Source organism: Neofelis nebulosa, chromosome 10 (assembly GCF_028018385.1).
Source record: "Neofelis nebulosa isolate mNeoNeb1 chromosome 10, mNeoNeb1.pri, whole genome shotgun sequence".
Taxonomy (NCBI): Eukaryota; Metazoa; Chordata; class Mammalia; order Carnivora; family Felidae; genus Neofelis; species Neofelis nebulosa.
The window spans coordinates 87,189,985-87,334,163 of NC_080791.1; the positions used below are offsets into that span (position 1 = coordinate 87,189,985).

The following is a 144,179-nucleotide window of genomic DNA, read 5'->3' on the forward strand; positions in this document are numbered from 1 at the left end:
ATATAAATTTTTTTTTTTTTTTAAATTTTTAGAGAGAGAGAGTGATCAGGGAAGGGGGTAGAGAGAAAGAGAGAGAATCTTAAGCAGTCTCCACCTCAGTGTGGAGTCTGATGCAGGACTGAATCCCAACCCCTGAGATTGTGACTTGAGCCAAAATCAAGAGTGGGATGCTCAACCAACTGAACCACCCAGGTGCCCCTCACCTTAGGTCTTGTCTCAGGTTCATGAGTTCAAGCCCCCTCATTGGGCTCCACACTGGATATGGAGCCTACTTAATTAATTAATTAATTAAAAAATAAAAATTGGGGATACATAATACAACAGGAAGAAGAAAGATTTCTTAAGCATATACTATGTGTTAAACAATTAGCTTAATAAACATAGCACTTTAATAATGTCTGGGAATATCTCAATTTCTCCTTTATTTTTTAAAGAACAGTTTTGCTAGATAGAGAAGTCTTGGTTGAGTCTTTTTCTTTCAGCACTTTAGAATATGTCTTCTTTCTGCACTTCATGATTTTTGATGAGAAGTTAATCAAATTGAGCATCCCATGTATGCAATGAGACGTTTTTCTCTTGCTATTTTTAAGAGTCTCCTTGTCTTTTGACAGCTTATGTTTGGATTACTTTGACTTTATCCTACTTAGAAGTTGTTAAACTTTTCAATGTGTTGATTCAGATTTTTTCAAATTTAGGAAGTTTTTTTGGTCATTAGTTCTTGAAATATTCTTTCTAGCCCTTTCTATCTCTACTCTTTTCATGGCAGTCTCATTATGGGTATGTTCACACACTTGATGGTGTAGCACATGTCTCTGAGGTGCTCATTTTCTTTCAGTCTTTTCTTTCTCTTTGTGAGACCCAATAATTTCAATTAATCTATCCTGAACTGTGCTGATTCTCTCTTCTGCCAGCTCAAATATGCTATTGAACTCCTCTACTGAATTTTTCACTTCAGTTATTATACTTTTCAACTTTATTTTATTTTATAACTTCTTTTTATTCATATTCTGTATTTGATGAGATATTGCTCTCATAATTCCTTTAAGTCTCTAAACATGTTTTATTTCAGTTTTGTAAATATATTTATAATAGCTGATTTTTGAGTTTTTGTCTCATAAATTGAAAACACTTTGTGTCCTTAGGGTCAGTTTCTCTCTCTGTCTCTCTGTCTCTCTCTCTCTGTCTCTCTCTCTTTTGTGTTTTAAGTAAGCTCTACACCAACATGGGGCTTGAATTCATGACCCTGAGATCAAGAGTCACATGATCTTCCAACTGAGCCAGCCAGGCGCCCTTGGCCCATAACTTCTAAGAGCCTTAATCAAATATTTCAGTCAATGTCCCAGAGAAATGTAAGCTAAAAGTACACGTATCTAAATGCCACAGAAAGGGTAAATATAAATAAAAGATAAACAAAGATCATTTTAAATTTTTTTAAATGTTAATTTAAAATTTTTTAATGTTTATTTATTTATTTTTGAGAGAGACAGAGCGCAAGTGGGGGAGGGACAGACAGAGAGGGAAACACAGAATCCAAAGCAGGCTCCAAGGCTCTGAGCTGTCAGCACAGAGCCTGACGTGCGGCCTGAACCCACGAACGTGGGATCATGACCTGAGCCAAAGTCAGACACTTAACCAACTCAGCCACCCAGGTGCCCTAATAGGAAATTTTTTTTAATGTTTAATGTTTATTTATTTCTGAGAGAGAGAGAAAGAGAGAGAGAGTGTGTGTGTGAGCAGGGGAGGGGCAGAGAGAGAGGGAGACACAGAATCTGAAGCAGGCTCCAGGCTCTGAGCTGTCAGCACAGCCTGACTCGGGGCTCGAACCCATGAACTGTGGGATCATGATCTGAGCTGAAGTCAGGGGCTTAAGCGACTGAGCCACCCAGGTGCTCCCTAACAAAGATTTTTAAAAACAGTTTCCGTTAGGGGTGTCTGGGTGGCTCAGCTATTGGCTGTAAATGGAGAGCTGGAGAGAGTGTTTTCTAAAACACATTTGTTAATGGCAGAGCCCTGACTAGAAACAAGTCGTCCTACCTTCAAGTCTTCATACCTGGCTAGAGGGAGCAGACTTTTGCAGGGGCTTTTTTGTCCATGCTCATTGGTATCCAGGTTCCTGGCTTCTTCAGCTCTAAGCCTGGAATATACAAGGTAAAAAAAAAAAAAAAAAAAAACACAAAAAAACCCAACTCATCATCATGTCATTCTTGGTCCCTAGCCAGTATGTCTTCTTTTTCTACACCATTCAGAGTCTTCTTATGTTTGTTTTATAATAGTATCTAGAGTTTTTAGTTGTACTTACTAGGAAGAACAGGGAAATGTACTTCTATTCCATCCTTCCAGAAACAGAAGTCTGTAACCAATTTTGAATTTATAATTTTGTATTATTCTCCTCTTTCCCTTCCTCCTTTTTTTCTCTTCCTTCTCCTTCTTTTTTTTTTTTTTTTTTTTTAAAGAGGGCTCACATGGGGCACCTGGGTGGCTCAGTTGGTTGAGCGTCTGACTCTTGATTTCAGCTCAGGTCGTGGTCTCCTGGTTCGTGCGATTGAGCCCCACTTCGAGCTCCACACTACTTGGGATTCTCTTTCTCTCTGCCCCTCCCCAGATCACCTCTCTCACTCTGTCTCTCAAAATAAATGGGTAGATATTTAAATAAATAGATAATAAATAAATAAATAAGACTCACAGATTTGTGATAAGTTTCAGGCCTCACAGAGCCTGGATCCACCTGTGGGACTAGCACATGAAAAGAAATCAATACATATTTTTTAAATGGATAAATGATTAAATCCCATAATTAAGATCTAATAAAATTATGGTACTCAACACTGAATCATATAAAGAATTGTTCCCTTAAAATATTGGGAAATAACAAGGAAAAAAACCCCTAATTTGAAATACCCCTCAAGCAGTGATGCTGGCTGGATACCTTCAGTATCTTGGTATTCTGGGTAATGTGTTTTGGTTTTGAAAAAAAAAAAAAAAAAATGAACTGCAGCAAAAAAAGGAGCTAAGTGGTGACCAGTTGAGGGTCCTGGTTAATTGCTCTCAGGTACATTTATAATCAGCACAAGATTTTGCCTTTCCTCTAAATCCTAAATACAAGCCTCACTGATCGATTCCAGCAGTCCCCAAATCTGGCTGCATCCTGAAAGCATTTAGAAAGCTCCTTTCCAAGTGCAAAAGAGATGGAAAATTTTTGTACACACCCTACTGGCAATTATTAAATTATATACTCTTTGACTTCCGAGCACCAATTTATAATTGGTTCCTGCCAAACTGCCACTGAAAAGACCAGAGGAACTTAAGGAAAAATCTGCAAAAACAAATAGATATAATCCAAATGCTCCAAACTTAAAAAAAAAAAATCTGCTAAACAGAGTGTTGAATGAGACAAGATTGAAGAGAAATACCAGAGATAATCTTCAACTCTTCCGAACAGGGCAGGATGTTGCTAGGGTGAGTAAATGGAGATCTTGGCAGACTCCAGCTATTAACCCCTAATTCAGAGAAATAAAGGGTGGCAGAAAGGATAGGTCATAAGACTTTAGTGGAGCAGTTCAATTAAAACACCCTCCCCACATTCAAAAGGCCTTCCTTCCAAAGCCACAGGTGTTGGAAAGCCTCAGGGCACGTACCTCCACACTAAACGTAAGCCAGTAGGTGGCGAGGTAATTCCCCACCAGGAGGAAGTTGCAACAGGAAAGACACTGAATACAGTCACGCCATGTACATGGAGTGGGAACTGGATCAAATATAAAGTTAGAAAGCTGGCCCTTGTACAAATATTTCATCAAACACAGAAAAGAAGCTCTCGGGATGTTGGATTACGGATCTAGTCACGTAAATGTACACCAATGAGCTCTTGGTCGAAAGATTGGAATGAAGGCATTTAACAACACAACAGTGTATAACGTGGAGATCCAAGAAGGATCTCTTTCCCCTGTTTTAAAGCAGATGTTAGACTTAAAAAGACCTCTCCTCTTTCAAGAATGGAAAAAAAAAAACCCTGAAAAAACTCAAAATGGAGTTTATGGGACAATTCTGCAGTGTAAATAAAAGAACCTAATAGCATGGCAAGGACAGTCTCGTTTTCAATCCTTAATTCATCAACTATTCATTGAACACCTACTGTGTGCCTGGCACTCTTCCAGGTACTCAGTCTACATCAATGTATCTTACCCACATAGAGATTACATTGGGGAGGGGAAGGAAATAGACAATACACAATAGATTTTTTTAAAAGTATATGTGGCTCCTGAGTGGCTCAGTCAGTTAAGCCTCCAACTCTTGATTTCAACTCAAGTCATGGTGTAAAAGTGTTTGAGTTCAAGCCCAGAGTCGGACTCTGTGCAGAGAGCACGGAATTGCTTGGGATTCTCTGTCTCCCTCTCTCTCCATCTCTCTCTCTCTCTCTCTGAAAAATAAATAAATAAATAAACAATTTTTTAAAAAGTCAATATATCTATTAGAAAGAGACAAGAAATCGGTAAAAGAGAGAAAGCCCTAATTAAGAGAGACCCAGAGTGCTGAGGAATGCTACGGAAGATGAGGTGGTGGCTGCAGTATTTAAATAAGATGGTTAAGGAAACCCTTGTTGAGAAGGTGACATTTAAACCAAAATGTGGAGAATTTGAGAGAAGTAACCATGTCTGTATTTGGGCAAGGAGCCCTGTAGGCACACTGAACAGCTGTACAGAGGCCAGGAGGTAGGAGTGTACCGGGTGTGTTCATGGAACAGGTTTGAAAGCTAGTGTAGCTGGAATGGAATGAGGGAAAGGTATAGTGTAGGTAGCCTTTGCAGAAAGGAAATTTGTGGCATAACGTCACTTATGTTTTAAGGACTACTCAAGCAGCCTTGTTAAAAGATTGAAAAAGGTGGGGACAAAGAGAAAAGCAAGGTCAACAAGGAAGCTACTGCAGCAGTCCAGATAAAAGACAGTAGTGACTCAGGCCAGGGTAGTAGGAAGGGAGGTAGTGGGATGTGGTCAGATTCTGGATATATTTGGAAAATGGAGCCAACAGATTTTCTCATGAATTGGGTGTAGGGAGTGGAAGAAGGAAGTCAAGGATGACCCCAAGATTTTTGGCCTAAGCTACTAGATAAATGGCACTGCCATGAACTGAGCTGGAGAAAGTTGGTATGGAAGAGATTTAGAGGGGGGATGATCAGGAGTTTGGTTTGGGGCATGTTAAGTTTGGGGTGTGTACTGGACATCCAAGTGGAGATGGAGAGCTGGCAGTAGATAAATGAGGCTGGAGTTTTAATGAAGTGTTTAGAGATACAATTTTGGAAGTCTTCAAGAGGTTTTTAAAAACACAAGACTGGACAGGGAAGTGAATAATAGAGAAGAGGACAAAGGACTGAGCTCTGGGACAATTAAACATTAGTAGGCAGAGAGAAGAGGAAAGTAGATATCAAAGGAAAGGAGACAGAGGAATAGCAACCAGTGAGACAAGAGGAATAGTCGGAGTACTAAGCTTTGTGGTTTTTTGTTTTTTTTTTTATGTTTATGTATTTTTGAGAGAGACAATGACAGAATGCGAGTGGGTTAGGGGCAGAGAGAGAGGGAGATACAGAATGCGAAGCAGGCTCCAGGCTCCGAGCTGTCAGCACAGAGCCCGATGTGGGGCTGGAACCCATGAGCTGTGAGATGAAGTTGGATGCTCAACCGACTGAGCCACCCAGGCATCCCCTAAGCTTTGTGTTTCATGGCTATTGGCAAAGGCTGTTCTTATCCATTTTAATTTCAGGATTTTAAAGATCATTTGAAAAGAAGTTTGAGGTAGTTAACTTTGGAAAAAAATTTTTTTTTAATTTTATTTATTTATTTTGAGAGAGAGAGAGAAAACAAGTGGAGGAGGAGTAGAGAGAGTGAGAGAGAACCCTAAGCAAGCTCCGAGATGTCAGTACAGAGTCCAACTCAGGGCTGGATCTTGCCAACCAGGAAATCAACACCTGAGCCAAAATCAAGAGTTGGGTGCTTAACCTACTGAGCCACCCAAGCACTCCAGCTTTGGAAAATGTTTACCCATTTTAGTTTTAGGATTTTAAAGATCATTTGAAGAGAAGTTTGAGGGACATAAGCTATTCTTAACTGATGTTGACTCTTGGGTAATAAACAGTATCTTGACTTTTTTTTTTTAAGTGTATTTATTTTGAGAGAGAGAGAGACAGTGTGTGTGGGAGGGGCAGAGAGAGAGGGAGAGAATCTCAAGCAGGCTCTGCACTGTCAGTGCAGAGCCCAACATGGGGCTCAAACTCATGAACCATGAGATCATGACCTGAGCCCAAATCAAGAGTCAGACGCTTAACCAACTGAACCACCTAGGTGCCCCTTGAATTCTTTTTTAATTAGAGGAATTAAGTGCTTATGAATCTAAAAAGTTTTGTATCTTTAAACACCCAGTGGTAATGTGTTAGACTTTGCACGTATTGCTTCAGAAGAAAAATAAAGCTATGTCCATTTTATGGGGAAAAAAAGAAACACCATTTGTAAAAGAGAAAATGGTTGATCTAAGCCAAATTTGGGGGCCTGAATAAAATTATGAGGTCATAGTTTATCTCTGTTTATTAGTTTATCTGCCCAAAATAGTCACAGCACTTTGCTACATGCATTATTACATTCTAAATATTAGTCATGATACATATTAGTTTTTAATTTATTGAAACTTGTATAGAACAAAAAGTAAAACAACCATTTAGTGTATTTCACTGTTCCATGAGAAAGGCCATTGTTGATTTATGGTCAACATAAAGAACAAAGGGGGTGGACTGTGGATAACAAATATTTCTACAAAATACTTATGATAAACATAGTTTATTCTAATTCTTCCATAGCACCCACAGCTTTCAACTAATAAGAAAAGTTTAAAAGTCCTGTATTTGAAATCACATGAATGGCAAGTCATTACTAATACTAATTTTAGGGGCTCCTGGGTGGCTCAGCTGGTTAGGCATCCGGCATCAGCTCAGGTCATGATCTCGGGGTCCATGGATTTGAGCCCCACGTTGGGCTCTGTGCTGACAGCTCAGAGCCTGGAGCCTGCTTGGGATTCTGTGTCTCCCTCTCTCTCTGCCCCTCCCCCACTCATGCTCTGTCTCTCTCTCTCTCTCTCAAAACTAAATAAACATTAAAAAATTTTTAAAAATACCAGTTTGGTACTCAATCTTCTATGATTTAACTTTCCAAGTAAAATTGTACAGAAATTTACATTAAAACTTTTATGCTTCTTAAAACAGAAAGCTTATGATATACCATTATATCAAGTAAACTATGTATACAGAAAATTATACATATTTTTCTTGATACTTACTGCATCTGAAATATTTTATTTTTTTCAGGCATTTACAAAAATTGTTAAGAGCTAATTATGAACTAGGTTCTGAACTATGTACTGAGGATATAGCAGTGAAAAGACAAAAATTCCTGCAGTCTTGGAACTTATAACCTATGAAAAATGTCCTATCAGGGAAAAGGAAACTTTGAGATTTTAGAGAAGTATTTCTCAAAATGTGGTTCACTGACATTCTGCATTCTGCATATCAGTGATACATGTTAAATATGATGATTTGTCTATTTTTGCCATAGTTAAAAAATGATGAAGACTGTCAGGGACACCACTCCAGAAGGAAGAAATCAAAAAGTGGGGTGGAAGACATGAATCTGCATTTTTTTTTTTAATTTTTATTTTTTATTAAAAAATTTTTTTAGTGTTTGTTTCTGAGAGAGAGACACACACAGAGTAAGAGCAGGGGAAGGGCAGAGAGGGAGGGGGACACAGAATCCAAGGCAGGCTCTAGACGCTGAGCTGTGAGCACAGAGCCCGACGCAGGGCTCGAGCTCACGGACCCAGAGATCATGACCTGAGCCAAAGCTGGATGCTTAACCAACTGAGCCACCCAGGCACCCCACTTACGTGCATTTTTTAAAAGTATGTAATGGTAGAAACCATTGTCAGAATATTTTATTGAAACTTTTATTTTAGACTATGATGTTTATTTTTCTTCTCTTTCTTTCTTTTTTCTTTTTTTTTTTAAGTAAGCTCTATGCTCACCATGGGGCTTGAACTTACAATCCCAATATCAAGAGTTGCATGTTCTGCAGACTCAGCCAGCGACATGCCCCTAGGCTGCGATTTTTAGAGTATCTTTATTTTATTTAATTAATTTGTTTGTCTATGCAATCTCTACACACAATGTGGGGCTCAAACTCACAATCTTGAGATCAAAGAGTTGCATGTTTTTTCAACTGAGCCAGCCAGGCACCCCTAGAGTATCTTTAAAGTCCTGATAGACCCAGGGTCAAAAAGGCCATTGTAAGGACATGCAAATCTAAATTTTTTTTCTAAATCATGAGCGATGGATTCAAACTTGTTGAATGCACTCATTTGAACTGACATTAATCTAAACCAAATAATGCAAACTACCTCTGAAAAAAATGTTCCTCCTAGGTAACAGAAGAGGATATTTTCAGCATCATGTATATTTACTCTTTAAGCTTTTAAGACTTTGTAATAGCCTAAATGAATAAACATTTTATTTATTTGTATGTCTGTTCATTTATTTTGTTTTTAATTTATTTCAATTTGTTTTTTTATTTTGTTTTTTCTATCTATATGTGAAATCATATGGCATTTGCCTTTCTCTGACTTATTGAACTTAGCATAATACCCTCTAGTTCCATCCATGTTGCCATGAATGACAGGATCTCATTCTTTCTTATGGCTGAGTAATATCCCATTGCATGTGCATATATATTAAATACATAATACATTAAAATATATATTATTTATAAATATATTATATATATATATATATATATATATATTACATCCTCTCTATCCACTCATCTATTGATGGACACTTACGTTGCAAAGCTGATTTTTTTTAAGACTGTATTTTGATAAGGATAATTAAGAGATCTATTATATGTGTAACACTAGATACTAAAAGAAATCGGTAAGGTTAAAATATGCTCTCTGCCTGCTAAGTGGAATTAGTCATTCAGAGAAAGACAAATATCATATGACTTCACTCATATGTGGAATTTAAGATACAAAACAGATGAACATAAGGGAAGGGAAGCAAAAATAATATAAAAACAGGAAGGAGAACAAAACATAAGGGACTCAAATACAGAGAACAAAACTGAGGGTTGCTGGTGGGGTTGTGGATGGGGGGATGGGCTAAATGGGTAAGGGGCATTAAGGAGGGCACTTGTTGGGATGAGCAATGGGTGTTATACATAGGGGATGGATCACTGGAATCTACTCCTGAAATCATTATTGCACTATATGCAAACTAACTTGGATGTAAATTTAAAAATAAATAAATAAATAAATAGAGAAAAAAAAATGCTCTCTGCCCTTGACAATTTTCCAATTTTGTTAGGCAATCAATGTGTGTATGCTTAAATAATTAGGTAAGATCTGTTCAAGCTGGGGGAGGGAGCACTAAATAATAACGTACTTGGTAAGTGCCATTGGTGGTCAGAAAAGAAATACATCAGAGTACAATCTGTCCAGTGAAGATGGTGGGATTTGAGTTAGGCCTCCAGGGTGCATAGAATGTGGTTAGGTCAGGAAAAAGAAATACAGCATTTCAGGTGAGATAAACAAATAAAGCACAAACTGGTAAAAATTATTTGAAATGTTATATAAATTATCAAAATCATCATTAAGGTCACCTGACTTTTTCAAAAGACCCAATACTAGTGTTTGTCAAGATTTGTTTTCAAAAATAGTATGAGCTTTTTCTCTCCCAAGCAATGAGGATGAACTTTTTTTTTTTAATGTTTATCCATTTTGGGGAGAGAGAGCATGAGTCCGGGAGGTGCAGGCAGGAGGAGAGGGGGGAACAGAGGATCCGAAGCAGGCTCATGCTGACAGGACAGAGCTCGATGCTGGGCCTGAACTCATGAACGGTGAAGGTGAGATCATGACTTGAGCTGAAGTTGGACCCTCAGCACACTGAGCCACGCAGGTGACCCTGAACGTGTATTTTTTTAATGTTTATTTTTTTTGAGAGAGAGAGAAAGCAGGGGAGGGGAAGGGAGAGAGGGAGACACAGAATCTGAAGCAGTCTTCAGGTTCTGAGCTGTCAGCACAGAGCTGGGCTTGAACTCATGGACCCAGACATCATGACCTGAGCCAAAGTTGGACACTTAACTGACTGAGCTACCCAGGCCACACAACCCCCACCTCCCCTTTTATTTTATTTTATTTTTTTTAACTGAACGTGTATTTTTATTCATTTATGCAGCCTGGGACAAGCTAAAGCTAACTGGTCTGTTGAATGCCTGAAACAGGTCCTAAATTGTATCTTATCTCTGCCAGCAGGAACCAACTGAGAAATTACAGAGGAAATTGCTTGAACAGACCTGAGGCCAGGTTTTACTACCACCAGGGGGAGAGAGCACATTAAAAAAAGGAGAAACCAGTTGGCAACCTTTTCTAAATCTTCAGATTGCCCCTGCCCCACGCACTAAATTGGGATTCTGGGTCACAGCTTCTTAAGTATGTATTCTTTGAAACAACCACATGTCCATATTCTTAGAATTGTATTCTCTAAACCACATGCAGGGGCTTCTTCCAATAAGCAAAGTAATGAATTCACACCTAAAAGCATTCTAACTTATAACCTGATCACACAGGTATCCTCCTTAACGAGATATTTATTATATGTACCAAAGTTTTTTTTTTTTTTTATATATGTACCAAAGTTTTAAAATGATTACAAAATACCCAAATTTCGGGCAAAAACAAAACAAAACAAAACAAAACAAAACAAAAAAAACCCAGGCATGTATCTGGCAATGAATTATTGGTCCCTTACTTAGATCCTTCACCCTTTCAGAAGTACCTCAGCAGGGCACCCATGGATTCCCCAGTTGCAACTTCCCATTGACAACCCTCCCTTCCCTTCTTTTTTGGCCTTCACTCCATTTTCATAGCAAACTCTGTCCCTATCCTCCTGACCCAGAGTTACTTTGGAGGAGGCACCGATTTTCTTTCCATGGCCAGCCAGATGCCCTCCTAACCATGACCTCTAAACATTGCTCTCCTGGGCCAGATAAAGATTTGTTTTTGTTGTTGTTGTTTGTTATTTTTCAGAGAAGGATGCGTGAAAAATTCGACGCAAATACCATCGTGACATAATTTTAAGCATTAAAGTTTCAGGACCAAGTACTAAAATTCTTAACATGAATTAGTTTGTGTAATCTTCACAAAACTCTACGCCACAGGTGAGGGCACTCAGGCACAGAGCAATTAAGCAACTTGCTAAGCCTCAGAGCTCATCAACTGCGTGTCGTGGTTTGCACCCAGGTGGGCTAACTCCTGCTGGGGCGACGCTGAGTGGCGGTGGGATGGGAGTGCCGGCGCCGATCCGCGGCTCCCACACACAAATGCTCTCTACTTGGCTACCGCCCGCAACCCAGCACAACGGTGCAGTCCGGGGCGGGGGTGGGTGCGGTGGGGCGCCCGGGGCCGGGGCCGAACCTTTTCCGCCCCCGCGGGGCTGCAGGTTACGCGCAGCTCCTGCAGGCACGTGACCAGTGTCGAGCGGCGCGCAGCGGCCAAGGCGGGCCGGGCCTGGCAGGGGGCGGGGCCTGACGGGAGCTCCGCCCCGTCCCGGGCCAGTTAACTGGCGGCCGGGGCGCGGGCGCGCACTTCGCCGTGCAGCGATCGGAAGAGCTGGTGGCCTGGCTGCTACGGCCATGGCCACGGTGCGGGAGAAGGCGGCGGCTCTGAACTGTTCAGCTCTCCACAGCCCAGCGCAGAAGCCTCCAGGTAGGTGATGAAGACCCCTGTCCGGGACGTGTGGGGGTCACAGGGTGGGCTGGGGGGGCTCAGGATGCGGTTTTTGCGCGAGGCTGGCACGCCGCCGGGTCCAGCGGGCTCCACGCAGCTGTGCCCCCTCGGGCTAGTGCCCAGGCTTGTCGGCGAATTGGCTCCCTCTCTCGCGGGTGGGCTGTAGCCGGCCGACCCTGCCGTCCTCACAGCCCAGCTTTCTACTTAGTCCCCAACTTGAACTTTGTTGCGCGCTTTTCAGTGGCCAGCTGCGTGCCAGGCGCTCTCACTAGGTCTCCAGATAGGCTCCACGTCGTTACTCGTAGAAAGTTTATCTGGACTTGTATGGCTCTTTGCCTTCTGTCTCAGCCACAAGCCTCGGCTCCACAGTATGGCCAGGAACCGAGCGCCTCTCTTGCCCGCTCTGTTCTCCAGACTTCCTGGGCTCTGTTCAACGGGCAGGACCTTGGCAAAAAAATATTTGTTCGTTAAATTTTCTGGATAGGCAGTATTTCAGTGAATAGAAGTTTTGAACTTTTTTTGATGGCTACATGACATTAGGAGAGACGTTGATGAATTTCTGCCACCAGCTTAATCGTGGCTTGGCTTTGAGAGTAGTTTGCTTAGCCTCTTACTTTCTTTGAATGTCCAAACAAATGAATGGAATGGATGATAAGTTCTAAAAATCTGATCTTAGCATATTACAACTCAGTAAACAAACAAACCACAACAAACTATCCAGAGAACACTTGGCTCTTTTTTTTTTTTTTTTACTTTCTAGAGAAGTTACACCCCTACCCTCTTCTGCATCTGCTCTGTAGGGTGTTCTACAAATTGGTTCCCTATCTGACAAAAACTTTTCCTTTGGAAAATACCAACCAGTGAAACTGGCTCCTTCCTCAAGGTGACAGTAGTCAGTGAATTGACTTAGGTCAGATAGGTGCATCTCAGTGGCTCCAGTCTTGTGTTTGACTTATAATGACTAATGCCCCTTTTAATCTTCAAAATTCTAATGATAAATTGTGATGAGAACTACTTTAGGAATAATACTGACCTTATTCCCCAATTTAAAGGATTCAGATAAGCATATGATGGCTACATTCAGAATTTCTCTGTGTTTTACATTGTGAAAAGAGTTGTTTTATATTCATCACTTGAGAATTCAAAATCAAATCGTATTGGAAACAGACTTGGGAAATCTTTAGGCTTACTTTCTGAGAGAAAGAAATTGCCAAATTTTACATGATTAAAAACATGGCACCCTGTCTTCTCTAACAGCTGAAATACCAGTTCTGAGCTTTGGGCATTTGTGAACAGGTTCTTAGATGGCATAAGTGAACAAGTATTCAAAATTAAGTAGATGACTTTCAGAGGGAAGAGCTAAAGGGCTGGTTAGCAGATTTGAACACATGGAAAAGACCAGTGTCCTGCACAGCAGCACAGTGGGCAGAGAAAAGCCCACTGCCTTTTCTCATCTGTTTTGCTTGCTAGGGTTGGAACCCTACCTGTTAGCATTTGTTAATCCCTCTTCCACCCTTTAGTTGCCTTGTCACAGTCCCAGGGAACACAGTAATAGGAGCCTGTGCTTCTTGGTTCCTTGCTATTTCCTTTCTGTATGCTCAGGCAAGCAGCTTTCTACTCTTAGTTCTCTACCTATTAGTAACTCTTCCACACCTTAAAGGGGCTGTAACAACCAGGGACCTGGTTTAGGTAGAAGAAATAAATGCCATATGCTAACCTTCAGGACATACCTTAAAGATACTTGCCTTTTAATACAGACAAATAAGAAAGTGGTATGTTATCCTGTTTTCCTTTTATACTGTAACCCAATTCTCTGAATTCACCAGGTATCACTTTTCCAGGGAGCTCAAAGTACTTCCCATATGCTATCTCATTAATCTGTGTGAATTAAAGTAGGGGCCAGTGCCTACTTGTATTGATAGTTCTTTTAACGTATTTTAAAATTGTTCTTATTAGAAGAGATTTCTTTTACATTCTTTACCTGCTTGCAACCTTCTTAGAGGCAGTCTCTGTCTTCAGCATGACATCTCTAATACTAAATAAGAGGAAAACAAACTTTGAACTATCAAAACCAATATGCAGTAAAAATGTTGTATATTGGTATCAGTGTATAGCAGCAGGCTTTTCCCACTTAGTTACAGCTGCCTATTTTAATACCCCAAACTCGGTTGTCTACATTTATCTATTTTCATAAGGCTTTGGTTAATGTCCAATAGATGTAGTTCTTTTCCTTTGTCTTGAAAACTCTGTAATGTTTTTTTTTTTATTTTTTTTATTTATTTTTTTTTTTAAATTTTTTTTTTAACGTTTATTTATTTTTGAGACAGAGAGAGACAGAGCATGAATGGGGGAGGGTCAGAGAGAGGGAGACACAGAATCCGAAACAGGCTCCGGGCTCTGAGCTGTCAGCACAGGGGCCCGATGCGGGGCTCGAACTCACGGACCGCGAGATCGTGACCTGAGCCGAAGTCGGCGCTCAACCGACTGAGCCACCCAGGCGCCCCCTCTGTAATGTTTTAAAACCTCCTGAAAAAATTCTTAACATTATCTTAAATCCTAAATGACTTAGGATTTACATATTATTTTCTGATGAAGAGTTAAATCTTCTGGTATGTGACACATCTTGCCTTATCTGCTAACAGTCTTTATTTATTGAATACTGTTTGGAGCTTGACATCATCAGGTGAGGTGAATAGGTAAGGGATAAACTCTTTGAAGGTAGGAACTCTGTCCCCTTAGTTCAGAGGAAGGAAGAAGAAAGATACCTTCCTTTTTTACTTTTTAAATTTTTTAAATTTTAGAATAGACTTAATTTACAAAAAAGTCACGAAGTTAGTATATAGAGTTCCCATATGCTCTTTACTCATTTTCCCTTACTATTAACATCTTATATTAGAATTGTATATTTGTTGCAATTAATGAACGAGTGTTAATGCATTCTTATTATTAACTGAAGCCCATACTTTATTTAGAGTTCCTTAATTTTTGCTTATGGTTCTTTCTCTGTTCAGGGATCCCAATCAGGTTTTTCCATTACATTGAGTCCTTAGGCTCTTCTAGATTGTAAGTAACCGTTTCCCACTTTGTTTTGAAATATACATCTGTTACATGCTGGGTATTGACATATTGTCTCCTATGATCCTGATGGTAACAGAGATCAGTGCAACTAGGTCTCTTTTGCAACAGAAAAATAACCTTGTTTGCCCAAGATTGCATTATAGTAAATGATGGAGCCAAGAATAGAACCCAGGTATCTGGGACTCCAAAACTCATGCTTTTGTCTTACTCTTTGTATCCAGAGAAAGGAGGACTGTACGTCCTGCATTAACACAGGTTTTCATGTGTAACTAGTGTTCACTTAACCCACAGTTTCTGAACTTTGGGCACTATTGACATTTTCTTTGTTGTGGGGGTTGGCCTGTGTTTAGCAGTGTCCCTAGGCCCTCTACTCACTAAATGCCAGTAGCACCAACCCCTCCTTTGCTTGTGACAACCAAGAATGGCTCCAGACATTGCCAAGTATCCAGTTGGGGTAAAATCATCCACTAAGAACCACAGCATTAACTCTCTTTTCAAAGTTTTTAGTAGTTGGCAATCATCTACAAGTATTGAATAACCAAATGTATTTTGTGAGGCAGTTTATAAGGCAATTAAATAATTTAAACTTTTGCAAACTATAAGGACATTTGAAAAAAAAATAAGGCACTTACTTTTCACTGTTCAAGTTTGTGGAAAATTGCCTAACATGAGCTATCTGAATTGTTTTGTTTTGTTTTGTTTTGTTTTGTTTTGTTTCCCTGTGGGGTGGGGACAGTCTAATGCCTAGGAATAAAACGAGATCGTTACATGTTAATTTAGAAGTAGCATGTTTTGGGGGGTACCTGGGTGGCTCAGTTGGTTAAGTGTCAGATTTCTGCTCAGGTGATAACCTCGTGGTTTATGGGTTTGAGCCCCCAGTTGGCTCTGCACTGACTGTGGAGCCTAAAGCCTGGGTATTCTGCCCCTGCTCTCTTGTGCTCCCTCTGTGTCATTGTCTCTCAAAAATAAATAAACATAAAAAAAATTTTTAAAGCATGTTTTCATAATTGTGTTTACCTTGCATCAGGATCCAGTTTTGTAATGTATATATTGATCTTCTACGGAGTTCAGTAATCCTTCGAATTTGAAGTGATGATAGAATTTGTTTTTGCCTTTAAACAACACAAGCAGGGCCATGGTAGAGGTGCTGCACAGATCGTGGTTGAAGCTGATTATCCCTTTGTGACTTTTGAGTAAATGTAATTTCTTGACGTATCTGCCTTATGGCTTGATTTTTAGGGAATTATTGTAACAACTTGTTTATTTAGTGTATATTTATAGAAATGAAGATGATTATCAGTAGTATTACAAACATATCAGAGTTCAATATTAGAAATTTAACTTTTTTAGTCTTGGTAAATTCTTTTGGGTAGATTTCAAATACATGCAAAGAACAGGTCTTTGCCTTTGAAAAATAACTATTTTCAAACAAAAATGAATCTGCTTGAAAAGTGAATGTTAACTAGTCTAGATTTATATAGTGCTTAAGAGTATGTATAGTATATTATATATCTAGTTTAAAACAATTTCTGAGCCTCTTATTAGGCTCAGACATCTTCCAAAAAGCTTTGTATCTGATAAGGTCACATTTGTTCCTATGCTTCATTTCTTACCATATTTTATGTTGTGTTCAATGTCCATATCTAAGTGGAGATGGGGTAGAATTTCAATCTCTCAAATCCTATATTCAGCAGTTGAGACTGGAAACTAACCTTAAACACAGTGTTCCACTCTTGTATCAGTAAATGAAGAAACCGACCTATAGAGGTTAACTCTCTTATCCAAGGTTATCACAGCTGATCTCTAGACTCTTTGATCCTTTGGTCATGATGCTTTTAGAACATGCTTGACCAAATTTAAATTAAATAAGGAAGTTTCAAGGATGCAGATAGTGATGAATTTTAAAGAAATGTCTAGCTCATATGCTAGTGAGGGCTGGAGACAGGCTGTAATTCTGATTGCTAGATTTACAAAGCATTCATTGTATACTTCTGGTCTCTTGAATTCTGGTTGGAAGTTGCAGTAATTTGTCTTACTGGGCCATGGTCTGCTATACCAATATTCATTTCAGCTCTTAGATGATGATAAATAAGTTTCAAACCAGCATGTGGGGGACCTGTGTTCAACTGGTGAAGTCAGCATTAACAAAACAGGTTATCCTGGTGTGGGTTTTGGCACATTTACTTGTCAAGTCCAGGGTATATTATGTATTAAAGTATCTGTATGAACATGAGCTACTTTGGGTCTGTGGGTGGTGATGCTTGAGGGGAAATATCCCAGGATGCAATGGTAGGGAATTAATGGTCAGTGAGAACAGAGGGGACCTGAAAGGGCTGAATTGTATCATGCCTGGAGGACTCTGGAAACATTGTGTGGTTCATAGGTGCCTAGTATCCTGCTCTAACCTGTTCTTTAATCTTTTATACTGTGTTATCCAACCTGCAAAACTTCCTGATTTCCCATATTTAAGCAGCAAGTTAATATGGGGAAATTTATTCTTAACTCCCCGGTTGAAGATTAGCCTTTTCCATGTCGCTGAAACTGAGTGTCCCCTCCCTCCCACTCCATTCTGTGGTCTTGTTGATCTCAAATTAGTGACTCAGCCTTATTTTTTAGGATTTGTATACTTACCTACTTGTAGTTCAACTGTTAAGACTGATGTGTTTCAGATTTAACATTATTACCCAGAAGTCTATTTCAATCTACTTGAAAAGCACTCTGATCTCTACAAGTTCAAATCTTATTTTCCTTTCCTGTCCTACTCCTGCATACTGTGACTAGTATATATTATGGAATTTATGATATCCTCTATTTTAGGACTAATGAATACTGTATTTATTTAATGACTACTGTTTTTAAATATTTTTTAAATCTTTGTTTATTTTTGAGAGCAAGCACAAACGGGGGAGGGGCAGAAGGGGGAAGGGGAGACACAGAATCTGAAGCAGGCTCCAGGCTCTGAAATGTCAGCACGGAGCCCAGTGTGGGGCTCGAACCCATAAACTGTGAGGTCATGACCTGAGCTGAAGTCAGACGCTTAACCAACTGAGCTACTCAGGTACCCCTTGAATTTTGTTTTTATTTTTATTATTTTTTAAATGTTTGTTTTTGAGAGAGAGAGTGCACGCGCAAGCATGGAAGGGGCAGAGAGAGAGGAAAGGGAATCCCAAACAGGCTCCACACTGAATGTGGAGCCCGACCAACTTGGGGCTTGATCTCATGACTGTGAGATCATGACCTAAGCGGAAATCAAGAGTGGGATACTTAACCGACTGAGCCACCCAGGCGCTCCTCTGAAGTATCTTGAATTTTAAAATATAAAAACAGTATTGCTGATTATTTTAAATGAACATTAAAGTAATTGGTAGATAGTTGAATTACCCATCTACTTTTGGTATTGGAAATATACAAATAAACAGTAAAGGGCTTTGTGTGTATGTTAGTAACTTAAATAGTGAAGATGTTCAAATTTCTAGTAGCTACAAAATGGCACTGCAAGTGGATACAGTGTGATGGTTCACTGTGGTTCTTTTATGTATTATAATACAAAAGACAAATTCCAGATGACCCACTTAAAATTTATGACCCTAGTGCATTAAGTGGAGTTTTAATGTCTTTCAGGAACTTATCTTTGCTTTCATCTTATACCTTCTATTTTATCTAAACATGCAGGAAGATAATTTCAGGTAGCAGTTTCTGTAATTATAATTCTCTTATTCCTTAGAGTTGTAGTGATACAGAGTTTTCCTTTTTACATGACCTTAAGGGAAGTAGTAAGTTTTCAACTTCTCTGTCAGAGAATCCTAAAAATAAAGGAAGTGATCCACTTAACAAAAATAGAGGCTTAAAAATTAGAACCACTGAATATTCAGAGCATCATTGAAAATTGTAACACATAAAAAGGCACAGTCTGTGTTTATATAAAAAGAGAGCAAGCCACCCAGCCACCAAGTTTATGATTAGCTAGACTCTGTTCCATCAGCTTATTAAACGAAGGTCTGTGTTTTCCTTTTTATTGTTTCTCCTTTTCTTTGTAGTTTTGCCAAATATCAGTTTATTAAAATCAGGAAAAACATGATAAATCTTTGAAAGCATGTTTTCTGTTTCCTGTCTTGCTGAAACCTTGCTTTATCTCTGTGCTTTTCCTATCTTTGTGGTAGGTTGTAAGCTCCTATCAGGCAGGAACCAGTTTTCCCTGTTACAAAGTGCTTAACTCCTAAGCCTGCATAGTAGGAAGCTTTAAAAATATTAGTTTAGGGGCGCCTGGGTGGCTTAGTCGGTTAAGCGTCCGACTTCGGCTCAGGTCATGAACTCACAGTCCGTGAGTTCGAGCCCCGAGTCGGGCTCTGGGCTGATGGCTCAGAGCCTGGAGCCTGCTTCTGATTCTGTGTCTCCCTCTCTCTCTGCCCCTCCCCCGTTCATGCTCTGTCTCTCTCTGTCTCAAAAATAAATAAACGTTCAAAAAAATTTATAAAAAAAAATATTAGTTTATTCCAACTGCTGTGTGTATGTATGTCTATAATTATACATCTATTTACTGATAAGTGCTTTAAAATCATATAGACCATGAACCAAATTCCAATACCATCTCTTACAGTATAATGTTTGGAAGTTACATTTAACCTCTGCGAATCTATTTTGCTTCTCTAAGATTATATCTACCTCATACGGTTGCTAATGTTGTAATGTAATTCATAAGGCACTTAATAGAGTTCCTTACACATAATTGGTAACTGCCACAAGGTCCTACTTGATACCCCACCCCAAAGACCATTTCCACTCTCCTCTGATCTCATTTCCTACTGTTCTTTCCCTGGCTACCCACCTTGGGCATGCTGGCCTTGTTCCTCCTCTCCTGGCCAAACACGCTCGGTTTCTAGAGCCTTTGCTCTTTCTGTTCTCTTTCCCCAAATATCTCCACAGCTTGCTTCCTGGTTTTACTCCAGCTTCTGCTCAGAAATCACCTTGTCAGATCTTTCCTGACATCCATCTGAAATAGTGTTCTTTCCTCACCAGGCTTTTTTTCTTGTTAGCATTCATATAACATGTACATATTGTCTGTATCTTCCCACAAAGTATAAGTCCATGTAAACAGGGATTTGATTTTCCTCACCTTTGTATCCTAGCATGTAGGACAGCGTTCAGCATATAGTAGGCACTACATTTTAAATGAGTTGCTACTAATTAAAATTTCAGTAATAAGCTGACCTCATAATTGTTCCTTAGTAATAACTTTGGAAATTGCTACTTTTTTAAAGTTTATTTTACTTATTTTTGAGAGAGGGAAGAGAGGGAGGGGCAGAGAGAGAGAGAGAGAGAGAGAGAGAGAGAGAATATCCCAGGCAGGCTCCATGCCACCAGCGCAGAGCCTGACGTGGAGCTTGAACTCACGAACCCGTGAGATCATTACTTGAGCTGAAACCAAGAGTTGGATGTTTAACCGACTGAGCCACCCAGGCTCCCCTGAAATGGCTCCTTTTTTTTTTTAATGTTTATTTTTTTTTATTAAAAAAAATTTTTTTTTTAATGTTTATTTTTGACAGAGAGAGACAGAGCATGAGCGTGGGAGGGGCAGAGAGAGAGAGGGAGACACAGAATCTGAAGCAGGCTCCAGGCTCTGAGCTGTCAGCAAAGAGCCTGACACAGGGCTCGAACCCACGGACAGCATGATCATGACCTGAGCTGAAGTCGGACGTTTAACCGACTGAGCCACCCAGGTGACCCTGAAATGGCTATTTTTTGTTTAAGGATTGCTTAGACCTTATTATAAATGAACAAGGTTACTCTGCGTTTTTCCCACTCCAGGTTTCAGCGTGGCCCAGAAACCATTCGGAGCCACCTATGTGTGGAGCAGCATTATAAACACTCTTCAAACACAGGTGGAGGTGAAAAAACGAAGACACCATTTAAAAAGACACAATGACTGCTTTGTTGGTTCAGAAGCTGTGGATGTCATTTTTTCTCACCTAATTCAGAATAAATATTTTGGTGATGTAGATATTCCTCGGGCCAAAGTGGTAAGAGTGTGTCAAGCACTTATGGACTACAAAGTATTTGAAGCAGTTCCAACCAAAGTCTTTGGAAAAGATAAAAAACCTACATTTGAAGATAGTAGTTGCAGCCTTTATAGATTCACAACCATACCTAACCAAGACAGTCAATTAGGCAAAGAGAATAAACTATGTTCACCTTCCAGGTTAGTATATAATGTTAGATTATCCTGGGGGTATTGGCAGGATATCATCTACTTTTTAGCAACAGGCTGAATGATTTTATATTATTTTGGAAACCGTAAATGAGGCTAAAATCTGGGTCTGTGGGTAAATTTGATAAAATACAGTGAACTTTTGTTTATTCAGTATCTCCTGGAATTCTTGCTTGTTCATATTTTATATTTAGCAGAAACAATCAACAAACTTTGATTTTTTCTGCTTCAAGTTACAATTATAGCGTAAAAGTATGTTAGTTTATGCACAAAGTGGTATGAGAACAGAAAATGTGAAGGTGGGCAGGGAAGTTATCACTAGAATCTAGGAAATGGCAGATGTGAAGTATGAAAGGCATGTGGGACCCATAGTGCGGAGAGTTTCATATGACTTGAGTTTGCAATCGATCATACAGATGTTGGGGAGGCCACAAAAAAATGACATTATATTTTAGAAAGGTCATCCTGGTGGCCATCTGGACATCCTAATGGGGAGAGCTAGTTAGGAATCTATTGCAGTCTATAGACGGTGGTGAAGTGGGGATTGTGGTGAAGAGGGAATCAATTAAAGGGAGACTGGGGGACAGAATTGTAGAACCCAGTGACTGAAATGGATGAATGTGATAAGTACATAATTAACTTATTTGTCATGAAGTAAAATGTTTCCCTTTTATTTCCTTGAGCTAAACTGTGTAGAGGGGACCATGCAACTGAAGCCTTATAATTCAGATCTGACCCAAAGAGTTTTAGTCTTCCCGACTTTCAATTATTTTTAGTGTATTGTGTATCAGATATTGTGTATTTTTAATGTCTTTAGTGTATCAAATATTTTAATGTATTAACTTTCAAAACTTTATATTTAAAAGATGATAAAATTACCTCTAAATATAGGAAGGAGATATGAGGGTGAGATAGGGCAAAATCCCTGCTTTCCAGATACAGGTCCACATACTTTATCTGAAACCTTTGGGGCTATATGCATTTAGCAATTTGGAGCTTTGGAGATCTTAAAAAGATACTTTTGTATATAGACCATATGTTTGATAACAGTCCTGGAGGGATCCTGGGCAGCATCTGGTAACCGAACGTATTAGTATTTCTTCAGTAAACAAAATACTCCTCTAACTGGGAGAAGGAAAGGCTATGATAGTCTCAGGTTAGCTTTTGCCATCATATGAGTTCTGAATAAACTTTAGATTTTTCACAGCTTTTTGGGTTTGAGAATTGTGGGTAAAGGATTATCAGCTCTGTATTTGGAAAATGATGAGCACTATCCACCCCAGAAATAGACATAACTGATAAAAAACAGCATAATAAAGTTTGATTACGTTCTAAAATAGGAGACCAAAATTTTAATCATCAAATTACTTAAATCTAAATGTTCAGGGGTGCCTGGGTGGCTCAGTTGGTTAAGCGTCCGACTTCGGCTCAGGTCATGATCTCGCGGTTTGTGAGTTCCAGCCCCATGTCGGGCTCTGTGCTGACAGCTCAGAGCCTGGAGCCTGCTTTGGATTCTGTGTCTCCGTCTCTCTCTGCCCCTCCCCCACTTGTGCTCTGTCTCTCTCTATCAAAAATAAAATGTAAAAAAAAATTTTTTTTAAAAATCTAAATGTTCAAAGGAGAATTTAGAGTGTGTATATTTAGACTTGAGAAAGAAGGTGCATGTTTTTGTATTCTGTTGTTAGAATTTGCATTTGTTTTGTTTTTGTTCTGAACTAAATAAACTTTGTAGAAACTCTTAGCTTTCTAACAGTAAGATATTTCTCTGGGCTTACTACTAAACATTAATTTAAAAAAATTCATTTTAGGTATTCAGATGCATTATTTAAGTCGTCTGATTCCAAATCGGCAAGTTTAGAGGATCTCTGGGAAAATCTGAGTTTAAAGCCTGCTAACTACCCTCACATAAACATGTCTACAACCTTGTCTCCACAAGGTAAGTAAAGATGATACAAGCAAGAAATACAGAAGACCAACTTCAGATAAAGTTAGTTATTTAAAACTTTTCAGTCTTAACCTTTATTAGAATTTAAATATTCAAACCACAGAGAAAGAGCACACTGTGTATTAAAGCTGTTTATATTAAGTTTTAACAGAGGTCTATTATCTTTAACAAATAGATCAGTGTTGCAATTCTTGAACACTGACTTTTGTCCTATCAGCTGGCAGAGGTTCAAATCTGCAGTGTTTTGCGTGCAGATTTTTATTTATTTAAAATATGCTCTCAGATATTTCTTTCTCTAACATTTTATTAGGCTAAATAAAATTTTGAAAATTACATTATTAATGTTTAACATTAACAGAACTCTTATGTTCTTCCTGGTCTTTGGCAAAGGATTGTAGACTCATGACCGATTTCCACCTTCCCTCCCCCATCCTAGTTGTGGAAACCCTGAGTGGAATAATCTGCAGCCAATAGTTTCAAACCAGTTTTCAGATTGAATAATGAATCATTCTTTCTTCCAAAGTCCTTATTAACATGTTATATGACTTGATCTCTTATCTCTGCCATATTGCTTTTTACAGTACAAGAATGAAAAGAATTCCTGTTGTCCAAGTCTGTTCTCCTACACTTTAAACAAATCTTGAATTGTTTTTATTTTTTCATAAGAAACCACTTCATAAGATTGACTTTTTTCCCTTTCCTTTTTTTTTTTTTTTTTTTTTTTTTTTTGCCACAAACTTCTACCTTAGACTTGCCTAGACAAATACTGTGGTGAGCATTTAATAAATATTGTTACTTTTTACCTTGTCATTTTTCCTGTGTAGTTATTAATGAAGTATGGCAAGAAGAAACAATTGGACGTCTGCTGCAGCTTGTAGACCTTCCACTTCTTGACTCTTTACTCAAACAGCAAGAGGTTGTATCTAAAGTTCCTCAGCCTAAGAGGCAACCTGACTTGATCAACAACAGTAACTATCTGGATCGAGGGATTCTCAAGGCTTATAGTGACTCTCAGTATGTGGAAATACATCCATCTAATAATTTGAGTGTGTTTTTAGGAAGATTATAGATAATGGTTTGAAGATAATCCTTTGAGTTCTGTCCACAGGATCAGAGAGATGCATTAGTCAATTGATAATTATCAGTACTTGGGAAAGTGAAGAACAAAATTACCTTGGTCAAAATTAGAAACAGATTTAATTTTCAATATTTTTTATATTCATTTTTGTTTCACACATACCTTCACTTGCACATCAAGTGAAGAAGATGATTATGTTCCATCTTCTCTCTGTTAAAATGTAGGGCAGCACTGGGGGTTGTATGGAAACCAATTTGACAATAAGTTTCATATTAGGAAAAAATAAAAGGAAAAAAAATAAATGGAATAACACAGTATAAAAAAAATTTTTTAAATGTAGGGCTCTCTGGTCTTCAAAGGGCTTGGAACAAAATTAACAGATTTGGCAAATTCTCAGAATCCTTTGCCTACCTATATTTTTATACTTCTCCAGAATATCTTGAATATGTATTTTTAATTGTTTTGTTAAAGAAATATAATGAAAGTAACTCTTGTTCTCATATCTGACCATCATTCTTCCAAATATAAATCTTAAGGTATGAAGGCTTCACTTCAGGTGCTAAGGGAAATATGATTTTTTTTTCCTTAAGGAAGAGTTCTGTATTCCTTATAACTTTGAAACTCTTCTCCTAAGTAAAACTATCACGTTAAAATCTTGTATTTTTTTGTTTCTTATAGCTTATTTAATTTTTAATTATTTTTGCCTTAGCAGATAGCATTCAGTAGTTAGGGAGATAGAAATGTTTCAAAGGAATGCAACTTACATTTTCAGTACTTCATAAGTTCTACAGTCCAATGAACTATTAACAATTGAATGTCAAAAGGTAGTTTAAAACCTTATGCAAAAAGCAGTTAATCCCAACATACTAGTTATTGACTCTGTGTATACAATAGGAGGCTTATTAATCAATAAGAATTTTAGAGTTAAAAAAGATTAAATCCTACATAATTCTTTAAAAAAAAAAAGAATTTAAATCCTATTTCTACAATCTAAAGTAACATGAAAACATTTTTTATTTTATTTTATTTTGGGAGAGAGCGAGCACGTGGGACAGAGGGGGAGAGAGAGAATCCCAAGCAGGCTCCACACTGTCAGTGTGAGATCATGACCTGAGCCAAAATCAAGAGTCAGCTGCTTAACCAACTGAGCTACCCAAGTGCCCCTGAAAACATTTTATAATTACCTTAAATTTTAAATACAGAGTTAGAAACTGTGTTAAAAATTACCTTAAAGGGGCGCCTGGGTGGCTCAGTTGGTTAAGCGTCCAACTCTTGGTTTCGGCTCAGGTCATGATCTCATGGTTCATGGGTTCAAGCCCCACGTCAGGATCTGTGCTGACAGCATGGAGCCTGCCTGGGATTGTCTCCCTCTCTCTCTGCCCCTCCCCTGCGCGCGCTCTCTCTCTCTCTCTCTCTCTCTCTCTCAAAAATAAACATTAAAAAAAAAAAAAAATGACCTTAAAGATCATCTAGCTGCATCTTACCATTAACTTGATGAAGCTGATGCCCAGAAGGGTGACATGACCTGTCCGATATAGTGCACCTGAGTGGTGACAGAATTAGTTGTCCTGAGTTCATGGCAGTGGAGTGCATGATTTTTTAAAAACTGTATATAAAATACATATGTACATTAACAAGTTGAATATTAAAAGCTATTCATTCTATTTTTTGAACTGTAGCATTTTTCTGAAGTTACCCAGCTGGCATTTTATTAGAAGTAGAAATTAATATTTAATTATTTTGAAACCCTACCTTATCTTCCTCTATTCTCTCCTAGCCAAGGTGTGAGATGATTGATCACACACAGAGCCGTGGGACCCTGAGCATGTAACTCAGAGTTTCTGGGCCTCTGTCATAAATTTCAAGAGTAGACTTTGAATTTTGATGTCCTTCTTAGTTTGTATTGTAGTGGATAGCTTCTGTTTTCCCTTCAAAAAAAAAAAAAAGAAAAAGAGAGAAGACCTATTAAGCCAAGCTTTTGGTCTGTGATACATGATCTACCAATATTTTAAAAAGAATTACATGTATCTTTAAGGGTATAGAAATCTATCTTCATGGCAGACTTGAGATAGGTAGTCAGTACTGTGTGTACATTTGTTGCTTTTTTGCTTTTTAAAATAAAATAATTCTTTTTTCCCCATAGGGAAGATGAATGGCTGTCTGCAGCAACTGACTGCTTAGAATACCTTCCTGATCAGATGGTGGTGGACATAAGCAGAAACTTTCCTGAGCAACCAGATAGGATAGACCTAGTGAAAGAACTTCTGTTTGATGCCATTGGCAAATATTACAGTAGTAGGGAACCTCTGTTAAATCATTTATCTGATGTTCATAATGGCATTGCAGAACTCTTAGGTAAGTAAGAGCTTACTGGATCCTGGAATGTGTCTTTTGGAAAAAACAGGAAGAAGTTAATTATCCTCAGAATTAACCAAAATGGCACTACTTCAAGCTGGGAGTGGATCTGGATTAATCCATGGAAAGTATGTTTATTCCAAAACTTCTAGGGCTGATTTGGAAAGAGGCTTTAATAAGCTGTAAAGTTACGCAGGAACTTCTGTTGGCACAGGAGAATGCTACCCTCATTCACTGGAAGTTTAATAAGTACAGCGTGGTAGTTCTCTTCTGTAGAAAGCACACCAACATCACCACTCTTCCCACTCCATTCTCTTCAAAATGGCAGACACTCTGTCCCTCTACCAATGAGCCAGACTGTTCCTCATGGTTTGTTGAAAACAAATCGGGGGTTTCAGAGAATCCTGTCTATTTTTCTCAGGTAGAGTTGGATACATCAGTACTTTACACATAGTGTACACTTGAAATGTATTGAATTAATGAAAAGCAGGCTGGGAATTTATTTTCAAAGCCAAGAATTTGATACAACATCCTAAGATTGTTAATTTTTTTTTTTTTTTTAAATTTTTTTTTTTCAACGTTTTTTATTTATTTTTGGGACAGAGAGAGACAAAGCATGAACGGGGGAGGGGCAGAGAGAGAGGGAGACACAGAATCGGAAACAGGCTCCAGGCTCCGAGCCATCAGCCCAGAGCCTGACGCGGGGCTCGAACTCACGGACCGTGAGATCGTGACCTGGCTGAAGTCGGAGGCTTAACCGACTGCGCCACCCAGGCGCCCCCTAAGATTGTTAATTTTGACAAGGATTTAGTGAATGAGTTGTCAATTTGAGAACAGGCTGTCTTGAAGGTTGGTATTGGTCATTTATTGTAATTCCTCGTCTTTTTGTTTTGTTTTGCTTTTGAAAATAGTTTTGAATAAGTTTACTGTTTAACTTAAGCTTTAACTTGAATTTTGTTCCTTTAATAGTCCCTTTTGGTCAAAATTAAAAGCCGTTTTTTCTTTTGGCTGAAGTGAATGGGAAGACTGAAATAGCATTAGAAGCTACTCAGCTCTTTCTAAAGCTTTTGGATTCCCAAAATAGAGAAGAATTTAGAAGACTACTGTATTTCATGGCTGTTGCAGCACATCCTTCTGAATTTAAATTACAGAAAGAAGTAAGTCTTGCGTCTAAATGTTAATTGCATTCAGTAGCCTTAATACTTACAGGATGCACATGTCAGATTATTTTACATTGGCACCAAGTATGCTGAAATGAATAGCTATTAATACTTAATATTGCCTTTTATATTAAATTTAGTTCAAATATACACTATTGGGTGTGTTTTGTTTTATTTTTATAGAGCGACAACCGAATGGTTGTGAAAAGGATATTCTCAAAAGCTATTGTTGACAATAAAAATTTATCCAAAGGCAAAACTGATCTTCTGGTACTCTTTTTAATGGATCATCAAAAAGATGTTTTTAAGGTAAAATTCTGAAAGTAGTTAAATTGAGCTTATGTAATAGATCACTAGATTGCAATGCATTTGAATAATGTCCCATGTCCCTCCTCTTTTTTTTTTTTTTTTTTTTTTTAAGATTCCAGGAACTCTACATAAAATTGTTAGTGTTAAGCTCATGGCCATTCAGAAAGGAAGAGATCCAAATAGAGATACAGGTAATCTGAGAAATAGTATTTTCATGATCTTTCAAAGCTAAATTCCTAGTATTTATTTGAAAGTCTTGCTGTAAGTAGTTGCACTTTAATTTCAATTAAACTTTAAACTCCTTGGAGTTACCCAGACTTGGCAGAGACCCTCCTTATGTCAAAAAGTAACTTGACCTGGGGAGCCTGGGTGGCTCAGTCAGTCAGTCAAGCGTCTTACTCTTGACTTAGGCTGGGGTCATGATCTCGTGGTTTGTGAGTTCGAGCCCTGTATCAGGCTCTGTGCTGACAGCACGGAGCTTGCTTGGGATTCTCTGCCTCTGTCTCCTTGCCCCTTCATGACTTGTGCTCGCTCGCTCTCTCTCTCTCTCTCTCTCAAAAATAAACTTAAAAAAAAAAAAAAAAAAGTAACCAGGGTTAGAAAGTCAGCAGTGCTTAGCATCTTCATTGCATTTTAAAAACTGGGGAATAAAAATAGAAATGTGAAAATATTATTTTTTTAGTTAAATCTGAGGAATAGATTCATTAATTGAACTTTTTACTTTTAAACTTGAAGGATATATATATTGCCAGAGAATTGATCAAAGTGATTATTCTGACTATACACAGAAGACAACTAAGGATGAACTAATGAATTTACTAAAAACTATTGATGAGGATTCAAAACTATCTGCCAAAGAGAAGAAAAAATTGCTAGGTCAGTTCTACAAGTGTCATCCAGACATCTTTATTGAGTATTTTGGAGACTGAGTTTTTTAATGTCTGTGTATAAATTATGTATTTTAAGAATAAATTATGTATCCCAAATACCTAATCACATTTGTAATCTTGGGTGTTCTAAATATGAAATTGTACTTAATAAAATGTTTTTTGTATAAACTGAGTCTTAGATGGTGTATTGCTGTTAAGTATTGACCTGTTTAGGGTGAGTTGATTTATAATTACTCTGCCCAATACTTTATAGAACATCATAGGAATATAATGATATGACATTGCAGTGTTTACATAACAGTATTAAATAGTAAGGAAGTCTAATTAACAGTTAATAGGACTGTGGTTTTTACCTTGAAAGGTACTCCTTAAAGATATAAAATAGAAATTCAGGCTATGATAAAATGAATTTGGTAATTACCACAAACAGTAGACAAGTCAGAAATTGAACTGTCCTAATAATGATTTTGAAAACTTCATCTTTTTAAGTTTATTGTGGAAAACTTCAAACATATATAAAAATGGGGGAGAATGGAATAATAGAATAACTTCCACATACTCATTATCCAGTTTCAACAATTGCCAACTGATGGCCAATCTCATTTAATCTATACCCCCATGCATTCTTTGCTCCCACCCCAGCAAACTTCAGACATACCATTTCATGTATAAAAGTTCAGAATGTGTAGCTAAAACAGGACATTAAAAAAACTAACCACAGTATCATTATTATATACACACAAACCCACAATTCCTTAATACCATCAAATATGCATTCAGTAGTCACATTTTCTGATCTCACATGATTTTGACAGTTTATTCAAATAGGGATCCATTAAAGTCCATAAATTGCAATTGATTAATGAGCTTTGTAAGTCTCTTAATTTATATGTTCTTTTGAATCTTTCCGTTTCTCCTCGCGCTGGGTTCTATGCTGACAGCTCAGAGGCCTGGAGCCTGCTTCGGATTCTGTGTCTCCCTCTGCCCTCCCCTGCTTGTACTCTGTCTTGTCTGTAAAAAATAAACATTAAATAAAATGAAACTAAATTTTATCTACTTAGAAATACTGCTGCCTACATTTAAAGAGAGGTAGGGAGGAGTGCCTGGCTGGCTCAGTCTGAGCGTGTAACTCTTGATCTCAGGGTTGTGGTTCGAACCCCACATTAGGTATAGAGATTACTTAAATTTTTTTTTGGAAAATAGAGGTAGGAAAGGCTCAAATGACGAGCCAATATGCTGGCATGTCAATCTTTTATTTTCTAACCTATAACTGATACTAGTCTTTAAATGGGAGAAAGTTGAGGACTCTATAATGTACCTGTGATCCCTAACCTTGTGAGGTTTTTTGTTTTTTGGCTTTGTTTTCATAGGCAAGAAGGGAAGGTAACTCTTTACAGTGTAGTGAAAAAGAGAAGATAAGCTTGTTTGTGATTTAAGTGTGAAGTTTTCAGAAACTGAAAGTGCAGTGAGACCATATGGGGAGTGTGGGGGTGGTTCTTACCTGGCTGCACACTGGAATCACCTGGAAAGCTTGGCAGTTCTTCTCTGGCATCACCCCTGGAGTTTCAGATGATAGTTTTAGAACTCCTGCCTGCCCCCCCAGGAGATTCTAAGGTGTAGTCAGGGTTGAGAACCACTAATCTAGAGACTCTGTACATTAGTACAGAGCAAAACTGTGTGTACTGACTTGCAACCTTTGCACGTAATGATTATTTGGCAAACAAAACTACCATCTCTCTTTCAGGGGAAGGCAGAACTTCCTAGTTATAGTCGTGGTCCTAGAAGCAGCAGCATTCTAATGGGATGATAATTCCATGGAAAATCTAGCAAGACCACAATTTACCTCAACCTTCATAAGCAAGAATAGAATAAGGTTTTAAGAAAAATTGGTCATGTTTACTGCATGGTCAAAGTTTTATTAAACTGTGGGTTCTGTGCTACCCTGAATACTGTGGGCAGCCCTCCTGTACCACTAGAACTGTATGTTGTTTGCTATGTGCCCTCATTTATTCATCCAGGATAACCTCTTGGGAACCCATCCTCACTTACACAACCTGATGCCTAGGAAACTGAGCTTTACCACTACCCTAGCTGGGTAGAAGAGGGCTAAGCACTGATCGACAGCTTACCTATAGGCAAATGACTTGAGTTTGCATAAAAATCAGCTTGGGCAGTGAAATTCTGTATAGAGAAATCCAAATTAGGGAGCAACAATTAAAGTAAGCTAGTCTGTTTTATGAAGGGAGTACAGGAGACTGCAGTGAGGAGCAGAGGTATGATGAGAGTGATCCTTTGTGTCTAGGGGAGTTGATAGGATAGTACTGATTTCTAGAACAGCTGCCAGCTTCTTCTTCAAAACCATAAGTGGCCTTTCAGTGAACTCCCTTTATTTTGAGGTAATTTGAGTTTCCAGTCCTTGCAACCCAAAAAATCACAGAAGGTGTCAGTATGTTTTTAATATATTTTTTTAATTTTTTTAATGTTTATTTATTTTTGAGACAGAGAGAGACAGAGCATGAACGGGGGAGGGTCACAGAGAGGAGACACAGAATCTGAAACAGGCTCCAGGCTCTGAGCTGTCAGCACAGAGCCCGACACGGGGCTCGAACCCACGGACCGTGAGATCATGACCTGAGCCGAGGTCGGACGCTTAACCGACTGAGCCACCCAGGCGCCCCTGTTTTTAATATTTAAAGGAAACCAAATATATCAGAAGATTACAAGTAAGCCACTGCAAGTCAAATCAATAGTTTTGATAGTGTAACAACATCCCCTCCACAAGTGAAAACTGTATATTAATCCTTAAAAGAAGGTAGTGGATTCTCACTAGGTGTGTGGACATAGAGGGTGGGTCTCCCTAGGGAGGTAGTTCTTGCCTGGCTGTATGTTCAAATCACCTGGAAAGCTTAACAGTTCTGCCTTGGCATCACCCCCAGAATTTCAGATGATAGTTTTAGAACCCTCCACACCCCCAGATTTTAGGATGTAGTTAGGGTTGAGAACCACTAGAGACTAATGGTATATTAGTCTGGACTTGGAAGTGAGAACTGAATGTTTTCTTGGTGAATCTTTGTTCCAGTTAGTTGAGTATTTTAAGGATTTTTTTTTTCTCTAAAGTGAATCCTCATCCGAGGACTTTTATGCGTGTGTGTATTTAAGAAAAAATACCCAACGTGCTAGTTTGTGAATGGTTTGAGGGTGTTGTATTGCACTCAGCCTTCAACACTTTAGGAATAATTGCCCGGGTGTGATCTATTTAGAAATATTGTTTGACATGGGGCGCCTGGGTGGCGCAGTCGGTTAAGCGTCCGACTTCAGCCAGGTCACGATCTCACGGTCCGTGAGTTCGAGCCCCGCGTCAGGCTCTGGGCTGATGGCTCGGAGCCTGGAGCCTGTTTCCGATTCTGTGTCTCCCTCTCTCTCTGCCCCTCCCCCGTTCATGCTCTGTCTCTCTCTGTCCCAAAAATAAATTAAAAACGTTGAAAAAAAAAAAATTAAAAAAAAAAAAAAAAAAAAAAAAAAGAAATATTGTTTGACAGCACTAACTTCACTTCATCTTGCTTTGTTCTAGTTATTTAAATTTAATGAGTTTTATGGGTTACAGGTGAGAGACTTAATTATTACCTTCATTTGGTTTAGGACATTCATGACTTATGCTCAGTCTTAAAGCATTTTTACAAATGAACAATCACATAGCTTTTATTTTTTAAGACTAGGCCCCAAAACTATTTTTTAATTAACTAATTTATTATTTTTTGAGAGCGCACATGAGAGCAAGCGGGGGAGGGGCAGAGAGAGAAGGAGAGAGAATCCTAAGCTGATGGCACAGAGCTTCATGCTGGGCTTGAACTCACCAACCATGAGATCATGACCTGAGCTGAATCAAGAGTCGGATGCTTGGGGCACCTGGGTAGCTCAGTCGGTTAAGCATTAAGCGTCCGACTTCAGCTCAGGTCATGATCTCACAGCCCATGAGCTTGCCAAGCCCCGCGTTGGGCTCTGTGCTGACAGCTCAGAGCCTGGAGCCTGCTTCGGATTCTGTGCCTCCCTCTCTGCCCCTCCCCTGCTCATGCTCTGTCTCTTTCTGTCTCAAAAATAAATAAAAACACACACACACACACACAAAAGAGTCGGATGCTTAACCAACTGAGCCACCCAACGACCCTGGCCCCAAAACTTTCTATTCACATAGTTTGCTACAAGGTGAGAAAAGCATGGTTTTCTTGGAGCAGCCACTAGTCCAGCACCAAGATAAGCATGGTCCCTGCTACCTGTGATGGAGGGAGATGAAGCTCTAAAACAAGCTTGTTTTAGCATGAATTTTTTTTTGAAAAATTTATGGTCAAGTTGGCTCACATACATTGTAGTCTTGAATTCAGGATTAGATAGATTTCTGTGATTCATCACTTACATACAACACCCAGCTCTCATCCCAAAAAGTGCCTTCAATGTCCAGCACCCATCAACCTTCCCCCCCCCCCCCCCCGCCCGCCCCCCATCAACCCTCAGTTATCTCTGTAGTTAAGAGTCTCTTATGGTTTGCCTCCCTCTCTGTAACTTATTTTTCCTTCCCTTCCCCTATGGTCTTCTGTTAAGTTTCTCAAGTTACACATTTGAGTGAAAACGTGATAATTGTCTTTCTCTGACTTCACTTAGCAGAATACCCTCTAGTTCCATCCACATTGTTGCAAATGGCAAGATTTCATTCTTTTTCATTGCCAAGTAGTATTCCATTGTATAATATATACCTTTATCCATATAAATATATGGATATTTATATGGATATAAATGGATATATATATGGATATATATATAAATATAAATATATGGATATAAATATATGGATATATTTCCATATATACATATATGGAAATATATAAATATATTTCCTTTATCCATTCAAGCATGATATTTTTTCCCTTCTAAAACACAGTTCATAAAACGCCCAAAGTGCTTACTGTTTCTGTACCTACACCAAGTGGAACCCTCATGGAAACTGCCCCCTGCCTGGCGTCTTTTCAGGACTCAAGTCTCGCTTTTCCTATGGACAAGTGTGGCATCCGCTTGGATAAAAGAGATGACCTCAAAACCAAAATGAGTCTGTGCCATTAAAGTGAGGCTTGGCTACCTAGGTGGTGGGCGTGACTTTTTTTTGTTTGTTTGTTTCTTAACAGCCCAAATTAGAGAAGGATGATAAATTATGTGCACCTAGAAGACATGATGGTAATGTTTAAATTTGAAAACCCGGGCGGGGAAGGCTTTGAATGCGGTTGTGAATGAGCGGCCTATCGCTTTCTTTCACTTGACAGACTCCGTGCCAGCTCTACCACGCGTTCCTCTCCCGCCTTACACTCTCTCAGAGGCGCCCGCCGTTCTGTACGGAAACATGGCGCCGCCCTGCGTGGGGCGGGCACCTCCAGGTCCCGAGCCACCGCCCACTGTGCCCCCTCCGCAGACCCGGAGCCCACCTCTCGCATCTACATACGGAAACAGGGCGCCTCCTAGATTGAACCACCTCTCACTAAGCACCCTGGGTCCGGACAGGGCCGCGCCTCCCGCCTTTCCGTACAGAAACATGGCGCCGCCCTGCGTGGGGCGGGCGCCTCCCGGCTAAAAGGCTGCCTCCCCCTTCCCGACGCTTGAGGAACGGCCGCTTTGGCCGCTACCCACCGGAGTCGGGTAGGGAGGACGGCCCTCAGCGCGGCGAGGGATGCGGCCTCGGAAGGACAGAGGCTGAAGCGTCCCGTGCTCGCCGCTCATCGCTCCGCGCCTCCTCCCGTCTCATTCCCGGCCCGAGCGGCAGGAGGGAGCACGCCGACTCCGCGGCAGGTGAGGGAAGCGGGCGCGGAGGCTGGCAGCCCTGCCGGGCCCGCACGGGAGGCGTGAGGTGGAAACCACAGGCATTTCTTCGCCTCCTCCGGGGAGGTCGGGTCCCGGTGCTGTTGGGTGGAGGCGACGGAGTGGCAGGGACGGCGGCGTGTTGCGGCGTAGGACGGCCTTTGTCCCACCCCTCGAGGCCGTGCTCAAAGCGCACCCCGCTTCCATCGCTTGCTGCTGGCCCGCCACTCCCTCGCCGGCCTGAACAGTTGTTTACAACGGAATCTGGACGCTGAGAGTGAGTGACACTGGGTGCCAGAGGAAGCGGTTCCCGGCATCGGTGGACAGACCCCCTTTACTTTGCTGAAAGACCCTTTCTGGTGGGGAGTCTCTTGTGGCAGCTGGGGCCCGGCATGTAGCTCGGATAGAAGGTCTCTAGGGCAAGTGCGAGAATCCTCCTGCCCTCGGTTCCCTTCTGAGGCGGAGCAGGAGTTAGTGATTGTTGAATGAATGAGCACGCTGTAAGCAATAAATGGTTCCTTGCTGCATCCTGTAGCCCTATAAATATAGCTTCCATTTGTGGAAAGCTTGTAGTGTGCCAGCTGCTATTATGCACGTTCTGTCGTCTGATCTTCCCCCAAATCGAAGAAGTGGGTAGCTGCATTTTACAGATGAGGAAACTGAAGTTTCACAGTTAGCAAAGAGCCAGAATCGGAACCCAGGTATGTCTGAGGCCAACGCCCATCCTTCCCACACACGCTGACATCACAGAGATGACACAGCTGTCAACAAACACTTACTGGGTATCTGTTTGGAAGATATACGGATGGAGCATATGTGGGAAATATGGTTGGTCTTGGGCATTAAGAAGTTAAAAATCTAGGTGAAGAGTTTTGTTGTTGTTGTCGTTGTTTTTAATAAAACTAGCAATTTTCCAATCTTGCCCCAACTCATCTTTCCCTCTTCATCACCTGCCACTTGTTCTTCTGTTTATTTTCGTGTGCCTTCACGTGTGCCCTTTGAGTGAAATGCTTCCCTTTTCACCTTCTCTCCCACTCCGGACATATTTTAATTGGACGAAATCCTGCTCTTTTCAAAAAAAAAAAAAAAAAAAAAAAAAGCTCAAATGTCACCTTTTCCAGGAAGGTTATCCCAACTCCTTACAGGCAGAATTAGTTTCTCCCTCTACTATGTTCCCGTAGTGGTTTCATAATGCCATCAAGGCTTCAGTTTCGCTCTGTTTCCTTGTAAGCATGTCTCCCCCTCCAGACCTATTTAAATAAGTATATTTTGAATTGGATCTAAGGCTATGGTGCATGCTAGACACGCAGCAACTAGCCCTACAAGAGTTCAGAGAAAGGTGCAAACACTCTGGGGAAGTGTCCTAAGAGGAGTAGGACTTGAGCAGAATCTTAAAAGGATGGGGTTAGTTTACTGAGCTGAGTATTAGAGACCCAGAAAGCGTGCCTTCCTTGCAGAATGAGTTACTTCATCCTTTCTGAGCTCATTCTCAGCATGTGAAGAGGATAAAATTAGAAGTGTATTTGTTTGTCCTTTCTCAGAGAATATGCTGGCAATGTTGTCTTTTGGATCTTGGAGCATTTCCAGAGCCTGATAGGATTTAGGACAGAGGAGATGGGTGTCTGGAGTGGGATGTTGGAAGGTAAGAGGGAACTGTATTAAAGAAACCTTCATATTAATAATACAGGCCTAAAAAAAATAATACAGGCCTGGAAATGTCAATTCCAGTAACTTCGTTCTATTTAATGGAGGGATCTGAAATTTTAGATAATTATATCAAATGATTCTTCTCTGTCTAATGGGCAAAAGAGAGTCTGCCAGACCTTTTCGGAGCTGCCAACATTTCTTTTGATCCCTGGATTACCCTACAGGTGTATAATAAAGTCTAATTAGCGTTTATGAAAATGTTTTGTGATCTCCAAGTGTTGATGATACAAATGCTAATTATTTGCAGTATTCTTGTGAATGCAGAAACATTGTGTCTGTCTTCTCCCTTAATTAGGAACACCTTAGGAAGAGAAAACTCTAGGAAAAAAACTCGGGGAGAAAAGAACTCGACAAAAACTTGTATGGTAAAAAGAGGCTAGTATTCCAGGCCTTTTTTAACTGGCCCAAACCAACACGTTAAGTATGATTCCTGTTCTAACCAGCAACTAAAAAAATTAAAACCCCACCCAACCCCATACATCGTGGTTGTTTGCAACTTCCTACTTATCATCTTTTCCTGCCGACTGACAAGTTAATAAAAATATTGGCCCCATACGTTATTCCTAAATGCTTCATATGCTTCTACCTTCTATGTGTCAGCCCCAGGTATCTTATCCACATAACAGGATCAGAGAACCAGCTCCATGGTCCAGTGTATTCAACTGGAAGCCCAAGTTAAAAGCATGATTTCCAAAGGCTTTTCCTCTCCGCTCTCAGGAAAGAGAGGAAAGAATTGAAGAATTGAATCACTCTTTGATCAAAATAGAAACAGGCAGTTTATAGTGTTATCTTCCAACAGTGTAAGATCCTGGTTTTGACTTAGGAGTGGGACAAAAATACTCAAACCTGTCACTCTGTCTGAGGTACAGGTCCATGAATTTGATAAATTCTAAGTGTCATTTTACAGGTATCTGTTTAATCATTGAGGTAGAATATGATAGCTGGATAAGATCTTTGCAAGCCCACTCATTATTACACATGAGAAATGGAAACCCAAAGAGAATAAATGATTTGCCCAGAGTCAACTGCCAGTTAGTAACAGAGCTAGAACAGTTTGGTTCACTTTTTTTTTTCTTTCCTAGGAAAGTGAATAAACTTAATTGAGAATGTCTGAAAACCCTGACAAGCCCAATATAAATGAAGCAGGAGAATCAAAATCAAGTGATTCTGAACAAGGCCTTGAAGATGCTGTGGAAGGTTCTGATGAAGCTTTACAGAAAAATATAAAGTCGGGCCCTCCCAGCACCCAAAGAATGCAAAGACCTCACTGTAAGCAAATTTAACTTTGGTTAGAAGGAATATTATCATTGTTTTTCAGGTGATATTTTGATTAGGCTTCCTTATACTTGTGACCCTGAGCTGGGTTCTTATCATATGAGAACATTGCCAATAACCAGCATTTAAGAATAGCAAGTTTCTCAACTGGCAGCCTAGTCACTTGTGGGTTTTCAGTTGCTTGAGAAATTAAAGTTTTAGAATAATGTCCAGAATATTTCTGTCTTCCTCTAGTGTCAGTGACTTTCCACTTTCTCTGAATTGCTTTGAGAACTAGGAGGGTGGAGTGCAAATTGTAGCTTTAATTAAAAAAGCATTTGAAAAGTCTCAGGCAGGTTCCAGCCAGGACTGTGCTCGTGCAGGCTAAAAAAGGTTTTGAATGTGAGTGAGGTCACCACACCCTAACTTCACTGCCTGGGGGCTTAGTTCCCACGAGGTTGAGGGGATTCAGTTTGCGGAATGTATGGTGAAGTCATTTCAGATCCCTGACTGGGAGCGGGCCTCACTGATGAAAGGGTGGCAATTTCCACAAGTATTCCCAGCAGTTGCCCCAACTCCTGTCTTTTATTAAGAATACTTAAGCTTTTTGAAGTGGGTCCAAAAAATGAAAGTTTTAAGAGGGAGTGTCATAGTCTAAGAATGTCAGTGCTGATGTTATCTCTTTAAAGTGTAGATGATGGGTAGTTCTGCATATTTGAAAGAAGTATGAACATTTTTTGGGTTTGAGGTGTGTTTCTTTTAAAATGTTCAAAGCACTTCTCAGGTAATTTATTAGTTCCCATAATATTCTTTTCACTTTTATTATTTTTTTAAATTAAGTACACTTAATTACTTAACGTGGGGCTTGAACTCCGACTCGGAGAACAAGAATTACATGCTCTGCTGACTGAGCCAGCCGGGTGCCCCTCAACATAGTATTCTTATAGCAAACATTAGTAGGCCCCATTTTATTGTGGCTTAGTATCACATAGATTTTGATGGATATACTGCTAGGTTCATCCCAGCACACAAAGTGTACAAAGACCTCACTACAAGCAAATACGACCTTTGGTCCTCTTGGTCTCCAATATGTATACTTAGAAAGCTTCTGTTTTCCCGTTTTTACTTATTTTTTATTTTTTTACTTTTTATTTATTTGTTTTTAAGATTTTATCTTTAAGTAACCTCTGTACCCGATGTGGGACTCGAACTCACAACTCCGAGATCAAGAGTTGTATGTTCTACTGACTGAGCCAGCCAGGCATCTCTGTTTGTTTGTTTGTTTGTTTATTGCTTATTATTTATTATTTTTTAAGTAGGCTCCAGGCCTGATGTGGGGCTTGAACTCGCAACTCTGAGATCAAGAGTCACATGCTCTACTGACTGAGCCAGTCAGCCTCCCCTGTTTTCTCATTTTTAAAATGAGGAAAATACACTTATCTCTTAGATGCTTGTAAAGATTAAATGAATTCATGTAAAGCACTTAGAACAATGCTTGGCATCTAATAAATGTTCAATAAATATTGTTAATACTACATGTCATCTGTTGCATTTAAAGATACCAGGACTGATTGCTGTAATGTGGATGCAGATGGCCAACATGATGGTTTTATCACTACAGTTCCTGATAAAGGAGGACCTTTGGTTTAGATCTTTAGTCATTCTTTAATTGATGGCTTTGCCTTTGGCATCCTGTCAGTCTAATGGCATGACTCCAAATTAATATCAAGCCAACACTAGACTACATTCATTATCTTCGACTGTATGTAGGTATGTCCTTAAGGCAAGAGTCCTTATGCTGGGACCCATGATTAAGTGTTAGGGGATCCAGGAACAGCCAGAAAAGTTTATCAACATTTGTGTGCATATGCATTTTTCTAGGAAGAAGGTTATGGAAGATTTAATTAAATTCTCATAGAAGTCCATACCAAAACAGAATATAAAATCAGTGCCCTAAAATATTCCTCTGGCTTCCTTGCTCTTTCTCCTTATAATAATACGTAGGCACAGGGCTGTGGTAAAGCTCAGGCCCCACAGCCTGGGGTCCACATCAAGAAGCATCACTGTACATGTACAGCATAAATAAGAATTTATAAAGTATGAAATCATCTCTGCAGACTTTTTTTCCAAACTGTGTAAATGAGTAGCTACTGAGTTTCTAGTAACTCTAAAATCCCTTCTGGAATTCTACAAATTAAAATGTAAATAGCAAAGAGACAACCTTTAGTCTTGCAAGTTATAATAGAGTAATATTTTAAGGGTAGAATTGCTATTGGTAACTATGATGTTGTGATTAATAATAAGAAATATATTTGGTCTTTGTCCAGTTTCTGGCAAAGAGCGCCTTTGGAATTTCCTAAGTGCTATAAGTGTGTCTTTTGTTATGTTAATGAGGCGACTTTTGGAAAGCACCTAGGTAACCTAATGATGGGGGCTGGTTGCCAGGGGACCCAGCCCTGTGATTAGAGGGTTGGAACTTTCAGTCCCATCCCCCAGCCTTCAGCATGGGGAGAGGAGGGGGTTGGAGGTCGAATCAATTGCCCCTGGCCAGTGATTTAATCAATCATGCCTATATAATGAAGCCTCCATAAAAACCCAAAAGGACTGTGTTTGGAGAGCTTCCAGGTTGGTGAATACACAGTGGGTGGTGCTGGGAGAGTGGTGCGCACCCTCAGGGCAGGGAAGCCCTGCACCCTTTCCCCATACTTTGCCCTTATGCATCTCTTCATCTGGCTGCTTCTGAGTTATATCTTTTTATACTAAACCAGTAAACCTGGTAAGTAGAATGTTTCTCTGAGTTCTGGGAGCCACTCTAGCAAATCAAACCCAAGGAGGGAGTCATCAGAACCTCTGGTCTATAGCACCCATGACCGCCTGGACTTGCAACTAGGGCAGTTTTGTAGAACTGAACCCTTAACCTGTGGGGTCTGACAGTATCTCCAGGTAGATAGTGACAAAACTCAATTGAATTGTAGGACACCCAGCTGGTTTCTGACAACTGTTTGGTAGTGTTGGGGGGAAGCACCTCACCCCGCCCCTGTACACATTGGGATTTGGGTGCAGAACCTTCAGTAAGTGATATAGAATATTGAAAAAGGACGAGTGGCTTCCTTGTAGGAATTGGCTGGCACTAGTCTGAGATGGTGCTTTGATTCTAAAAGATAATCTGTTCTGTAAACATAGAGATGTTTACATCTCTAAAAGTAAAGATCAGTCAGCTGCAAATTAATGTCTCCCCTGAGATTCTCTACTTCCATATACTCTGCTCACAAAGCCTGTTCTGTTCTGGTGTTTAATCACCTTTTGACCAGTAGAAGATGCTGTATTCAGATGAAAAACTTCACATTGTTATCCCAGTTAATATTTGCCATTTAGCATTTTGGTTTATTAAATCAGGTCTTTGTGAGTTTAATTAGTATATCCCAGTCATCCTTAGATAAATGGATGGCACAAGTTCTTAATTTTTTTTTAAGCCTATTTATTTAGGTACTCTCCACACTCAGTATGGGGCTTGATCTCGCAACCCCGAGCCGGCCAGCTGCCCGTAGTTATTACATTTTTTAAAAATGTTTATTTTTGAGAGAGAGAGGTAGATAGTGGGAGCAGGGGAAGGGCAGAGAGAGAGAGACACACACACAGAATCCGAAGCAGGCTCCTGGCTCTGAGCTGTTAGTACAGAGCTTTACACAGGGCTCGAACTCATGAGTGGTGAGATCATGACCTGAGCCGAAGTCGTACGTTTAACCGACTGAGCCACCCAGGTGCCCCTAAGTTCCCATATTTTAAAGCTCATGACTAGACTTTGAGTTGTAGTGTCTCTGTGTTTAGTCAGTGAGTCAGTATTTATTGAATGCGGGGTGCCCGGATGGCTCACTCGGCTCTTGATTTCAGCTCAGGTAATGATCCCAGGGTGGTGAGATCGAGCCCCGCATCAGGCTCCTTGCTAGACAGTGCTGGGCATGGAGCCTGCTTAAGATTCTCTCTCTCTGCCTCCCCCTCTGCCCTTTCTCCACTTGCGCTCTCTCTCTTTCTCTCAAAAACAATATTTTTTTCTATTGAATGAATATTATGTATCAGGGATACAGCAGTGAGTCAGGCTTACAAGGTCTCTTACCTCATGGAGCTTGCAGTGTAGTGAAGAAGACAAAATAACAAGCAATTTCTACAGTGCAGTAAGTTCTGTGGATAAACTTTACCCTTGCTTCACTATGCTCCCTCTATAGTAGTTTTGGGTGACATTTGCCATCTGCCATCCATAAATGTCCAACCACTTGTCTGACTAGAAGCGTATCTTTAGAGTGTATGGACTTCTCAGATTACAGAACAACTCAGTAAGGAAAGGTAGAGAGTAGGAACATTCTGAATTAGGTTTTCATTTTATTTTGAATCTATTCACCAGCTTCCCAAAGGGCATGTTTACTTGGTTTTCAGTTTCTTTAACAGGGTATCAGTGCACAAATGCTATAAGGGAATCAGCAGCAGCTTTAGCTTTATATTGCATAGTAAAATAAATTCCAGGGTAAAATACATGTGACCTTACCATTTTTTATGGCTCTTATTACAACTCTTCACAGGTTCTCTTCACAAGTTGAAGTGAAACCATGTTGTCCACTAAATTGTATCTTTGTGTTCTCATGAAATTGGTAAATTTGAGAATTCTCAAAACAAAACAAAAAATCCCACCCACAACCCTGAAATTAGTATGCAGTAACCAGTTTCTGTGTATGTAGACCTGTAACCTATCCTGATCCTATCTTAGAATTGTAGCTTTTAGCTTTTTTGATCAGGTATCCTTCATTAATAAGTTTGATTAGTCTCTAACTTGGACAGCTCTGTAAATTTTCTTCTTCCTGGTGTCTCATGTTCTTAGCACTTGGTACAAGCTGTTTTATCCCAAGTGTGCCCCAAATCATGAGAACCACTTGTGTATAATTTGGAAGAGTCTCATCTTCTATGGAACATTCCTTTGGTTTTACTATCTTCTTTTTGCATATTAGGAAATAATGGCTGTGGAAGATTTAAAATGACTTGTTCAAGGTCACATTCAAGAGTCTGGAGGGAGCTGAAATTCTTCCTTCCTCTGTCCCTTGTGTTTCATGACTAGGTAGCATAAAAACACTGTGTATTTATCATTACCCAAATGCCCTAAATTGTTGAAAAATGGTAAATTAATTGTGAAAACTTGGCGTGTTTCTATTATTTTCATAAATTTAAGATGATTAGACATTTGAAGATTTTTGCAAAACCAGGGTCAAAACCAAACTTGGAAGCCCTGATGATGGGGCTTTTTTTTTTTTTTTTTTAATGTTTATTTATTTTTGAGAGAAAGAGAGAGAGAGATCCCTAGAGGGGGAGGGGCTCTGGGCTGACAGCAGTGAGCCCGATACAGGGCTTGAACTTATGAACTGTGAAATCATGACCTGAGCTGAAGTTGGACGCTCAACCGACTGAGCTACCCAGGTGGTCCTTCTGAATCTTTTTTTTTTTTAATTTTTTTTTTTTAATGTTTATTCATTTTTGACACCGAGACAGAGCATGAACAGGGTAAGGTCAGAGAGAGAGGGAGACACAGAATCTGAAACAGGCTCCAGGCTCTGAGCTGTCAGCACAGAGCCTGACGTGGGGCTCGAACTCATGGACCGCGAGATCATGACCTGAGCCGAAGTCGGACACCCAACTGACTGAGCCACCCAGGTGCCCCTGAATCTCTTTTTAAGAGATAAGAACTTGGCATGCCTGGCTTGCTCAGTTGGTGGAGTGCATTACTCATGATTTCAGGGTTGTGAGTTTGAGCCCCACATTGGGTGTAGCGATTACTTAAAAAAAAAAAAATCTTAAAAGGGATAAGAACTTTATGCAGTTTAATAATTCCTGACGTTTGATGTTGATATATCACAGTGAAAGTTCCATTTTCTGATACATGGTAACAGAAAATATTAGCTTGAATAAATTTAATAGTATTTAATAGTATATATAGTATATAGTATATATATATATAGCAAATTCCTGCTAAATGTCTTTGAATTTTTTTTAGTTTATCTATTAAATTTTTTTTTTAATGTTTATTTATTTTTGAGATAGAGAACATGATCAGGGGAGGGGCAGAGAGGGAGAGAGAGAGAATCCCAAGCAGGCTCTGTGCTGTCTGTGCAGAGCCTGATGTGGAACTGAAATCCGAAGCTTAACTGGCTGAGCCACTCAGGCTCCCCTGAATTTTTTTTTTAAGTTTATTTTTTGAGAGAGGGCACAAGCAGAGCAAGAGCTGAGAGGGAGAGAGAGAGAATGCCAAGAAGGCTCCGCACCACCAGCGTAGAGCTCAATGCGGGGCTTGAACTCACAAACCGTGTGATCATGACCTGAGCCAAAACCAGGAATCCGATGGTCAACCAAGTAAGCCCCCAAGTGCCCCCCACCTTTGAATTTTTAATTAACTTTATTGAGGTAGAATTTATATATAATAAAATTCCATTTTAAGCGTGTAATTTGAGTTTTGACAAATGCATTTACAGTTGTGTCGCTACTACCACAGTCCTGCCCCTTGACAGTGAATCTTTCCCACTGTCTTCTGGCCTTTGGCAGCCACTTACTTTCTATCTCTATAATTTTGCCCTTTTTATGATTTCAAATAAATGGAATCATACTGTATATAGTCTCTTATCTGACTCTTTAACTTGGGATAATGCTTTTAAGATTCATCTGTGTTTTTGCATGTATCAGTTTCTTCCTTTGTTATTGCTGGGTAGTGTTCCATTGTATGGTTATACTATTTATTCATTTTGCAGTTGATTGACATTTGGATTAGTTCTAGATTTTGCCTGTTATGAAGAATGCTGCTATTAACATTTGAGTACAGGTCTTCATAGGGCCATAGTTTTCTTGTGTAAAGACCTAAGAGTGGGATTGCTGGGTCATGTGATAAGTGTATGTTTTACTCTATAAGAAACCAAGAGATTGTTTTCCAAAGTGACTGTACCATTTTTTATTTCTACTGTTTGAGAGTTCCAACTGCTCTGCCGCTATGTCAAGACTTGGTATGATCAGTCTCTTTAATTTTGGCCATTCTAGTATGTATGTAGTGGTATCTCAGTGTGGGTATTTTTTTTTTTTAATGTTTATTTATTTTTGAGAGAGACAGAGTGTGAGCCAGGGGAGGGGCAGAGAGAGAGGGAGACAGAATCTGAAGCAGGCTCCAGGCTCTGAGCTGTCAGTACAGAGCCTGACGCAGGGCTCAAACTCAAGAACCATGAGATCATGACCCGAGCTGTCAGATGCTTAACTGAGCCACCCAGGTGCCCCTCAATGTGGTTTTAATTTGCATTTCCCTGATTATAAAATAAAAGAAAAAACCTACGATTTTCCACCTGTGTGGGGCAAAACCCAGTCCTTCCTCCTGTGTTTTTCTCCCGCGTGCCTGTGTCTCTTTAGTGTTCACATAGAGTAGATCACTTCTGGCCACCAAATGTGTGGGGTCATTTTCCCCCACCAAGTAATTTCCTGTGATACTACCTGAATTCCTATAATTCATCTCAATTCTGACACTATTTATGCAGAGATAACATCAGATCTCACAGGTGAAGGGCTTAGTCCCACACCCATCCCTCCACTTTGGACAATAGTCACAAATCTAGGTTATTACCTGTGCTTTTGACCAACCAGCTATAGATTGGAGATTCTAGTGTCCCTTTCATAAATTCTATTAATTTACTAGAGTGGCTCACAGAACTCAGGGAAACACTTATGTATACCAGTTTATTAAAAGATAAATAAAAGTGAACAGCTAGATGAAGAAATATATAGGGTGAGGTCTGGGAGGGTCCTGAGTGCAGGAGCTTCTAACCCTATGGAGTTGGGGTGCATCCATACCTCCTGGTATGGATGTGTTGGACAACCTGGAAGCTCTCTGAACCCTCTACTATTGGGACTTTATGGAGGCTTCCTCATGTAGGCATGATCAATTATTAACTCCATTTTCAGCCCTAAGTATGGAATCCTCTCTGGAGGATACGGCTGAAAATTCCAACCTTCTAATCATGGCTTGGTCTTTCTAGTGACCCACCCCCATCCAGAAGCCATCCAGGAGCTCAGAGTCATCTCAGTAGAACAAAATATGCTGCTAGTGCTTATCACTTAGGGATTAAGAAAGGTTTTAGGAGCCCAGTGTTAGGGAGGGGGTCAAAAGCCAAATATTAAAACAAGAGATACACCTAGTGTTCTTATCACTTAGGAAATTATAAGGGCTCTAGGAGTTTTGTGCCAGGAACCAGGGTCAGAGAACAATATGTATATTTTCTGTTATCTCTCACTGATGACTAATGATGTTGAGCATCTGTTCTTGGCCTGTTGTGTATCTATCTGCTTGAGAGAAATGTCCAGACTTTTTGTCTACTTTTTACTGGTTGTCTATTATTATAAGAGTTCTTAATATGTTCTGGATACAAGTCCTTTATCAGATTTGTGTTTTGCATATATTTTCTCCTATCTGGCATGCCTTTTATATTCTTTTTAGGAGTCTTACACAGAACAAAAGTTTTAAATTTTGGTAAAGCACAATTTATCAATTTTTCCTCTTTAATGTTGAGTTTTTTGTATCTTACTCTAAGAAATTTTGCCTAACTCAAGGTAGATTTCACCTGTGCTTTCTCCTAGAAGTTTTACAGTTTTAGCTCTTGTATTTAGGTCTGTGGTCCATTTTGAATTTGTTTTTTACTTATCTTGTTCAGTAAGGGTTGAGGATCATTCTTTTCCATACAGATAGCTAATTGTGTCAACACCATTTCTTGCTTATTGACCACATGTACACGTATGTGTGTATGTATGTATGTACCAGTCTATTTCTAGGTCCTCTGTTCACTTGCTCTGTATATCTGTCTTCATGCCAGAAACACACTGTCTCAATTGTTGCAGTTTTATCGTAAGTCTCGAAATTAGTTTAAGTCCTGCAACTTTATTCTTTTTTCAAAATAGTTTCCACTTGTCTAGGTCCTGTGCATTTCCATGTAAATTTGAGAATCAGTTTGGCATTTTTTTATTAAGGTTACTTTATTTTGAGAGAGACAGTGAGAGGAGGAGAGAGAGAATCCCAAGCAGGCTCCACACTGTTAGCACAGAGCCCGATGTGGGGCTTGAACTCATGAACTGTGAGATGACCTGAACTGAAACCAAGAGTCTGATGCTTAAGCAACTGAGCTACCCAGACGCCCCTCAGTTTGGCATTTTCAACAAAAAACCTGCTGGGATTTTAACTGGGATTGCGTTTTATCAGTGGATCAATTTGGCAGAAATAGAAATTCTCAGTATTATGAGGTTGTCAATCTGGGCTCTGATTTTTATATATTCATTATATTTTGCCAATATCCATGGAGCAAATTTTATTGATTGATTGATTGATTTAGTATTTTTATTAATATTCTGTGGAAATACAGAGAAGGATTTTTGTTGAGTGTTCCCAACTTCCCCTTATGTGACTGGATAAAGATTTTTACCAAACAGGATATGACCAGCTCTTAGATTTGGTTCCTTTTTTTTGTTGTTGTTGTTGTTTTTTGTGAGCAAAAGAAAAAAGTAAAGACGAAGGAAAATAATTTTTTACTAACCTAAGATCTTCATAATTGTTAAACCCTGTGCAAACTAGGAAATTATTTATCTCATTTTAAGCCCAGATCTTATCACCATCGCAGAAAATTAATATAGTCCTCTTCCAGGTCAGTGCTTTTCAAATTACTGTTATAAAACATTCTTAGTATCCTATACAGTGTAGTGGTTTTAGCATTCTCTGAATAGCACTGGTACCCTAGACTACTTGATGAAATTTTAATTTGACAAGGTTCATTCCTGGCACAGTATTAGTGGTGGAGCAAAATATAAACTGCTGATGGGAGCAAATGAGGAAATCCTAAATCTGGTGTCTCCTTTTTAAAATTTAGAGTAGATAGGGGCTCCTGGGTGGCTCAGTCGGTTAAGCGTCCGGCTTCGGCTCAGGTCATGATCTCACAGTCCGTGAGTTCGAGCCCCGCGCTGGGCTCTGTGCTGACAGCGCAGAGCCTGGAGCCTGCTTCGGATTCTGTGTCTCCCTCTCTCTCTCTGCCCCTCCCCTGCTCATGCTCTGCCTCTCTCTGTCTCAAAAATAAATAAAAACATTAAAAGAAATTTTTTTTTAAATAAAATTTAGGGTAGACAGAAAGCAAAGGGATCAGAAAACAACCCTCAGCGTATTGGGAAATTTGATAGTCTGTGACTTTAAAAGTTTGTCTCCATTTAATTTAATTATTTCCACTGACCAGTCTGAAGTAAAAAGTCCAGATATTTTGAGAATTGGAAATGGTCTCTGCTTTTGGGACTCCAGGTTAAAAGAAAAATGAAATAGGTAAAATTCTGTTGTTTGAAATTGCCAGAATATTTTCATAAATAGAGGCATAGCTGAAGTTATTAGCTGGTACCAGAACCACTGCCTTCTCCTTACTTTAATAGAAATTTTAATCTAGAGAAGCGAATCTCTTACACTGGGTTTTGTTACAGCTAGTCCTCCTCGATTTGTGACAGTAGAAGAACTTCTAGATACAGCGAAAGGAGTTGCTAACATGGCTCTAGCCCATGAAATTGTAGTAAATGGAGACTTTCGGATTAAACCAGTTGAATTACCAGAAGACAGGTAAGGCGGTTACTGAGTTACCTTGTTTAGTGGAACTCTGCCATTTCCCAGTTCTGGAAAGGTCTTCTCCACTTGATGTCCGTATATTCAAATGTATTTTTCCTTTTGTATGTAGTTGCTAAAAAAATAAAATGTCGATACTCAGAATTACTAGTGTTTGAAAGTTGATCTCAGGACTACTGCTCCTAAATGAAAGGTCTAGGAAATCTCCTGTGGAAATCTTTCATATTAGCTTCTCCCTACTGCATAGGGCCTAGTGTCCTATCTTGTGTTTTCATTGTATTGTTTCATTCATTTCTTGTAACTATCACATCATACTATAGTTGTTGCTTTCCTAGTGTTGGTTTACTAGTGTTCTTCACCAGATTATAAACTCTACAAAGACAAAGGATTATGCATTATTCTCTATATCCCTAGCACCTGGTACATATCCTATCAAATCTTAAACTCTATTGATTGTAAAATGTGTCTTTTAAAATGTATTGTCATAATAAAAATCATTGCTCATTATAATTGTAAAAGTGCCATCATATGGGGCACCTAGGTAGCTAAGTTGGTTGAGCATCCAACTCTTGATTTTTTTGGCTCAGGTCATGATCTATTGGTCTTGATTTTGCTCAGGTCATGATCTGTTGGTCATGAGATCAAGCCCTGTGTTGGGCTCTGCACTGACAGTGGGGAGTCCTCTTGGGATTGTCTCTCTCTCCCTCTCTCTTTGCCCCTCCCCTGCTCATGTGTGTGTGTGCACACGTGTTCTCTCTCTCTCTAAATAAATAAATAAATTTTAAAAAAGGTGTCATGATAAAGATTGGGATTCTGTTAACCAAGGAGGGAGGAGGAATGACTGCTGGGTTGCCAAGCTATACTGTCGCCCACGTGAGTCTTCTAAATATAACTTTACAAGCATTTCTTATATGTTCTGCAAAGAGAGTACTTTTTCACATTAAGAATGAAGAATTACCTGTGTTGCTCTTACAATATAAAGATTTTTTTTTTAATATTTTATTTTTAAGTAATCTCTATATCCAACATGGGGCTCGAACTTCCAACCCTGAGATCATGCTCTACCAACTGAGCCAGCCAGGTGCTCTTAGAGACCGGTTTTAATGAGATGTTATATGTTAGTTGTTAGTTTGGTACCTAATTCAATAATTGTCTCATATATCATATAGGAATAGGGTATTTTCTAGAAATAAAGTCCTTCAGCCTATATACATGCTGAGTTGTTATCTTAAACTACTTAATCATAAATATCTTAAGAAACTTTCTGGTAACAGGGAAAATTAAGAAAACAGCTCTGAACTTTCCAGTATGCTTTTATCATGTGACCCCTTATATGCTATTAATTAGTCTAAAGTCATCTGTGAAATTAGTTGAAAGTTATTCTGTCCAGTGAGGTACTTACTGAAATAAATCACTAAACTAAAAATAGCATATGTGACTGGTATAAGTATATCTGGGAAATCTTTCCTTCATCTAAATTATTTTTAAAATTTCTCACCCTAAACCCATAGAATTTGTACTTTCGAAAGTGATTTGAGCCTCAAATAATTAGATTTTTTTTTCTTCCTTTTTTCATTTGCTTCCAGCTTGGAGAAGAGAGTAAAGGATATTGTACATAAAGCTTTTTGGGACTGCTTGAGTGTCCAGCTAAGTGAAGATCCCCCAACATATGACCATGCCATCAAACTTGTCGGAGAAATCAAAGAGGTGAGATGGAGGGCAAATTGTAGTGCTTTTCTGGTGTGTTAGGAGTATTCAACCTGTCTTTGTTACTGTGCCAGAATACTTTAAAGAAATTGAAGGATTGCGGGGCGCCTGGGTGGCTCAGTCGGTTGAGCGTCCGACTTCGGCTCAGGTCATGATCTCACAGTCTGTGGGTTCGAGCCCCGCGTCAGGCTCTGTGCTGACAGCTCAGAGCCTGGAGCCTGTTTCCAATCCTGTGTCTCCCTCTCTCTCTGCCCCTCCCCCAGTCTCACTTTGTCTCACTCTATCTCTCAAAAATAAATAAATATTTAAAAAAAAAAAAAAAAAGAAATTGAAGGATTGAGAGGTTAACATACCTGCTGAATTGTGGATTAAGACTTTTTTTGGCTTAATGCCTTTTTAAAAATTTCAAACAAGCTGTGATAACCCAAAGGCTTTACTTTTGTAAATGAAGGTTTATATTTTTTAAAACAATTATTTAAAGAAAACAAAAGTTATTTGACCAAGTACAGGTGATTAATAAAAATTTTAATCGGCTTAGATATGTTTAATTTATAATGGCCAAAGAGTGACTCAGTCTGTGGGATAGAGAAGGTATTAAATGGAAGTTAAGACTCTTTCTGCAAATACCTTTAGCAGTAGTTGAAAGAGAAAAATGTATCCATGGAAACTGGCATCTGTATTTGGTTCAGAGGCTCAGGTTAATTACTGTGTTTTTTCTCACTTTTAACAGCTTGTTCATCTTTTATCCTGTTGATTGCTACCTAGACCTTAAACAGAAGCTTAAATAGGTCGTCTAAATGATTTGCAAATGGGTGCCTGGCTGGCTCAGTCAGTAGAACATGTAACTCTTGTTCTCAGAGTTGTGAGTTTGAGCCCCGTGTTGGGCTTAGAGCTTACTTAATTAACTTAGTTAAATAAATGAGGGGCACCTGGGTGGCTCAGTTGATTAAGTGTTATGGCTCAGGTCATCTCATGGTTTATGGGTTCAAGCCCCACGTCCGCCTCTGCACTGACAGCTCAGAGCCTGGAGCCTGCTTCAGATTCTGTGTCTCCCTCTCTCTCTGCTGCTCTCCTCCTTGTGCTCTCTCTCAAAAATGAATAAACATTAAAGTAAATAAATAAATGATTTGAAAACATGTTTTTCTATAGATTTGTTAAAAGGTTAAAATGTTTTATAGTTGCAATTGTATTATGGTATTACAGTAACTATTGATAAAGCCTTATTTGGGTAATTGTAAATTCCTTTGTGTATAACGAAAAATGATGTCTGACTAAGAAACTTTGATTAAACTTGGCTGTGCTCTCTCGTAGACTCTCTTATCTTTCTTGCTGCCTGGTCACAGTAGACTGAGAAACCAGATAATGGAAGTCTTAGATCTGGATCTGATCAAGCAAGAAGCAGAGAATGGGGCCTTAGACATTTCCAAGCTGGCAGAATTCATTATTGGCATGATGGGGACTGTGTGTGCACCTGCTAGAGATGAAGAAGTTAAGAAACTAAAGGACATTAAGGAAATTGTGCCCCTTTTCAGGTATGGGGATTGTGTTAATCACCTTCAGTGCACTTAAGATACAGAGCCCGTTTTCAGATTTAGACTTCGAGTGTAGATACTCATGAATTTTTAAAAAGCAAACATTTTTTTTTAATACAGAAAAGTAGAAAGAAGGAAAAAAAAATCACCCACGGTTTCACCACCCAAAGGCAAAATCACTGCTAATCATATTGATAATTTAAAAAAAAAATTTTATTTTATTTTGAGAGAGAGCTTGAGCAGGGGAGAGGCAGGGAGAGAGAGAATTTCAAGCAGACTCCACGCTGTCAATATGGAGCCCAATACGGGGCTCCATTCCGTGAACTGTGAGATCATGACCTGAGCCAAAACCAAGAGTTGGACGCTTAACTGACTGAGCCACCCAGGCACCACCAACTTATATTATTTTTTAAAACTCTCAAAAAAATAAATAAATAAAATAAAACTCTCTATAAGCATTTTCAATGGCTGCAAAATCTTCATTTGCATAGGTATAGTTAACTAGTACTATGTTAAGATGGACAATTAGATTACCTCTAATTATTTACTGTTTAATCCTGCCATGAACATCCTTGTGTACAAAACTTTTTTCTGTATTTTAGGTTATTTCCTAACTATAAGTTCTTAAAGTGGGATTACTGTATCAGAGGATAAGAACAGTTTTAAGACTCTCATTGCATGTTAGCAAGTTGCTTTCCAAAAGTTCCTTTCATTTTCAGCTTCTTTTATATCATATCAATATTTGGTACATATAAAAATGCTATGCATCATGAAGTTACCTCAGGGTTCAGAAAGCATTGAAAAGACCTCCTAAGAAGGGGTGCCTGGCTTGCTCAGTGGGTAGAGCATGTGACTCTTAATCTCGGGGTCCTGAGTTTGAGCCCCACATTGGGTGTGGAGTTTACTTAAAAATAAAATCTTAAAAAAAAAAAAAAGACCTAAAAATTGATTTGTTCACTCATTCAACAAGCTCATATTGAGCATCTCTTATATGCTGGGTATGGTGCTAGACTTTAGAAATAGTAAGAGCTTCTAATTTGGCCAAGTTAAGGGAGGAGTTTCCTAGGAGGTGAGACCTCTGGGGAAGATAGCTTGCAGCAAACTCAACCTAAACATAAATTCCTACTGGGAAGAGAATGGAGCAGGGAGCCTGGCAAAGTGGGAGTACATACACTGTTAAAAGGAGGCAGTTGATTGTGGCCATGAAGAAATGTGGGTCCATGTTGTCAGATCCTTAGATTTTTTTCAGGAGAGGCTGGAAATGGAGGTTTTTAAAAACACTTTGTGAGCACAAACATGTTCATGGGTTACTCCAGTCGGTGGCCGCCAGGTGGCAGTTTCCAGCAGTCTCTCATCTGCAGCGGGTGGTTTTGGGGAACCTCTAGGAGTACTCAGAGGAGAGGCAGAGTGTCCCCCAAGAAGTGGGCTGTCCCATGTGTTTGGGAGGTAGACAGGATGGCAGGGAAGGGACCCTGAATTGTTCCTCAGACTGTGTGTCCTTTCCACACATAATAAACTCCCACACAGAAGGTAATTGTGTCATACAGTTCGGTCAGTCCCAGAGGGCGTCAGGGGGCTCAGGACATTTGACCCTGTTCCCCCTTGTGTGTAGGGCCTCAGCCAAACCTGTACCTTGGGTTCTCAACCACCTTCTGCAAGTAGGTCACTCAGCAGTTTCCCGCCTCTGGAGAAATAGCTATGGTGTGTGACCTGCAGGATTGAAGGCATCCTTAGCATCGAGTCAGGTCTGCCCACTGGGTACATTCAGAGTGTGAACGTGCAGTTCTGCCACCAAAACTAGAATAGAAAACATGCCCTGAAACTAAGAGCCTGGGGCGAAAGGAGAGGAGAAAGGAGAGAGTTCTTGTTCTTTCTTCCTGGGAAAGTGAATTAACGTGTGTGAGAGAGTGGAGACCCAAGTGGTCAGCTCTCTGCCCTTGACCTTGGGTCCTGGCTGTCCTTCATCTGTGGTTGCTGGGAGGGCCGACCCAATGCCAAAGAACAGGTCCCCAGGCAGTGGGGGAGTTGTGTTTGCTTGGGGGCAGGGTGTGTGTGGGGGGGAGGGAGAGGGGACAGAGGCGGCTTAAAAATCTGCAGTCTTTTCAATCCATTATTTAGATTTTTATGTTTTCTAATCTACACTCTCAAGATTTTTCGAACTTGCTGCCCTTTCTGAAATGAGAAGCCTTTCTCAGATCAGCTCCCCTCTTTCCTCTAAAACAGTGCTTGCTTTACAAGTGCCTTGTTCTAAATCCTTTTCTTCCTTTTCTCTCAGGGCAATTTTTTCCGTGTTGGACCTAATGAAAGTGGACATGGCGAACTTTGCTGTCACTAGCATTAGGCCACATCTCATGCAGCAGTCAGTTGAATACGAAAGGAAGAAGTTTCAGCAGCTTTTGGAGAAGCAGCCAAGTACGTCTAATGCTTTGTGTGCCCTTTCATTGTGTGTTTTTCCCATTCCAGTTCTGTAGCTTTTTGTACAATGATACTGTTTTCAAGACAAAACTAAAATTTAGTATGCGACCATTCTAATTTTTTTTTTTTTTAATTTTTTTTTTCAACGTTTTTTATTTTTTTATTTTTGGGACAGAGAGAGACAGAGCATGAACGGGGAAGGGGCAGAGAGAGAGAGGGAGACACAGAATCGGAAACAGGCTCCAGGCTCCGAGCCGTCAGCCCAGAGCCTGACGCAGGGCTCGAACTCGCAGACCGGACCGCGAGATCGTGACCTGGCTGAAGTCGGACGCTTAACCGACTGCGCCACCCAGGCGCCCCAACGACCATTCTAATTTGAAGGCTTAAAAGCACAGGACTTTGGACCTGAAAAGAAAACTTTATTAACAAGCAAGAGAAGTAAAAGTAGGATATAAGAATAGAAATTTAAAAGCATGAAGTCCTAAATTAAATGTTTCTTTTTAAATCTTTCTTTTTAAAATGTTTATTCATTTTTGAGAGACAGAGCGTGAACAGGGGGAGGGGCAGAGAGAGAGAGAGGGAGACACAGAATCCAAAGCAGGCTCCAGGCTCTGATATGTCAGCATAGAACCCAGCGCGGGGCTTGAACTCAGGAACTATGAGATCATGACCTGAGCCGAAGTCGGATGCTTAACCGACTGAGCCACCCAGGCTCCCCAAAATGGGTTTTTAATGAAAACACCAGTTTGAGGTAAATTGTATGCTTGGCCGTGATTTTTAAAACATGACACACTTCTTGTGATTATTTAATTCACTTTCTCCTCTAAGGTACATGAAGAAATTTTACTTTGCCACTGTTCTATATGCAGAAAATCTTTCTGGTTTTATACCCATAAAAAGTCTCATTTTTATAAGCCTCTCAGATGACTACAGGAATACAGAGCACTAGAGAACCCAAAACTGTGTTGCCTTTCAAGGGTACTCTTTTTGGTCTCTGCACTGGCATCTGATGTTACGATTAAATTGCAATCTTTGGATCCTGTTTATTCATGTATTAAGTTTATTTTGAGAGAGAGCAGGGGGAGGGGCAGAGAGAGAGGAGGAGAGAGAATCCCAAACAGGCTCTCCACTGTTAGCACAGAACTTGAAGTGGGGCTCAATCTCAACAAGCTGTGAGATCATGACCTGAGCCAAAGTCGAGTCAGATGCTTAACCAACTGAGCCACCCAGGCGCCCCAGAATCCAATTTATTTTGAGTTCTAGTTAGCCTATAACTTTGGTGGTCCCGAGATGAAAATGGTGGTCTCTGGATAAATTGTGTTTCCTGACCAAAAGAGGTAATGCAGTGTCCAGAGCAGGTGTTCATCCAGCTGCCGGCAGAGAAGGCCGAGATGGTTCAGGAGGGATCAGGGAAGAGCAGAGTAGAAGAAGCAGTACCAGAAGAAGATTGGCTGATGGTTACTACCTACTAGGCATGTGCCGAGGGTGCGTGCGCATTATCATATATAACCCTCACCAGTAAGACTAGGAGGGAAGCACTTTTTTAACACCATTTTGCAGATGTGGAAATCAATTTTGAGAACTTTTTGACCAGAACTGATTGGCCACATGGTTCACTTTCTCAGCCAGTGCAGTACTGCCCCTCAGGAGGCATCAGGGGTGCAGGCTGAAGAGCCTCAGTGTGAGAGCCCGGTGCCAGCAGCCAGGGCCCAGTGAAGGACCCACTGCTGCGATCCCTGAGCCGGTCAGTCTACTGCTTCCTCCTCACATGTACAAGCTTGTGGACTAAGAGCCTGCCATCTGCAGAAGGCTATCAGGATGGTACGGCTGGCCACAGAGATCCGTGCCACCGCTGTTATGACAGAGCCAGAGGTGCATCCTGCAGCAGCGAAGAGTGGACCCCCGTCATACCCTGGGCCACCCCCTTAGTTCGAAGGTGGCCTCCACTGGCAGAGCTGTAGCACGTTCTAGGACCTGTCAGAGAGACTTTCTCCCATATGGTGGAGAAAAACCTCATCTTTCTCTTGTGTCCCTCAGAATCCTCGCTGCGTTACTCAGCTTAGAAAAGGAGGAAGCCTATGAGAGCAGATGAAAGACACTCCAGGTTCCCCGACAGAACTCCAGATGCTGCGTAGTACACGTCCCCTCCCACGAGGCTGGAAGCAAACCAGATTGACAGGAGACTAAGATCTAGACAAGGAAAAGACCTCCTCTTCAGCGTGGAGGAGACTTTACACTGGGAAGCTATCCCCAGTGCCTCCTCCCATCTGTCTCTGGGCGAGAAGTTTTGCATCTCCCTGAGCTGGAGTCATCAGAGCTTCCAGCCTCCGCTCCTGCAGCGGTCGGGGTGGGAGAGAAGGGAGTGGTTTGTTGAATATTTGCAGGTGGCAAGGTCTGGCTACATGCTCTGTGTTTACTGTCTTGTTTAATCCTCACAACTGCCTATGGGGTGGTATCGTACATTTCTTTGTAGTAGGAATCTGATAAACCTCAGCTAGTAACCGGCAGCGCTGTGATTTGAACCAAGTTTTATTTGATTCCAAAGTCCGTACTCTATATACACCACACCTTCGGGATGATCTTCCTTAAAGTCATTCCGAGAAGAATTCCTCCTGAGTGTCATAGTAATGTTCGTAGCCTTGTTTTTCAGATTCCCTGGACTTTGTCACCCAGTGGCTGGAAGAGGCCGCAGATGACCTTATGAATCAGAAGTTTAAAAATGCCCTGCCAGCTGAGGGAGGGGCCGCTGACTCTGGAGACAGTCCCATGCCAAATCCTGTGGCTGTCCAGAATTATGCATACCTGAAGCTTCTGAAATGGGACCACCTCCAGAGACCTTTCCCTGAAGTAGGTGCTCCAGAGCAGTCTAACTGCTTATTTCTTTCTGTGCTGCTGAACTTTTAAACAATTATAGTTTGGTTATAATTCTCTTCCCAGAAAATTGCCCCTTTTACATCGAACAATTCAGCAGTTTTTAGCATATTTACAGCTATACGACCATTACCAATGATTTAATTTCAAAACTTTTCATCACCCCAAAAAGGAACCCTGTGCCCATCAATAGTCACTACCCTTTCCCCACTCCCCTACCCCCTGGCAACCACTAATCTACTCTCTGACTCTATGAAATTGCCTGTTCTGGACATTTTGTATATATAAATGGAATCCTACAATATTGGCCTTTTGTGTCTGGCTTCTTTAAGCAAAATGTTCGTGTATGTTGTAATGTGTATCAGTACTTTATTTCTTTAAAGTTATGTTTTTTTACTGTAAAATATACACAACACAAAATTTACCATCTTTTTTTTTTTTTTAAGTTAGCTCTACAGCCCACGTGGGGCTCGAACTCACAACCCCAAGATCAAGAGTCGCAGGCTCCACCGACTGGGGCAGCCAGGCGCCCCAAAATTTACCACCTTTAAGTGCACGGTTCAGTGTCATTCATACGTTCACATGGTTGTGCCGCCATCACCACCATCCTTCTCCAGAACTTTTCCATCTTCCCAAACTGAAACTCTTTAAATACTTAACGCCTTTAAACATACCTCATCCCTCCCTCCCTCGGGCCCCTGACAATCACCATTCTACTTTGCGTCTCTGGATATGAATGGAATCCTACAGTACCTTGTGCCTTTGTGTCTGGCTTATTTCACTCAGCATAGTGTCTTCAAGGTTCATCCATGTTGTGCTGCTGTGTGTCAGCATTTTCTTTTTGAGGCTGGATGATCTTCTGGTATATGGCTGTACCACATTTTGTTGATTCATTCATCAGTTGATAGACATTTGGGTTGTTTCTACTTTTTGGCTATTGTGAATTGTGCTGCTCTGAACATTTGTGTACAGGTTTTGTAGGGGCATGTGTTTCAGTTCTCTTGGGTAAATACTGAAATACGGAGGATGAGAATTGCTGGATCACATGGTGACTCTGAGTTTAACACCTGGAGGAACTGCCAGACTGTTTCCCGCCACCCCCCCTCCCGCCCTGTGTAGCAGTGTAAGGGGCTTCCAGTTTGATTGAAACGGTAACAGCGATGCTGCTTTTCAGTTTTATCTAAGAAATACTTCTCATTCCACGTGGAGCAAGATTTTTTTCCTTTTCTGTTTTTCACAGTAAGTACGTGTAACTGCAGTAGTCCTTTAGGAAGATGACGAGCAAGGGATCTCCCCCACTTTGTCTGTAGACTGCTGGTTTGGTGTGTAGACTGCCTTCTGGTTTTTGAGGGCACTCAGGCCTTTTATCTCCAGCCTCAGAACATGCTACTTCTCTAAATCTTTCTCATCTAAGTTCCTTATTCTTCCTTTCAAGACGATGTAAGCTCAGGGTATCACCTCTTGCCTCTGAGTTCCCTGTTTTGTGCCAAAGGAGGCTATACAGAGGGTGTTGAATTGAAGGGATAGAGGGAGGCTCCTTTCCGAATAGTGGCACATTCTCTCCTGGCGGACAGTGAACAGCCCGACATTTCGTTTAAAAAACAGCTGTGAGGAAGATGGTGTTTTCATTGGACCTAGATGTCTGCCCTCAGAATTGATCCTTGGAAATCTTTTGTATCCTACACCCAAATCCTGGCGCAAAGCAGGGATGCTGCTGTGTAACAGTGAAATCAAGACAGAGGCTCAGTCTGTTGAAGCATCTCTGTTTAACAGTAGGGGATCTTGAATCTTCAAAGATTGTTTTTACTTCTTGAGAAGAATTCTAGGTTAAGACCCTAAATTGTTAATGTCTTGATTTGGTGTGTCAGTCTCTTATAGCAAGATGGTTCTTAACATTTATTTGGTTAACCTGTAAAAATCCAGATCACATGCCCTATCTCAGGGTCCCTGGCTGGCCCAGTCAGTAGAGCCTCTGACCCTCAATCTCAGGGTCATGAGTTCAAGCCCCATGTTGGGCATGGAGCCTACTCAAAAAAAAAAAAAAAAAAAAAAAAAAAAAAAATCAGCCTTTCCAATGCTCTTTCCCTCATCCCACACAGGGGACATTGGCCTGGCAGGACCCAGAGGTATCTAACATGGGGGATGCAGTCATGGAAATTCACTCACTGACTGCTTTCTGGGTGGCTTTAGGTTGTTATCAGTCATTCCGCCTTTTTCTACTTACTTTTATTTTCATTTCCTTTATTCACTTACTGATTCTTGAGGGCCTCCTTTGTGCTGGATACTGAGGGGGAACCAAGGTGAATAATGCAGGCTCTCTCTTCAAGCAACTTCTACCCTCCTCCTCTCCAGTGCTCTGCCTAGGGTGACTGGCTGCCTGGTTTGTCCAGGACTTGGGGGCAGAAAGTGTTCACACGACTTGGGAGTTCCAGCTTTAAAGCCAGGACATCCCCAGACGAACTGGGATGAGTTGGTCATTCTAGCTCATTGCCTCATTACTCTTTCCTGTTGAAGGATATAAGTCCTAGTTATCCGGGGTTGGCTCTGCCGATCCCCTTTATATCCAGGGTCATCTTCCGTCTTTGAAACAGTCCTGTGAAGCAGGAATCCCCCTTTTGTTGTTGTTGTTCTTTTTAATGTTTATTTACTGTGTGTGTGTGTGTGTGTGTGTGTGTGTGTGTGTGTGTGTGTGAGAGAGAGAGAGGGAGAGGGAGAGGGAGAGGGAGAGGGAGAGGGAGAATGCAAGTGAGGTAGGGGCAGAGAGAGGGGGACAGAGGATCCCAGGCAGGTTCCATGCTGTCAGCACAGAGCCCAACCCAGGGCTCAACCCCAGGAGCCGTGAGATCATGACCTGAGCTGAAATTAAGAGTTTCTCAGGGCGCCTGGGTGGCTCAGTTGGTTAAGTGTCTGACCTCAGCTCAGGTCATGATCTCGTGGTTTGTGACTTTGAGCCCCAGGTCAGGCTCTGCACTGACGGCTCAGAGCCTGGAGCCTGCTTCGGATTCTGTCTCCCTCTCTCTCTGCCCCTCCCTCACTCATGCTCTGTCTCTGTCTCTGTCTCTCTCAAAAATAAACATTAAAAAAAAAAAAAAGTTGCTCAACCCACTTGAGAGCCACCCAGGTGCCCCAGGAATTCCCGTTTTGCATAGGGCTCAGAGAGTAGAAGAAGAAATTTGCTTGAGATTATGCTATTTAAATGTCATTCAGCCTCATGTTCTTAATGAGCATGCTTTACTCCAGCCTTTCTAAGGGCAAAGGGGCTCTGAGGTGGAAGGATTGTTCATACAGCCCTCCATTTAAGGCTCTGTAAGGATTAGAAAATCCTGAGGGAATCTGTGGAGGCCTGTGTGGGGGCTGTGGCCCCACTGCCCTCTGCTGGCCAGCCTGAGCCTCCAGCTCAGGGACGATTTTTTTTGTATTCACTACAGACAGTTTTGATGGACCAGGCTCGCTTCCAAGAACTCCAGCTCCAGCTAGAGCAACTGACCATCCTGGGAGCCGTGTTGCTGGTGACGTTCAGCATGGCAGCCCCAGGAATTTCCAGCCAGGCTGACTTTGCTGAGAAACTCAAGACGATTGTGAAGATTCTGCTGACAGATGCTCACCTGCCGTAAGTGGCTGCAAGCTGTGGGGCAGACCCTGCGAGCCAGGTCGGAGGCAGTGGGTGACAGAGAGCAGATGGGAGCAGGATCTCCTGGCTGGTGTGGGGCAGAATCCGGGGCCACTGCCTCAGAAGTGACAGGAAACTTTACACTCTGTTTTTTCACCGCAGCAGAATTCATTCAGGTTCCTACAAAGAACGTTAGAGTTCACTGTAGGGTTCGCAGGTCTCCATGAGAGTGGCTTTCAGATGTTTAGGACCAGGACACATGGTAAGAAATTCATTTTCCGTTGTGACCTAGTGCACTGTTTAGGCACATGTAACTGAAATAAAAACTTCACAAAGTGAAACTTATCCTAACTGTGCTTAGTACAAAGTCTTAAGACATTAAAAAAAAAAAAATACTGGTTGCTACCCACTGAATTTCTTTCACAACCTGCTAACAGTTTGGGCAACACAGCCCTAGGGAAAGGTCCTATAAGAAGCAGGAGGTTTTTCCCCACAGTCATCGGGCTGTGAGTACAGATTTTTGCCCTTGGCACGTTCTTCGTGGCCATTTTGTGCTGCGTGTAAATGGATTGTTTCCTCACCCAGCACAAACCCACACCTGTGCGAGGGCAGCTGCTGTAACTGCTCCTGCGGTGAAGTCCGATCAGGTGATTTATGTGGTTCACAGCATATAGAATGATGGTTGTAAGTAAACACTATCTGACAAGGTCCAGTTCAGAAGATTCTTCAAGGGGAATGTCCCCCAGGCATTCTCATCCTTACATAACGGAGGAATTTTCCTGCTGAGTTTGCGCCAAGCATGCATGTGTTTGGTATGGTGAGGGGTGTGTGCACATGTTGTGAGGAGGGATTCAGTAGCATTGACTTAGGCCAGGAGGGGTTTGCTGAGCAGATGCCCTTGCACAGGGGTAGCCCTTGGCTGTCAGTGAGTTCTCCCACAGCAGATCTGCTTTGTCTACTGCTTAAAGCTACCGATGAAGGGGCCCTGTCTGGCGCCTTCTTAGCAGTCCAGCCTCGCGCTGCTGTATCTACCCTGGTACTCGGGGGCTGACACACACCTGGTTCCAGCAGTGAGTCCCAGGGCATGCACATTTGCTCCCACTATTTAATTGGCCCAGAACACAGGCAATTGCCTTCTTGTAGAAAACCTACCAGCAGGAGGGCTCCCCACAGATACTCTAGGAGAGCCCAAGGGCCCCAGGAAATGAAGGTGCTAGTTTTCTTAACTTTGGGAATTCAGTTTTATTTATTGCTTTAAAGTAGTTAATACACTCTCATGTTTCAAAAATCAAAAGGGGGGCGCCTGGGTGGCGCAGTCGGTTAAGCGTCCGACTTCAGCCAGGTCACGATCTCGCGGTCCGTGAGTTCGAGCCCCGCGTCAGGCTCTGGGCTGATGGCTCGGAGCCTGGAGCCTGTTTCCGATTCTGTGTCTCCCTCTCTCTCTGCCCCTCCCCGTTCATGCTCTGTCTCTCTCTGTCCCAAAAATAAATAAATAAAAAAATGTTGAAAAAAAAAAATCAAAAGGGATAAAAGGGTATCCATTGAAAAGTTTCTCTCCCACTCCTGTCTCACAACTACCTAATTTCTGGGTTCTTGTGTTTTGTTCCAGTGGTGTTCAAGATCTTCTTAAGCCAAATCCAGGCTTATTTCACCATAGATGCTAGTAAGAACTTGGGTTTTGAGTGGTTAGCCCTGGTATAGCCTGGTATAGAGCCCTCCCCTTCCCAGTGTTCTTTCTAGCCAAGAGAGGGAGAGGGGGAGAGAGAAAGTCACCTGAGTCATGTGTACACAGCCTGAAAGGTTAGTGGCAGGGGAGAGAGTCACAGATTTTCTCTTTGAACATGTCAGTCCATGCATTGGTGATTGTGACTCTTATCAGGGCTGGGGCTCTTCCTGGGCTTGAGTTGGGTAGATGTGCACTTTGTTTATGGGCCCTTCTCTGCCTTCTCCTTTCCCTTCTCTGCTCAAGCTCCTTCCATCTGAAGGATGCCCTGACTACCATTGGGGAGAAAGTCTGTCTGGAGGTGAGCGGCTGCCTTGCCCTGTGTGGGCTCACTCCGTTTACCACGGAAAAGGAGACTGTGCTCAAGGGCCAGATCCAGGCTGTGGCCAGTCCCGACGACCCCATCCGCAGGATCATCGGTATGTTTGGGCGAAGACGGGTAGCAGGGATGTCCTTTTGGAGGGCTGGCAGACAGACCCCTCTGAAGAAATCTAGAAGGGTCTGATAGGTTATGAGTGCTGATGAGTGAGGGGGTGAGTGATTAATCACCACCGTGCAATTAGGGCAAGCCAGAGGTCTGGACAAGTGACCTGGCAGCTGTCATTGTTCTGAGGGCTCTGACTTTGGAATCACAGACTTTGTTCAAAACCCGGCTCCAGAACTATGAGGTAATAGAAAATACATGGATTGGTCTCTGCCCCCGTTCCTGGCACAGAGCCCCTGAAACTCTTGTAGTTTCCTAAGTGATAAGAGCACTAGAGTATCTTTTATTCTAATATTGGTCTTTGACCTGGATCCTGACACAGAGCTCTTAAATCCTTTGGAATTTCCTGGGTGATAGGAGTGTCTTTTATTCTAGCGAGGCAAGTCTGGGTGGGCTCCTGGATGGGGGCTGGTCACCAGAAAGACCAGGCCATGATCAAAAGCTTAGAATTTTCAGCCCCACTCCCTCATTTTCCAAGAGAGGGGAGAGGGGCTGGAAATGCCCATGTGATGAAGCCTCCATAAACACCCCAAAAGTTCAGGTTTTGGGGAGTTTCTGGGTTAGGGAACTTAGCCAAGTAATGGGAGGGTGATGTACCCCAACTCCACAGAAACTCCTGCTCCCCGAACTCTCCCAGACCTTACCCTCTGTGTCTCTTATTCTGGTTTTCATCTGTATCCATATCCTTTATTCTATAGTAAGCTAGTAAACATAAGTGTTTCTCTGAGTTCTGTGAGCCTTTCTAGCAAATAATCAAAATCCAAGGCAGAGGAGGTTATGGGAACCTCCAGTTTGTAGCCAAATCAGACAGAATTTGTGGGTGTTCTGGGGACCTACTGCTTGTGGTTGGCATCTGAAGTGGGGGGGGGGGGTGGGCAGCCTCATGGGACTGAACCCTTGACCTGTGGGATGTGACACTCCCTCCAGGTGGTGTCGCAATTGAGTACAATTGTAGGACACCCAGCTGGAGTCGCAGAGAACTGCTTGGTGTGGGAACCCCTCACCCTCACCCACATCTGGTGCCAGAGTGTTGAGGATGCTGGGTGAGCGTGAAGGAGGGGGCACGGGTTTTCTTCACAAGCACCTGCTGTGGTTCTTGAGCGGGTGACTGGATGCTTGAAACTCCTCATCTCTCAAAGGGGTAATACTGACAACCCTATGCAGCTGCTGGGAGGACTGCAGGGCATGAGATCCATAAAATGCTTGTCATTGTATTGGGCAGCACATCAGAAGTACTCACTAGAGAGGAGCTGTGATTCAAAATATTACTCCATGTGGTAGCTGTTACTTTTCATCATCACAGCAGTAGCACTGTGGAAAATTCTGGTTGATCGAGGAATACAGTGTTCATCTAATTTTGGGGCACCTGACTGGCTTAGTTGGTAGAGCATGTGACTCTTGATCTTGGGGTTGTTAAGTTTGAGCCCCATGTTGCCTGTAGAGATTACTTAAAAATGAAATCTTAAAAAAATGTTCATCGAATTTTTAAAATTCCCATTTATCTTTAATTTTGAAATAATTCTTTAGCTTCTTTATGAAACTAGATAGATGTTCAACATGTAAATGACAATTAGGCTTCAGGCAAAGGCTGAATGATCCATGATTACCAGATTTCAGGTTGGAGTAGAGGCTAAACCAATGACATGAGCCTGCTTCTAATACCATGACTTCTTTTTTATTCTTAAGTAATATTTTATGGAAAAAGTTACAGGGATTGGTTTTTTAAGAATTAAATGATTTCATCCCAGTCCTGCATCGGGCATGATGTCATGTGTGGGTCACTTGGGAGAAGCCTCTTGCAGAGGTATAAGGATCATCAGGATTAATGTTACTGACCTTGGTAGAGATGCAGGAAAGTGCAGTAAATAGACTGCTGGCTAATAAGCTACTCTGTGCCCTGCCATCTTGGCTGTTTACTAACAGGCAGTTACAGACCTGGGGGTAAAAGCCAGCCCTGGAGTAGGAATGATATGAGGATCTCCAGGTCTGGGTGAGGCTTCCAGCTCTGAGAACCTTAGGAAACCAAACTAACTTTGGAAGAGGGGTGATGGGACCCATCTGGTCAGCAGTTGCTCTGTCAGTGTGTATTGGGATCCAGAGGTCATTTGCACTTGAGAGGGTGCTGCAGGGCAGGGGGTAGGCATGCAGTTTGAAAGAACCCATTTAACATAAATGCCCCTATTGCTTTTGTAATAAAATCTGCAGGAAGTGTGGCTTGCATATTCTTTTGGTTGATGAGGACAGGGCAAAAGCATCATAGAGAGGAATGGGCTAAAAAAAATCAACCTAAATTATTTCTCAGAGTAGTCCAAGTTTGCAAATGCCCACAACTCCATGGCCTTCCACTGTAGGTATTATTATTATTTTTTTTTTTTTAGAGTTTTTATTTATTGAGAAAGAGAGGGAGAGAGGGTGTGGGGAGAGGAAGAGAAAGAGGGATAGAGAATCCCAAGCAGGCTCTGTGCTGTCAGCACAGAGCCCGACTTGGGGCTTGAGCCCCCAAACCTGGAGATCATGATTTGAGCTGACATCGGATGCTTAACTGACTGAGCTGCCCAGGAGCTCTTCTTGTTTTGTTTTTGAACTTGTAATTCCTGCGTTAGTCCTCTCCCACCCCATTTTTTATGGGATCTTCAGTAATGGCTCACGGTGGTCTCAGTATATCTTGCTCCTTGGAGAGGAGAACCTGTCAACACTCTAGTCTCCCTTTGTTCATTGACGCATTTATTCTTCCTTTCCAAATATATTTTGAGCTTTGAGCTTTTACTGGAGGCCAGGTCTCATGCCAGGCCCTGTGCTGGGTGCTGGCAAGGGTGGGGGAGGGGATCGCGAACAAGATGAACGTTCTTCTACCCTCTTGGAACTAACTAACTAGACAGGGAGAGGAAATGTTATAAATGGGGTAAATGTTCAGAATGGCAAAGTACTGTGGGTACTTGCACTAGGGGTGGGCAGGGAAGACTTGCCTGAAAAAGGGATGTTTGTGATAAACACTGAAGCCTACTCAGAAGTTGGTAAAGTCATCCTGAACAACAACTGACTGCTTTCTTTTCTATCACAGATTCCCGAATCCTGATATTCTTAGAAAGCTACCTTGCCTCAGGTCATCAGAAGCCATTGCCTACGGTACCTGGGGGATTGGGTCCGGTTCAGAAAGAGCTGGAGGAAGTTGCTGTTAAATTTGTCCGCCTGGTCAACTATAACAAGATGGTCTTCAGTCCCTACTATGATGCCATCCTCAGTAAGATCCTTGTCAGACCCTAACACGTACGTGCGCTACAGTAGCAGTATTAGCCTCTTGATACAGAATACCTGTTCTCAACTATAACGTTGCTTTGGAAAATGGCTATTTAGTACATGTCTGTGTAACATCACTGATTCCAAAAGGAAGAGTATTGTGTATCACTGTTGAAAAGAGCTGTTGAAAAACGCACTGAATTCAATTCTATTTTGCAGGTTTGTATTTATGAGTGCAAGTTTACAAATCAAGAAGCTTCTTGTTATCTTGAGTCTCCTAGGTAGCACTTGACTTTTACACGGTGAACTGCTGTGTGTCCACCCGCACTGTGTCCTGATTGTAGCTGCCTTGTCTCTCCCAGGAGGCTGGGGCCTCTCTCCTGCTATCCGGGTAGTTTTTCTTTCAGACCCCTAAGAGGATCTGCCAGCCACCCAAGAATGAGACACCAAGCCGTGACCGTGTTGAGACTCTCCCCCTTCTCTGGCACAGACCCCCAGTCCTCCCCCAGCTATTTTGTGTTAGAAGGGCTATATATAGTTTTCCCGCCTCCCCACTCCCCCACCCCTCCCATTTATTGCTTTCTCCCTCCTGGTCTAGCCAGTGCCCCAGAGCCCTTTTGTTCTAGAGGAGAATTAATTGATTTTAAAAATCTTATTCTTTTATACAGAATTATTCCTGAGCCTGGATGATAGCAGTTATGACTTACAGAATCCAGAGAAAGGAAATTCTTTGACTTTTAAGGTTTGAAAGTTAAGGAGGAACTATTTTTTTAAACAATATATATGTTGGTGTCATGTAAAAGAAGACAAATGTCTGGAGTTTTTACTGAAACGTTCACTCATACAATACGCAGATGTATTGATTGGATTTGAATTTCAGAAATGGATTTAAGTGTTTTCAGATGAAATAGCGTAGTATAAGCTCACTTATTTCTATGATAAGGAAGTCATGGAAAATCCCTGGTTTTTGAGCAGTATTTTTTGAGGAACTTCAGGGACCAGAATTCCTGACCTATCCTGTGACTGAAAGGGTAGCTGGGGTCTCACAGATGACCCGCTCTGTTCAAAAAATAAAAATGAAAGGTGTGTGTGTGTGTGTGTGTGTGTGTGTGTGTGTGTGTGTTTTAGACAGGGACGTTATGTTAGAAGCAGAGCCATGAAGCTGGAGTGAACTCCCAAGAGCTGGAACAGCAAAAGGCAAAATGATGCCAGGAATCCCTTCAAGCTGCTGAGGGGTAGGGTGGGACGGGAGGCAGGTGGGGCAGCCACCAGAGGAACCTTCACTCTGTGAGAGCTGTCACATGTACAAGCTTCGGGAGAGGGAATGGTTATGCCAGGGGGAATGTGATTTCTCCAGATACGTGCTACAAACTGTGTTCTAATGGTGTGTTTTACTTGCAGTCAGAAATGTATGCTGTGTTATGTGGTCAGAAGTCATATTATTAAAGTTAATACTCAAGGACAAATCTCCCGTGGTTTCGTTGGAAGGGAATAAAAGTTCAGTAAGTAGAACTTTTAAAGAACAAAACCACAGTCTTTTATAGTGTCTTCAATGAGGTCCTTCCTGGAATTGTTTCCAGAGGTAAGGTTGCTTATTGGTCATATGGTATATACCCAGGCTGAGAAGCCCAAGCACTCTTTTAAAGTTGGCTGCACGCCCAACATGAGGCTTGAACTCACAACCTCGAGGTTGGGCTTGAACTCACAACCTTGAGATCAGTAGTCCCATGCTCTATGGACTGAGCCACCAGGCACCCTCCCCTACCTCAGCACTCTTTTGCCTGCCTCAGCTTCAGAGTGTTTGGGGTTTTGTCCCTCCTGATCCAAGGATGAAGGAGAGGAGCTTTACCCTGAAATATATGGGGTGGATCAGTACTCCTATAGTTATTCTTCCCAAATCTTAAAAATTCTTTTTGCCTTCTTTTATAGGGGTTAATTGTTTACAAGATTTTTTTCTTTCCCCTAATGTGTTCCTAAATTGACAAAGTTAAGTTTGGACCATTTGAAATCTTGATGCATATATTACAGGGACCTGCACAGACTCTCATGCCCCCTGCTACCTTAGTGTCCACTGGTGGAGTTCTCTAAATGGCAAAGCCAAGAATGAAGGAGGCAAAGTTCTGAATCACAATATTCATATTGAGTTGTGTTGTCGCTCTTTGAAGATAAGTGAGCTACTTTCTTCCTGGAATCTCACAGGATTATCACTAAGGGCCAGGAAAATCCATTTAGTTCATTTAGTCACTCAGGAAATGTTTTATTGAGCATCTCCTTGTAATTCCCCCCTACAGCTCTCCCTCCAAGATACGTACCCTTTGGAGGGGAAATTATCCTTCAGAATTGAACCGGTTCTATATAATGCAGTCTGATTGGATTTGACTTGATTTTCTAACAGGTTTGTGGACACAAGCATCTTTTATGAAAGTGCTAAGTTTATTTGGCTGTAGTACTTTACCATGGATAGACTGAGCGCCTTGAGAGTTAGGTCCGTTACAGACAGCAAGGCTGTTAGATTTATTTGATGGTCTCATGAATGAATGAATGTCTAGAACAGTAATTGCTACTTTGTCAGCCCTTGGCTGGGTGGGTGGGTGGATGGATTCCCAGTTTAGATGTTTTTTGAAAATCTCATTACTTTTAAAGCAAGCTGTATAATGTGATTGTTCATGTAACCATATAACCCAACTATAAATATACTTCGGTAAGGATGTCTCACTGATTAAATACAGTAGGCAGGTGCATAAGAGCCTTTTTGTCTGAAGAAAAATTATTAAGTCTGACGTACTAGGTGTGTGCACATACGTGTGCCAGTTCTAAATGGATTTTTTAGCAGTTCTGTTTTTGTGGAGGTGCTTGTGTTCATTTCTCCAAAACCTTAAGATTTCTAGGCATAGAGAGGGGCGGCTGCCACCACCTTTCCTGCTGCTGAGTTTCAGGGGGAGTAGGTGTTTGCTGTTGGACATCCAGTGACCTTTGGCATGCACCAGTTTGTATGTGCAGAACATTTGTATTTCTTTTAATTTTGAGGCAGGGTGGCAGAGTGGAAAGACTGGGAGCTGTCAGGAAACCAGAGTTGTGACTCCATTTCTGTTAGGTCCTGATTTGCCCCACTTAGTACCTATTTCTGGCACATGTAAAATGAAAGGACTAGACTTGATCTTTAAACTGCTTTCCAATCCTGACCTTCTGTGATCTGTCTTACTTGAGTAACTTAAGATTACTGCAGTAGGATTGTGCACAAAGCTCCTGACTGAGGGGAAGATCTGGGTTGGAGTCCTTCCTCTCTTGCCTTCTTACTGGTTGTGTGATACTGGGCCAGTCATTGTCCCTTGGGCCTCAGCATTTTCATCTGTAGAATGGGAAAATGACTAACCCTTCCTGTGAGGATTAAATGTGATAATGGATATTAGAATGCTTTGGACATGGAAAAGGACTATAAATTGCTTTGTTAACAAAGGAGAGCATATAACCCTCTGCCTGTATTCGACTTTTGGCACCCAGCCTCCCTGCAGTCAGCACATTCTACAGGCCTGAGGGAAGGTTCTCCTCCCGGCCCAAGACTGATACTTCCGTCATCTCTTCTGTGGTAAAGCTACAGTCTTCCTTTTTCTCCTCTTGCAGCCTCCACCCCGGTAACTTCTCCCCATCCTCTCCTCTGTATTTTTTGAACTAAATGAATGCATGAATGAACAAATGAAGGACGGTAGATGATGGGCTGTGAAACTCTTATTTAAAGGCATGATCTCATTGAAAACATAATCTAAATAAAGAACCACCATGATGTTTGCAATTGTGTATTTATGTTGGATTTTGTATTCTATAACTATTTTAATGGATAGCTTTTTTATTCATAATATTCAAAACAACTTAATGGGATGGAGGAGGAGATACTCTAAACCCATTAAGCTCTTTTACTCTGTCAAATGCTCACTGATCCTTTCAGAAATAGCTAGAGCCCTGGGAATCAAGTGTCAGAAACCTCAAGGGGCAGAATGTAGTTACATCTGCCTGTGGTGTGGGTTTCTGTTTACATTGACTTCTGAACCTAAGGACCAGAACTAATCTGTAGGCCTGGTTTGAGTTTGAAATCACATGTGTCTGATTTTATCTCAACTATAAACACTGAGAACCTTTAAGAGCAACTTTTTTTTAATGTTTGAGAGAGTGCAAGTGGGGGAAGGGCAGAGAGAGGGAGAGGCAGAGTCCCAAGCAGGCTCTGTGCTATCAGCGCAGAGCCTGACTCGGGGCTCGATCCTGTGAACTGTGAGATCATGACCTGAGCTGGGCCTCTGCTCAACCCACTGAGCCTCTCAGACACCCCAAGCAACTTGTGACCTAAACGCAACCCTGGAATTAAAGAAGCTCCCCCATTTCTGTCTTTTTCATTCATGCCGCCTCTGCTTTCTAAAGTGTGGTCTTCCTTGTGCTCAAAGCAGAACTTTGGTCAGGGCTCAGGGAGGAAAATTTACAAAATGGATGAATTGTTTTTCTTGATTTTTATTCCCAAAGCTTGGTAAGATGGCCCTTTTGTTGAATGTATAAGATTTTACTTAGAACAGGAACATGGTACCTGAGTTTTGTTCCTTGGTATGAATTGTCAGGACTTCTGGGATTTTCATTACATAGAGCTTCGCTTGCTGAGTGTCAGGTAAGAGGACCATCAACATTAATGTAGTTTGCTTTGGGAATTATAAAAAATTTATGAACATGGTAGCTATGTTTTTACTATCCTGTAAATGAACTCTTGGTTTTACATGCTAAGTATAGGGAAATAGAGGGTTCTAAAACTACCAAATAAATTAATAGTTATTGACTAAGATTGATATGCTGACAAAAGTGTATTTTTTCATTCTTTCCTAATGGTATGATTTGGTTGTTCAGTTTTACATTTACTAGGTAGTTACAGCCTTTTACTTTACTCGGTGTGGCAACAGATAAAACCTCTTGAAATTCAGTGCTAAATGCTGGGGTTTCACTGATTTTTGTTTAGGAAGGACATAGAAATCCTTACATCTTACCCAGTTCTAGAATTGTCATTGTTATTTTCCCAGTTCTAGAATTGTCTAGAAAATGTCATTGCCTTGATAAAAAGGAAAAATATGGATCTCTTTTGGAAATTTCTTCTGGGTCTAGCAGTATGGATGTATGACAGTTTCTGCACGTGTGGGACTGGCTGTGGCATGAGTGTCTGCACATTAGATTTCCCAGAGTAAGTTCAGCTACTTGTTCAACTGTGTCTACAAAAGGAAATGTCAATACTCAGAATACTGTTAAAAACTAAAAATCCATATGTATTTACAGCAGAACATTAGAAAATGATTTATTTTCACAAATCCTTTTTATTTTTAAAGATCAGATAACTCTCAGGAGAAAAAAAATCTTAGAAATACAGTAGGAATAAATGTAATACACATAATGGCTGCTAGTGGCACTTTTCATCAAGGTAGGGAGGTTGTGTGTGTGTGTGTTTGTCTTTGTTATGGTGTTAAAACAGTCATTTTTCATGCATTTGTGTAGCTTTGCTTTGCCGTTCATGCAAACATCATTGCAGATCATCACTGGCATTTGGAGCCATTCTTGTCTTTACAACACTACCCAAAGATAGCACCTCAGGAAAGACCCCGTACCTCTGTACTTTAAAGCCTGCAGTGTATTTGGCATTACTTGTACCTTTCAGATTTGTTGTTGAAAACCATTTTTAAAAAACGGCTTAGGGGCGCCTGGGTGGCGCAGTCGGTTAAGCGTCCGACTTCAGCCAGGTCACGATCTCGCGGTCCGTGAGTTCGAGCCCCGCGTCAGGCTCTGGGCCGATGGCTCGGAGCCTGGAGCCTGTTTCCGATTCTGTGTCTCCCTCTCTCTCTGCCCCTCCCCCGTTCATGCTCTGTCTCTCTCTGTCCCAAAAATAAATAAAAAATGTTGAAAAAAAAAAACAAAAAACGGCTTAAACATGGCTCTTGAGGACAACAGAATCAGAATTAGAGCCAGCAGGCTTCGAAGATATTTTAGCTTTCATGGGAAAATACAAAAGACACATGCTTGTGATTAATGTGTAAATATTACCTGGCTATGTATACATTTATGTAAGAAAATGATTCCAGGTAACCGTTTTTCTATTATAAGTCAAAATTCTATAGAAATATTTAAGGCTGATTTTAAAATGTTGGCTATTTAATCAGTTTTGAATTTAAATTCTAAACTGGGTGCCCAGTATGTAAGGATTTCTTTATAACTGTAATACTTTTCCTTTTTTTTTTCCTTACTGACTTTTAGCTTTTATTCTGAATCACAGCCCTTAGGCTCAACTAGTTTTCTGTCTAGCAGTTTTTCTTTGTCTTTTTAAGTTTCTATATTTATTTTGAGAGCGTGTGTGAGCGGGGGAAGAGGGGGAAAGAATCTTAAGCAAACTCCACGTTCAGTGCAGAGCCCAACACAGGGCTTGATCTCACGATTACAGTATCACAACCTGAGCTGATATCAAGAGTCAGATGCTTAACTGAAAGAGCCACCCAGGCACCCCTGTCTAGTGGTTTTTCTAGAAATGAGTCAGAGGAGGTACTGTTGCTAACAAGGAGTGGAACCTAATTCTTTGGACTTACAATTTAATGCTGTGTGTAGGTCATAAAGAACTTGTTCTTGAGCACTAAGCATTGCTTTTAAGAGAGATGAAAGGTAAAATATCTGCCTCAGATTGGGATAAGTATGTTCATATTTGAGGATTTCTGAAATGTTTAATTTGCCTCCTAACGTTAGATCCCTCATGTTTTCAGTTAGTACTAAGACCAGGAAAGGACATGTAGTTATGTATACATACAGTAAATACAAGGTGACTTTTCTTTGTATTGTCATCTATTTTTAAATGGTATTGGTTGAATAAGTTGCTGCTTTATTATTTATGTTTGTTTGTTTGTTTATGAGAGACAGGGCACAAGCAGGGGAGGGGCAGAGAGAGAAGGAGACACAGAATCTAAGCAGGCTCCAGGCTCCGAGCTGTCAGCACAGAGCCCGACACGGGGCTTGAACTCACGAACCGTGAGTCATGACCTGAGCTGAAGTCAGACGCTTAACTGACTGAGCCACCCAGGCGCCCCGTAAGTCTCTATTTTAAATACATTCTTCTTAAAAAAAATATTTGTGAGAAAGAGTGAGCAGGGGAGGGGCAGAGAGAGAGGGAGAGAAGGAATCCATGCTGTCGGCTCAGAGCCTGATGTGTGGCTTGAAGTCACGAACTGTGAGATCGTGACCTGAACTGAAACCAAGAGTCGGATACTTAATTGACTGAACCACCCAGGTGCCCCTTAAATACGTTCTGAATGGAGGAAGCAGCAGGAGGCATGACATTTTTGAGATCCTTTTATTTTTTAAGGATTGTTTTAAAATTTTAAACTACAAAACAGATTCCATACATTCTGCCATAAATAAAAACAAACAATAAGGCAGGACTCTACATAAGCAAACCGAGAACAACTGTTTTCAGAAAATGTGATAAAATGCTTTACAATCATAAGCCATCCAGTTTTTAAAATAAAACTGTTGAAAACTCACAAGTCTTCAAGCGGCACATACAAGACACCCTTGAAGAGGGAACAAAATGTGGTTCTGCCATTTTGTGCTGTTCTCACATTTTTGAAAACCTAATTCTGCTTACAGCATAGGTCTGTTCTGTATTCTAAATTTCACACAGGTTGGTTTGTTTTTTCTCAAGAACCATATGATAGAGGCACCAATGACAATACAACTTTGTTTCCAAGGACCTTGTAACAAAGCATTGTCTCTTTTAAACATATGACTTAAGAGGCAAAAAGGGAATCCTGGATAAGTTTCCTTTCAGAGGCAGGACTGGAGCCGGCTTCACCGAATTCGCTTCTGCTGCCGCGCTCTGTAAATGTCATGAACAGGAGGGACGACAGCTCCCTTTTCTTCATCTTCGTCTGAATCCTCATTGGGCCTTTTGACGGCCTTGGCGAGTACTGCGTTGCTTTCCACTGGGCCGTTGCCCTCTACAGCCAGCTCTGGGGCGCCGCCGGTGATGATCCTCACAGCTTCCTCCACAGCTACGCAAACAAAACGGAAAGGACTGTTGGAGGAGCTTTCAGAGTCCGCTCCTGTGAAAGACTGCCCTGCTATTGGACACTTTACAGTTGATTTCATAGCCTACTATTAGCAGAGCAAGGGAGAGCAGTAGTGATACTACATAATTAAAGACCAAAGCTGCTCTTAAAATTACTTTCAAAAGCCAACTCGCAGTGCATGTTCACATGAATAGAAAAGACCCACTTTTTACTCAGTGACATTAGGATATGAACAAGCCTCTCTGTATCAAAGAGGATTTGGATCGCTCTGAGGGTTCATTGTACTCCTGCAAGATGGCTAGCTGGATTGGGAAACCTCAGTGGCAAAGAATAACCATCTCCTGCCTGGGAGATCACGTGAGTTCGGCTCTAGGGTGGAGCTGTCGTCACTTACTATTTGGTATCTTGCATCTTCGGAAAATCTCCATCAGTTCATCCACTTGTACAAAAGGACCCTGTTGTGACACAAATTTTAATCCCCAATAATCTGACAAGTTAGAAGTGCTACTTTACATTTCCCATGAGACAAGAAAAGAAGCACACAGTTTTTATAACCCATAGAGCAAGCATCTGTCAGGAAGACAATAAACAAACCTGGAAGCAGATGGGAGGAGGGAGAAGTTTCATTAAAACGACGGCTGCAGGTGGTACTGGGAATACGCCACCGGGGACCGGGTGTAAGCCTGGTGCTGTGAGAGAAGAAAGGGTGGGAATCAAATAGGACGTAAGAATTTCTATAAACAGCTGAAATAAATCCGTAAGAAGTAATTTATACATAAAGTTCTAGGTCTATGTTGTTTTGTTCTGGACATCTTAAATTGTTTTTAGTGCTTTACGTGTTTGACCAAACTAAAGTGGATGAGACAGAGCAGTCTCAACCCCATGGCCACTGGGAGGCAGAAAAGTTAACAAGTGACTTTGAGTAAGACAACCCGGGGGCTGAGCTTGAGTCAGTTTTTGTCAAAGACCATTTCTAAGCCTCATAAATCAGGTGTTCAGCAATCCTGTTTAAAGTCCATTACTCAACAACATAATCATAAGGGCCTTGTTCACACAGGATCTAGAGGGGCTACTACCCATCAGTAAGTATAAATGCTACCAAATAGCATCACGCAGTAAGTTTCCAGTTGTACAGGTAACTTGTATGTAGCAGCATTTCTGAAGACTGTCTAATGTCACTGCCAAAATGGGTTACTAGAATCTGGATCACTGAGGGTTTTTTTTTTGTTGTTGTTTTTAAAGACATTCTTAACTCTTCTTCAAAGATTGCAGCCAAGTCACTTGTCATGGTCACCCTGAGTCTAATAATTAACCTACAATGGAAAGGTCACATCACTCCCCCACCCCCACCTCTGGATTTAAATCAACAAACAGAGGTCTCAGTACTGGATCTAAAGTCATGGCTTACGTGCTAAATGTCGTGGCTGAAATGGAATCATCTGCTGAGTGTCTGGTTTAGGGTATTCTGGTTTTCTATCCACTTCATCTTTCAGAACAGGCACTATAGAAGGAGCTACAACTGGGTCTGGAATTATAGCTGCTAGCTTAGCCCGGGAGACATCCTGAAAATGCAGAACAGAAGAATCCTAAACCTGAAAAAGGGACTTAGAGTATAATTGTGCAGTTCTACAGTCTTGAGGATACACTGTGAATCACTGGGTTAAAACCACAGAAAGAGAACCAAGAGGGATAAGTAAGAATCTGATGGTAAAGACGGTTAAATACTCAATAAGGAATGCTACGCAGGTGTTTCATAACCTTCCCCTAACCCTGGGTAAGAAATCATTAGACTCCATGTTACCAGGTAGGACATTTGTGGGCTAGATACAAGATTTTCTGGGTAGATACTTAAGACTGGGCCAGGTAGAGAGTGGGGTAATTTACAATTTTAGGTATTTTTCTGACTCTTCCCTTCTACTAGAATTGAACAGTATGAATTTAAGTGAGGCTGGGTTAAGTGAAGTCCTGCTTTATGAAAGCTAAAACAGTCACTTAGTTATAAGGTTTTGTTAGCAAAATAAAAGATTATCCCCAACCTATTGTTACAGGGGAGAAGAAATATATATGGAGCAGCCACTATTTGTCCAGATGGTTTTAGCCATTTATTCCCTCTTTGATGAGCCCAATAGTAGCCTCTCCATTTTCTAGAAGGGACTGAAGCTCAAAGAGGGTCTGATATTTTCAAGGTCCTATAGCTAAAAAGTAGAGTGAGGATTGGGGGCACAGGCCTCTGACCTCAAACCCATCCACCATCCTCTTTTATAGTTTATCAGCAATGCCCCACCAGGGCTGAGAACAATTCTCTAAGATGGATGAAAAGGAGCAGTGTGGCCACCTAGCAGTGGAGGCCCCGTCCCCGAGGAGTTCCTCTGCTACAGGCACTGGCATCAGCCTGCCTGACCACAACCAGAAGAGCCCCTTTTGCCACCCTCAACAGGTAGAAGAGCATTTTGCTTTCTCAGCCTTTGTTCAAATGCAGTTGGTGGCAGATCTAAATGAGTAGGCCCACTGGGAATTGCTTTTTTTCTCTTCCCTTCTCCCATTATATATACACTCTAGTACATTTAATCTTTCTCCCCAAAAATGAAAGAGTAGAAATAGAAATATGAGATGGAGAATTCATATTTAAGAAGTAGTTCTACTTGGAAAGAGTAAGGTCTATTTTCCTTCATTTCCATTTTCATCTTGGTAAAGTTGAAATGATCTTTGCTAATAACTTCACATAGCGGGGTCTTAAAAGGTCTTTTGCTTTTCATTGAGAAGTACTTAAACTAGAAGTAGAACTCAATCATTCCTGAGCAGTAACCCCTAGTTACAGAATAGGGATCTGGGACTGGCACAGAACTGGGGTTTCCATTAATAAAAAGGTCTGAAGTTCATGTATGGGTAATTTTTCTCAAACATTTAAATCTGGTTCACACACCAGACCAGCAAGACCTGGTGAGGAAATGGAGAATGATAGGAACATCTTAATGCTGGTTGGCATAAAGGGATCAACCTAAGATTCTGTGGATATAGCTTCCCTTTGGATTTCCATCTTGGTCTTTGTTTTCATGACACAGGGGGGGGGGGGAAAATCAAGAAATGATAGAATAATATTTTTCTCAGCCAGGGCTATTATTGATGGAGCTGTATAAACCTTAATATCTTTCCCCCTGACCTGAACAGGTTCAGGGCCAGATTTCTTATGACTCAGATGTCTATGAAGAGTTCCATTCCTAGATAAGCTAATTTCCTGAAGAGCCCCCCTGAAGTACTGTTTTGAGATACAAATCTCTGAAGGAACTGTACTGATTTATAAACAAGTAGTGAGGGTTCTTCATTATACCCACAGGAACTACATTTGGTTTAAGAGCTATCAAAACACATTCATCGTTTTAAGAACTATTAGAAATTTTCTTCCTTCCACAATACCTCCATCTGCCCACCGGACAGAAGATACAGGGTGTTGACAATGTCATGGGAAGGACGTAAGCATTTGTTAAATCTCATTCTTTTGTTCAGTACTTTTGATACTCAGTGCTTCAAAATCAAGAAAAATCCCTGAACTTTTTTCCTGTTTTCTGGAAAACTATTCTGAAACTAATTTCTATCTCAGAATTTGCTTTAGAGGTATGTGTATCCATGTTCTAAAACATGGGAAAAGTAGGGACCCGACACACATCTTGATCCTAAGTACATACCTTATAACCAAGCGCTTTTAGTTCACTTGCAGAGCAAGGATATAAATCCATGAACTTGTATCTGTCCACCAGCAAAGCTGTTTCTTTGCCTTCATACTCTTCTTTGAATGCTGTAAACCGTCTCTTCTCCACTTTCAGTATACTAGCTAGATCACCGATATTGCTTTCGAAAGCTAGAAATCGGGCCCAGATTTCTCTGTAATAAGTATAATCAGTACTTCATTATTCTGGGTTTGGAACAGGGAGCCCATTTACAAAAAAAGCCTTAAGGTCCCGCCTTCCCTTTTAATTACAAAAAGCTCTTATTAAACTATAGGGGCAGTATAACAAATACCTATATATCATCATTAAGATTTAATCGTTAATATTTTGCAGTACTTAATCTTACTTTTGATGAAGTATTTGAAAGTGAATTATAGACATCATAACACTTCGCCCTGCACAGTAGTATATATATAAGCCCTTTTTTGAGTTTTTGCTTATTTAGCACATTTTCCTATCCCCTGTGGTAAGAGCACATTTGCCTTAAAGAAGGTAAACTTTAGCAGGGAGAGCTGAAAAAGGAACATACACAGATTTCCAATTTCTCCTGAATAATGTGGCTTTTTGTTTAGTGGCATGAATTATTCTGTAGAATACATTCTTCACTCAATGTATGAATAAAAATATATTCTAAAGTCTAATATTGCTGTTTTTTCTTAACAGATTATTTGGGACGTATTTTTACCTCAGCACTGTTATAACAGCCAAAATTAATTCTGAGACTCTACTTAACTGTCACTAAGCACCTTTGTGCTAAAGTAACATACTGAATGCCTACTACATACCAGGAATAGGGCTATCACGAAAAGTCCACAGTGGTAGACATTATTGTTACTCAATGACATAAGGTTTGGAAAGGTCATGAAATCTGCCCAAGGTGTAATCAAAGGGCTGAGCTGGAATTTGAACCCAAGACTCCAAAGCCTTATTTATACTGTAGCTCTACACCATGTTCCTCTGGTAAAACTGATGATGGAGTCAAAAGCATAAACCAGGGATGTAATATGTCTGGTGTAACTTTTAATATGTAAGAGTCACTGCTCTCGAGTAACATAAAACTTTCAGAACTTTATTTGTTCATGTTAATTTCTAGAGGCATAGTCAAGTAGGAAGATATATTAAAATAATAAATTGCTAACACATCTCTTAAATATGTAATCAGTAGGCAAACACTTTTTAAAAATCTTAAAAAAGAGGGTGTCTGGGTAGCTCAGTTAAGTGTCTGACTCTTGATTTCAGCTCAGGTCATGATCTCATGTTTTGTGAGATCAAGCCCCGAGTCGGGCTCTGTACTGATAGTGTGGAGTATGCTTGGGATTCTCTCTCTTCCCCTCCCACTCTCGCACTCGATCAAAAATAACCTTAAACAGGTATGAAAATATTACAGGTAGGCATTTGTAAAGTAAGCTTCAAGGGAAAAGGGAAACATCTCCTGAAATTATACTCAAGAAATGTTCATCCACAGATCACAAATTCAAGTATTAAAGCTGCCATTAGAACCCAACCAAGTTTTGGGGCGCCTGGGTGGCGCAGTCGGTTAAGCGTCCGACTTCAGCCAGGTCACGATCTCGCGGTCCGTGAGTTTGAGCCCCGCGTCGGGCTCTGGGCTGATGGCTCGGAGCCTGGAGCCTGTTTCCGATTCTGTGTCTCCCTCTCTCTCTGCCCCTCCCCCGTTCATGCTCTGTCTCTCTCTGTCCCAAAAATAAATAAAAAATGTTGAAAAAAAAAAAATTTAAAAAAAAAAAAAAGAACCCAACCAAGTTTTCCCAACAGCTTACCCAGACTTCTCTGGAGGAAGGCTTCCAGATGTTAAAACGCGTTCAAACAAAACTCGTGTATTATTGTCCTCTAGGATATTAAAAAAGATATTAAATATTAAAATTGTTTTATAATCAACAGTGTATTTGCACATGCATGATCTCCTATAATTCTCATAAAAGTCCTATGCAGAAAGGTAACCATTACCCCAATGTTTATAGATGGGTTAACCTGGGGTTCAAAAGGATTGAGTTGATCTGGCTCACTATTACTGAATAACAGCTGTAACTGGAAGCCAGGTCTTTTTACCTGTAGTTCACCCCTCCTTCTGTATATACTGCAGTTATAATGTCCAATGATTTATAACAGTATGATATCTAAATGAGGTATCCCACTGGCCTTTTAAAAATAACAAAAATTAGGGGTGCCTGGGTGGCTCAGTCAGTTAAGCATCAGGCTCTTGGTTTTGGCTCAGGTCATCATACCACAGTTGTAGGGTTGAGACCCATGTCAGGCTCTGAGCTGACAGCATGGAGACTGCTTGGGATTCTCTCTCTCTCTGCCCCTCCTCCACTCATGCTCACGTGCTCTCGCTCACTCTAAGTAAATAAACTTAAAAAAATTTTTTTTAAATAAAAATAACTTACGTATGTGCTGACATTGTGTCAGACTACTGATATTTTTTAAGTACGTGGACTGTGATGGGTGGCACGCTCAAATTTATATACTGGTGATTTTCTTATTTTGCAGTACCAGGACTGCTCTCTACATAACTACTTTAAATTCTTATATAGGTACAATTAAAACTGAAGTCTTGGGAGGTCCTCTGTAGCTGGAAGCAGGAAAATAACACTTCTTGTTAAGGGATATATTAAAATTTAAGAATTCAGGGGCACCTGGGTGGCTCAGTTGGTCAGGTCATGATCTCACAGTTTGTGGGTTCAAGCCCTGCGTCAGGCTCTGTGCTGACAGCTCAGAGCCTGGAGCCTGCTTCGGATTCTGTGTCTCCCTCCCTCTTTGCCTGCCCCTGCTCACGTGTTCTCTCTCTCAAAATAAACATTAAAAAAAAAATTTTTTTAAGGAATTTTTTAAAAGAATTTAGCAGTAAATTTACTAACAATGAATTTTATATTTAAAACAGGTGCACTTATGGTATATAAACTATACCTCAATAAAGTTGTTTGAAAAAAATCCAGCAGTGTTAGTTTTTATTGACTCTAGGTAGTTATTCAGTTTTTTACTACATGACCGTATGCAAACTAAAACCAAGAGATTAAAATATTTTATTCTTTTCACTTTAATCCAAGCTTTGCTCCAGACACTTTCTACCATTCCACATAAGTTTCCCACTGCTTTTCATGCTGTGTTCTCTACCGGCAAGAATGCATTTTCCTACATCTTTTCCTGGCTAACTATGTTCATCCTTTAAGACCCATCTCATGTTGCCTCTAGAATGCCACTGTCCAACAGAAATACAATGCAAGTGGAGCGCCTGGGTGGCGCAGTCGGTTAAGCGTCCGACTTCAGCCAGGTCACGATCTCGCGGTCCGCGAGTTCGAGCCCCGCGTCAGGCTCTGGGCTGATGGCTCGGAGCCTGGAGCCTGTTTCCGATTCTGTGTCTCCCTCTCTCTCTGCCCCTCCCCCGTTCATGCTCTGTCTCTCTCTGTCCCAAAAATAAATAAAAACCTTGAAAAAAAATTAAAAAAAAAAAAAAAAAGAAATACAATGCAAGCTAACATAAGTATTTTAAATTTTCTGCTAGCCCCATTTAAAAAACAGGTGAAATTAATTTTAATATATTTTACTTAACCCAATATATCTAAATTATTTTAGCATGTAATTAATATGAAAAGTTAAGATATTTTACTTTTTTTTTTCTTTTTTTGGTACTGAGTCTTTGAAATCTGGTATGTATTTTATTTTTTATTTATTTATTTATTTATTTATTTTAACATTTTATTTATTTTTGAGACAGGGAGAGACAGAGGATGAACAGGGGAGGGTCAGAGAGAGGGAGACACAGAATCTGAAACAGGCTCCAGGCTCTGAGCAGTCAGCACAGAGCCCGACACAGGGCTCGAACTCACGGACCAAGAGATCATGACCTGAGCTGAAGTCGGCCGCTTAACCGACTGAGCCACGCAGTCACCCCTGGTATGTATTTTACACTCACACCACATCTCATTTTGGCCTAGCCACATTCCTTTTTTTTTTTTTTAATGAAATGTTTTATTTATTTATTTATTTATTAATTATGTTTGAGACAGAGACAGAGTGTGAGCAGAGGAAGAACAGAGAGGGAGGGAGACACAGAATCTGAAACAGGCTCCAGGCTCTGAACTGTCAGCCCAGAGCCCCATGAGGGGCTTGAGCTCACAAACTGCGAGATCGTGACCTGAGCTGAAGTCCGGCACTGACCCGACTGAGCCACCCACATGCCCCTGGCCTTAGCCATATTTCGAGTGCTCAATAATCAGTAGTCTAGTGGCTGCTATAACTGCACAGCACAGCTTCAGAACTTAAATTGTACTTTCTTCTCTGTGCTTCCAAAGTGCTGTACTTCATTCAGGGCTCTATTATAGCAGAACATTTTTTTTATGATTTTGCCACTATCATCATAACTAGTTCACATTTACAGTATACACACCACATTCCATGTAGAGGTCAACCACATGCAAAAACCCATTTAATCCCCATTTAATCCTCTCAACAATCCTACAAGAGGCATTCTTATTATGACTGGTCTGCAGATGAGAAACTGGAAACCAGATTTACACCTAACCCAAGAACTAATGCTACAATTAAACACCAGACATTGATATAGTTATGTTTACACATTGGATTCCCTCATGAGAATGCTCTGATAGGAATAGAGTCCTAGTCACCTTTGTATTCCTGGACTCTAGTAACCAGAAGGTCCTGAAGGTACTGAATAGATGATGAATAGATAGATGGATGGATGGACGGATGGATGAACAAATGAATGAACTATGTAAAACACTGATGTTGGAAGACAATGCTTATATCAGATATCGGCATTTAAAATTTTTTTAATGTTTGTTTATTTTTGAGAGGGAGACAGAGTGCAAGTACGGGAAGGATAAAGAGAGGGGGAGACACAGGATCTGAGGCAGGCTCCAGACTCTGAGCTGTCAGCACAGCTCGAACTCACGAGAGCGGTCAGATAATGACCTGAGCCAAAGTTGGATGCTTAACGAACTGAGCCACCTAGGCGCCCGGCATCCACATTTTTAGAATAACATATATATACTAGTAGTTATTCTATTTTTTTAAGTTATATTTATTTTGAGATAGAGGGTGTGCCCAAATTGGGAAGGGGCAGAGACAGAGGGAGAGAGAATCCCAAGTAGGCTGTGTTCTGTCAGCATAGAGCCAGGGCAGGGCTTGAACTCACTAATGGTTGAGATCATGACCTGAGCTGAAATCAAGAATTGGATGCTTAACTGAGCTACCCAGGTGCCCCTACTAGTAGGTATTCTAAAAAAATCAAAATAGTTTGCAATTGGTGAGGAACATTAATTCTATATGAGAAAATTAATTTTTAATTAAATGCTCCATGTCTCATTTTCTGGAGTTCAGTCCTTTTCCAGAGTGTAGAATCACTAAGCTAAAATATAAAATCATTCTTAAGTTTTAGTCCTCTCTACTTATATAAAGAATGTTATCTCATTCAAAGCATTGATATATACCTGTGATATCTAACTCATTTACATGACACATAATTGTATATTTCTTTATTAAACCAATTTCTATACCAGATCACTGCTGGCCAAGAAATTACATATCCTGGACTGTGGGTAACTAGACCAAATGAGACATCTACATGTACCTGAATCCCCTAGCTCAGTGCCTGGTAAAAGGTCGATCTCAGTAAAGGATGGCTATTATTATTAATACAACAGGACAGGGAAATAAAGATGGGAATAAACCTAATGTTTCTTTTTGAAATCTCTTCCCCAGTAAGCTGTAAGCAGTTCACTTTACTACTTTGTCATTTTTGAGTTTTGGTGGCTAGAGATTTGTTTTGTATTCCTCCACCCGCACCCAGGAAACAAGAGATGATTTGCCCAGAGTCGTTGGAGATGACCGTAAATAACTGTGTCTCCCAAGTCTGAATTTGAGGCTTTATCCTATTACTGATGTGACTTCACTGATGACATATTAAAGATCATTCTGTAGAGTCAAAAGGCACTTACCATTACTCAAATACAAATTCACGGTTGATAGGCAACAGATATTTCTTGAGTGCTTATTAAGTGCCTGGTTCTGGTGTGATGACAGAATTGTAATACATTTGAGAAAGAAAGAAACCCATTTTCAGAGAATGATATTGATGGTTTAATATTACATAGCCAGGGGTGCCCCTGCATGGCTCAGTTGGTTAAGCATCAGACTCTTGATTTTGGCTCAGGTCATGATGTCGCAGGTTTGTGCAATCAAGCCCCGTGTCGGACTCTGCACTGGCAGTGTGGAGCCTGCTTGAGATCCTCATTCTCCCTCTCTCTCTCCCTTTCTCTCTCTCTCTCTCTCTCCCCCTCTCTGCCCCTCCCCCACTCACACTCATGCTCTCTCAAAATAAATAAATAAATTTTAAAAATTACATAACCATTATAGATCTAGAATTGACTTACCATTGAGGTGAGAAAGATAGTCAATATAGGCCAACACATATTCTGGAATGTCTCCATATTTCTTTAGACCCAGTTCAAAAATTTTAAAGGCAACAGATTTGTCCTAGAAGTAGACAGGAATGTACTGATTTCCATAAAATGTCAGAAAAGATACTCAAAAGAATATTAAAACTACAACACCTAAACAAGTTACATTAAATATTAAAGTGGAAACTAAAATCATATTAAGTAAAAATTGCTGAGCTAAAAAAAAACCAAGGGGCTTAAATAAGGTATAAATAAGCAGGCAGTGGGGATTTGGATGATGTTTCATATAATTTTACACAGATACAATTGGACTTCCTTTATGATATGGAGCAATTAAAACTTAATGACAGGGGGTGCCTGGGTGGTTCAGCTGGTTAAATGTCTGATGTTTGGTCTTGGCTCAGGTCTTGATCTCATGGTTGTGAGTTCAAGCCCCATGGTGGGCTCCACACTGGGCGTGAAGCCTACTTTAAAAACAAGAAACAGGGGCGCCTGGGTGGCGCAGTCGGTTAAGCGGCCGACTTCAGCCAGGTCACGATCTCGCGGTCCGTGAGTTCGAGCCCCGCGTCGGGCTCTGTGCTGACAGCTCGGAGCCTGGAGCCTGTTTCCGATTCTGTGTCTCCCTCTCTCTCTGCCCCTCCCCCGTTCATGCTCTGTCTCTCTCTGTCCCAAAAATAAAAAACGTTGAAAAAAAAAAAAAAATTTAAAAACAAGAAACAAAAACAAAATAACAGAAGGGGCTGGCTCAGTCAAAAGAGCATGTGACTTTTGATCTTGGTTGTGAGTTCAAGCCCCATGTTGGGTGTAGAGATTACTTAAAAATATCTTAAAACAAAAAACAAAAAACAAAAAACCTTAATGACAGAAACCAGGACTATCTTTCTTTTAATTAATGTATCTCAGATGAAGGAAATATTTTACCTTTATATTTCAGCACTTACCTTACTACAGTAATACTCCATGAGTGCTGCAGTAACATAGACATGGTGGCGGGTTCTGGTATCTTCTCTTGCTTTTTTAAATATCATTCTTCCAGATTTGATACCTTCTGCTCTTCTCGCAAATTTCATATATTGGATATATACCTATGGAAAAACATAAAATGTTTATTTATTTTTGAGAGAGAGAGGGGAGAGAGTGTGAGTTGGGGCAGGGAGGCAGAGAGAGAGGGAAACACAGAATCTGAAGCAGGCCCCAGGCTCCGAGCTGTTGGCACAGAACCCGACACGGGGCTTAAACTCATAAGCTGCAAGATCATGACCTGAGCTGAAGTCAGACACTTAACCGACTGAGCCACCCAGACGCCCCAAAAGCATTTCTTTTCTACAGATTAGCCTAATGTGATCCCTGTAGCATCCAATACAGTCTCACTTTATTCCTATACTAGTATGTTTCCTATCTAAGAAAGCAATCTTGAATACCCAAGACAACAGAAAGTAAGCTTATAGATAGTGCTCTATTTAAATCCACAAGCAAAGTTTTTCTGGTATTAAAGATGTGTACAAATAAATTTTTAAAAATTGATACATAATTCACATACCACAAAATTCACCCTTTAAAGTGTACAATTCAAGGTCTCTACTATATGCATGAGGTTGTACAATGAAAACTACTGCCTAAATCCAGAATATGCAAATTAAATTTTAAGGAGGAAATAAAAGTGAAACTACTAGAACACACTTCATTAATAAATTCCAACACCTAAAAAGGTTTGATCTAATACAAGCATGTTTAATAATATATGTTTAACTTTATACTTTCCTGGTTTATTGCTTTAAAAGCCCACTACTCTATTTTTCCAAAGACCATATAATGTAACTTTACTGATAAACTGTTAATGAGTCATTTTATACTCAGCACCACAGAGTGCTCAACACATGATAAGTATGTCATATTTGTTCAGTGAACAAATGTTTCTGGAATATGAGTAGGGTCCTGATTTGCCCAGTTTTGATGATGTTAAACTGTGTTACCCAGTTTTGACAGGTGGATACATGAATGGATGAACGAACTAGGAGTTCCTTGAGGAAAGAGATTTCCTCCAGTTTGTTGTTATAGTTCTGGAATCTAGCACGGTACACAGCACAGAGCAGTTTGCTAAATGAATTTTAAAATGATGAATAAATGCAAGCAAGTACAACAGTGGAATCCCAATACAAACAAAAAAGCAGTGTAGATTTCACTTGAGGCAGAGGGTCTCTAGGGCCGCATACATTGGCCTGTCCTCTTCTCCTCCCGATGAAAAAGCCTTCATTGCACATCTATAGAAACTCAGGACTTTGAAAATCACTATTATACAGCAGAATTCAGGATAAAGTGAGTTGCAGTCCAATTCTTTTCCAGAATATTGGTTTCTCTTGCTTCCATTTATTTAAAAAGATTTATTTATTAGGCAACAATTATGTGCCATAAATGGCTTTAAACTGTGATCATGAGGAATCCCCACTGTTTCATTCTGCTTCATTCAAAACAAAGCAAAACAAAACAAAACAAAAAAACAACTAAGAGAACAGATCAGACTACGAAGGGGGTCACATCATGGAATTTTTGCAAGGTGACTGAAGTGTTTTGTATAATTGTGACAGTGGTCCCATGACTCAACGTTATTGGTCAAGATTCACAGAACTATATCCAAAAAAACCAGTGAATTGTAATATGTGTAAATTAAAAATTTGTTAAAGCTGACAGCAAAGGTGTTAAAGACACTTATGATGTTACTCACCAAGGTGGGGTCAATATCCTCAATTGCCAAAAGTCTGTTATATATACTGTGAACTTTCTCATACTTCATGCGACTCTAAGGTGGTAGAGAAGAAGTGGATATAAATATATATTCATAAACAAGCAGGATTTGAGCTCTGAGGAATCCAGAGGCTGTACCCCACAATGGCACCTGCTTTGAGCATAAATATATAATGAGCTGAGGACTAATACCTGTTCATTTTGCATCATCTCTACTAAAAGCAAGATGCCTGGCAAAGAAGCAGCCAGAAAAGTAATTCAGTCCTACAGTAAAAACTCCAATTATAAGAAAGTTCTAAATATTGTTACTGACCTCTTCATAATCTGCATATGCAAAATAAAGAAGCATATTCTTCTTTAATAAAGTGCTTATGGCTCTTTCATATATATTAGCAGCTTCATCACTAAATAATTTGGCATTATTCATATCCTAGGAGAGGAAAAAAAAGAAAGCTCACTCTTCAATAATTTTAATACAGTTGAAAGAGAATGAATATACACACTCATATATATACACATACGGACACATATGCATGTCTGGATTCTAAAAAAAATTCCAAAGACTTCTTCTGTATATTACTTAACATACAGAAGAAACCATCGTTTTAATGCCTTAAGAAACAGCCCTTATAATTTTGACTAAGTACTCTGAGTGTCACTAAGCTTCATACTAACAGAAGATTAAAATTTTCAACACCTATACTTCATTACCAAAAATCATTGTTATATTTTTAGCAAATTATTGCTCTATTAAAACCATGAAAAGGCCAAAACGGGGATGAGGAATACTTACCCCCTTTTCTGCAAGCAGTTTACTTGACTGTTCAAGATACTGGGCAGCTTCATACCAAATATCAGGGTGATGGCCCAGTACAAGCAGGCACTGTTCATAAGCAAACATAACTAGGGAAGACATTCATAACATTCAATGGAAATAAATATTATTTATGAAACTATCAATACAAGCATCACAACTAACTTAGTAGGCTAAAACAGGTCCCTCGATAATGAATGATAATTAGAAATACAAGCTTTAGTGATTTCAAGCACCATTATCCACCCAAGCCTCATCTATCCATCCATTATTTTTTAAAGTTTATTTATTTGTGTGTGAGAGAGTGTGCACAGGTGTGCAAGCAGAAGAGGGGCAGAGAGAGAGAGAAGGAGAGAGAATCCTAGGGCAGGCTCTGCGTAGTCAATGCACAGCCTCATGTGGGGCTCGATCTCAAGAACCATGAGATCAGGACCTGAGCTGAAATCAAGAGTTGGATGCTTAACTGAGCCACCCAGGTGCCCCCATCCATAATTTTTAAATTAGTATTTACCCAGCACAAACTATATGCTAGGGAATGTGAGAGACACTGTGAACATATCAGTGACTAACACTTCCTATACTCAAGAAGTCTACAGTGTGTTCGGAAGACTGATAGTACGAAAGCAATTATAAAAATTAGTAGCTATTATGATGAGGAAAATACAGTGTACTCTTGAACTCACAGCAGTCAGACTTAACATCGTTTAGGGACTCAAGAAAAGCTTCACTAAGGAACTGACATCTAAAGCAAAATCTGAAGAAGGGACTGATCAGATCAGATCAGAAGAAGAATCTGGTCAGATGAGAGAGTAAGTGAAGTGCAGGAAGAACCAGGAAAATGGTATAGGCAAAGGAAACTACCTACAAAGGCTTATAGGTAAGAGCAAGGCCAGACTGAGAAAAATTCTAGTTCTGGCAGCAGCAGATTTGTTTCTATCAGACTTTCCTGAAAATAAAAATCATAAACCAAAAAATACAAAAAACAACTATCTAAAGGTGCAGGAGAATGACCAAAAGAAACCAGTGGCCAAAACAGAAACCAGAGAAGATTGAGCCCTTAAAAAATCAGAACCACACTGGCCAAGATCCACATTTAATATGGCTTTTCCCCTCAGCGGCAATCCCTGTGTGTACAGTTCTGGGATAGCTAGATCTCAAGTCAAATACTGAAGTCTTACTAGCTAGAAGTAGTTAACATGGCATTCTGGACTACGAGAGCTGCTAGAAAATTAAGGGGGGAAATTCCCCAAAGGAGAGAGCCACAGAGGGTGGAGCCTGAAAATCAGCAGAAATGCCCTTAAATCTTTAGCAGGCCTCTGAAATATACATACACAGAGAAGAATACAAACAGCTCCAGTGAAAAGCAAAGCTGGAAGACTGAAAGAGCGGAATAGGTTTCTCAGCAGCTACCCACTGTCACGGAGACCAAGTTTAGAATTTGAGTCCCATCAAATTAGAGGGTCTGGGTAAACACCTTGAACTTTCCATTCTTTTTTAGGAGTAAAAACTTGGTCCCAGGACTAAGAGATTTACCCTGAGATTAAGGGCAAAACTAAAACAGATCCATTCTAACAAGGTCCAGGTAATCTGACAGTAACTTAACTCCCTGCTAAAATAAAACTCAACATTTTTCAGAGGCAGATGGCAGGATCCAGTCTTTATAATGTATCATTTGTATATCTGTACAATGTCCAAAAGAAAAAAATTAACTGTCTAGACTATGACAAAACAGGAAAATGTGACCCGCAGTCAAGAGAAAAAGAAACCAACTCCCTGATAGTGCAGACATCTACAATTAGTAGATGAGGACTTTGGAACTGTTATAAATATGTTTAAGGACATAAAGAAGAAGATGGTAATGGACATGGAGGAATCTCAACAGAGAAATGGAAACTATAAAAAAGGAACTATAAAAATACAGGGGCACCTGGGTGGCTCAGGTGGTTAAGCGCTGGACTCAATTTCAGCTCAGGTCATGATCTCACCATTCATGATCGAGCCCCACAACAGGCTCCGCACTGACAGCACTCCCTCTCTCTCTACCCCACCCCCACTTGCACTCACTCTCTCTCAAAATAAATAAATATACATTTTTTAAAAATACAAATATTTCTAAAACAGAAATTTATGGAACTAAAAAGTATAATATCTGAAACAAATAATTGACTGGATGGGTTTAGCAGTAGATTGGATATGATAAAGGTAGATAAAGGTAGAACATGAAGATAGATCTATAGAACTCATTGAATCTGAAGAACATAAGAGAAAAAAAAGACTGGAGGTAACAAATAGCCTGTGGGATAATATCAAGTTACCTCTTTTTGTGATAAGCGTCTGATCTTCCGTACGAAGAGGGTTGCTCTTTTCCCACTGTATGTATTTCTTCCACATATCCACCTGCTGGGCTTCTTGGGGAGTATTCTGAGGAGGCACTGAGGGAGCATTACGGTCCAAACCTTTCATTACTGTCTCATATTCCTAGACAACAAGCATTTATAATTCTGTGGTGAGCCTAGGAACAACTCAGATATACGGAATTGAATTGATCAGTTTAGAATACTTTGTTCAAAATGCCTATTTTTCCCAAATACCACTTTGTTAATATACTCTAAAAACTAAGAGCAGGGAGAAAGATAACAGAGGAATACTTACCCGTGAACAAGTTCCCAGGCCTGAGTGAACAGAACACCCCTGGGCCCTCTCTGCAGGTGATCTAGGAGGTCACTCTCCAGGACAGAGGAGTTGACAGATCAACATGACTGATGATCTGGTGGCATCATTACTGCCATCTTTGGAGACACTGTCTGTCTTTTAAAATTTCAATAGTTGGTATTACTAGGCTATCTTCCCTAACTTCTAACAGTGTCAATGAATGGAAAGGTATGCCCACAAGATAAAAATCTGTCCCTGAGACCTGTGAGACCACAAAGTAGTACAGTATTCAAATATGTATGAGCAGATAGGAGGGAAGCATAAGAACTGTTTCATCAACTGTAGATAGAACCTTGTCTGTATATCCCGCTCGTGTATTTTAATTTTTTTTAATGTTTATTTATTTTTGAGAGAGAGAGAGAGAGAGAGAGAGAGAGAGAGAGAATGGGGCAGGGGCAGAGAAAGACAGGGAGACACAGATCTGAAGCAGGCTCCAGGCTCTGAGCTGTCAGCACAGAGCCCAACACGGGGTTCAAACCCATGAATCGTGAGATCATGATGAGCTAAAGTCAAACACTTAACCACATGAGCCACCCAGGTGCCCCCTGTTTATGTATTTTAAAAAAATTTTTCGGGGCGCCTGGGTGGCTCAGTCGGGTGAGCGACCGACTTCGGCTCAGGTCATGATCTCATGGTTTGTGAGTTCGAGCCCCGCGTTGGGCTCTGTGCTGACAGCTCAGAGTCTGGAGCCTGCTTCTGGTTCTGTGTCTCCCTCTCTCTCTGTCCCTCCCCTGCTCATGCTCTGTCTCTGTCTCAGAAATAAATAATTAAAAAAAAAAAAAAATTTTCCAGGGACACCTGGGTGACTCAGTTTGTTGAGTGTCCAACTCTTGATTTGAGCTCAAGTCATGATGCCAGGGTCATGGGATCAAGCCCCATGTCAGGCTCTGTGCTCAGTGTGGAGCCTGCTTAAGATATTCTCTCTCTCTCTCTCTCTCTCTCTCTCTCTCTCTCTCTCTCTCCCTCTCCCTCTGTCTCTCTCTGAAAAAAAAAAAAAAAAGAAAGAAAGAAAAATTTTTTTCTAAACTTGATTTATTTTATTTTTGTCCTTTAATATGTATGTAAAGAGGTATTTCATTTCAAATATATCATCCATTCAGACAATGCAATTAACTGTCACTGGTTAAGATTGCTAATAATTGAAAATGTCAAGAGGAACATCAGACAGAGAAAGCTCTTGTGTAAACACCATACTCATCATTATAGTAAGTGCCCTGTCGGAACCCCATACCTTTGCTACACGCCTAGCATTCATGTAATCTCGACTCCGATCTTCAATCATTTTTTTAGCTAAATGAATATTGATACCCTAGGAAAAAAACAAAAGGAAATGTATATTATTTTAAAATTAAGTATATTTTAACATTAGCATAATACAGTTAATCTGTTTATTTACTAAATCACTTTAAATTCTTTATTTTAAAGGACTTTGTTAATAAAATAAAGATTCAATCACATTACATGCTTCAGAGATCAAGGAGGATCTGCTTATATCTGTTAGGAGCTGGCAGTAAGTCTCCATGTATCAGGAATTTCTAAAGATAAGGAATCATTTGGAAAGGGTCAATTATTTCATATAAGATTATACTAATAAAGAACTCTGTACAGATTCATCAGGGTGAATAGCCGTCGCTTCACTTTAAAAGTCCTTTTTTAACTAGGTCTGCATAACTTTAAAAACAAATGCCAAAGTAGCATGGAGATATAAACATTATCTTTCTAGCTTAGTAATTCTCAAAAAGTAGTCCAAGGAGTCCTGTTCCCTAAGACCCTTTCAGGGGTTTTCAGAGGCTACATGATGTTATTAATATCATAACACGTTGAATTTAGAAGCAGATATGAAAATCTTCCATTAACTTCTATTAAGTTAGGTAGAGATTCACAAAAATATAAAACAAGGCCACTCTCCTCACTAAATTTTTCTTGCTTTGGAAAAGACAGTTTGTTTTAATGCTATTTATGTTAAAATTTAAAATGTAAGGAATTTATTATTGTGAAATACAAATAAAATAATAAATATCTTGGAAATTTCTGTTTTAATCTCAATATGCTAAATACTAATAGATAAAAGCCACATTAAAATTAAAAGTTCTTTGTAATCTTCATCAATTCTTAAAATCCCAAGACCAAAAAATTTGACAATCACTGCTCATGCCTATGAGGGAACAGTTTCAATACCCTACACAGTTCTTCCCTATCACAATGGACATATCAGAAATTTTGTTTTAACAATAGAGCTTATTTGGCATGTATGTTTACATATATAAGCCGATTAGCTCAGCTGGTTAAAAAATATGCCAGTGATGGGCACCTGGGTGGCTCAGTTGGTTAAGCATCTGACATCGGCTCAGGTCGTATCTCACGGTTCAAGTCCAGTATCAGGTGAGTCCAGTATCAGGTGAGCTCAAGCCCCGCTTTGGGTGAGCAAGAGCCCCGCTCCTCTCTCTTTCTCCCTCTCTCTCTCTGCCCCTCGCTCACTTTTGCCTTCCCTCTCTCAAAAAAAAAAAAAAAAAAGCCACTGAGACAAAGATCTTGGACTGCAGCCTCCCTGCATGCCAACAATCACAGCACTATAACTACATGAAAGACAAGCAATGCAACTGATCATTACTCCTGGAAACAATTCTAATAAGGTCCCATTTAATAAGAGATGAATGGCAATGTGTATGCATGACCGTGTGGTTTAGCACTGAATACAAGTGGTTTTGTAAGAATTATAATTTCTCCCAGGGTATTCTCTAAAAAATAACTCAGTAGTATTAGGAGACTCTCAAAACCTTCCAAAAACATTAGGAATGGTTCTTTGATTACAATCAATATAAAAACAAATCTGTGTAGCACTAATATCCAGGCACCTTATACTAATGAGGCCAGAATCCACAAATCCACAATGCATAAAAATTAAAAACAAAAAAACTAAAAATGGCTTAGCTATAATAATAAACTACTCTGGCCTAATTTACCTCTTCATACTTGTTATAGTCTCTCCAGAGTTGTTCAATATTGATCATTGGATTAACACAACCTCGTTGATAAACTCTTCGGACAGCTGTTATTCTCTGATTTTCTGCATAAGATCCAACAGCTTCCCTAGCATTGGATTAAAAAAATGCTATCAATTATATTACAGCTAAAGCCATTATTCACATGGGAAAAAAAAAAACTATAAAAATACTTACACGCCTTTTAAGAAATTAATGTAATCCACCCAAATCTAAGAAATAAAATAAAATGTCAGTATCTTTCTTGATATTTTCAAATTTATTATGTGTATAGCATATATATGGAAAAAATTTAAGTCTACCTGATAAGACATAATTTCCATTCCAATTTTATCCAGTGCAAAGTCATATGCTTGAGCCATTTTTTCTCTGAAATAAATGTGACAGACATGTATTTAAATTATTTATTTTCTAAAAAGGTTTTATTATTATTTTAAGATTTTAGTTTTAAGTAATTTCTAATCCAATGTGAGGCTTGAACTCACAACCCAAGATCAAGAGTCATATGTTCTATTGACTGAACTAGCCAGGCACCCCAAAATACATGTTAATAAACATTCATTTATTATTAAAATATATCTACAAATAAAACATACGGGGCACCATATGTCAGGTCAGAGCCTGTTTTGGATCTTTTGTCTGCACCCCTCCCCCACTCTCTCTCAAAAATAAACATTAAATATATATATATATATATATTTTTTTTTTTTTTTAAGACACAATCGTAACTTCTGATCATAAGATGAAAACAGCATTTGAACTTTTTGTCTAAGCAAAAATGTAAAGACGTCTTTGCAAATATCTTTCTTTTGTGTTTAGTTTGTCAATGTCTTTAATGTATATGCTTTATTTTTTTAACTACTGCTTGTGAGCTTATCAAAACTAAAGCCCATATTTCACTTATTGTTATATTCTTTAAATTGCCTAATCTTATATGTAGCAGATTCCAATGTGGAAATATCTGATTCTCTGATTGAGGAGGTACACTGTGTCTGAAGATGTATTAGCTCTGAAGTAAAATATAGGAAGAAAGAACTTCCTCTTCAATATAAGATAATAAAAGATAATGAGGAACAGAAAATACAGAATTCTAGTTATAGAAATTCTAGTTTGACAACAAGCCTGCCAACAAAGTGACTGGGTGTTAACAAATGTACAGTGTTTCAACATAGAAGAAGGGCTTGGGTAATTTGATTCTCCAGAGTAAGACCGACACCAGTGGCTTTCTTTGAAGCACTTTTCCCAAGGTTTACTGACTTCTCAGAGAACCCTGACTTTTTGAACTCTTAAGTCTCCCCTAAGTTAAGAGAAGGTGTGAGTTTATGTGGGGTTGACTGTGTGCCTGGAGACGACTTATTCTTAAGATCTTGTTTTAACTTACTTGTAACTTGGCAGTTTACCCTTAGTTTCTCGAACGTATGAAAGATAACACTTCCATAAATCAATGTGCAAAACCTTCATAAGGCATCTCTGAAATAGCTATAAATACAAGAAAATATTATCAGAATCTATGGTTAGATAAATTTCACATGTATGTGGGTGAAATGGAACATTAAAAAAAGAAATTCAGCTATTTTCATTAATTTATTATCTTGTTACAGATAAATGGCAAATTTAACAAATCCCTCATATTTTCAGTTTAGATAATCAAAATCATTCTCATGATTTTGGTCAGTAGAGTATAATTATTTTCTTTTCCAAAATTTTTATTGTGAACATTTTCAACCATACAAAAAACTCAAATAAGTATAATGAACTCTTATATAATCAATACCTAGATTCAACAATTGTTACCATTTTACTAGATTTGCCTATATATGGTAAGTCCTGAGTTAAACTTTAGCATAAAATTCAAAGTATGTTTATGAGAACTCACCTTTTCAACCTTGTCATAATTTTTAGCTTTTATCTGAAAAGAAAGAGAAAAATGTAGAATTAACATTATTGTTTTTAGAGTATTAAAACACCATGCCTGAGATTTTTGACTAATCTTGCAAATTCATCCTTACACTTTCCTACTAATTCTGCCTTACAAAAATAACAAATAGAATTTTGAGTGCAACATGGGTAATTATGCACTGTAAATGTGCCTCATGTAAGCTGATTCTACACAGATAGCTTTCCATCAACTATTTATGTTTAAATTTTATAAATTTCAAAGTGTGTAAGTCACAAGGTGAATACAGAAATATATACAAGACATACAGAGCTTTATGTATCCAATGAAGACAAACTTAAAGCTTTATTTTCCTTGAATAGCTAATTACTAGAACAATCTGAGTACAGTTGCAAAAAGATTTGCTAACTTCGACTACAATTAAATTTCAGTCATCCAGTCAACCTCCTATATCCTAGGCACTATGGTAGGAACTGTGGCTACCACAGTGAACAAAACAAGCATAGTCTGCCTGTGTCCTCATAGAACTCACAGTGTAATGGAAAAGCATGTCAAGATGAGGAAAATATAGGGTGCTCTGGGTGCATTTAGAAGAAGCCTAAAACTCAGACTTGAGTAGTTGCAGAAAATTTCCTGGAAAAAGTGAAGATGTTAAGGATGAGGTGTTAGGCTGGTAAAGGGAGGGAGGACTTATTCCAGGCAAGAGGAATAACATGTGCAAAGACCAAGGTTAAATATGATTAGATTTCCCTTTCTCTGAATATTTTCATTAGATGGTAGGTGGGATCAGTTGCTCAACTGTGATGTATCGACAAATCTTTTTCACCCAGATAGGTGGATAATTTGATTGGTTAGAGAAATCCTGTGGTCCTTTTCTCTCAGCAGTATGTATAAATTTTCTATTTTCTGCCTTATGGTGATGCCGATGAGAACTTTGATGACAAGCTCTTTTTCTTTTGCTGATAACTTGGCTTTCTCTCTGGAACTTGTAAGATTTCTCCTTGATCTTCAGAGTCCATAAATTTTGAGAGGATATGCCTAAGTCTTTCCACTTTGAGGCAGTTTAGTCAAGGCTCTGAAGTCAGAACTCTCGGATTTACACTGACTATCCACTTAACCTCTTTTTTCCTTATCTGAAAAACAGTGATAATAATAGCTATTTTCTAAGGCTGTTGTAAGGACTCAGAGTTAATAAATGTGAATCCGTTAGAACACTGCCTGGCAAAGTGAGCACATAGTAGGTGCCATTTATTATTCTATTAGCACAAATTCTGCGTGGAATTTAGCCTGTCCTTTGAAAAATAAAGGTATTTTTCAGCTCAAGAATTAAAAAAAAATTATTGCCTCTCTTCCGTCTGTTCCTTTTCCTTTTAGAACTCTTATTATACATATTACATCTCCTTGTTCTATCCTCAAAATCTGTCATTTTTACCCTGTCTTTTGCATTTTTGGTCTAGGCTTAAAATTATTTCTTCCACTAGATTTTCCAGGCCAATTATTTAGGTCTCCATGTTACCATTCTCCTCCATTTGACTTATTACTGTAGTTAAAAAATAATGGGTTTTGGCTCATTTTTTAAAAATCCTGCACTTTCAGTGTCACTGTATTCATATCATTTTGTGGAAGTTGTTGTCTCCTCTATTCTGTTGGGGGCTGTCCCCAAGAGTTTAGTTAGCATCCTTTCTTGTTGCTGGATCCTTAGACGTGTAGTTGTTTTTTCTGTCAGTTCAATGAAGCTCAGTGTTGGCAGACTGAGTGTAGCAGGTGACCCTTTCTCTATTGTGACAGCTATGTAGCAGGGGTAGACAGCAAACAGGCTGTTCATGGTCTTTGGACAAAGAACCAGAAAGAAATCTTTGTTCAAGAGTAGGGAGGATTCAGCCTGCTGGTTCTACTCCTTTTTGGTTTCTTGGAAGCCACGCTGATGTCAACTTTCCTCTGGGGGTAGAAAGGCAGTTGAGGGGTTCCACGTATTTTTATGGATTACTTTCTTACTCTTTGCCTTAAGCTCTCCACTAGCCCTCTTCTTTGAAGCTGCCATAAAACCTGAGATTTCCTTGCGTCCACCTGCTTGGCTCGGTAGAGGTAAATGAGTTGAAAGTGGAAGTGAATTCACCAGCTTCCCAAATGCAGATGACAGACTATATAAAGTTCTCACAACTGGCCAGGAAAACCAATACTCACAGAGAAAATTGGCAAAGGATACGAATAGGAGATCCCCAGAAGAGAAAATGCAAATGGTTAAAAATAATATGGCAACACATACAAACTCCCAAGATGGGAAAAACAAAATAACAGATACCACTTTGTACCAATTAGTATGGTGAAAGTTTAAGAATATTATTATCACTACTGAAGTGGTAGGAGGAAAAGAGAGTTCATACACTGCTCAAGGAAATATGAATTGTTATGGCCCTTATGGAAAGCCATTGGCAAAAGCTATTCAAATAAAAAATATGTATCTTTTGACCTAGCAATTCTACTCTTAGATCTATACTACTAAAGCACCAGGATATAAAGGTGTTAAACAAGGTTATTTACTGCTAAATTTGCAGCAGGAAAATTAGTTAACAAAGTAAATATCCAAAACAAATTACCTGTTATAGCTTTAATTCATTTTATATATACCAGTATATTAGTATATATATTTTATATATTTTATATAATATATATATAGTAATATATATGTATATATATTATATATATTTATATTTTATATAATATATAATATATTGGTATATATATTTTATATATTTTATATATATATATTTTATATATATTTATATTTTATATATATATGCACTATATATATATATAAAATATATATACCAATATACTGGTATATATAAAATGAATTAAAGCTATAACAGGTAATTTGGGAGAATTTCCATAAGACTTTATTGAATGAAAAAAGATTAAAATGTGTATAATATCCATTTTTATAAAACAATGATCAAAAATAAATCTTATTTGTACATATATATGTTTGCATATGATTTTATGAGCATGGAGAAAATATGGAATACAAAGTTGGTGATATAGTTATGGTGGGCAGAGTTGTATGGATAGGAGGAAGAACAGAGACAAAAAAAAAAAGGGAGACTGTACTGTGGAGACAGTACGTATACGATTTCATTTATCTATTTTTGTATAAGAAATAGAAACCAAAGAATCTGGCTTTTGTCTACATAAATTGGTCCTATGTCTTGGATTCATTATTTATTACTTCAACTGGCATGATGTTCAATACACATATGTAGAAAAACTATAGAATTCTCTGGTCTTAAATACCTGGCCACTGTCATTCATTAATTCAATCAGTAAACATTCGACAGCCCCTCTCTAAAGCCTACACTTATGGCATTAACATAGCAGCCATAATCTCATTACTTCTTAAACATCATTCAAAATTTTAAAGTATCAACCTGCTTTGGTAAAACAGTGTGATAACAAAAGAATTTAATCACCTTGTATGAAATGCTGAATTTCTTCCAGCATCAGTATCTCCATTTATAAAACAGGGATGGTAAGAACATGTACTATAAAGTTTCCAAGGATTGAAAACAAAATAAAGCATCTAGACTTTCCAGATGCATAAATCATACAAATTTACAAAATCATGAACTAAAAGAGCAAACACTTTTCATTACATATTCTCTAAACAGATCTATATAAACCAAGTAACCAAATCGAGGACTATTATTATAATTGGCCCCATTTGAGAGAAAAACAAAGGTTATGCTGCAAGTCATATTCAAATTCTATTTTGGTGAAAAATTCCATATTGGTGAAAAACCAGCACAAGAATATGTCAACACCCTGCCTTTGGTATTCCTACTAGGCCATTTTTCTTCTTCAAAACATTATTATCCAAGGTATTGTTTACTAATATTTACATGAATACATCTAGAAGTTAAATATTCTTAATATTTAGCATAGTTATGTAGGCTTGTACAAAATCTACCTGATAACAAAAGCTTGGTTTAAATTTTTTAAATAATAAAAAGTTCTAGATACTGCCTTGAACTTTGACATCAGAGATTCTTGATCTATTGTTAACCAATGGAAAATGCCTCCATTTAATAAGCCCATTACATGCATACACATAATTTTACAAAGCTCACTAGAATTTGGCTCATATCTAATCTATTAAAAGTATCTTATGGGAGCACCTGGCTGGCTCAGTTAGTAGCACATGCATCTCGGGGTTGTCAGTTCAAGCCCCACATTGGGGTTAGTGTTTACTTAAAAATAAATAATAAAAGTTATGCAATTTTGAAATGAAACTAACAGGCTCTTAAAGAATTATCTTTTGTCTTCAGCTCCCAAACTTTAATGTGCAAATGATCACCTTAGATGATGATCTATCAAATGTGGATGTCTGGGGACACCTGGGTGTCATGATCTTGTGGTTTGAGGGTTCGAGCGCTGCATTGGGCTCTGTGCTGACACCTCAGAGCCTGGAGCCTGCTTTGGATTCTGTGTCTCCCTCCCTCTTGGCCCCTCCTGCACTCGCGCTCTCTCTCTCCCAAAACTAAACATTAAAAAAAAAAAATTTTTTTTAAAGAAATGTGGATTTCTGTTTTATAACAGGAATCCCAAGTTATACTAATGCAAAGATTTCTTAAAGTGGTTGGAAATATGCTAAAATATGAATAATTTATGTGTGTGTGACAGAATGACATTTTTATCACAATTTCTGATGTGGTTACATTATATATATATATATATATATACACATATATATACATATATACATATATATACATATATATACGTATATATATATATACATATATATATACACGTATATATATATACATATACATATACATATACATATATATACATATATATACGTATATATATATATACATATATATATAAAGTTTATATATTTTGAGAAAAAACACCAGTGGGGGAGGAGGAGAGAGAAGGAGAGAATCCCCAGCAGTCTCTGCACTGTCTGTGCAGAGTCCTCAGCACAGAGCCCGACAGGGGTCTCTCAAACCATGATGAGATCACGAACTGAGACAAAATCAAGAGTTGGATGTTTAACAACTGAGACACCCAGGTGCCCCTAATGTGGTTGTGTTATTTTTATAATTTAAAAAATCATGGGGCGCCTGGGTGGCGCAGTCGGTTAAGCGTCCGACTTCAGCCAGGTCACGATCTCGCGGTCCGTGAGTTCGAGCCTCGCGTCAGGCTCTGGGCTGATGGCTCGGAGCCTGGAGCCTGTTTCCGATTCTGTGTCTCCCTCTCTCTGTGCCCCTCCCCCGTTCATGCTCTGTCTCTCTCTGTCCCAAAAATAAATAAAAAATGTTGAAAAAAAAAAAAAAATTTAAAAAATCACTATAAGAAAAAATTAAGGATAATTTTTAATACTTATCCTTCTGATATATCTACTGTTTATCATAAGAATTTGTCATTCAGTTACAATTTTACCAAGACAAGAAAAGTTGCTGTGGAGGGAAAAGAATAAAAATTTTATAAGTGTCAGGGTGCCTGGGCGGCTCAGTTAGTTAAGTGGCCAACTCTTGATTTCAGCTCAGGTCATGATCTCATGGTTTGTAAGGCTCTGACAGCACATAGCCTGCTTGGGAATCTCTCTGCCCATCTCCTGCTGTGCGCTATCTCTCTCTCTCTAAAAAAAAAAAAAAAAAAAAAAGATGTTGCATAAGTGTCAACTTCCTACTAATTATTTTTATTTAATGAAGGGGGGAGATAAATGAAATATTTTAATTAAACTTTAATTGAATTCAAATGAATGGTTTTGGGGGCAGAATAAAACAAGTGTAGAATATTGAGTAAACATAGGTCTGTGCCTAACACTTTTGAACATTTATTTCCAGTCCTTTCTTAATGTCCACAATTATTTTTCCAGCATTAATGAACACTGTCTTTTGGAACTAAAACTATCCTCTGAGTAATTATTAGAAGTAATGATCACTTGCAACAGATTATGCATTTTGGCCTATTTCCTCAAATTTAATTTTTTTTCTTATAATATACCTTGGGAAAACAAATCCCATATAACATCAGAATTTAAAAAATATATTTGCAAATTTGTCAGTTATAATAATCATTAATAAATAACTGTATAATTAATTTTAAATGGCTCAAAAACATATTTGACAAATAAACCCAAATGACATGGTACCTCCATAAACAAGCAAAACAATATGAAAGAAAAAGTAAATCTCTATTTTCTTTGTTTAGGTTATTTATTTATTTATTTTTATGAGAGACAGAGAGATGGGGTGGGGGTGGGGGGAAGCATATGAGTGGGGGAGGGGCAGACAGAGAGGGAGACACAGAATCCAAAGCAGGCTCCAGGCTCTGAGCTGTCAGTACAGAGCCCAACACAGGGCTTGAACTCATGAACCATGAGATCATGACCTGAGCCAAAGTCAGAAGCTTAACTGACTGAGCCACCCAGACATCCCTACTTTGTTTAGGTTTTTATATAGCAACTAATTAAGAAAAGTCAGTGCTTATGGTGTTTTTTAAGATTTTATTTTTTTTGCAATCCCTACACCCAATGTGGGGCTCAAACTTACAACCCCCAGATCAAGAGTCACATGCTTTACTGGCTGGATCAGCCAGGTATCCAAGTGCTTGTGCTTTAAGACACTACTGGATTACATAGCAGAAGCAGGGCTAGGGCCTCATCTCAAGTGAATTTACACAGCAGTGCTTATAATAAATGTGATAAATAAATGAATTAATTGTAAACCTATATTCCTAATTTGTATCTTTTCCAAAGTAAAGCACATGCACTTTTGTGGAATTTAAACTGAGTTTGAGCTACAAAAGTTGCCTCATTCTGCTTGTCTTAATTATCCAAAAGGTTTGGCCCCAATCCTAAAACCTACAAGCAAATGGAATCCTAATTATAAATGCCATCTTCCATTCTTTTACTCTTTCCCTACTCTTTTCTGGTGCTCTCCAATCTCATATCCTAAAAAACAGGTGTTGGAAGATTATATAAGATACATAGTTTTTAAGTTGCTGGAGTAGCTGAAGTCCTTTGCAGCACCTAGTTCCTATATCAGCAAAGGACTGTGTATAAATAAATTCATTTTTTTAAACAAATAATTGTGTGTCTATGTGGTAGGCTCTATTCTAGCACTGGAGATACAGTGGTGGATTAAACTAAGTTTTAAAAGTCATGGACTTCTATTTCAGTGAGGGAGTCAGGTAAATAAAGAAACTAGGAAGTTTAAAAATTTTTTGCTCATCTGTACTTCCTACTTTTCCTACAATAGATTATATTATTTCTACAATGTGTAATTTTTCTACTAAATATAGTTACAAATGATGTCTATATATGCATATACAGAGTTAGATAAACCTGTTCTTGTCCCATAAATTTTCAATTCTCTGAGCACTTAAAATGTGTCACAGAAATAATATATTGTTAAATATGAGTAGAAAGTATAGACCACTGTTACAGTCTCGTTATGAATACAATTAAAATGTACTTAGCAAAAATAAGATTACCTTCAGTTCTAGATTAAGTTTGTATTCATTTTGATTCTTCATACTAACCAAATTAGGTATTAATTGATCTCCCACTTTTCTGAACCAACTAAAAAGTATCTTCAGTGTGTGCACAGGATTTACCAAATGGATACAAGAACATGAAACTTAATTCTATTAACAAGCTTATAATCTACTTGAATACATAAAAGTAATTATTGGAAAGAACATAAGACTAAATTTAAATTATTTTGTATACATTCCATGTCCTATAAAATTCAGAGGAAAACGAGTTCTACGCAAATGGGGTTACCAAAGAAAGTTTCACTTAGCAGGTGGAATCCAGGCCATTAATGAGAAAAAAAGGTTTGTGTAAATCAATGACATGAGTTTCTGGAATTTTCTGTGGAACAGTGAAGACATCCACACATAAAAATATAAGTATTAGGAAAGTAGATTGCCTAATTGTGGTAGAGGTCCACTACAAAGGGCCTGAGCCAATCAGAGTTTAAATCTGATGCACAAAAAAATTGTCACCCAATAATGAAAGTACGGAAACGATGGCTTATCCACATTAGGGTGGGAGGTGGAGGTGAGTAAGACTGAGATGGCTTTAGTGCTATGGGATGAGGCAAGCAGGCACTAGCTGAGAGAATAATAGCTAAGAGGCTGTTGCTGGATCCTTAAGTAGGGTAATAATGGCCTGATCTTGGGGGAGAGGAAACAGGTAAAGAAAACCAGTAATACAGAGGGAAGGACAATGGAGGTTTTTTTTGTTTGTTTGTTTGTTTTAATGAGAATAAAAATAAAAAATGTTATGGTACTTGCTGTAAAGTTTACTTTTTTTTAGACCTAATATGAGATGGCCATACAATTTCTGCAGGCAGAAACTGGTTAAAGTTAGGAGATAAGGTATTTGTTTTCAAATTAGACTGGAATTAAATAATATTTTTATCAGTCATTTGTTTTAAATGAACTTACATACATACCCAGAGTATATAATGCCTAAGACATTACGAATATTGTCTAAAGCAGAGAATATACACAATTTTGGAAAAAACACGTATTACCAGGCAGAAAAAAAGAACAGAACTAAAGAGTACATAAGATGAAAGAAAAAGTACAAAATCCCATTTAAGAGGTCAAAAACATTATAAGAAAGAGAACTGGTGGATGGTAGGATATGCCACAGGTCAAAAGGAATGTGGGTTTAAAAAAGATCACTAGATCTGGTAATAATAAAGTTATTGCTTACCTTTTACAAATTTAAATTTCAAAGTGAAAACAATTCAATTTCTTAGAAGTTGAAATCAGTGACAAAATACTAATACTAGCAGCATTTATTAAATACTTAATGTATGTTAAACGCTACTCTAAGAAGAGTTTATATGTATTAACTCATTTAATCCTAGAACACCACTCAAGTAAATAAAGTACTATTATGATTTATTACTTAAAGATGAGAAAACCAAGGCATAGGAAGTTTTAGTAACTTGCCCATGATTGCACAACTGAGCTCTTAGCCACTACACTATTCTGCTCTTCAGCAAGACATATGTATGCGGATGTTCCCCAAAAGAGTGCTTCTAATACAGAAACTTGGACACTTAAATGACCAAAGGCAGAATAAATTATGCTTTGTCTAAACAAGAGCATAGGGTATATACATATGTACATAAAACTTTAAAAGCAGTGACATATATTTATAATACTAAATAGAAATAGGTATACAATATACTATTTTTAAAAGTAGAACTTAAAAAATATATACACATTTGCTATGTTTACCCATCTACCTCTCCTCCTTATTGTTCCCCCACCACCCATCCAGAGTACAAGAGATATAAACTAAGGAGAAATGCACACAAAACTGTTGGTCAAAACCGTTATCACTGGGAGAATTGAGATCTGTCTCAGTTACTATTTCCGTAACACATTTTCTATTAGCACAAGTTTACCCCAGCAGAGATTGGGTTTTTGTTAAGCGAAAAAGAAAATCATAACTTATTTGGGGCAGTAAACTCCTCTTCTGAGTAATAATTGATATTTTTCCCTGGCTATAAACAATCTCCATTTTAGATTCATTTTTAAATGCTTTGAAATTGTCAGTCAGGCCTACAAAGCTAAAAAAGTTAAATAATTTATAGGTAAATCAGGCAAAATTGATTTCAATCAAAATTGTCAAAGGTAAAAAGTCTGACCTATTTTGGTTTTGCCCTAATTTACAGGGCATCTGTCAGCAACCATCAATTCCCATCTATAGAGGCAGTCTGTTTTACTATCTCAATTCTTTGCTCCCAGTAAAAACATTTTGTCAACACTATGCCAAACACTATTTTTCAAAAATAACTAACCTTCAGATTTTGAGTAAATCTTCAGATTTTGAGTAAAATAGAGCAGGATATTTTACCTTTTGAGGAAAATACTTTGGTCTGAAGTATCAAAAGTCACTAATCATTAATGCCTCAATTGGTCTGGCTACTCTAGTGCCACTACGCTTCCTCCCATCACTTCCCCAAAATTGTGTGGCATAGAAATTGTTTCTAAACAGTACATTAAAACCAAGAACGAGAAATATGTATAATCGTTTGAGATGTTTAAGCTAGTAGAGGAACGTCAGAACACCAAGTTTATAAGCTACTGATCTCAAAAACAGTATCAATTCCATAATGCGCAGCATGAGTTGTGCTCAAGCAGATGTACTGACTTGACTCATTTCCCCCAAATGTCTTAACAGTTTCTTTCCAATCTATTTATACTGTTTTCTACCCTGTTACCTTAATTTTCAGCTTTTATGAACTGTCCTCTTAATGAAATGGAAATCCTCCAGGCAAACTTAAAATACTACTCAATAATACAATTTCTCTAAGATTATGTACCTTAGAACATATCTCAGTCTGCTCTCATTTGCTGAGTTAATCTTCCATTAGTATAGTCATACAACCTTTTTCTTTCTTTTTTTTTTTTTTAATGTGTGGAGGGGAATTGTTTTTTAAGTAATTTCTATGCCCAATGAGGGGCTCAAATTCACGACCCCGAGATCAAGAGTTGTATGCTCTTCGGACTTAGTCGCTCCTGGAGGGGAAAATTTTTGAAGTGGAAAACCATTTACATAAAACTCTTTACAATCCTTTCTTTTCTTACTGCACTTCTCACTACATTTGCAATTTCACAAATTGAGAATTGCTATTTTTAAAAATTAACAATTGAATTATCACTGGACAAGAGCCAAATTTTAGTCACTCCTCTACTGTGGATCATTCTAGTTTCACTAATCAATTTCCTTCCCATTTTGATAGATTCCTATCAGAATACCATTTCACTTGCCAATTTTCAATGGCATCATAAATTTTTCTATGCATGTCCTTGTCACTAATGCTACATATGATTTTACATTGCTAAATCACATATAACATTTATACTAGATATGTACATATCATGGATAAAGCTTCATCCAGATTTTCTCAAGATCACTTCTGGAAAAACAAGATTAAGCTTCCATAATGAAGTGATACAAATTTAGTGGATTATATTTCTCTACTTTTTGAACAACTTGCCTCCTCTTCCAGGATCTCCTTATCAACACAGATCCATGAATGTGGAAAAAAAAACATCCATTTCCTCATTCTACAACACTTATACAGTGCATTCCTCAGACTAAAATATCACATTTTAAAAAATCATTGCTTCTATTCAAATACTCTTAATTTTAGATCAGAAGTTATAATTAAATTTTGGAATTCTGCCCTTCATACCCTTATCATTTTATCCAAAAAAATAAAATCAACATTTGTATTATGACTCAATTCCAGCTTTTTCAATCCTACATGCATAGTTTGTTATCAAAATGACCTAATTCCACACTGCATTTAAAAATGTTCACCAAATAATCTCCTAATCTTTTCCACCAAAACTGTACACTTTATTTTTTTATCTCTACTCTTGGACAAACTATACAGTGGTCATTTTTACTAAATTCTGAAACAATTTAAAAGGGCATTACCTGGCTCATTTGAAAGATCATGCCAGCAATGTTTGATAATGAAATATCAATTCTGAAAAGTTGATCTAAAAAAAATTATTATAAATGTATAAAGGTATTTAAGTAAAATCATATTTATATTCATTTCTTATAAAGCCAAAAACTGGAAACAATATAATGTACAATATAGGGCTGGTTAAATAGCATATTATCTAGAATGGACTATTTTGGCATATTTAAAAGCAATTTTGTATAAGTAACACAAAAATATGCTACCATGTGAAAAACATAAGTTACAAAAAGTTTCTTAAGATTTTACAGACAGCTACATCTAGAGAAGCTAACAGTGGTGAAAGGTAGTGGGAATAACGATTTTCCTCTTTATATTTTTCTGCAATAAACACATATTACCCTTTTTAAAAAGAAAAATACACATTTTTTTTTAACTTTACAGAGTGAGAATGAGGGGTAGTGGAGGGGCAGAGGGAGAGGGAGAGAAAGAGAATCTTAAGCATGCTCCACACTCAGCACAGAGCCCAACATGAGGCTCCATCCCATGGCCCTAGGATCACGACCTGAGCCAAAATCAAGAGTATGACGCGCAACCAACTGAGTCATCCAGGCACCTCCCAAAATACAAGCTTTATTTTCCCTTTTAAATAATGACAAATTCATTTTTCCTCTCATCTATCTTCTAACTTCCATTCATTTGATGCCACTTCATTATGCTCCCCTTTTAAAATTGAACAATTCCAAAATGTTTATTCACCCACATATTTAGCTTCAGTGACAACTGTACATAACGCCTACCATAATAACTCTTATCTTTTCAGTATTCCTTCTAGATATTATTCCATTGGCTCATCTGAAAACAAATGCATCAACATCATTTGTGTGAGTGCCCACAAGGGAACTGACCATCAGTTTAATTCATAGCAATACTAGAACACTAGAATACTGCCTAACACATAACATTCAATAAACAGTTGCTAAATGAGTGTAGATATACCTAACATTGATTGCATATTCAAAGTTAACTTGTGGAATTATTATACTAACTTAAGTATCCATGGAAATGTAAAAATATAAAATTTTTATTTATTAAAACTTTAGCTGGAAAATCCCACCTCAATAAATGGTTTAGGAAGAATATTATCTTGCCAGTCAATTTAGAAAAACAATTTTATAAAATTAGATTAAGGACTGAATAAAATGCTAATGTGGATTTTGAAAGTAGATTTTCACATGGTTTAGACAATTCCATGTGAACACCAAAATTATTTTCTCATTAATTCACTTAAACATTTCCCATGTAACACGGCTTCAAATAATCACCTGAAAGATGAGAAATTGGGACTCTGAAAATAAGTTTAAATAAGCAGACATAGCTAACAAGTGATAAAAACAAAGAAAATCTTCAGGTAAAAAATACTAAATTCCACAAAGAATCAAGAAATAAGATTGAGACCTACATCTTCTTCCTCTGTGATAGATATGTTCCAAATTTCAAATTATTGCTCCATTTTTATGAGTTAAGTCCTGCTTTAAAATGTTGTGTTTATAATCTCCAGAATGTTTATAAAATAATCTAACAGGTACTTAAATTTTAAAAGTTTTTCCCTTATTTCCTAAGTATATTTCTCTAAGCAGGCCTATAAAGCCTTCACAAAAGCATGCCCTTTATTCTCTGCAATTTGATTTCTATAGTTTGAAATGTTTGGCTTATATTTCACATTTTATCTCCTCACAAATATATTTGTGAGGACACTTCCCAAAGTGATAACACCAAAAGTAAAGAATTAAGTTCAAAGTCTATATGGAACACTGCCATTAAAATTTCAGTAGACAAGAACAAAATAAGATTGTACTCGCATTCCTGCTATAAAAAAAGAGGCCCTCACTGTGCCGTCACTTAAATGTAAAGAAAGGTGAAGGGGAAAAATGCTGAGTAGCAAGCTCTGGATAAAAATAGTATTTTAGCTTATATATTAAGTCTGGAGGAAGGCTCCTGTAATCCAATAAACAGATGGCCATTCTTTCTAGTGGATTCTAATATACAGGTCAAGGCAGCACTCAGATTATCAAAATTGGTGACATATAAAAAGTAGTAAGAAAATAAGTCTCCTACTGCCCCGTTTCTCTAAGCTGAGCTGACAGCCCTTTTTTTTTTTTTTTTTTTTTTAAATTTTTTTTTTCAACATTTATTTATTTTTGGGACAGAGAGAGACAGAGCATGAACGGGGGAGGGGCAGAGAGAGAGGGAGACACAGAATCGGAAACAGGCTCCAGGCTCTGAGCCATCAGCTCAGAGCCTGACGCGGGGCTCGAACTCACGGACTGCGAGATCGTGACCTGGCTGAAGTCGGACGCCCAACCGACTGCGCCACCCAGGCGCCCCTGACAGCCCTTTTCTAACCACTACCTAAACCTGAGGGAGGACAGAGGGGAGGGATAAGACCATTGACATTTTCCTCCCCACATCGCCCTCATCAAGCAATATGCACCCAAACAAGTCATAAAATAATGTAAGGATGGACTTCCAAATTGCTACATTTGAGATACATTGTTGGATAGGAGGACATGCATGTTGGAAACCCAGATTTTATGAAGTGTTTAATTACTTCACCACTGGGAACACTAGTTGAAAAATGTTTAATGTTAAAAAATAAATAAAGACAAAAATAAGGCGTGCCTAGGTGGTTCAGTCAGTTAAGCATCTTGATTCTTGATTTCAGCTCAGGTCATGATCTCAACTGTTGGTGAGCTTGAGCCCCCAGTGCCATGTCCTCTGCGCGGATGGTGCAGAGTCTGCATGGGATCCTCCCTCCTTTTCTCTCTGCTCCCTCTCCCACTTGTTCCGTCCCTCAAAATAAAGAAACTTAAAAAAATAACAAAGAATTAAAAAGTAAAAAATGTTTAATGCTAAATAATACATATATCTGTATATCAAAATTTCACTTCAAAGGGAACTCTGCAGGGGTGCTTGGCTGGCTCAGTCAGCTGAGCATCCAACTCTTGATTTCAGCTCAGGTCTTGATACCAGGGTTGTGGGATTGGGCCCCAAGTCAGGCTTTCCACTGAGAGTAACACCTGCTTTAGATTCACTCTCTCTCCTGCTGCCCCTTTCCCTCACTCACATGCACTCTCTCTAAAACAAAAAACAAAGAGATCTTTATAATCCTTGAAAGAGCCTTCATGATTTTGATGCCTTTTTAATTAATAGCTCAAGAAAATTTGTACTGTGAATTGAGAATGTTCTTCACAAGTATTTTATAGTCAGATCAATTTAAGCGTAAAAATTACGTACCTAGCAAAAGTATACCGTTATAAAATCTACTTAAAACTATTATCATTACATACAGGTATTTAAGTCTTCTCATGTCTTTCTAATGTTGAGTTGCAAGAATATGTTAAGTTCAAGACATGAGAAAAATGATTTGCAAACCTAAGATTTAAATGGGAAATTATAGGTTTGATCAACTAAATGAAAATCTAAGCACAAAACATGTATTTGAAAAAAGTATTGACAAGCCAAGAACACAAACAAGGAAAAAGATTGGTTTTTCATCTCAGAACATATTTATCATTCCTTCCAATCGGACACTGGGAAGAGCATAAGCAATAAAGACAACATACAATTTAAAGGTTTTGTCAAAATTACTTCAACTTTAAGGGGTGCCTGGGCGGCTCAGGAGGACGGATAAGCATCCAACTTTTGATTATGGCTCAGGTTATATCACAGTGGAGCGTACTCAAGATTCTCCCTTCCCCTCTCCTTCTGCCCCTCACCTGCTCACGGGCACACGAGCACATGCTTGTTCTCTCAAAAAAAATTTTTACTTTTAAATAGCAAATTGTGAAGTTTCCCTTAACTCCCCTAATATATGGTGTTTCTGCAAATAAGAAAAACAAACAAAACGGGATAAGGATATCAGGTCTCAGAAAAAGAAATCCAGAGTCTTTAAACATGCAAACATGCTCAATCTCATTCATAAGAGAAATGCAAATCAAAACCACTAGGAGATTATTTACCTATAAATACTGGCAAAAGTTTTAAAGTTTTAAACATTGCATAAGAGAATGTTGAGGAAGTGGGGTTTTTCAAGGATTGTCAATGGGATTTTAAATTGTTATCACCTCTGTTGAAGGCAATTTGTCTACAGAAAAATTTTAAAAATCCCACATATTCTATGATCGAACAATTCTTCATCTAGGAACTTAATCTAGAACATAGTCACACAAATGAAAATGACATGTAGAAAGATATAAAGTGCAGTAATGTTTGTAATAAAACAAGTCTGGGAAGAACTCAGTAGGGGTTGTGTTAAAATATAAAGTACTTGTAAAAAAAATAATGACCTTTAAAATTTACTTTAAACAAAAAAGAAAGAAAAAGCAAAATGCAAAACAGAACGTAAGAGGCCATTAGTCATGTAAAAGGAGAAGAAAAAACAGGTTGAACATTTGTCACTGGGGAGGGGAACTGGGTGGCTCAAGGAAAGGTAGATGAAAAATTTCACTAGGTCCTTTTGATATCTTGGATTTTTGAACCGTATTTTAAAAAAGATTATGCATTTTAAAACTCTAAACAAACCCTCCAAATACTCTAAAAATGTACAAAAGACATGGGATATGTATTATGCACAGAGAAATAAGATGTAGAATATTAAACTATTTAACTAACAATATATTCTAAGGCAAAGGATTACTTTTGCAAATCCTAAACACCTAAGGGAATTTAGGCATTTTTAAAAGAAATCTATCTTAACACAAATACATAAAACAAAGTACAGAAGTACTACTCTAAAAGTTTAACTCAGATAATTTTCAAACCTAGAAATGGGTGTTAACTAATGAAATAAAACACTAGTGTAACTCAAGATTTAAAGTGTTTTATAAGGTATTTACAACATTTAACAATATTACTGAAATGATTATACATGGGTAAAAATATGACTGGAAGTTAACACTTAGGAAACTGTTGAATACCATAAACTTCATAAAATTCAAGCACTATGCAATCAAATAAGATCTACCAAATTTATTTTATAAACAAACTAAAATTCATAATTGCTTTCTCCTTAAGAAATCAAACTATACATATATCATTAATTATAATTCTAATGAAGGCCCATTCACTTATGAGAACTTTCATTAGAACAGAATGAATTTGGGGGAGTGAATTTAATAAAACAAATATCCAGGATAACTTGATGGATACTTTACTAAAGATTCCTTAACATATACATATTTTTTTAAGCTTGAGGAAACTCTATAAATGTCCCAAAACACACGTGTATCTCTGAAATGCCAATGTTACTTTATTAACCTTGCCTAAAATGTCTTTTTAAATCCCCATAAAGACTTCTTTTCTGGATATAGAACTTTGACAGCTATTTTCTTTCAGCGAATTGAAGTGGCAATTTCACTGTCTTCTGGCTTCCATTGTTGCTGTTGGGAAGTTGATCAATCTGCCATTCCTTTGGCCATCTTTTTGTATCCAGCTGCTTTGGCGATTTCTTGGTCTTGTCTTCTATAGTTGCATTTTCATGTGTGTAGGTAGGGAAATTTTTCTTTCTTTTTTTTTTTTAATCTTATTTGGGATCCATTGAGCATCCTGAATCTGTTAATTCTGGAAAATTAGGTTTTCTCTCTTCAAATTGTGCTTCTGCCCAATCTCTCTCCTCCACTTCTGAAACTTCAATTAGACACATTTTCACTCTATGCTTTGTGACTCTTAATCCTTTCATATTTCTTATTGTCTCTTTAAATTCTAATCTGGATCTCTTCAATTCTCTCTTCACTGTGTCTAATCTGTTTTAACTCAATTCAGTTTTAGCTGAAGTCTTGGCAGATCTGTTTCTGTTACATGTGGTTTCCTTACATGCTTAGTTTTTAACAATTAAAATCCTTTTCCTTGGAAAAATATTTGTGGAGATTATTTTGTGGCTTCTGATGAAGGCACATTCCTCTGGAAAGCGTTTGAGTAAGTTTATCAGTTTATTAAAGCCTAACTCAGGTTGAGTCCACCTTATATTCATGGTTTTTTTTATTTGGTTGTTTTTTTTTTTAACCACCAAATGATGTGTGCTTGGATCATGAATTCAGGGCCAATTTAGTGTTGTAACATACCAGGCCTACCCCATTCCATTCCGCTCAGAATCACAGCATATTTCCTCAGTCTCCTAAGGTTAGGAAGGTAGCATATTTTTCTGCTTCATGGTCACCCTGAGTATTGCCTGCACAGTTTTAAAAGGGGAGAATGTCTTGTTGGGCAGGACTTGGGCTTTGACTTTTGCTGCATGAGCTCTTAGAAGCATTCAAAATCACAGCTTAAGTTCTCCCAGTGTGGCCAAGATTCTCAGGGTAAAAACAGCCAAGGTATTCTGCTTATATCCCAGTGTTTCTATTTATGATTGTTTTTGTATTTGCTTTCCAATTAGTTTTTGGGCTGGCAATTCCTTACTGTACTATCAGTTCCTCAATCAAGCTTTTAAGATACTTTTCAAATACAGTCCAGCAGTCTTAGTTGCTTTCAACTGAGTGAGCTGATCTGAGTAACCAAGTTTACCATCTTACCCAAATCCACTTTAATATATTTTATTAACATCTAACTTTCAAAAAACTTGAGAAAATATTTTCTATGCAAACTCTTTAAAAGTAACTTAAGGGTATGCCTGGGCAGCTCAGTCAGTTGAAAGTCCATCCAACTTCAGCTCAGCTCATGATCTCAGTTCATGGGTTCAAGACCTGCATCGGGCCACTGCGGTCAGCGCAGAGCCCACTTCAGATCCTCTGTCCGCCTCTCGCTCTCTCTCAAAAAAAAATTAAGTTAAAAAAATATATATATACATATATTTTAAAAGTAACTTTAAAATCCAAAGTTCATTGAAAGACTAAATCCCAAAGGTTAAAAAAATTGTAGAATTCAACTAACCAAATATATTTCCTATATGATAGAATTCAGTTCTCTGAAACACTTTGTGAATCTAGCAATTTGAGTTTACCTTTAATGTTTGCTATGCCTAAGCAAGTGAAGCTTGGGTGGAAATCACAAACAAAAACTAAAATGATAAATAATATTTAACACTGAATTCTACAGCTTTTATAAAAGACAAAATCTAGAGTAATTCATCTTTTATATTTGTTTTTAAAAATAAATCTATATAAAAGTTAAGTTTATGGATTAAAACATATTTTAATTTTGGGGTGCCTGGGTGGCTCAGCTGGTTAAGCATCCAACTCTTGGTTTTGGCTCAGGTCACGATCTCACAGTTAGTGAGTTCGAGCTCTGCACTGACAGCGCAAAGCCTGCTTGGGATTTTTTCTCTTCCTCTCTCTCTGCCCCACCCCCACTCAAGCTTTCTCTCCCTCAAAATAAATAAATAAACTTTTAAAAAACATTTAATTTTAATTGCATAACATCCAATATCTTAATATGAATATAATTTGATATTTTAATATTTGTAAATGAATTCCCACCCATCAATCAGATGTTGGCATTGTGCACACACACATCAGTCAAAGTTGTGAAAGGGGATGGGGAAGAATGAGAATGTCTATGCGTTACCAATTTGACAAAACTACCTATGAAATATGATAAATCAGCATGTGAAAACTCAAGTTTTCATCTCATATATACACAAACAAATGTCTCAGAAATTTCACTCCAGTATAATACACCTAAAACTTTACTGTAACTAGTCAGGCCTTTATCTTGTATCAGATTTTTAAGTTTTATCTGAAACTGTTTCAGAATCACAACAATTAAAAAAAAAAAAATAGGTACTTCAAAATGGTAGCTAAATTAGTAATGGCCTTTAATTTGGGTAATTGCTTAAAAACACTTTTGCATCATAGATCAAGATAATTCTAAATGTCAATTAACTTATTCTATAATACCTAAATATCTGGGGTATCAGACAAAAACACTTGTATTTTTAGAAAAACTATAAAAACACTTTAACCTGTTAACAGTGTATCTATCAGACTTATAATTTTACAAAACTATGGTCATAAATTGGTATCATACTCTAATACTTAGAAATTAAAATTTAAGTTGTAAAACAATATGATAATCTGTTTTACTTCCCACTGCAATTTTTCATCCAACAAATATTTAGAGTGCTACTATATGTCAAACATTGTTCTAGGTTCCTGAAACATCAGAGTACAAAAGACAAATTATAAGCACAATAAGTTAGTCATTCAGTATATTAGGAAATGATTAGGTATTACAGATGAAAAAAATAGAAGAATGAGTTTTGACATGTTGGGAATTTTTAAACATGGTTCCCATAGATCTCACTGAAAAGACAACACTTTTGTCTTGAAGATTTGAAGATTTAGTTGGCAACTACCTGCATAAACATCTTTAGAGTAGGCAAAAAAAAAAAAAAAAAAAAAAAAAAACAAGCTAAAATAAAGAAAATATGGGAATATCTATAACATTTAAGGAGGCCAGTGTGACTGAAGTAACTTTACTATGTGAATGATCTACCATACAGATATCAAGCACAAAATTTTATACTTAATTTGGTATACCAGCATTTACTCATCACAAATTGATTAAAAACTAATCAACCTATCTGAATTAAACTAAGAAATAACTGACTCCTAGGGGGCCTGGGAGGCTCAGTTGGTTAAGTGATCACAACCTGAGCCGAAGTCAGATGACCTGTGTGAGTTCGAACCCTGCGTTGGGCTCTCTGCTGATGGCCCAGAGCCTGAAGCCTGCTTCAGATTCTGTGTCTCCCTCTTTCTCTGCCCCTCCCCCATAGTGGTGTCTTCCAAAAATAAATGTTAAAAAAAATTGTTTTACATAACTGATTCCTAAACCTATAAAATTTACAGATATAAATGCATTTAAAATTTATGAATTTTTTCATTACTATACCAACATCCACTTGGAAGAGAACCCTGGTTATTCTAATAATTTTGAAGATTCCAGAAAGTAGCCAAACCCAACCAAAAACCAGAACTAATTCAGTGATCAAAGTTCCAGAATAATCCTCAATTATTTTTGCAGCTATAAAAACAGCATTATTTCATGTAATACTATTCTTTTTAAAAACATACATTATCATTATCACATCAATGCAGTTCTTATTAATACTTCCTTCATTAATTTACCATATTGCTGTAGGTAGGTAATGTTCCTACCCTAATGGATTTTTGGACTTTACAAAAACTTGAAAACTTAAGAGACTGGCATATGTTTACCAAATATAGATCTTTGGAAACCAGCTCCTGTGCTCTTGTTTTTCTTCATTTTAGCCAGTCTATAAGTATTCCAAAAATATTCACAAGACATGAGGACATTAGTTCCAGGGTTGTCTTCAAAACTAAGTTTCAGCCTTTGGTATTAAATCAATACAAGTATAAGTGGCATTTAAAAATCTCGGTTAATTGTCCCCCTGGTACAATTGCCACTTTTAGTGCATACTTGCACATTAATCTCTATGTTTAACCAAACTGAGGGAGTAAAGTATCATAAATTCTTTTCATTAATAAAATTCATACAACAAATGAGCCATCTTCTTGTACCATGCATAAGTAGTCTGGAAACTGTGTGTTACTGAATAAACTAGACACAGGCGTATGGTGTCCTAGGACTGGCATTAAGTAAGAATGTATTTTATTTATGGCAGAAACTTTTCTAGGAATCTGTTTAAAATAACCACTCAGGTTTTATCTACCTATAAAAAAAAAATAACTAGTTTTACCTTTAGAAAAATCTTTTTTCTCTTTGAAAATGAACACACTGGCCAATTGTTGCATTTTCCTCAAACTAATGAAGACTATTTAAGAGATTAAGAACTCTCATATCTTAATTCTATTAGTTTCTTAAGACTTAAATGCCAAGTAATAATTAATGAAACCAAAAGAGAATTTCTAACATGCAATTTTTCTTTGAAAAGTGAAAAGTAAACTTCCACTCAGTTAAATTTATGTAGGCATGAGTTAAAACAAGAGCCCAGAATTATCTTTTCTCAATTTGATTTTCCTAGAGCAAAATTACATTCACCTTATTATTCTAGTCTCAGACATTCAGACTTTTTTCTTCAGTTCTATTTGCTGACAGCTTGGCTGCAATTCTTAACTATCAAGCTCATATGTTTTCTGTAATGAAGACATATTCCACCTAACAGTCACAAGTCATCTGCTTAAGATAGTGGGGAGGGCTAGGAGCAAAATTCAGCTTACCAAGTATCAAGCTGTTTCAACTCTTCAAATAAAGCACATGTTTTTTCTCGCCTTTGTTGAGGCCACAACACTAGCGGTTCTTGTTGCCAGGGATTCTATACAAATTTCAGGCCTCTTTAGAAGTCTTGCTGTTCTATTTCCTGGACCAACCCTCACATATTCTCCATTTTCTCTATCATAGCATCTACCAGTCATATTGTAATTTCCCTACTTTATCAAATTGTAAACTTGTTCACTGAGGTGTCCATAGCATCTTAGTGCCCCAGGATGCATTTATTCAGTACATACTTTTCATGAAAGTTAACTCCCCCATCTTCTCCTGATACATGAAGCGAAAGCCAATAACCTGAAACAACACTTTTCATGTTTTGCTGAAGCCACATAAAAAACTATGAAAATATACAGATGGTGTGGGGCCTGAAAACATACCTGATGACTTTTGAGAATCTATAAATTCAACAATCAATTGTACTACAGAAAAATAGTATAACACTTTGGGCGATTTTAACTGGATATAATCCAGACAAATACAACAATTGATATCTGTCAAGTCTTCATTCTAGTATACATCCACTGTTTTAGAGTACTTTTACAGACCCCACATGTAAAATTACTTGCCAGAAGGGTTTGCTAACAAAATTCTGCATATTTTAATCTGCATAGAATCTCCTGAAACTTAAAACTAGTTTATACTTTGCTCCTTATTCAAAAAGGATTAGAATAAGCATCACTGAACACACTGACGTGAATGTCTACAGTTCTTCAATTATGAGAACCTTAGAACTGCAAACAAAACTGGGGCATCTGGGTGGCCCATGAGTGTCCAACTCTGGATTTAGGCTCAGGTCATGCTCTCATAGTTGTGAGATCAAGTCCTGCTTGAAGCTCACTTAAGATTCTCACTCTCTCCCTCTGCCCCTCCCCTGCTCACATGCACAGTTTCTCCCTCCTTGAAAAAAGAACTACAAAACTGTTTTATAGGTAAGTAATTTGAATTTTTTTCATAATGGTTGTTTAGAATTATTTGAGCAGTATCAGGAACCTGAATAAAGATTTCAGTATTCAATGACACAGACTAAAGATGTACTCATAGTTCTTAAATTTCTAAGTCCAATAAACCTTAAATTACAAATAACTGGAAATGTTGGTCCAGTTTCAATAAATACTATTTTCTCATTAACTACAGGAGTCAAGATCCTCTTTCATGATTTTTTAAAAAGACCACTAAATACCATTGTGCCCATCTGGCTTCAATATTTCATTTTTACTTTTTCATTAAGTTTTTTTCATAATTTAAAATACAGGAAAACCTTGGCTTGTGAGCATAATTCATTCTGGAAACATGCTCGTAATCCAAAGCACTCGTGTATCAAAGCGAATTTTTTTTTAATATTTATTTTTGAGAGAGACAGACAGACAGCATGAGCAGGGGAGGGGCAGAGAGACAGGGAGACACAGAATCTGAAGCAGGCTCCAGGCTCTGAGCTGTCAGCACAGAACCCAATGCAGGGCTCAAACCCACGAACTGTGTGAGATCATGACCTGAGCCAAAGTCAGAAGCCTAACCCACTGAGCCACTCAGGCAGCCCCTCAAAATGAATTTTTTTTTTTTTTTTTTAAATTTATTTTTGGGACAGAGAGAGACAGAGCATGAACGGGGGAGGGGCAGAGAGAGAGGGAGACACAGAATCGGAAACAGGCTCCAGGCTCCGAGCCATCAGCCCAGAGCCTGACGCGGGGCTCGAACTCACGGACCGCGAGATCGTGACCTGGCTGAAGTCGGACGCTTAACCGACTGCGCCACCCAGGCGCCCCTCAAAATGAATTTTAAGAACCACTGGCTCAGCTGTCATCATGTGATGTTCATCATCATGTAGTAGTCATATTGCAAGACATCACTCATTTATCAACTTTATTAGAGATGTTTATTAGAAATGTTTGCTCACTTTGCAGAACACTTGCAGAACTCGCAATCCAAGGTTTTACTGTATTTTAAAGATTTCCCCTCCAAAAAAACCCACAATGAATAAAAGTCTATCCTGTCAGAATACTTATTTTGCAAGACTTCTACCTTTCTATAGTTCAATATTCTTCACTAAATCCTAAATTCTGACCTTAAGAAAATTCCATCCCAGGGTGGCCTGGGTGGCTCAGTTCATTTAGTGTCTGACTCTTAATTTCAGCTCAGGTCATGATCTAAGGGTTGTGGGACTGAGCCCAGCATCAGGCTGAGTGTGGAAGCCTGCTTAAGATTCTTTTCCTCCCTCTGCCCTTCTCCCCAACTCACGTGCATGCACATGCTCTAAAATTTAAAAAAGGATTTAAAGAATATTCCATCCTAATAAAACTCACAATTGCTCAATAAGAACTAGAAGGTAAAACGTATTGTTCTCATATTAATGTTGAATATAAAGTTTTAAAGAATGAGTTCTTATAAATTAAAAAGTCCAGAATTACTAAGATTTGCTGTGTTCAGAAGTCCTTTCTGCTATTTGAAATTAGACCCAAATATGTATTGCTAATTTTTTTTTTACACTGTGAAGAGTAACAAACAACAAAGTAAGATTTTACAAATTGTAAGATGAAGCTGCATGGAAGTTATTGTACCATGCTTCTTCAAAAACATTTCTAACAACTGTATGTGGTTGTGAGTGGCTATACATTATCTATTTTTTTCAAGGGACTAGGAGCCCAGAACCAGGAATTAGAATACTTGACTGTAAGCCCCTTTCCCACTTACTTAAACATTAATTTTGTTGATCCTAAATCTCAGTAAAGCTGACCATCTGAAAAAAAAGGAAGGATAATACATACCTACCTCAAAAGGTAAACTGTGATTAATCAGATATCCCATATAAAGTACTGAACACAATACCAGAATATGTTAAAGGACCCATAAATCTGAGCTATTTTCGTTGGGGCCAATAATCAGAATATCGAAGGAAAAATTCACTATCAACAAGATACAACTGAAAATCAACAACGGATTTTTAAAATGTAACCTGAACTTTTTCCTTCTAAAAATTTTAAGAAAAATCTTTTACCTATAGAAGTATCTTCCTCATTTACTTTTTTCCTTTACATAGTGTCCATACAGAATATTGTTTTCCATAAAATTTAGTTTTTGTAGATCTACAATGAAAATGTAACATAATTGAAAAAAAATTTGCTTACTTTTAAGAACTCAATTCAATTCCATGCATATTTCAGACTATAATCTTTAAGTTACTGCAAATGTATTTAAACTTAAAATAAGTTGCCTCTTGGGGCACCTGGGTGGCTCAGTCGGTTAAGCGTACGACTTCAGCTCAGGTCATGATCTCACGGCTTGTGGGTTCGAGCCCTGCGTTGGGCTCTGTGCTGACAGCTCAAAGCCTGCAGCCTGCTTTAGATTCTGTGTCTCCCTCTCTGCCCCAGCCCCGCTTGTGCTCTGTCTCTCTCAAAAATAAATATTTAAAAAAAAAATTTTTTTTAAGTTGCCTCTTAGTGGTAAAAAAATAAAAAAATTCCCACCTACTCCTTAACATTAAACAGTTCTGGGGGCCCCTGGGTGGCTCAGTCAGTTGAGCATCTGACTTTGGCTTAGGTCATGATCTCACAGTTCCTGAGTTGGAGCCCCATGTTGAGCTCTGTGCTGACAGCTCCTGTGCTGACAGCTCGGAGCCTGGAGCCTGCTTCAGATTCTGTGTCTCCCTCTCTCTCTGCCCCTCCTCTACTCACGCTTGCTCGCTCTCTCTAAAAATAAATAAACATAACAAACATAAATAATATAAAAACATAAAATAAACATAAATAAAATAATAATAAACATAGTAATAAACATAAAACATAATAAACATAAAAACATTTTTTAAAAAATTACAACAGTTCTAAAGACAATTCTTGTCCAGAATGGTTAATGGGACTTTTCCATTTATATACAGGTTACTGGAAACAACACTTTGATTCACATTAGTTTTTCCTATTCACGTGAGGAAGGGATAAGAGTGAGAAATAATATAAAATCTAAAATTTTACTTAAAACACAAAGCACAGCAGAAAAAGGACCATAAGGGCATAAAATTCAAATGATCTCATCCATCATAGAAATGGAGAATTTTAGTAACAATGAATCTGGGACAGTTGAAAAATGTAAACATGAACTGCATATTAAATTATATTAGAACACCAAGGTTCCTTTTCAGTATAATGGTTATTGTGGTTATGTAGGACAATATATAAACAAGAGAAAGATAAAGCATGTATGGCAAAACATAACATTCAGTCAAGGAAGAAGGTATATAGGTATTTACTATAATATTCATGCTATTCTTTCAACTTTTCAGTTTCAGAATTTTCATAATAAACATTTGAAAAGCAGGGAGGTGCCTGGCTGGGTCAGTTGACTCTTGATGTCAGGGTATGAGTTCAAGCCCCCCCCCCCCCACCTTGGGAATGGAATCTACTTAAAGAAACTAAAAAACAAAAATGGCTTGCCTAAGATGACAGGAATTCAATAGAAGAGCTTAAAGTATAAAATCCTAGGTCACCAGATTTCAAATTCTGGGCCATTCCTATTCCTCCATACTACCCTTTATAATCTGCAGATTTCCTGCATCTTTCAAGAAACTACCAATTCTTCAAATGTATCTTTTCTGCACTAATCAAAAACTGATGCTACTGCTGCAGTAAAAGAATTCTGCTGTTGAGACACATGGCAAATAACCCCCTTTCCGCTATTAAAAGGATATCACAGACACTTATATAAATAAATTCTTTGGACTTGGAATGTCTGTTCTTTAATTATAAATCTCACTTTCTGTTAACTCAGGAAATTCAAATTTAATCAAACAGCCTGCTTTTAGGAAAATACCACTACCATGATGTAAGCAATCTTTAATTGCTAGTAGAGAAATTATTTCCTTTAAAGTGGTAACTTTCTATTTATTTATTTTTATTTATTTATTTTCCCCCTTACTTTCCAACCTGTTTTAAAGCCAAAGACCTAATGATTTTTTTTAAATATAAAATTATTTGAAATAATTTGCGATTTGGCCAGCTAATAAATCAATAAAAGATACTCATTTCCTATGGCCTCCAGCAGTTCTTATAAAAATATAAAACTAGTTAAGTTTCTATAAACCTAATGAGTCAAGGAAATGTTATCTTTCCCCTATGTGATTTATGATAGAATTTAAAGGCATTACTAATAGAGTATACGATCTGGAAAACTTGCTATCATAAACCACTGAAATCGTAGAAATCATCACCTTTCTAACAACCCTTACTACAAACCTGTTTAAAATGTGGAAGAAAAGAAAAGCTACTACTTTCCAGTAGTTTTCAAATACAAAAAGGCTTTAAGTTTGAGTCATCAATATAGAGTACATATTTACAACACTCAACGATAAACATACCAAAAAAACTAGGTAATGTCAAAAAAAATCAATGATTCCTGCAAGAATTGTTAACAATTTCAAAATGAAGTGGGTAACTGTTTAATGAGAAATAGGATTTTTACAGTTGCAAAGTATCTCATATTTTATTAATTATGAAAGCAGTAATAGTGACTACACAGTGGAGAAAATGGGCACCAATGACATCACCAATAAGGGGTAAATAAACATCATGTGCCTCTGGATGAGAGAGTGAGAACACACACATCATTTGCAGCTTTTCAGCTAATATGTATATTTCCTGAATGAGGAAATATCAAACTTAAAGCTGAGGAACTGTTCAACATCAAAGGAGGCTAAAGAGGAATGGCAACTATGTACAACTTTGGATTAGATACTACTAATTTAGAAGAAAACTGCTATAATACACTGAAAATACACTGAAACGTATGTTAAACTAAAATTTAAATTAAAATAATAAAAAAATTAAATGGAAAAAAAAATACACCAAAGTATAAAGGTTGTGATGTATGCAATCCAATCTCCTATGGTTCAGGAAAATATAGAATTGATAAAGAGTATGTGAAATCTTAAAAGCTGGCCAATCAGGGTAAAGCATATATAAATTCTTTGCATTGTTCTTGCAACTCTAAGTTTAAAACATTTTTTAAAAATGCAAAAATGTCAGTTTATTACCCATAAAAGCTCTAACTTGCTATTCAACCCATAACAAAGCAGATTATAAACCATGTGGTCCCCAGTGGTTGGCATACAATCTGAATCTTCAACTCTAAATAATCTAAATAGTGATGTTTTAAGCATTTCTCACCTACTAACACATCCTAATTAAGAGAACCACAAAACCTCAAAAATTCACTTATTAAACAAGTTAAAGGATTAATAATAGTAATAATAATGGTAGATGAGGGGATTAAATGTACAGGGGCAGATGGCTGGCTCAGTCAAGAGAGCATACGACTCTTGATCTTGGAGTCATTAGTTCAAGCCCCACGCTGGGTACAGAAATTAAATAAACAAAGCTTTAAAAGATAAAATTGGGGTGCTTAGGTGGCTCAGTTAGTTAAGCATCTGGACCCCATTATCTCATGGTTCGTGGGTTCAAGCCCTGCATCAGGCTTTGTCCTGTAAGTATGGAACCTGTTTAGGATTCTCTTCCTCTACAATTCCCGCCCCCCCCCCCCCCCCCGCTGCCATAAATGTACAGTGCAGGAAACAAAGTTTTTTGTTGACAATCTCCCCAAATACTTGTAAGCTCCCTCCTATGACAGTGTACATTTTCACAAGGGATTTCGTTAAGGTAATGTTATTTTTGACATTTAAGTTTTATGAAATTTAGATATACTACTGCAGTTCTTCTACGAATATCACTGCTGCCAAAATTCTCAACTATCAGATGGAAATAAGTCAACTCTCCTAAGGACAGCTATCAACCAGAAATACTAAAATCACCATTTGTTAAAAGCTGTATTTGATTTAAAAGCTATCAAAACACACTAAGGGAGAAATTTTTTTTTAAATAAGGAAACAAGAGTTAAAAATGGTTGAGAAACACTGCACTCCTCTGTGGGGTGAAAAATTGAGAAACCTGACTACAGAAATAGCTAGGAATAATGACTGGTTCTTTGTTAAAACACTCCACCATCTTCCATCTCCCAAAAGAATGAGTAGTACTTACATATATTCAGGCACTAACTAAATGAATGGATGGTTAGCTAATAATCTGAAAAGAAATGTGGTATTCATGTTTAAAGACTCTCTCAAAAGTTAAGGGTGGGGCACCTGGGTGGCTCAGTTAGGCAAGCATGAGTTTGACTCAGGTCACAATCTCACAGATTGTGATCACAATCTGTCACAAGCTCACAGATCTTGAGCTGAAGCCCTGCACTGGGCTCTCTGCTGTCAGCGCAGAGCCCATTTGGGGTCCTCGGTCTCTCTCTCTCTCTGCCCCTCCCCAGCTCACACTCTTCTCTCCATCTCAAAAATAAACATTTAAAATTAAAGGAGTTAAGGGTTAGTTATCAAAAAAAGCTGCAGTAATTTTAAGCCATATTTTCCAGTTTAAGTGGTCCTTCCTGAATACATGACGCTCTTATTTGCTGCTACTTAAGTAATTACATTGGTTTTTTTAAGTTTTCAGGGCTAGAAAATTGGGTTTCAAACCCAGGAATTAAGTCAGCAACTAAAAAACTGTCAATGTTCAATAACACTACCATTATCCTGATTGCAGATCTAATAAACAGTCACCACACTGTTAGGAATACTACTAAGCACACAATGCATGCTTCTAAGATTACTTCTAGATTGATTATATATTGAGCGATCTATCACAGTGTAGTCAAAAAAGCCAGGAGACTAATAACTTCATAATCCAGGCAAATAAAGGTAGTATTCTGTGAGATATGAAATATACTCACAGCAACAAGACTCCTTTATTGTCTTTTAAAGCCTCAACTCCAAAACTAGTTGCCAGAAACACCGAACAGTAAGTTTCCATGTGCCCATTCTGCAGAGATGGAGTCAGCAATAATGGTATGCTAATTGCCAAGCTTGCAGGTTTTAAAAGCTTCCCAGGTGATCCCATAGCACTATAATTTCTAAACTTTGATTCTAAGGTAAAAAAAAAAAATAAAAATTAAAAAAATAAATTAAAAAATTAAAAAAAGGTGGGGGGGCGGGCCTGACTTCACCTCAGGTCATCTTGCGGTCTGTGTGGTTTTGAGCCCCGCGTTGGGCTCTGTGCTGACAGCTCAGAGCCTGGAGGCTGCTTCGGATTCTGTGTCTTCCTCTCTCTCAAAACTAAACATTAAAGAAAAATTTAAACTTTGATTCTAAGGGATAATATCTTGCTTTATGTCACTCACATATTTAGTGGCTAAATTAATTCACCTTCCCACTCTGAATTTCAGATTCAAACTTAATATCCTTGGGGCGCCTAGGTGGCTCAGTCAGTTAAGTGTCCAACTCTTGGTGTCAGCTCAGGCCATGATCTCATGGTTGTGAGTTTGAGCCCCACTCTGGACTCTGCACTTACAGTGCAGAGCCTGCTTAGGATTCTCTGTCTCCCTCTCTCTCTGCCCCCAACCCACTTGTGCTCTCTCTCAAACTAAACCAAAAAAAAAAAAAAAAATTAAACTTCAGGTCCTCTTTGGGTTTAAATATACAGCACTAGGAGGGGTGCCTGGGTGGCTCAGTCATTTAAGCATCTGACTCTTGATTTTAGCTCAGGTCATGATCTCATGGTTCATTGAGTTCAAGCCCTATGTTGGGCTCTGCGTTGACAGTGTAGGGCCTGCTTGGGATTCTCTTTCCCTGTCTCGACTCCTCCCCTACTCATACTCTCAAAATAATACTTAAAAACATAAATATACAATACTTGTATATTCAGTTGTTGAATTTCAAGGAAACCATCATGGCAAAATGCTCAACACTCCTTTTTTCTTAAAATTCAACATGAAAGGGGCACCTGGGTGGCTCAGTCGGTTGAGCATCCGACTTTGACTCAGGTCATGATCTCATGGTTTGTAAGTTCCAGCCCCACATCGGGCTCTGTGCTGATAGCTCAGAGCCTGGAGCCTGCTTCAGATTCTGTGTCTCCCTCTCTCTCTGGCCCTCCTCCACTCATGCTCTGTCTCTCTCTCTCAAAAATAAATAAACATTAAAATTCAACATGAAAAAGTTAAAAGAAAATGTCACCATAAAAGACCTTTTTCCTTATCACTGTGTGAGGTGATGGATGTTAACTAAACATTGTGGGTATCATTTCACACTATATACATTTATCAAATTGATATATTGCACACCTTAAACTTATGCAGTTATAGGTCATTTATATCTCCACACAACCAGAAGAGAAAAAAGACTTTCCCATATAGAAATATGTAGACAAAGACTTACAATAATGTTATCTGTATATGCTAGAGCTAAAATTTTGTATTTAAAAAAATGTCATAATGCAGTATCACATAAATAAATGTACTAGAAAGCTTAAAAATAGCTTTTGGGACAGTTATACTGGCCTTATTACATTTTGAAGTATTATTCCAAAACCACATGTCAATCCTGTCTTTGACATTAGATTTTTGTTTTTAGAACTATCACTTAACATTACCAAATGGAAAATTTTTCTTTGGTGGGGAGGGGTCTCCTAGCATACAAAATGGTAAAACTTACCCCATGTTATGCTTCCCTGAGCCTTAGAAAAGCCGTTTAGTTTCTCAACAAGTTGTATTCAAAGCAAATATTCACAATTTTGTTGGAACTGCTGTGGATTCTGAATATGTGGGGGAAAAAATTTATAGACTTCAATGTACCACACCATCATATTAACCACTACACCACCATATTAACCAACTGTTTTCCACTCCAAAGTTGCTGAGAGCAAAACTGTTTAGTAATAAAAATTAGTTCAAAAGAAAATTATTTACAGGAAGAAAAATGCATTCTTGTCCACATCTCGAAATACAGCTTTTAATAGACATCATCAGTATATTTTAGACATCTTCATTTCTTGGAAGTGCCTTGAATCAGACTCATTCAAAAAGGAACAGCTGTTTGCAAGTAGAAAGAACACACTAAACAAAATAAAAAACAATAAACCCATTAGAAAAAAACTGAGCCTTAGACTTTAAGATTTCTTTGTTTTTTAAAGAGAAAGTCAATTAATTGCCACCTGGTTCCTTTATGCTCAAGTTAGAACCAAAAATGCAGAGCACCCTCAAAAGGCTTTTCTGTTAAGATTATTTCCAGTATGGAGGTTTCACTTCATAATGTTATGAAGGGCTTATGTGTTTGTGTTTATTCATGGATGCCATATTGGAGCATAACTAATACCTCCCAGAATAGGGGAAGTGGGTCATATACCAAAATAATCCCCTAAGACCTTACTGATTACAATGCCCCATGATTAAAAAAAAAAAAAAAAAACTAAATATTAGGTATTATATATTAAGTATTGTTATTCCATAAATGCCCAAGAAACTTAGGCTAGAGCATTACCCACAGGGAAAACTTAAAACTACATGATCAAATAGCCCTTTTTGTTCCATAATAAATTTGAGAACATGTGTACTTTTTTATTAAAATCTGGTCAGAGATGCCTTTTCCACATTTTCAGAATATACCATAAATCTTATTACACGCAATGAAGTAGAATATGAAGAAGCTATCTTAAAAATCTGAGTCTTCGCAAAGGAAAAATGAGGACCATTATTTTTTTAATTTGTGTATCAGTGACTGCAAAGATTATAATTTTCTTTTATAAAGTGGAGAAATATAAATATACAGGCAATTAGGCTGATTAGTACAAGGTTTTGCTTGAAAATAAATCACTACATTTCACATAAAATACTAAATTATCTAAAGACAAAGAATAGAAAATAAGATTTTTTTAAAAAGAAATTTTATCTAAATTAGCTATGTCCTTTTGCAAAATAGTTTTATTATACAATGCCTGGGTGAAGAGAAAAGGCCTCAAGGAAAAAAAATGTATAGATCAAGTTAGTATCACTGACAAAACCTAAACATCTATGCTACAATAATGGAAGGGAATATGGACAGAATACGGTATTTCAGTAAAACCTGAAATAGAAGTTTACTACTTATAATAACAAACACACAAATATTTCATTTGGTTTAAAAAATAGTATGTAATTATTCAAAGCACTTTCAGATATCTGATTACTCAGTTCTGTGTTTGCAAATCAGTCCTGTTTTCTTTTATACCCCTACACTACATTTATACATGCATTTAAGAAACTATAGATTAAAGAGCATGTTGCATTTTAGAGTACAATCTGAATAATCACACAGACATGGACCAACATTTATTACAAACAGGAAAAGAGCAGATCTATAAGAAAAGAGTACAGATGTTTTTAAAAAGAGACTGCAAGTTGAAGTATAGAAAAGAAATAATTTATATGATAATGCAATAATTTTATCTGCATTTAAAAAATCACATTGCTCAAAATATACAAAACATTATAACAACAGTAGTTTGAACTGCTACTTAGAGATATTAAAACAGTATCGACAGTGGAGAAGTTTATTTCAATTTAGGTCATTCATGTTCCATCCTGAGTTCACTTCCATTTTCCAAGAAGAAAGGTATTTTTTAAGAGTCATTTTTCCCAAGTAGAAAGGTTATTTTGAAAAACTGAAATGTATACTTTACAACCCATTTTAATAAGGATTCATGTTTTTAAAATCTTTTAAAATAAAAAGCCATCAATTCTCTATATACTTTTATTAAAGAATTACAGCTTTCACAGATAGCAAGATACATTGTTGCTATTACCAGCAGCATTACCTTCTTCATTTCTCCTTCAGCTACCAATAAAAACCATCATCCTTTTGTAGAAAAATTTCTTATGAATGTGGCCTAATTCAAAACAAATTACTCCTAACAGTAAAATATTGTAGCTTATGTGCTGTCACATTGATTACCTAGCTATATGAATAGCTACAGAAGCCACAAAGGGAAAAACAACTTAAAGAATATGGCAAAACTATAAATTTTCGCAGTTTTGTGATACTTAGTAACCCTTTTAACCACCCTAAAAAGTGGGTATTTACAGAGCACTGAGGCTTTGACTGGGTATCCCACTTAACTCTGGTGTTTCTATAGAATTAATATGTACAACACTAAAGTAATCTGGCTTAATTTTGAAATTATATAATTATAACAAATACACAGATATTGGTTCTAAGTGCCCTTTCATTAGAACAAGAGAATTTTATATCCAACAATTTCTATGCTTTAGCAAAAAATTAAAAGTGGGTAATGAATTAAGGATGATAGTTCAATAAAGCTCAAATTTTACACAAGTAGCTAGGTATTATAAATGCCACTGATATGAGAAAAGCTGATATACTTGCAAATACTGAAAATATCAGATTAGTGTCACTAACTCCTTTCCTAAAAATTATTTATATTATGCTCTCATTTGCAACTTATGTTTCAAATTTAAAAGCAAAAAAACAAAAACAAAAAACAAAAAACCCCAAAACCGAAAAACTCATTTTTGCTACTTGTTCTTAGTAGGACTTACAACTTTCTCTGGGGAAGCAAATTATCTGTTGTTATTAATGATGTATGTATTTTCATTAGAAAAGTACTAAATGTATTTGGACTCACACACATTGGTTTAACTGACCATAAATAAACAAAACATAATTTTCCCGCCATGAAGTACTGAGTTACAACAAATGTATTAAAAAAACTTTATTTTCTTGAGAGTGCATACAAAATGTTATGTAAACACTGTTAGTATTACCTTTAAAGACATTCTAATTATTACTTCAGATTTTAATGTATTATAAAGAGGTTATGTGTCTCCTCCAGAAATATTAAAGGCCACACTGGGTGAAATGACTAAAGAAAACTTTAGCCTCTTACAGGCTAAACAAAGTACAAAATGTGAAAATAAAAAAATAAAGAGCAAATCAGGAAAAGAGAAAAACACAGCTCCGGGTATGCATTTCTAAATCAGCAATTTTAACATTTTAATTCCTAAACCAAAAATGTAAATTTTACAAAACACACATATAAATATATATATATTCTTTACCATTTTTTCTCAAAAGATGTTTTATACATACATTCATATTTATGTGTGTGTGTGTATGTGTGTGTGTGAAATAACTGCAAATCTTACCAATTAAATAAATCGGGCAACTGCTAGCAGCTCTGAAATATTAAATGAAATGAGCCTATTATTTAGACAATTTCAGCCTTGAAAGAACATGTGGTCCGTCTTAGAATTCTTTTTTATAATGCATTTCATATCTTTAGTTAGGAAATGGGAGAAACAGACTCATTCAGTTCCTACAGAATGGAGTATCTGCCAGTTTCAGTTTAACTTATAATAAAATGCACAAATACCTGAATATTTGAGAACTTTCTAAAACTAAAGTACTACTTCATTATATAAAAACTACTATGCATCAATTATGTTCATGTCTGATGAGTTTGCATATAAGTTAATGTGTTTGTAAAATCAAACCGAAATGTAGACCAAGTACAGATGATCCACGGTTCCTTGATTTAATGAGTATTACAAAGCAGCACTGGGTTCAGCACACTTCAGACAGGCCTATTCACTCACCTGGTGAATTCCATGTCAGTCTACTCTGATGTTTAAATATATTAAGGAAAGAAATGGTCCCAAAGGGTAACTGATGAAACCTTAAAGTCTTGGGCCAAATCCACAACCAAACTCCATGTAAGGTACAATCTCTCCCACACATACAAACACACATACCACATACACAACCACACACAAAAAATTTAATACACACACACAATGTTCCTGTTATTGTCCAGTAATCTCCCCTCACCCCAAAGTAATATACTATAAACCATAGCACAAATACAGTAAGTACACTGTAGCCTCAATTTAAACTGGCTGTTGGTTGGGTCCATTATGAGGAACACATCACAGGTGACACTGTGTCGTGTTAAACTCTGTTTAGTACTGCTGATGACTAAAGCCCTTTAAACAGGTCCAAAACAGACCCATAGATTATCAAATTTCAGTTATCATGGAGAACGTTAAGATGAGGCTGCAGTGTATTTGATTATGTTGAGAATTTATAACATTCAAAATAAGAATATTTCTTAGTATTATAAATTATAAAAAGAAATGGATAGAATTTTCAGCATAATGTGGATATCAATTATTCCCATCTCACCCCTTCCATCCCATTAATTTATAATCTGAAAGATGATTACTTGGTGCTATTGTTATCGATACATTAATGCTTTATTATCATCTTGACTGCTAACCTCAGTTGTCAAAAATGAACATTTCCCTTCTAATCATAATCAAGAATGAGGCCCTTACTCTTTAAAATAAACATGCCTGACTTAAAATTTCAAGACAGTTAGAAAGCAAGGAAAAAAAAAAATCAAAGTATCACTGGGTGAATTATGATTACACAAATTTGAATCACATTAGCTTATTCCCAAATAATGGAAACTTTATCCCCTTAAAAAAACTTTAAATTACTGAAGTGCTTACATTTATTGACAAACCATGCATTTTCACAAAATTAAAACCTGAAACAATTTTTCACCTACATGTTTCACCACTCAATATACCCTATAAAACTAAGTTAACATTTCCATATTTTCTCATAGTACCATTCATATTAGTTTGTAAGTAGGAATAAAAAGAAAAATGAGTTCTAAATAAATGACACAGGAGGCAATAAATTGACACATGACAAGTAAATAAAAGGCTAAAGCACTCCAATACCATTGAAACTGTTTTAATGTTGTTGCAACTCCAAAATGCAACAATCATCAGCTTGTAAAGACCCAAATTTCAAAAATTCACTTTAATTACTCCTTCATACCTATTTTACAAAATAAAGGCAAGAGACATTTAAATCCTCCTTGTCCTAGTTGTGCTATCTATGTTCCTAACTTGTTTTCTATCACACTAGTGTATGCTGCAATTCCCATCAGATGCTATATAAGAAAAAATAAAATAAAATATTAACCTCTGCTTCAATGTATAGTTTCCAGAATCTGCCAGAACTGGGGAACTGGGCAACAAGGCGTTCATAAGTCTTCCGTGCTTTGTCTATAGGTTGATTCTAAAATTGAAAACCAATAAACAGCATTTACAATGTTAGGATTATGAAAATATTATTTACTGCAGAACCAAGTAGTGTGATTGGACCCATAGAGAAGGAAATGTAATCCTATATCACTAAACCTGTGCCTCTCGAATGAGAATGCTCCAAGCGTCAAGGTCATATGGATTCTCTTCTAATTTCTTTTCAGCTTTCTTCACCTTCTCTGGGACATACTCAGCTGCCTGGGGGAAAGAAAAATAACAAACTGATGTTACTGTTTTAAAAATTTCATGCCTAAATTAATCCAAGCACAAGATTATCAGTCTCTAATATAAAAGCATAAAAATGTCCTCTTACAAAAGAGGCCTGCATTTTCTATAATCTATATTATGCTATCATAAGTCACCTGCATAAAAACAAAATCTAATGATCACATACTTTTAAAAAACATTTTAAAATTGAAACCCATTTTTCACATTAAATATTACAGAGCAGCCGTTCTCAAACTCTGTGGTCTAAAAAACATTTTAAAATTTAAACCCATTTTTCACATCAAATATTACACAGCAGCCGTTCTCAAACTCTGTGGTCTTAAGACGGACCCCTTTTATACCCTTAAAAATTACTTGGTATGACAAAGAGCTTTTCGTTTATGTGATTATTTCAATATTTACTATATTAGAAATTAAAATGGAAAAATGTTAAATATTTATTCACGTACTAATAATAAAATTATTTGCATGTTAACAAATACTTTTAAGAAAAATAAATTTAAAAATTCAGTCAATACCCTTGTATTATGTATTTTCAAATCTGCTTAATGTCCAATTGTTTTAAATGTAGCTGGATTTTTATATCTGCTTCTGCATTCTATCTGTTGTGATAGCACATGTAAAAATTCCACTGTACTCTCATGAGAGATTAAGAGTGATAAGGCAAAAACGTCTTAGATTTATTATGGAACAGTACAAACTCACAGAATGAACCTCTGAAAGTCTTAGGAATCCCTGGGGTCTGTGGACCAACTTTGAGAAACACTGCTATAGAGCATTCATCCTGAGCCACAAAAAGGAAAAGCATGAAATGACATGGAAATTTTATTTTTTTATTTGAGACAGAGACAGAGAGACGGAAGGGCGGAGCGGGGGAGGAGGGAGAAGGAGAGAGGGAGAAAGAGAATCTTAAGCAGGCTCCACATTCAGCATGCAGCCTGATACAAGGCTCAATCCATGCCCCTGGGATCATGATGTGAGTCAAAATCAAGGAGCAGGCATTCAACCAACTGAGTCACCCAGGTGCCCCTGGAAATTTTATTTTGATGTAAAGATTTTAAAAACAGGACTCACAAATGATTTATACAGCATCACTAAAACTATAAAAGAAACTTGCAGTAAGAGATTTATAAGACTGTACTAAAATGTCTAGTGGTAATGTGTGGGTGATGGGTGGTAGTTTTATTTTTATTATAGAAATATAATCTTAAAAAATTAATGCCTAAAATAGTAGCTAGCACCTGAGGCAAAAATACAACTACTCAAATTGTTGTTCAGAATACTACTATGTACCACAAAAAGAAACTGATATTCAAATAAGTCAGATACATGTTAACCTATAAAAGTTTTGTCTTTTTGCAGGACTTCTTGAAATCTGTAATATGGCAATACACAATAATGTTCGAGATAGACAGGGAAACACTGCCGCTAAGAGCTTTCTTTTTTTCCTTTCTTCAGTGGCAATTAATATCTCATAGAAAATTACTGTCAAAACTCCAGTTGGGAAAAAACACTTTAAATTATGAGTTTAGAAAACAAAATTACCAAGGAGAAATAATACTCTCTTCTTTGGAATAAATTATTTAGAAAGAAAAACATGTTTTAAAAGATTAATGTAAATTTATATCAAAATTATGATGTTTTACTAATATACAAGAGCTTCGTAAGCAGGCCAGCTTAAGAAGCTAAAACTGGAAAAATTTAATGAAGAGGACTACTGGCTCCAACCATATGTTATAACACAAAATGACAAGGCAAGTTTGGTAATGGTGACAAACCAATCACTGGTTCAAGATGATTAAGAAAGAGAATGATATATGGAAAATGAACAAATAAAGGTGATATTTTAAATCAGAATGGTAGATTATTTAATGTACAGTGTTAGAATAACTGCAGTCAACTTTATCAAAATAAAGCTGAATTACTATTTTATCCTTTCTACCAAAGTAAATTTCAGATAGATCAAAGATTTAAACACAACAAAAAAAGAACTAGAGGAAAAAATAACTGAAATGTATCTGTGCATAGAAAAAACTTTTCCGGGGTGCCTGGGTGGCTCAGTCAGTCGAGCGTCTGACTTCGGCTCAGATCATGATCTCGGGTTCTTGAATCTCTTGAGGTTGAGCCCCACATGGGGCTATGTGCTGACAGCTCAGAGCCTAGAGCCTGCTGCGGATTCTGTGTCTCCCTCTCCCTCTGCCCCTCCCCTGCTCATGCTTGCTCGCGCGCGCTCTCTCTCTCTCTCAAAAATGAATGTCAAAAAAAAAAAAAGAAAAAGAAAAAGCTTTTTAGAAGCCTTTGAAGAGTAAACTTAATTCAGTGTAAATTTGTGCATGAAAAAGTATTACAGTCAAAGTCAAAAGACTAACCTAAAAAACATCCCAACTTATTTGGCATAGTACTAAATTTATTAACGTACAGTCAATAAAAGACCAGCAGCTCAGAAAGAAAATGGGCAAAGTACTGAAACAGTTCCCAGAAAGAGAAGTTAACAATGACCTTTAAACACTCAAAAGAAATACCAATGTAAACCGTAAGACAGAGACCAAAGTGTTTTACAATCAACATTGCACTGGCAAGGGTATATAAAAAGACATTCTCACATTGTTGGCAGGGGCAAGTAATCTGATCAAAATTTAACATGAATGTCTGACCCTGAATTCCACTCCTGGCAACTTCTGCACACATGCCCAAAGATGTGTACTAAATAAAGAGTCAAGTACTTGGCTGTTTGCTGTTACATAAAACTAGAAGTAATTTAAATAATCATGTATACAACAACTGGCTAAATATAGGACTTTGCAGTCACTAAAAAGAACAGAGCAAGACAAGTCTATAGATAGTAACATGGAACTATTACCATAACACTGCGTCAAAAAAAATTGGAGGTGAGCTGGGGAGAGACAGACACACACACTTACTTTACAATGTATATACTCTTCTGTTTAAATTTTTACTATTCACCTTAAAAGTATTTGCTCAGTGCTTAATATGTGCCACACATTGTTGACAGGACACGTGAGATACAACAAATAAAGACTTTTACTTTCAAAGGATTTATTTACTTCTTGAAAAAAAAATTAAAAAACTATCTTAAAAGAAAACTAGGAGTTGGGCACCTGGGTGACTCAGTCAGTTAAGCGCCTAACTCTTGATTTCAGCTTGCTTCAGGCTATGCGCTGACAGAGGGAGCCTGCTTGGGATTCTCTCTCTCTCTACCCCTTCCCCACTCACATGGACTCACTCTCTCTCTCAAAATAAATAAACGTAAAAATAAAATAAAACTAGGATCTTAGTTTGTAAGATACCAACTATAATAAAGTGTTAATGATAAAATAAGAAGTAAACCTGATACAAGTACTTTAAATCAGCAAGTAAAAAACAACTAACCAATACCAGCTTTAGTTAAATCAACGCTAACAATTAGGGTTTCAAAGCAATCTGATGGGAAGGCAAATCATGATCTGAAAATTAACCAACCAAATTAGATAATGTATATCACAATCTGTAAAACAGCAGAGAAAACTCAGGAAACAGTGTCTAATACTCAAGTGCCAAAATTGCAGCAAAAAGCATAAATGTCTCCCTGCTAAATGAAACAAGCCATTCCCTTAGTGATTCTCAAGCCTGGCAGCACATTAGAACCACCTGGGTGAAAGAGGATTTTAAAAAGATGCTCAAGCCCCACTATCTAGATCAATTAAATCAGAATCCCTAGGAACTGGCCTGGACCATCACTACTTTTATTTTACTTAAAAAAATTTTTTTTAATCACTACTTTAAAAAAATTCCCCAGATGGTTCTAATGTGCAGTCTCAGTTGAAACCACAGCTCTCTGAGGGTTTCATAACCCTTTGTAGTACCCCAGAACTTTCTTACAGTCTAGTGAAGCCTGTGGGCTCTTTCTCATAAGTGTTCTTTTTTTCCCCCCAAAGTAGGTACTACACCCAACATGGGGCTTGAATGCACAACATCAGAAGTTGTTTCCTCTACAGACTGAGCCAGCCAGGCACCCTTCTAAGAATAATGTTCTTAAATACACAAAATAAACAGATACCTCAAAGGAAACCAATTACATTGAAATATAATTACTGAAATATTTTTAAACAAAGTTTTACACAATAACAGACACAACACATTAAATAAGATCTAGCAGTCAGTCTAATGATAAGGGCAACAATATTTGGAATATTTATGTCCAATTACAGCTGTTGCTAACACTGCTAATGTAAAGGTATCTTGCCTACATTCATAAGGAAAGGATCAATTTCAGTTAGACATTAGTAAAAACAAAGAGTTTTCCATACAACTTCATAGAATCCCTACAATTCTATCCAGACACCTGGGGGATGGGGTTACAATGGACTAAGAACCGATGCAAATGATGTTGGAGATCAGATGTAAAAAAGTTTTTGAGCATCTACAATGTAAAGCATTAATCATTCTTTGTTAAGTAATAACCCCATTTCATAACAAGAAATATAAACTACATGAATCTACCCAAAGTCTAGTTAGAATCTGACAGAACCATAGCTCAGCTCTTTTCAGACTCTGTTACATCCCTAAATATTTTCCTCTTGCCAAGGATGCAGTTAAATGTTCATAAAATAATTTACATAGATAATTCTCAATCAACTATATTAATTAACAAGAAAGCTACCGAAAGTAGCCAAGAATATAGTCTAGTAGTTTTGCGCAATGGATAGCACATTGGACTTCTAGTACTTTGGGCCACATTTAATTCCTACAATAAAAAGTCATTCATCATCATGAACCAGTTAGGTGGCCAATGGCACAATATTTTTGTTCTCTGGCCTGGGCATATTTCCATATGGCAAAGGAAAATTGAACAGTTTTCTACTATCCACAAGGAGACTGGACCTCCACAAGGAATGGAATTGTGTTACTATTTCCTAAATCTTTTGCCCAAAGGAATAGGTCACTTTAAGAAAACTTAGGACAAGTTTCCAGTGCTCACTTGTAATGGAATGAGTTCAGAACTCAGCTTGCTTAGTGTAGCAAAAGAACAGCTGTCCCATAGTTACATGGCCCCAAAATTTATTACTATAAGAAACTCTATTACAAATCCAGCTTTTGCCTTTGGAATAAACTACAATCCTATTACCATTCTTTAAGAATGTTAATGGGCAGTGGGATGGAACCCCAATAAGCAGAACAAAAGATGGACTAGTTCCCAAGGCATGCACATTACCAATGATACCAGAACTTTGAGAACTCCTTTGATTTGCAAAATTTTAAAAATCAGAAAAATTACACAATTGTATGGAGTATACGGAGATACATACCAACACATACTATTTCAAATGGGTACAAAACCCAGAAAAATTATGAACTAGATGATATATTTTTTTGTATAGGGACAAGATGTTACTCAGGAACTGTCTCTAGCATCTGTTCTATGAACTATTTTTCTAGTAGTAGCATACTGCTAAAATTAACAACTTATTTTCTTTGGTTACAACAGTAATCAATTTACAACTGGCTAAAAGTCTGAAGGTAGGGTAAATCCATTGTGTGTTCAATCTTAAAATTTTCTTTAATAATGGCTTTTTGGAGACATAATCATATAATTCACTCATTTAATGTATACAATTCACAATAAGTTTTTTAAAACATTTTATCACCCAACAAGAACCATACCCATTAGTCATTATAATTTCCCAATCCCCTAGTCCTAAGCAACCACCAAACTATTTTCAGTCTCCATAAATGTGCGTGTATTTCATGTGAATGAGATTACATAACGTGTTTCTGACTTGCATTTTGAGTGTTTTCAAAGTTCGTGTTTTATCACGTATCAGTACTTTCCTCTCTAATGCCAAATATTTCATTGTATGGATAATCCCACATTCTGTTTATCAGTGATGGCCATTTGGATTGTTTCCAGTTAAAAAAAAAATGATTTTGCGGGGGTGCCTGGGTGGTTCAATCGGTTAAGCATCTGATTCAGCTCAGGTCATGATCTTGCGGTTTGTGCGTTCGAGCCCTGTTTCGGGCTCTGTGCTGACTTCTCAGAGCTTGGAGCCTGCTTTGAATTCTGTCTCCCTCTCTCTCTACCCCTCCCCCCATTCGTTTTCTCTCTCAAAAGTAAATAAACATTTAAAAAAATTAATATAGAAGGATTTTTTTAGGTTTATTTATTTTGAAAGAGCCCATATGAGTGAAGGGCAGAGAGAAGGAGAGAGAATCCCAAGCAGGTTCTGCACTGACAGCAGGGTTCGATCCCATGAACCATGAGATCATGACCTGAACCAAAACCAAGGGTCAGACACTTTACCAACTGAGCCACCCATGTACCCCGGATTGTTTTCAGTTTTTGAGTAGAGTTCATTTTGTGTTTTGTTATTCTTAGAGATATATGTATACACACACACACACACTCCTACAGGTAATATTGTTAGGTTATATGGGAATTCTATTTTTAACATTTTGAAGAACTGTCAAGACTGTTTTCCAAAGTGACTGAACCATTTTACATCCCCACGAACAGTGTATGAGGGTTCCAATTTCTCCACAACCTCACCAACAGTTGTCTTTTGATGACTATAACCATCCTACTGGGTATGAAGTGGTAACTCATGGTGGTTTTGATATATATTTCTCTGATGGTGAACCAAGTTCAGCATTTTTTGATGTTCTTATTGCCCATTTGCCTTATCGGCCTACCCAGATTCTTTGCCCATTTTTAACTGGGCTATCTTTTTATTGTTGAATTGCAAGAGTCTTTTGTATATTATAGCTACAAATCCCTTATTAGATACCAGATTTACAAAAATGTTCTCCTGTTAGGTGAGTGTTTTCACTTTCCATGCTTAACCTTTTGTTTGTCATGTGAAGCTAACCCAGAGAAAGAGAACTTGACAAGACACCATGCACTTTCAATGGTCCTCAAACTTTTTGTGAAGCCTTAGTTTGCATTCTTAAAAATCGAAGATCCAAAGAAAAAATTTTTACATGTGGGTTATATCAATATCATTAAAAATTAAAATGGAAAAAATTTGTTAATTCACTTTAAAATAAAACAATTTTATTTAAAAATATTTTCCAAAACAAAAAAATAATTAGTGGAAATAATGGCAGTTTTATGGTTTTGTGATTCTTTAATGTCCGGCTGCATAGAAGACATTATCTGCTTCAGCTTTCAGTCTATTGCAATATATTGTTTTGGATGAAATATGACTATGTAACTACAGTTATGAAGTACATGACTACGTACGTAGTTGGAAAAGGGAAAAGCACTTTTAATACCATTTTTGAATCATTGGTAGTCTCTGAGAAACTAAATTAAGCTTTACTAAAACTGCAAACCAGTTTCTATATGGCAGCTTAACTAATTTAGGAGGTTGGATAATTGGGGATGGAAGGGGGGGAAATGACAAACACGATTAACGGCTGAAAGAATAAAGTAATCTAATTTCTTCCTTCCATTCCCACCAGGGAAGTAGAAATATAACTTTCACAGGGGAAAAAAAGGGAAGGGGGGATAGGTCTCATTCAAATAGCTATTTTCATGGTAAATGGGAAGGGTGTTATGCTAGAGGTCATACCAACATTCAATTAAAATGGAGACCAATGAAAATTTAATCCAACTGATAATTATCATAAGTATGGGGAGAAGGTGGTAAAATTAAAAAGATTTAAATGTATGTAAATATCTCTTGACCATGACCAACAGAACTAGAGGATGAGTCTCAAATAGAGTTCTGTAATGAGTATTTTCCACTAATAAGGGTAATGGCTAAATACAGTAGAGGGAGGAAAATTTTTGTAAAATAGTATCAAAAGTCTAACCATCCTCAAATAATCTGCAATATTTTTCTCCACTTATTTTATCAAGAGTGTATTGGGGCGCCTGGGTGGCTCAGTCGGTTAAGCATCCGACTTCAGCTCAGGTGACGGTCTCGCGGTCCGCGAGTTCGAGCCCCGCATCAGGCTCTGGGCTGATGGCTCAGAGCCTGGAGCCTGCTTCAGATTCTGTGTCTCCCTCTTTCTCTGCCCCTCCCCCGTTCATGCTCTGTCTCTCTCTGTCTCAAAAATAAATAAATGTTAAAAAAAAAATTTTATTTTATCAAGAGTGTATTCAAAAACAACTTTTAAGGGGCGCCTGGGTGGCTCAGTCGGTTAAGCGTCCGACTTCGGCTCAGGTCATGATCTCACAGTCTGTGGGTTCGAGCCCCACGTTGGGCTCCGTGCTGACAGTTCAGAGCCTGGAGCCTGTTTCATATTCTGTGTCTCCCTCTTTCTCTGACCCTCTCTGTTCATGCTGTCTCAAAAATAAATAAATGTTAAAAAAAAAAAATTTAAAAAACAAAACAAAAAACCCACAACTTTTAAGGTTCAGGTATCTTTAACCCGTAAGTGGTTTGCAAACTTTCATTTACATAAAAATCACCTGTGGTACTTGTTTCAAATGAAGATTCTCAGCCTCACTAACAGAATCTGTTATACTAAGTCTGAAATTGGGGTGTAGGTACCTATACTTGTATAAAGCACCTAAGTAATTATGATTCAATGGACCATGAACTCCGTTTGGAGAAATACTATCTAATCTACATGTCCTGTAATACATTTTTCGAAATGTTGTTTCCTTAAAAATAAAGTGGCATCAGACCTAAGTCATTCCATTTTTTTCCTAAAACATAATAAAGCTGCATGGACTATACTATCTATATGAAGTTTTAATTCTCCCTTGGTAGTTAACCTTTATTTATAATTAAAAATAGACTAGAGTAACCCTTTGCAAGACTATCTGCAAGTAGTAACCAAGAAGATTCATACGCCTAGACAATGAAGCAGTTTATGTGACAGGTGATGTTAGGACTGAATGCCAGCTTAGTCCTGTGTGCCTTTACCAGTGCAATGGAACTCTACCAGATTTTTGGTATCCTGCATATAATCCCTTCAATCCTTCCAAAGACTAAAAATCTAAGAAACATGTAAACAATTCAAAACTTAAGAAAAAGTAGGCCAAAGATTATTGGCCCAAATGACACATATCACATTTCCTTATTAAATTTGCTTATTCATTCCCTAGGAAACAGATGCAAACTACAAATAAAAAATTGAGTCTTTTAGAATTTAAAAAATGTAGCTTTAGACCAAATGTAGCCAAGATATTAATTCTCTAGATTAAGTAAAATGTTAGAAAAACATCAATTAAGAAATAGTTTTGTCCTTCTGGCTTTAAGTATTTACTGATTATAAGCTATCCACTAATCTAAAAATTTACTAACTCAAATTCCCCTTCCTTTTTTTAAAAATACATTTTAAAGAGAAAGAGAGAGAGAGAGTGCATGCGCTAGAGTGTGGGAGACTGACAGAGGGAGAGAGAGAGCATCTCAAGCAGGCACCACGCACAGCATGGAGCCCAATGAATGCAGGGCTCAATTCGAAAGACCCTGGGATCATGACCTGAGATGAAATCAAGAGTTGGATGCTCAATTGACTGAGCCACCCAGGCGCCCCAAATCTCTTTTTACATCAATTCTCACACCATTACCAACTGTCCAGCAAAACAAAAAGACTCAAATTCACAGCAAGGTCTTGGCTAAAGAGAAATAAAGATTTAGAGACAATGGTAGAAAAGCTCAAAACTAAGAATTTTGTTTGGCAATGGTCCACTTAATAGGTACAAACATCTGAACACAGATTTTGCAACTCTGGGAAGTCTATCTGGGATGTAAACTATACTCCCCGAAACGCCTATATTCTTAATGTTGAAGGAATGCAATCTTTCTTAACACAGCACCTTTCTGTTGTACTTCTAAAGAAAACCAATACTTCCATAAATACAGATCAATCTCACTTAGGAACAATGACTGCCAACTATAGTATTCTACACAGTCGAAATATTAATAAAGATGAACTCAATTTTAGCTGCCCAAACTGTTATACTAAGTATCACAACACGAGGGAGGAAAGTAAGAAAGACTATTACAGAAAGATTGTTAAAAACAGAAAAGAATAATTGGGCCCAAGAACAATTGGGCCACGATGTGTATCATCTAATACACATACCTGGCCTTTCCCCCTCCCTATTCCTAACTGCCGCCCACATCTACTTTGGCTTTGAAATTGTCCTGGTGCTATCATTACCTTTTAACCACTGGTAAGTATTAATGGTACTCAGCAAAGCCCTAAACAAGGTTTCAGGCTTCAACACTTGTATATATTTCATCTTTCTTCCTTCATTAATAAAGCAAAACAAGGATTAATCTTTTTAATTACTACCGGTAATTATGCTTCTTCAAGTCATGCAATTTTTCCAAAGTGAGGATCATTTTGTTTATATTATAGGCCTTCCTAATTCTAGGTAGGTTATAGATTGTTTTAAAAGTGAAGTCTTATTTCTATTTTTTTTTTTTTTTTAACGTTTATTTTTGAGAGACAGAGCGCCAGTGGGAGACACAGAATCTGAAGCAGGCTCCTGGCTCTGAGCAGTCAGCAAAGACCCCAACGTGGGGCTCAAACTCACTGTGAGAGATCATGACCTGAGCCAAAGTCAGACACTTAACCCACTGAGCCACACAAGTGCCTCGTGTCTTATTTCTAAAAGACGAGTGTAGAAACAGAATTTTAAGGATTTAAAGGTTCATATGAATTGGCCTGGCTGAGAACATCTCTCTCCATCCTCTTATCTAACACAACTTTAGGAACCACCACTTTTACACCCAAAATATTTTACTCTGTATTATTTGTCCATCTGTCCTCCCAAGATTAAACTCTTTGAGAATTTGTACTGTATTGCACAGAGCCTAACTGCAAAATTCATCCATTCATTTATCAAACACCTTTAAATATCAAAGAGAATTTCCTAGATTCCTAGATGCAAGGATGAATAAATAAGGCCACCCCTTCAACTCAGGCCTAAACCCAGTGGAGGAACTCTAAACAATAGCTAAATGCTGTAAGGGTAGTGCACAAAGTAAAATGAAGTTAAGAAAGAATGAGATAAAAAACTGAACCAAGCAGTGAAAAAAAACATATGCAAGACAAAAAAAGAGCCATAATTCCACACAGGAACTAGATGTGTTTTCATTAGGGAAGGGGGGGAGGGGACTTACAAACAAAGTTTTGTCACCACGGAACTGGCAAAAAACGGTAATCAAGAATACCCATGAAAACTGCTAAGGTAATTTAAATAGCTCTCTATATGCAAAATGGAACCTTCTCACAAGAGTTAAAAAAAAAAAAAAAACAGAAACAAAAACCAATAAACCTTAGCAGCGATTTTGCTTGTCTACAGTCATTTTCCTCTATCAAAGGGAAATCTAGAGATTCAGTACCAAGAAAGAAATGACCATGCATAGTTTTGAATAACTAAGGTATCAGGTTTATTCAAAAAAACTTTTTTTTGCGCTTCAATGCTAAAAGGGTAAAAGAAATCTACACCTCCTATCTTGCCAGATTCTTTGTCCATCACATCTCTTGGCATCTTTCTAAAGCAAATGCACAATTCAGAGTGGCTTTGATTTTTTTCTTACTAATCTTCAGCTTTGTTTGGTCTCTTTTTCTTGTCTATCATTGTAGGTACTCTCTTTTCCTATAAATATTCACTGACCAGTTAAAAGGTTACTGAAGAACACAATATCAACCCACAAATTACTAATTGCAAAGGGGAAAATAATCCTTCACAAGGAAGAAACCCAGCAGTCATCACCCTACCGAAAGCAAACTAGTTGATTTGTATTGTCAACCAAGTCACTATTGAAGGTATCATTTAATTACCACTTCAGTTAAAATTGAATAGTACAATATCTGGGATTTGCCTGAAAGCAATGAGGATAGGGAGAGTAAGTGAAAGTATGGGGGAAAAAAGATTAAGTCATCAGTTACAGCTCTATGATAGAAACATCATTCTACTTGTTTGCATGTTTGAAATGTTATCATTACAAACTTAAAGAAAAGATAGTATGTGTTTTAGGTTGATGAAAGAAAGATACAGGAGCCACCATAAAGGTTGGGACAAGTTGAGCATCAA

General features: G+C 38.3%; 3 protein-coding genes and 1 long non-coding RNA gene across 9 annotated transcripts in view; 2 read left to right on the forward strand and 2 right to left on the reverse strand.

Annotated features, from left to right (window-relative positions):
* The first annotated feature begins 11,682 nt into the window (after positions 1-11,682).
* On the forward strand, positions 11,683-29,003 carry DEPDC7 (DEP domain containing 7). Its single transcript, XM_058688571.1, has 9 exons — positions 11,683-11,790; positions 20,695-21,085; positions 22,903-23,030; positions 23,864-24,053; positions 26,261-26,472; positions 27,487-27,629; positions 27,816-27,941; positions 28,054-28,132; positions 28,677-29,003. Exons 1-9 carry the CDS (start codon positions 11,718-11,720, stop codon positions 28,868-28,870), a joined length of 1,536 nt encoding a protein of 511 aa, XP_058544554.1. The 5' UTR covers positions 11,683-11,717; the 3' UTR covers positions 28,871-29,003.
* Positions 29,004-34,525: 5,522 nt separating this feature from the next.
* TCP11L1 (t-complex 11 like 1) lies at positions 34,526-69,650 on the forward strand. 6 transcript variants are annotated; one of them, XM_058688572.1, is made up of 10 exons: positions 34,526-34,660; positions 37,459-37,645; positions 48,146-48,278; positions 49,868-49,988; positions 51,300-51,520; positions 53,796-53,932; positions 56,586-56,782; positions 60,235-60,416; positions 62,386-62,558; positions 65,685-69,650. In XM_058688572.1, exons 2-10 carry the CDS (start codon positions 37,483-37,485, stop codon positions 65,885-65,887), a joined length of 1,530 nt encoding a protein of 509 aa, XP_058544555.1. In that variant the 5' UTR covers positions 34,526-34,660; positions 37,459-37,482; the 3' UTR covers positions 65,888-69,650. The 6 variants fall into 6 exon arrangements, with proteins under 6 accessions (XP_058544555.1, XP_058544556.1, XP_058544559.1 ...); XM_058688573.1 differs by lacking the exon at positions 34,526-34,660 and adding an exon at positions 34,837-34,946; XM_058688576.1 differs by lacking the exon at positions 34,526-34,660 and adding an exon at positions 35,010-35,028.
* A 3,545-nt stretch (positions 69,651-73,195) lies between these two features.
* Positions 73,196-144,179, reverse strand: part of CSTF3 (cleavage stimulation factor subunit 3) — a 73,802-nt gene continuing 2,818 nt past the window's right edge. Inside the window, exons 2-21 of the mRNA XM_058688582.1 lie at positions 132,047-132,148; positions 131,829-131,924; positions 95,238-95,270; positions 94,743-94,840; positions 93,664-93,730; positions 93,539-93,573; positions 93,323-93,449; positions 91,591-91,668; positions 89,963-90,125; positions 87,627-87,736; positions 87,147-87,263; positions 86,814-86,888; positions 85,033-85,176; positions 84,065-84,167; positions 79,433-79,502; positions 77,613-77,808; positions 75,338-75,491; positions 74,524-74,618; positions 74,324-74,384; positions 73,196-73,911 (exon numbers count right to left, since the gene is read on the reverse strand). Coding sequence (XP_058544565.1) covers positions 73,709-73,911; positions 74,324-74,384; positions 74,524-74,618; positions 75,338-75,491; positions 77,613-77,808; positions 79,433-79,502; positions 84,065-84,167; positions 85,033-85,176; positions 86,814-86,888; positions 87,147-87,263; positions 87,627-87,736; positions 89,963-90,125; positions 91,591-91,668; positions 93,323-93,449; positions 93,539-93,573; positions 93,664-93,730; positions 94,743-94,840; positions 95,238-95,270; positions 131,829-131,924; positions 132,047-132,148 — 2,127 coding nt within the window. The 3' untranslated portion in view covers positions 73,196-73,708. The remainder of the gene's footprint in view (positions 73,912-74,323; positions 74,385-74,523; positions 74,619-75,337; positions 75,492-77,612; positions 77,809-79,432; positions 79,503-84,064; positions 84,168-85,032; positions 85,177-86,813; positions 86,889-87,146; positions 87,264-87,626; positions 87,737-89,962; positions 90,126-91,590; positions 91,669-93,322; positions 93,450-93,538; positions 93,574-93,663; positions 93,731-94,742; positions 94,841-95,237; positions 95,271-131,828; positions 131,925-132,046; positions 132,149-144,179) is intronic.
* Positions 122,390-126,484, reverse strand: LOC131487670 (uncharacterized). The gene is made up of 2 exons (XR_009249876.1): positions 124,168-126,484; positions 122,390-124,136 (listed from the first exon to the last, which is right to left on the reverse strand). It is a non-coding gene; the product is annotated as an uncharacterized LOC131487670 (long non-coding RNA).

Bases quoted from the DNA above. Each gene is read 5' to 3' on its own strand.
- DEPDC7 (XM_058688571.1), top strand. From the start codon at position 11,718: ATGGCCACGGTGCGGGAGAAGGCGGCGGCTCTGAACTGTTCAGCTCTC. The intron at 23,031-23,863 runs GTAAGTAAAGAT...TTTCCTGTGTAG, and splicing joins TACAACCTTGTCTCCACAAG to TTATTAATGAAGTATGGCAA. The intron at 24,054-26,260 runs GTATGTGGAAAT...TTTTCCCCATAG, and splicing joins AAGGCTTATAGTGACTCTCA to GGAAGATGAATGGCTGTCTG.
- TCP11L1 (XM_058688572.1), top strand. From the start codon at position 37,483: ATGTCTGAAAACCCTGACAAGCCCAATATAAATGAAGCAGGAGAATCA. The intron at 51,521-53,795 runs GTATGGGGATTG...CTTTTCTCTCAG, and splicing joins GAAATTGTGCCCCTTTTCAG to GGCAATTTTTTCCGTGTTGG. The intron at 62,559-65,684 runs GTATGTTTGGGC...TTTCTATCACAG, and splicing joins CCCCATCCGCAGGATCATCG to ATTCCCGAATCCTGATATTC.